Source organism: Muntiacus reevesi, chromosome 2 (genome assembly GCF_963930625.1).
Source record: "Muntiacus reevesi chromosome 2, mMunRee1.1, whole genome shotgun sequence".
In the NCBI taxonomy this organism is placed as follows: domain Eukaryota; kingdom Metazoa; phylum Chordata; class Mammalia; order Artiodactyla; family Cervidae; genus Muntiacus; species Muntiacus reevesi.
The window spans coordinates 195,177,174-195,321,352 of NC_089250.1; the positions used below are offsets into that span (position 1 = coordinate 195,177,174).

Consider the following 144,179-nt stretch of genomic DNA (forward strand, 5'->3'; position numbering starts at 1 on the left):
TAATTACAGCACCCTAGACAGTTATCAGGTTCGTAACTTCTCAGAAATTTGAATGCCACATCATTAGGCCGCTTACCATTTATTGGAGCCAAAAATCCTAGGTGCTAGAATGGGGACAAGGTAGTCAGCCAAGCACAGAAACATAACAAAACAGGAAACACCAGATAGAACAGATGGATCTAGATAGTAGATAGTCCTGTTTAAAAAAAAAAGTAACAAAGGTTAGAAAAATACAGTCTTTATTAGTGCCAGCTGAAGATATTTATTCACTTCGTCCTCTGGTTCTCAAAAGATGTTATCTGCCCTTCCTAGTCTCATTTTCTCACAAGTGGTTTTCCGGAAGTTTGATGACATGATGACATCCCAGCCATAATGGTTAATGTAAACATCAAGAGGCAAAAGCCCTTTGGGGTCCTCAACACCGTCTAGGAGTGTAAACGGTCCTAAGTGTGAAAGACAGATTTGTTTCACTGCACCGGTTACTGAGTTTACATAGTACTATGAATTCTGAAAACCAGGCAGACGGCTCTAAGGAAAGGCATTTTTTACAGATATTAAAATTACAAGACTTCAGGCACTTTCATAAATGAAACCTGAACCATTATTAGTAACAAGCATAAATCTATTGTAATTTAATAGCTCACTTACAGAAATACCAAAGAAACCACACCCATGATGGCAGGTGGAAACCAGGCTCTTTCCCATCGGAGGACTTTATCTGCCATCAGCATCACTTCTCCCCATCCTTGCAGCTGCTCTTCCAGACTTGCAGTCTCTGCAGCCTACATACGATCAACGTTTAAAACAATCATTTTACTAATCTCAACATTTCTGTGACTCCTAGAGATACCAAAGTCAGAAATCAGTGGGGGTAAAATTATCATGTAACAGTCACTTTCCAAGCCCAAGTACTGGGGTTATGTAACATTATCCTTATAAGACCCCTTAAGATAGGGATAATCAGACCCATTTACAATTAAAGTGAGTTCTGAATGGTTATTTTCCCAAAGTCATACACTCCTAAGTGGCACTGCCCTGAGTATAAAATAAGATCACTTGAGGTTTGCTCATTTCAGGTTGTTACAATCGATCTGTTGTTTTGTCATTTCATTGATTTAACCCCCTACTTCTGAATCCATGAGGAAAGCCTCTCTCTGGACAGCTTTCGATTTCCAAAATAGCTCTTTGTGTACTGGAATCATCTATATATTGGCATCGCTTGCACAACTAAGGAAAACTACTATGCTTTCACTGAACTATAAAAGACTTATCAATATTAAACCCAATATATATCAATAAAATGCTCCTACACTTACGATGCTTTGGTTAGACGTCAAATTTCTCTGCAAATCTGACAATCAGCTGCAAGTAGCCTTCTCAAATGAGCTAATGTGGCAAAAAACCTTTAAGTTGATTTTGCTTTTGTTGTTGTTTGGTTTTTTTCTTGCATGTAAGTGAAGTTTTGGTAGAGTGGGGAAAGAAAAAAACTGGAAGAAATCCACGTTTCCTTAAAAAGAGTACCATGTGACAGAAACTTAAAATATTTTATATACTTACACTTTAATGGTTCCTCCCAACAAGCTGAAAGGAAGGTGTTCTTACTATTCTCACTCTACAGATGAGGAAACTGAGAGACACAGTTTACAGATCTGAATTCAGCAAAGCCAAGGCCAAAGGTCTTGTTCTCCTCAAATTAAGTCACACTGTTCTGTGCAAAGAGCAGACCAGCTCGAGGCCAAGACCAGTTGTTTCAACAGCTATTCGATCTTGGGGGTGCGTGCGTGTGTGCGTGCGTGTGTTTGTGTGTGCTGGGGCTAACTAGGCTAACCATATAAAAGGGACAGAGGAAAAAAAAAAAAAAAAAAAAAAAAAAAGGGACAGAGGTCATGCATATTTAAGTCAACACAAAATGAAAATCACCACAATCAAAACTGCTCAACAAAATCACTTGATTCGTTAGAACCTGGGCTTTTGGAAAATCAAACGCCAAAATTCTGTTTCTCTATTCACTGTGATGATAGTGTGTGGCTTGTCTTTTCCTGGGGAAAGGCCAAGGAGAAGATGGACAGATTTCTCTCGCTTTTGCCTAGATCCTGCGGTGAGATTCAGGCTAGGGTTAGAATTGTCTGCCTTTGATACAAACTCACTGCAGTTCCCTTCGACCCATGCTTACTCTAAAATCGTCCTGTGACACCCCCTCCCAGCCTTCCAGACAAACCTCCAGATAAACGCCAGGAACCTCCCATTGTCCTTTCAGCTGGATCCCACCTCCAGTTTCCAGTCGTGAGATCGAAGCCTCCCTGCCGCTTTAAGCCGTGCCAGGCTCTAACAGAAACGCTCGAGAAGAGCCCTTTGACCCTCCATTCCTGCCCAAGCGTTAGGGTAAAGGGCGAAGGGGCATTCTGGTTAAGATCAAGGAGGGGGAGACACAGATACGGCTGGAGTCTGGGCCCCAAAGGCGCTCGACAGGACCTTCTCAGCCCTCTGTCACTGACTGCAACCCAGACTGGTCACAGCTCCCTTCTCCAGCTTCCTCCTCAACCTCCATTGCAGTGAATGATCACGCGCCCTCTTCGCTCCATCGCGCATCTTCCCCAAAGGGGTGTTATGAGTCGCCACGACTCGTCACTGCCAAGCAGAGGTTTACCAAGAAGCCGAAAGGGCAAGCGTCGTCGCCTACACCTGGCAAGGGACAGGAGGGCCGGGCCCGCGGAGGGTGATAAGCGCAAGGCCGCAGCGCAGTCCCACGGAGCACACCAAAGTCCGGAGGCTCCGCACGGTCCTCTGGCGACTAGGCGCTGGGACTCACCAGCAGATTGGTGCTGCGATTATCTCCTTCCGCCATAGTTCTCGAGGTGCAGTCTCAGCGAGCACAGGACACCCCGAAGTCTACTCCTCCGCAGATTCCCTCGCCGCACCCCTAACGCGAGGATACGCCCCGTAGCCCGCTTATATAGGCTGGCGGCCTTTCCCGACAGACCCTGCGAAGCTCGCTCCTCATTGGGCAAATCGAGATCAAGCTTGAGCAAGCCGGACCAACCGCTGCCCAGCGCATGACTTGAAACCGAGGTCAAAGAGTGAGACCACGCCGGGGTCCCGGGGGCGGGACCATGTGATGACCAATCAGCGCCCAGCAGGTGGGCGACGCCCCGCCCAGGCCTCGCCGAAGCGGTTCAACGGCCGCTGCCTGGGGCCTGGCCAGGCTTCAGTATTCCCAAGGCGGGCCGCCAGGTGGCTCTCGGACGGTCTTCCAGGGGACTTCAGAGCAGCTAAGCACCCTCTCTGGAATTGAGTCCCTAAGGAAATACGCCACGCAGTATCAGGCGGAGGGTAGAGATGGGCATGTGACAGTAACCTCCTTAAGGGGGCGGGCTGGGATCTTCTACCAGATCCAGCGGGTGGCCCTGGGCCTGGCCGTGCACCTAGTTGGACCCGCATTTCTTCTAATCCCTGCTCTGGCAGCCCTCATCAGGCTACTGAGCAGTTTAGCCTAGATATGTGACTCGGAGACTCGTGCCCATCTCATGAGCTTTGAGGACAAGGGAAAAGGGCATAAATTGTAGATTTTCTGCAGTTTTTCCTTCCTACTCATTAGGAATAAGGCCCTAGATGGAGGGGCGGGGGTGGGCGGCAGAGAGGGTGTGGACATCTGGGCATAGTTTGAAAGCTTGTGAAAAATGCACCACTTTATAAAACTGGTTTATTTCCATGGGTTCTTTGGGGAAGCTCTTGGTAGAACACTTCACTTGAAACTGCATGGTCCCCCTCCAAAAAGGGGCTGGCTTTGACAGATCCTTTCATATGAGGAACGATGTAAACCATCTTAGGAGTGGAATTCATTGCAATTTAAGAACCAGATGATCGACGTGAGACACATTTTCTCTCCAGGATTTCAAAATGCATTAACGTTTTCATTACTCAACACAAACAAAACAATGCCAAATGTTGACCTGGTCAGATATCTCTTTCCGAAAAACATGCCATAGCTTTCAACTTCCAGTCTTTCATCCTTTTATAGTCATCTCTATTATGCCATCAAGTTTATTTTAAAAACGTTCCTTAAATAACTACCAGGTTCATAAAGAGTTCAGGGAAGGCATAAAGAAATGTGAGCCAACACAGCTACAGACCACATGCTGCCCCTAAGAAAACTAGGGGGACAGAGGCATTGTGAATATCATAAAGTATGAAATTTGCCATTGAACTTTAAAAAAAAAAAAAGCATCTGATCAGGTATAAACCCTGCGGGGCAGGGCAGGGTGGGGGGCTTTGTAAGGGAAGGAGACTTTTCAATCAAGTGCCGCTTTTGGAAACGTTGGGGGGGGGGGGGAAGTTTATGTAGGGAAAATGCAGCCAATTGGTACACCCCATTTTGGGAGACTTTATTTAAAGTGTGAGGAGCAGGCCCTCCTCTACCTATTCAAAATAAAAAATGTCCCAATCAGCAGCCCCATAGTGAATATATAGAGCACTGCGTGCAAAATCTTGCTACATGCACAGTAATATCCTCTTCCAAAGGAGAGGTGTGGGGTTATTAGACTTTAAAACCTGCCTTTTGTACTTTGGGAAATCAGTTTTTGTTACAGAATGTGCCTGGTTTTAACCCAAGTTCTCTATGTACAACTTCAGAAGACTTCAACATCAGCTTGTGAAATTGAAGTAGGTGAAAAAAACTAAAGAAACTGATTTAAAACAGCACAGTTCTCCTTGTTACTCAAGGAACACGTTCCCAGACTTATTTACAACTTAACAGCCTAAGGCACTGAAATAAGGTCCTTAACTAAATTTCCAATTGCCCTAATTACTAAAAATCCCAGCCAGCACTTGGTGTAGCTTCCTTTGGAGTTTTGGGTTGGTTGGGTTTTTGTTTTTTTGTTTCTTTTTTTTTTTGGGGGGGGGGGTACTACAAAGGCAGGATGTGAGCTTTTGAAATGTATCAGATGACTGAACAGATCCTCCTACAGAATCTGGCAGCAACAAATGCAATCTGATTTCCAGATATTCAAACAAGCTGGATATTGTTTTCCTTCAGAGCTTTTACACAACACACACCAGGGAATATATGTCAATAATAATCTACTGAAGTTTTTAAAGATATACAAAATGAAGCTTAATAAATTGTGCCTTAATACTAAGAACTTTGAAGTAAAATTTCCACTTCTATTCAAAAATATTAGAACATATAAAATACATTTTTTTAGAATCAACTTTTTAAACTTTTGGAGGTATTAATGCTTTAAAAAAGCTAGCCATACTCCAAAATTGTTTTCTGGAAACTACTTCAACAAATTCAGAGCTTAAATGCTACGTCTTTTAAGACTTTATTTTCTGAAAAACAGGTATTTCATACAATCTTTGCCATGTTAATGCAAATATGCACAAAGTAGGCCATGTACTTTTGTTTTCCAAAAGATGCATTATGAGCATTTTCAGGAAGCTGGTGTGATTTATTCAACTTTTAATCTTAAATACAATCACAAAATTATATCCATCAGGAGGCATTACAACCTTTTGTACAGAGAAGCCACTTTATTTATACAATGTTACTAGAACAAGGAAGATTCAGTTCAACTCAATTTGCTCTTATGTAACAAGGGTAAAGTAAATTAACAAGTGAAGTGTGATGTTGCCATTGACATTACAGGTGGAAATACAAGGAAAATTTAAACCGGAAAAATAAAAGAACTTTAAACAGGAGCTGAAACTTGGACTGTCGAGGGGGGGGGGGGGAGCCTGTTTTGAAAGACATACATTCTGCAAGTCTGCATTTCAGAACATTCAGTTAAGTTTATCATCTTCCAAAGTCAAGCTAATTTATGACACTTTTACAACAGCACAACAAACAGCTTTTTCCCTAGTAAGCCCAAATTCCCATGGAAAGCAAGAGGCTAAATGGTTCATGTTGTACAACTAACCACTGAACCTATAAAGCTTCTCTCAATTGCAGTTCATTTGCCCTTTTGTAAAAAAGAGATGGTGATATTGTTACCCAGGCCTTAAAAAAAGCAGGAAAAGTGCAACAAACCCTTCCGGGTTCATAATACAGTGGATTTCCTTCCTCAGTGTTTGGAAAATTTATAATGTTAGTTTTTCCCCATAGGAGGAATCTTTCTAATATAACCCAAATAGTGAAAAACATCTGCCTTCTTTAAGCAATCCTTTTATTAACATAGTCTACCTCCTAGAGTTAAGAGGGGGGAAAGTCCTAGCTCTAAATTACTGAAATTTTACAAGCTCAAGATACAGAATGGAAGGTCATTGGTTTTCATATATATCTGGTTTTATGTAAAACAAAGGTACTTCAATGTGCTAACAAAAAACATTCACTGATTTTTTTAATATATATGAACAGAAGCTAACAGGCTAATTGTAGGCGCCTTCTTTAATATGAAAAGAACTGGGAGAAAAGAAGAACCAGCTCCTTTGCTTTTAGTACTGCCAAAACAAGTAAGCCCCAGAGTAATTACAAATATGTAGAGGAAAATAGGCCAGGAAGACTTCTCAATTCAAAGTACTGCCTATATCACAACAGATTTAAAAGGACCTAAGATTGCACATCAACACTAATATTTGGCTGTACTTGCATTGCCCTGCTTGGAATTTTTTTTAATGGCTCTTTCCTTAAATTTCACACATCAGAACAACAATTAAAAACAAAAACAATGCAGATAACACCAAACACTGGACATTAAGAACACCACATACGACACTTAGATAACAGAGGCAAGTGTTAAGGGCAGAGTGATGGAAGTTTTTCTTTGTATTACAAACCCTCAACCCTGAACCTGGGGTTTGGGCTCTAAAAGAGCAATTTAGGGGAGCAGATCAAGAGCTTGATTATCAGTTCTCACACAGAAACCTCACGTATCTCAAACAACTCACAAGTGCCAGACACAAAAGAATCATCATCTAGCAAACTATGTGAAGAACTCATGACCAGAAATAATGAGATACTGCAAGACACAGCAAATAAACAGAGTAAAAGAGAAATACTGACAGCTCCATAGACTACTAAGCCTCCACAGCTTTAGAAAAAGCAACTAAAATTCAGGCAATTCTAGAAAATTAAAGACAGCAAAACACTTATGATAAACTTCAATTTCCAAGGGTACATCAAATTGTAGAAGTTGTTAGTTATTCTGTACCCCCTGAATCTTAAGAAAGGGCGGGGGGAAAGCACAAGAGAGAGGGAGTGCAGAAGTCGGGGTCGGGAGGAAGAGGGAGGAGGAAGGTGGGAGCAGGGATGGGGGACACGAGAACGGAGGGAGGAAGCAGACCCCTGGTTTTCCACAGGTTATTTCTGTATTATCAAAAATGTATGACTTCATAACCACAGCACTCTGAGCTTCACATTTTACAAGATAATCACCAAAATATAGACCTGTCTTCTGAATCTGCTGTATGACCAAAGCCTTTTACTGCTGATTAAACCTCGTAACTGTTGAGTTCTCTTTTAACAGTTCAAAATGACAAGGCTACTTGTCAAATGACTCCCCCAGGAGCAGCCAAAGAGTACAGACTGTCTTGTTGTCCAGAATGCAGCAAAGAGCAACCTTTGAAGTCATCAATCAGGCATATCTGCCCTACAACCAAACATGTATATGTCACACTATTCTCTGAGGGATCATTTTAAAATAAAAGTGATGGATAATTCAGCAGAGGCACATGTTTTTTATGTAAAGCTGTTTTGTTTTCGCTAGGATAAGGTGCCAGGTACCTCTGAAGCCTGAAATTCACAGGCAATAAAATTCATCTATTTCATTTTTCTTCTTTGCCAAAGAAGAAGCAATTTCTGATTATTGTCTATAAGGACAAACTAGTGTGAACTGGTTCTATCACTGTAATAAAAGTTTTTCCTTGTGACAAAGAATGTTGTTGAAAGACTAATCTTAGTAGAGGTAATCAAGTGATGAGTGCAACAGCCTCTAGGAAATAAAGCAGTGTGCAAAACACAATATGGCATTATTATTCCGATAGGTTGTTTTGATTGTGAAAATAAAGTTCAAAATGAATGAAGAAAATAAAATTTGACGCACTAGGTTCCTTGTTATTAGACACATGGGTATTCAAAAATATCACCTTTCTTATAATACCTGTCAAAGTATTAAGAGCGCTGATACTGAAATGCATTCTCCCATGAGTATTTAAAGATTACCGATTAATGTGGCAATCAGAATACAGGAAAGGCTGGAACTATGTGAAATTTTTCCTTAATTCCTTTCAAGTTTGTGAAGACTGGCAACTAGAAAGTGATCATAGACCTAATCTCTAAATTGCAGGGAAAATGTACTCAATCAAGATTTTAATCCTCTTCTACTCTGTGTCGATACGTGATTTTAGGAATCCTATTCTAGTCTGGATTTTTATTTTGGATCAACAATTGAGCTTACACAGTCAGTACTGAAATGCAATGCTAAATTTAAGGAAACCTTGATCATGAAATTACTACTATTAAAACTGTGCAAAAATCAAAGTACTTCACACACTAATAATGGAACTTAATAAAAGATGTTGGTGGTTCTTACTTTTTGCTCATGTTTCATGTATATGTCCTAAAAGGCCAGGTAAACTAAAGCACTTTTAATTTACACCTTGTAAATTAAAAGTATCAAATGAGAAAACTGAATTAAAAAAAACATTTCACTCTACCTCCACCAGAACATCACTTTATTGTTAATCTGTCATCAACAGTGTAAAACTAATAGGTACTCTATCCTGGTTTTTAAAAAGGTAAAAGATTACATTGGATTAGCTACTTTCTATGAAGAAACTACAGCAATCACAGAAGAGGGAAAATTTGAATGACCTCTTAAAAATGTACACTATAAGCAAAGGGGAGTGTACATTAAATCAAATGTCTGTTAGATTCATTACTTTTGAATGCACAGTGACAATTCTGGAAACTGTACATGATAGAATCACAGATATGACTTAAATAACCAGAATTACATTTTGTATGTGATCATCAGACCTTTTAACAATCCTCGCATTTTCCATGTTATCAGTGGTTTTGGAAAATTTTCTGTTTATCACTCCAAATATAAGTTAACAGCATTGAGATGAAGTACATGAAATATAAGGATTGAAATAAAAGTGAATGTGAAAGATGGCTAATCTACTAGATCAGGTAAAGGGGGAAATGGGCAGATGGGGGTGGGGAGGAGTACGATGGGGTGGGTTTTTTTCCCTTCATTTCAGAAGTAAGTTCTTCCAATGTAGTGTATCTGTTACATAGCTCTCCTTCTTCAGTCCATTTCTGAAATTCATATCGCATAGCCTTTTTTTGTACTTACTGGTCAACCCGACCAGTACTGTTGCTAAGCAACAAGTGTTATGCAAGAATCTGAATGCATCAAATCTTCCTTGGCTGTGATTTCTTCGCGGCCCCAGTTTCCTCTGTTTCTGAGCGGGGTTTTTTTCCTGGATTGTACACACGGGGTCAGGTGGAATGGAGTTCCAAATCACTGTGCTCCGCGGCATCCCAATCTCTTTCTGCAGCTAACCTCCTGACACGTCTGCAGCTGTTCTGTGGCAGAAAGACAATCTCCGTGTTCAGGCGGTGAGCTTGCTTGCTTTCTTTCACCCTTGGCCCTGGGGTTGCAGGCCATGGTGTTGGGCGTATCCCTGAGTGCAGCTGTCCTGCAGGATTCACTTCCCTAGCGCACCGAGATTTCCTAGGTTTCCTCAGAGTAAGCCCCCAGTTGCATCACCACCGACTGTGGTGTGGCTTTGGATGCCTGAGGCTGAGTTGATTCTGGTGGATGTCTGACCTCGCTTAACCAGACTCATCTACTGTCTTGCCATTCATACCCAGGCTGTCCAACCTTCATACAGCTGAGCCAAGTTATCTAGATTAGTTGCTTCCTTAATGACATAGTCAACCTGTAAAAATGGGCAGGATAGAATTTAAAGCCATTTAAAACTTGAAAGAGCATGATTCTTATCTGAGTTACATGAACTGTTTAAGTTTCTTATCACCCAAATTAATTACCCAAAGATGTGCGGTTGTCATGGTGGGAAGAAGTTAAATAATCTGAGCTTCCCTCCTAATGCTGTAACTTACAAATGTGTGTCTTGGGAAAGTCACAATCCCCTTTGAGCCTTACAAATCCCTAAATGGAGAAAGAGTGCCACTGACCTCACAGGTGTTCTTGCGATTAAACATGTGAATTCACTGGGCAAATGCTTAGGTGAACTGAAAAGTGCCCAGCAGATTCTGGAACACAGTTTGACACTCAGCAAACATCTGCTGATTCTGACTCAGCTAAATATTCTTTTACAGTAAGAGATACAATAATTTTTCTATCCAGAGCATCCATCAGGGTCCAATTATATACTAAATGCTCACTATATGGCTGCTGAATTACAACCTACAACAGTTGTGTGCAAAGAACTCTATACTTACCCTACTCCTGTGAGCCATTTAACATTTTTATATAAAACTATCAGAATAAAAAGCACAATAGCTAAGCATCCTTCAAAAAAAAAAAAAAAAAAAAAATGGACAGAGACCTAAGATGCAGTCATGAAAGCACACAATCCATTAACCTACCAGAAAGTTTCTGAAGCAAAGATACCCCTAGACCCAGAACACTGTCCAGGGTTTTTGACAAATTTGACATACCCTGTCTAAAGAATGACTCTTAACCAAGAAGAGCTTAAGCTCAGATCCAATATAGAGATCTAACAGTGTTTAAAATTTAAAAAAATATTTTCTTGCTGATGTGAATTATGGATGCCAAGCCATTAAAAATAGGATATTCACAAGTCTCAGATTTTTACCCCACAGAAGAAAAGGCAAATGTGTAATGGAGAATTCAGGAGAACATTACGCTTGACCAAGTGCTCTAACTTAAATAACAAAGATGGCACAAACAGACACACAATTCAATGATGTAAAATTTTAAGAAAACATCACTGGCAAAGTAGTCTTGCCAAAAATGCTATGATATAAATAAAATATCAGACAAATATAAACTGAGGCACATTCTGCAAACCAAGTGGTCTGGACACATCAAAAATATAAATGTCATAAAAGAAAAGGCTCGGAACTGTTCTAGACATCAAATGGAAATTAAAACTGGAACAAGTATATGAACTTCAGCATAAGTTTTGACTAAATTCTGTATGGGTGGGGGTGGCTAAGTCAAAAAGGATATCTGAAGATAACTGGAGAAACCTAAATATGGACTCAATGGTGGATAGCAGTCAATATTAACACCAGTGTTAAGTTTTCTGAGTTGATAATTTTATAATTATATCACAGCTATATATCATAGCTATATATTATTACAATGTTTTGTGTGGGAGACAAAGTACTTAGGCAAGAAGTGTTACACAGAAAGATTAGGCAAATAAAAGATTAACAAGTGATTTGCCAATTGTAGGCAAGGAATATATAATACATCAGCATTCCTATCACATTTCTGAAGGTTTGAAACTTTTCAAAATAAACAGCTGTGGGCAAAAGAATTCATTCCTGAATTTATATATACAATTTTAATAACATTAATGATAAAATTTCAGAGTAATAACTTCAGACCAATTGACACCCAGGAACACTTTACAGATTAAATTTTGGTTAAAAGAGGACTAGGGAGAAAGGAAAGTGTTAACAGGCTAGAGTTAGAGTTGACAGTCTAGGAGCTATGTTATTCAAAATGTTCTGAGGCCTGAAAATAGGTTTAAATTCCTTATTTCTCAATATGCCACCAAAGATGGGGGTGAGGGAATTTTTAATCCTATACTGCTTCAGCAGCATTAAAATGCATAGCTCAAGTTTAAAAAATGGTCACCTGTTCAGCAACTGACATCCTCCTACTCGGATCAACATCTCGGCCCTCTAGCTTGGCTTTCACTCTCTTCCACACGCTCACTGCATACGAGTTCCTCTCCTGCACAGCTATGAGGCAATGGAGACATGTGTAAGTCAGGCCACCACTTTGTATTAATATTTATTAATACGTAAGGTGTCCTTACTTTAACTCATTACCTTTTCCAGTCTTAGGGTCTCTAACGGCCTTTTTAGGACTACAAGCAACACTCTTGCCAGTTCCCGGAATGGTGCTTGGTGGAGTATCTGCTGATGTAGCCAGATTTTTCTGAATCAGCTTTCTAGCATTCTGTGACATGACATCAGGCTGAGTCTTCTGGCCAGTGTTGCTTCGGACTGCTACAGAGAGAAAGTTGGTAGCTCAATATACATGTAAACAGAAAATGGGGGAGCAGGGCAGTTCTGTTTCAATCATCAACTGCAAATGGACAACCCTGATACTAGATGTGATATTACAACCTTAAAGTCCTTATCCCTTAAAATAAAAGCTCTTCACCTAAAAAGATAGTTTAAACAGCTAGATGCGGAAAAAGGCAAGGAAAGGTACAGTCACAGAATGATACAATTTGTATACGTGCGTGCATGCACACAGAGAAGTCAACAAATACACAGTGGTTTTATCTCTAGTTGGAATGGAACTACAGATTTTTCTATTAATTAATTTTCCATATTTCCCTAACAGACATATATTTTATAATCATAGACAGTATTTGAACACACAGTATTTTTACTCTCTAACATAAATACTTTTAAAATAAAGGCAAAATTGGTTCAGTTTGAAATATGACAAGCATTTGGGGAAACCCGTTGTTCACTTAAATAACTCATTTTTATGTCAGTACAGCTGATGTACAATGTCGTGTCAGTTTCTCCTGCCCAGTAAAGTGAGTCAGTCCCACCCACTCTGTCTTAGGTTCTACTCCCACACAGGTCATCACACAGTACTGAACGGAGGCCCCCGTGCTATGCAGTAGGTTCGCATTATCTATTTCATGTATAGTGGTGTGTATATGTCAACCCCAAGTTCCCAATTTACCCCCTCCTTGGTAACTATCAGTTTGTTTTTTACATCTGTGACATAATTTCTGTTTTTGTAAATAGCTTTATTAGAGAAAACCTTTAAAAAGGTGATGATGACTATAAACATGTTTGTTGTTGTTTATTTGCTAAGTCCTGTCTGACTTGTTTGCGACCCCACGGTCTAAAGCCTGTCAGGGTCCTCTGTCCATGGGATTTCCCAGGTAAGAATATTGGAGTGCACTGCCTTTCCCTTCTCCAAGGGATCTTCCTGACCCAGGGATAGAACCCATGTCTCCTGCTTCTCCTGCATTGGCAGGTGGATTCTTTACGGCCTGAGCCACCAGGGAAACCCAACAAACATATTAGACTCTTTAACATCTTAGCATCTATGTGTAGATTATTAACAGGTCAAGATACAGGTTTTTCTCAACAGAGGTGTCTTACCTGCAGCAAAGGATGGTTGATAAGTAGCAGACGATGTTGGACTCGAACATTCATTTGTTGCATCGGTGACTAAGGGTGATGCAAAACTCACTAAATTATTATAGATACTGAAATATAAAATAAAATGACTCATTTATGAAATGCTTCAGCAAATAGCTACTTAAGTATGAACAAAACTGAAAAAAATATTAAATAAACAAAACTTACTTTACCAGATGTTTTGCTTACATTTTAAATTCAGGCCTGAAGGCATTCTTACCTCTGACTTTGTGTTTTCAGTTCTTTCAAGGTGGGAGTTATTTCCTGGAGCATTTCCACATGTTCTTGACTTCGAACCTGACCCATGGCTTGGACCAATGTAAACAGCACTGTCTGAATGTTGTCTTGCCATGATTTATATTCACCCAGGAACTGCCTAACACTGTTTTCATAGGGAACATCTTCACCATCTGCCAGAGCAGCTTCTTCATCCTATAATCAATATTTTAATGATTAAGAAAAACGATATTTGTTTCAGTATTACTCTTCAGACAGTCACCTTTTGGATAACAGGTTAATAAGTGGTTTTTTAATATCAATGTATTTAGTCTGCTTATTACAATTTATTAATAACTTCTTTTCAATAGGAATCTTGTTTTCAGCACAAATAAAAACTCCAACTAAAAAGAAATCCAGGGACTTCCCTGGCAGTCCAGTGGTTAGGACTCCACACTCCCACTGCAGGGGGGCACGGGTTTGATCCCTGGTTGAGATCCCACAAGCCACATGATGCAACCGAAAAAAAAAATTTCAAAAAGTAAATGGTCTACTGTTTTGTGACAATAAAGCCTTTCCTAAGGACTGTTTCCTTACTATCTAGATTCTATACAATACTGGAGAGAACAGGCAATATTTCATTTATTTTGGAAGCAAACTATATGATTTGGGTTGGGAGGCAGAAGGGAGTTAGAGATTTAAATACTCTGTGAGACCAAGTTCAAGTTTCAGCTCTTCTATAAGTTATGTAACTTTGTATAAATCAATTTCTCTAAGCCCCAGTTTCTCTGTGTACAGAATCAGAATACTATTTATTACCTGCTTAAAAAAAAAAAAGAAAAAAACAGTTGATGAAAACACAAATAAACTCAGTGACAAACCAGATATATGACCTGGGAGAAATTAGGTGTTTTTGCTCATGAATAAAACTCTTTGTAATTTTATAAAGGGGGGGGGGTAGTAATTATGTGTCAATGGTATTAATCTTACCTTGGCCATCGCTTTCAGGAGATGTTTGACATCTCCAAGCTGCCGGTTATGGCCAGTGAGCACAGTCTTTATATTATCAACCAGATTCTGAATTGTTTCACAGACTGTTTCTATTTGTTGCTCCTTCTCTGTCTGAATTGCTCTCTGAGTAGACATATCCTGGGTCAGTTGTTTGTGTGCTGACAAAAGCCATTCAGAGCTGCCAATAGGATGTTCAAGAGTCGTGTCCTAAACAGAATAAGGGTTTGTTTGATTTTAAGAATCAGACAGAAAAATATAAGATTCTTTTCATCAAAATCACATCAAAAGACACTCGTAACTCAAGCTGATACAAAGAACCTCAGTTGCTGAGTCATGGATTAATTCACTAGAAAACAGTTGTTTTCTTAAAAATTTTAGTAAAGTTTTAAAAATAGTCGATAATTTAAGCAATCTACAAAATACAAACTAAGATTTTTACTTTTCTGCATAATTATACAGGGAACAAATGCTTAGTTTAAAACCTAAGAAAATATATTTGGAGTAACAAAGATGACACACAGCTAGGACCCTAAAGACACTGTAATTAACTTTTTAAAATAAAACCAGAGCCTCTGAATATATAGTCTAAAGCCTTCCCACAAAGTAGAAATGCTGAATTTATTAACTTGATATTCCAGCATTCATCCTCCACTAGTCCTCTGTCTGCTACCCTACTTTCAAAAGTGCATCTGAGTCATTTGCTATTCATTGTCTCTCTCCTTCCCTAGGAACCCCTACAGTGATTCTACTTGTAGCTCCGAGAGTTCTTTTCACTTTTTCATTCACTGCATTATTTGTATAAATAAGTTCCTTTGGGGATAAAAGAAAGATTTAGTCATCCTTGAATTCTTCATAACATCTCATATACAGTACATGCTCAATAAATGTAGACTAGTGAATATATTGATTTTGAGAGCATGTAGTTGGTCTTATTTAAGTTACCCAATCTCTTCACTCCCAAGAATCAAGACTTACCACCCTCTGTAATAAACGAAGCTCTAACTCAGAGACTGAACTGTTAAACTGTGATGCAAATGAACACATTTGCTGACACCGTTTGATTAGTTCAAATAATGCAGCATCCAGGTTTAAGGCTTCTGCAGTTCTAGTTCGTAAACTTTCAAAATGAATGATATTACTGCAGAGGAAAGTGACCTATGAAGAGGAAAAAGAGTGGAACCATCACAATGAGGGAAAAAATTGCAATTAATGAAAGAAAAATAATACTACTTATTCATTTCCAGAATTCAGGACCAGGTCCTAAAAATGCATGAATGTATGACTCTCATGGGAAACAGACCCATTTCTTATAAAAGCTGTAAATAAATGAAGACTTTTGGGTTGATGCTGTTAAGTCTGAGAAGGCCAAAGAGCACCTAAGCAGAGTCAGGTAAACGTGTCTTCCGCATGATTCTTTTTAATACAGAAGTTTCACTCCATAAACAGCCCATCACACCCCACTGAAATCTATCTGCGAGACATCTAAACTCCAACCGAAATGCCCCCCTCTGCTGCTTTGCTCCTACGCAATTTACCATTTAGATCAGAAAACACTGACTGGTTATTTGACAGCATTAAGGACATCTTTCAAGGTACAGTGATAGTACTGTGATTATGTTACTAACTAGTTCTCATCTTTATATATACATACTGAAATATTTACAGATAAAATGATATAATATTTGAGATTACCATTAAATTTAGGATAGGGAATAGGAAGTATAAAGAAAATAAAGTAGGACTTGAGTTGATAATTATTAAATTCTGGCAATGGATATATGGGATATGGGAATCCTACTGGTTCAGTGTTGTGCCTGATTATACAATCAGTTATATAATCCTGTAACTGAAAACAAGATGGCGCACACAGGTGCCCATACCTGACTTGCTCTTTGGCTCTCCTTAAGGACAAGATTTCTTCTTTCAGCTATTGTTGCTTCAAAATCCTGTAGTACAGGTGCCAGGGCAGGGTTGGCACCACCTGCCCATTTGAGTCGCTGTTCAATACTTGCTTCAAGTGCTGCCAGTTTCTCCTATAAAAGCCAGCAGAATCTCAGTGAATAGGACTCCACTTCCTATCTGTTGAGCATTTTATATGAATAAGAGGGATTCAAAAGAAGTAGGATGGCATAAGTAACTTAGAAAACATTTTTAACAAACTGTCACCTTTTGGAATTAATCTTGACTTCATATTGAGTATTTAAGACTAAACATATCTGAGAAGGTAAGGACTGGCTTTCAGTTTATTTTGCAGAAAGAAGTTACATTTTCATTTCTAAATAGTCTTTAAAAAAAAAAACCCTGTCATACCAAATTTCCACTGCACACTATATATGCAATCTATGAGAAAGTCCATTTATATCTTTGATGGTAAAAGATGAAAATCAGATTCCCACAAATGTAAACGTTTATGAATAACGGTAAAAAAAAAATCCAGCCAGATTATCACAATACGAAGGTTTTACATTAACAAAGTTGCTTCATTATGTATTCAACATTTCAAGTGGCGGAGTTCCCAATACTCTTCCCCCCAACCCGCTCGGCTCACACAGACACCTCTAGAATCAGAAAGGGCCTGAGTTCAGTCTCTAAAGTGAAAACTAGGACTAATGTGCTGTAGAGAAAAGGTATTTCAATCTTCAAAGAAGTGAGCTCAAGAAAAGTTCTATTAAAAATTTTTAAAATATTTTTAAAAAATTTTTAAATATTACTACAGTGATTGTAATCATACTAATATTAAACTATAAAAACAGAAAAATGTCAGTTACTACTGAATATATGAGATATAAGAATACCAGAGATGTATATAAAACCGTCATCAAGACCAGTTTCTTTTATTTAAAAAAAGAAGATGAGATTAAATATTTTGCTGATGTGACCCAAAAAAAGTAAAAAATATGGTTTAGAAAAATGTTCTGCTGCTTTTGATATCACAAAATTCCTTTAACTTCACAATAGAAGGAAGATAGGCCTAAGCTTCATGGATATTAATAATATGTCAAACTTTCAGAAAACAAATTTGGTATTCAAGTTTTTACCATTACCAAGGTTAATGTATAATGGCACAGTAATAACCATTAAAAATTCTTAAATAGTTCATTAAAAATTTGAAATATTTAGTATGTCTCTATTCTTAGTTCAAAATATACTGCTAAGACTCAGTTACTTTGGAAGATAAGAAAAAAAGGACACAAATTAAAAATAAAAGTGCAAAAGGTATTAAAGTTCCTGTGACTTAAAAGCCAAGGACAGACTGGACAGAGCACTTCACCACAGTTGAGGTCATTTCTAAAAGTAAGATGTGTCAGAAGGAGGAGATGACAAAACATACCTGAACTGTTGCAATTGAAGTTTCAATCTGGCTCAGAGTATGGAGTTTCTTTTTCATGCTGGTTAATATGGCAGAACGAGGGGGAGGGGTGACGGACATGGCTTGTGGTCTATTGATAAGGAGATCTTCATGCTGCCACTGTTCAAAGAAAAAGAAATGTAATAAAGTAAGCACAGAAAAAAATCAAGAGAGGGGAAGTGACGCTAGGGGAAGGACTGGGGGAGGAGGTATAAAGTCCAGTTGCAGCAGGGCAGGGTGGGCAGGGAAGAGTAACAGAAACACAATAAAAGAATTAACCAGATGGAAAATTTCCTGAGGTAGAGAATGGCTGATAAATTCCTTGGATCACTGATATGCAGTATTTAAATAGCAATTCTGAAGGCATTTCCCAGTCTAAGTAAAAGTTTCCTACCAATCCCCCGAAAATATAATCTCCAGTTCAGAGGCTGGAATAACCACAGTAGGTAGAAGAGTTGCCCAGCATGGGAGCTAAGCAAGTAACTGAGAGAAACGACGGCAGCAGTCAAAGAAAGAATTCTCTAGTGAACCTACAAGTGACAGAATGACAGAAAGGTGCAGGCAACTGACGGCAGAGGATCAAGCCATCTTATGCGTGCATCTTGTATGCTGTAAGGTGGCCCCAGAAGACCAAGGGACATCTGAGCTGAAATTTTAAAGTTATATATTGTGATAGCTTAAAATGTGTTCAGATGAACAAACCTGGAAGGACTTTTATATTTTCCATATAGTTGTGAACTTTTTCAATGAATAAACTCTAAAATGTATTAAATAAACCTTTTCAACATTACTTTTTTGAAGTAAAATAAATGCCAAGAAAGCCCAACGTGGGGCTTCCCTGGTGGGTCTAGTGGTTAAGAATCCACTTCGCAATGCCAGGGACAGTGGTCTGGGAAGATCCCACGTGCTGTGGAGGGAGCCACTAAGCCCGTGCACCCCAGTTCCTGAGGCCTGTGTGCCGAGACCCTGTGCTCTGCAACAAGGGAAGCCGCCGTGAGGAGAAGCCTGTGCACCACAAACGGAGGGCAGTCCCTGCTCTCCACAACTGGCACACAGCCAACAAAGACCTGAAACAGCCAGTAAATAAATAAAGGCTTTTTAAAATAGAGTTTATTTAAAAAAAAAAATAATCCCAATGTGCTAGAATGGCTGTTACTATAATAAATGCAACTTCAGAATCTGAATAAATTACTTTTCTTACTTAGGAGCTAAGAAACCAGCTAATTGAGAAAACTGCAAAGAGAAAAATACACTGGTTCCATGCCCCACCAATTCCACTCTTGGGGAGTGGCTTCAATATAAATGATACAAAGTAACCAGTGTTTGGGCCAAACCAGAACCCCCGATACTACAGCCCCAGTGCTACTCCATGAGTCACAACTTGTCTGAAGCTACTGACAATCTTGAAGCCTCTGTTTGAAGTAAAGAAATAATAAAAAAATCTGCAATTTATACTGTACTTATTGTCTTACACAGATCACTTTTTTTTTTTTTTTTTAAAGTATTCATTTTGGGGAGTGCTGGGTCTTTGCTGCTGCGCGGGCTTTCTCTAGCTGCCGTGCACAGGCTTCTCGTCGCAGTGGCCTCCCTCGTTGCAGTGCACAGGTTCCAGGGCACGCGAGCTGCAGAAGCTGCGGCGCGTGGGCTCGGTAGTTGTGGCACACAGTAGTTAGCTACTCAGTAGTTAGTTATTCCAACCAAGGCATGTGGAATCTTCCCAGACCAGGGATCAAACCCGTGTTCCCTGCATTAGCAGCTGGATTCTTATCCACTGTGTCACCAGGGAAGTCCCAGATCATCATTTTTAATTCACACAGTCATCAACCTTTTAGAGAGTACTGTCCCCATTCTACAGGTAAGGAAATCAGATCTTAAGGGAGGTGAAAGGTAAGTTCATATATCCAAATCTATCTCACTCCCAAAGTCTGTACTGCCCCAAAACAAACAAGGACAAAAACAGGCTTCTAAAAAATAGTTCCCAAATGACGACAGGTTGTATGCAGAGAGCTTAGACATTCAGGGAAACAGATGTCACTTTGGAAATAATTATGTTAGTACACAAGGAATATATGCACCTAACAAATACATTCAATTGTTAGAAATCACATTTACAGGGTGGGGGACAGGGGGGCTCAATAGGAACGGGATATATGCACATGCACAGAATTCACTCTGTTGTACAGCAGAAACGAACACAGTGTTGGAAAGCAATTATACTCCAATTGAAAGAAAAAGAAATTACATTTACAAGTAATATTTAGCGAGAACACTAACCATAAAACACTGATGGAAACGAACTAAAAGGACACAAACTATAAACATAAAACAATCACAACTACGTAAACAAGAAATGTTACAGAAATGTTAAAGCTGTGTTTATTCTGGGCTGGCACAATTTGAGAAGTTTAAAATTTTCTCTTCTTTACATTGTTCTATATTAATCTCCCAGCTTTTCAAATTCCTACACTGAGGACAAACTCCTTTATGGAGAGAAATACTTACTTGAAACATGGCGATGTGCAGCTGAACGCGCTGCAGGCTTGTCTTGCAGGAGGAGATGCTGGTCTCCAGCCTGCGCACCAAGTCGTGCTTCTTCCAGGCAGTGTCGTAGGAGCTCGCCAGCACAGTCGCCCTGTTCATGACCAGCTGAGAGAACTTCCCGATCTGGATGTTGTGCTCCACGGCTTTTTTACACAGATCATCAACAGAAACTTTGCTTTCAGCACCAAAATCCTTCGCCTCCACCTGTGCAATGATGTCTACTCCTAGAGCACTGATGAAGCTGCACAGTGTGAGGCCCAGGGCTTGGTTCGGAAGTCCAATCAGAAGCTGCCGCACAAAGTCAGCTGTGAATGCCTTTATTGGTTTGGCCATCTGGTCTTCACTGAAACAAGAGTTTCTAAAAAGGGTTTTCACATTGACAATCTGTACAGGCCCATTTACAGTATTCTGATCTTCAAGTGAACTTGATCCTAAAAAAGGAAATTTTTCTTTAAGTATTTCATACAATACTAAAATAAGGTGACAATGCTAACTTAAGAATTTGAAGAGGGCATGAATTTAAGATTTTAATTTACAGTTAAATTAAGACTACTCTATCCCATTTCCCTCCAAAGTACAACTAAATCCAGCTTAAGTGTGAAATATTACCTGACAAAGTTTTAGAAAAGGTACCACAGAGCCGAAAGAACTCCTTAATTGTCTGTAGTCGTTTTAGAAAGAAGATCTCTTCCAGCACCTGTCGGTGATTATCATCATCAAAAAAATTGACCTGAGTGCTCCTGGCTTCCCGTATGATGTCAATCTTTCGCCAAGCTATAGGAATTTCCATCTTATTTAGCTATGTAAATCAAAGAAAAGAAAGTTCATTTCTCCACTCTTCAAACACAGGACAACTACTTTACTACACTTGCATTATTTATCAAACCAGGTCAATTATTTACCTTTTCAACTAATAAGCCAAAAGCAGTCTCAACTTGGGCAAACATGCCATCAAATGCTACCAAAAGCATCTGGCCAGCTGACATTTTTGGTGTTTCATCAACTGAACCATTTCTTGGTTGGATTAATTCACCATACTGAGCATGAAGCATTCTAGAGGAAAAGAAAAAGGAGTTAAAACCATTCCTAAACAGTAATATATTTGGGGGGAAACGTTAAGATCAACAAGTCTTACAGCTAGTATGCAGAGTCTAGGGAAAAAGTCTTTTTATGAAGGAAGGAGTGTTATTAGCCATTGTTCATGTGATTAAATTTTATGCAAACTGAAGTTATGACAGTTTTAAAAGAACTATATAAAATACTACGGTATCTCTTTATATACAGAACATTATACACTTCCAATAAAAAAAAAAAAAATCAAGAGGCACACAATTCTAAAGCTGGTGGACCTAGCAAAAGTTGTCAAGTATCTTCACACTACTGTCACAGGACAGTCAACTACAGACAGTGAATGGAAACAGCTATCCTTTTTGGTATGCTGTTTTGAATAATGCATAGTTTGAAGGCAGGTCTTGAGAAATTTGCTCTCACATTATAATTAAGACTTGCATAGTGTTTATGTATCCAAGCACCATGTTAAACATCTTATATAAGTGTAAGCTATCAGAGAAATTTATAATGGAAAAAGGGCTATATGATGGTATAAAATTTTCATTTAGATTACCAAAAAGTTTCTCTAACACAAGATACATACAAGGCTGTAGCAGAATCAAACATGAAGTCTGTCACCCAGTGCTTACATGGAAGTAAACATTCCTCTATTTGAGAGTAAAGGGAATCTAGATTAGACATCAAGGAAAAGGGCAGGCTGAACTTTTGTGAGAAAGAAAAGTGTACAGACTTAGCATCTAACTTTTAAAATAATGCTAGGAACTTTATGATAAGGCTCTTGTGCAAATAATCTCATTATTTAGCTGACAAATGTTTATCCTATACTAATTACACTTGTTTTTTAAACTTTATGATAAACAACTAAAAGAAACATGAGAAAATAGGAAAATTTTGAATGCAGGATAAAAGAAAACATTAAGGAGTTGTTACCTTTTCTTATGAAATAAGGGCCTCTTAAGAAAATAAGTCTACATTAATTCTCCTGCAGTTTAAGAATGAAAAGGTATTTGCTTCAAAGTACCAGGGCAGTACAATTTAAACAAAATTAACCAGAAGCAAAAAAAAAAAAGGGGGGGGGGGTGGGGGCAGGATTAATCACAGTGCAGATAATTACTGAAGGTGGTGAAATGGGAGTTCATTATAATGTTCTCTCTGCTTCTTATATCTTGGTATTTTCTCATGGGAGGAAGTATGGTGGGTCAATTCATTGCTTCTCTCAATTATATTTTCTGACAGCAACTGGACAGAATGCCAAAGAAAGAGGCCCTGAATCACAAGGGACAAAGGGGCTTAAGGTTTAGCTTTGGGTACACTGCATGGCTGAAGAAACTGTTCAACCTCTACATGTTTCAAAGTCAAAATGTTTTCCTAGATTTAAGAGTTGAGAAATACAAAGTTCAATACCTAAAATAAACTTATAAAACTTAAGCTAACAAGTGTTCACCTGAAGTGACGTGTATACCCCATTAGCAAGCTAAACTGCCTCAGATGCTCCCACTGAATTCCAAGTGCTGGCTTAAAAAATACCACATTCCACTTTGTGTGTGAGCACAAATATAGTAAAAACTATAGCCTTTAAAGAATACATGTGTGTATGTAACAAAACCACACACACACAAGTACACATGTAACTGGTGAAACCTGAGTAAGCTCTGTGGACTGTATCAAAGTCAATTTCATGGTGTTGCTACTGTACCACAGGTATGCAAGATGCTACACTCAAGGAGGGATGAAGGCTACCTAAGACATCCCTGAACAATGTTTTTTTAAAAATACAACTTCCTAAATCTGTAATTATTTCCAAATAAAAGGGGTTTTTTTGCTTTTTTTTGGGGGGGGGGGGTGGTGGGGACGGGGACGGGATGGGAAATGTTGTTTTGGTTTTGTTTGTTTTAGCCATGCCGTACAGCTTGCAGAATCTACCAGGGACTGAACCTGCACCCTTCGCAAGTGCAGAATCCTAACCACTGGATCACCAAGGGATTCCCCCAAATAGAAGTATTTTTAAAAAGGCATCACTGAGGCTTCCCTAGGGGCTCAGTGGTAAGGCATCCACCTGCTAATTCAGGATATATGGGCTACATGTCTGATCTGGGAAGATTCCACATGCCTTGGAGCAACTACGCCCATGCAGCGCAACTATCGAGCCTGTGCTCCAGAGGCCAGGAACTGCAACTACCGAGGCCACAAGCCACAACCACTGAAGCCCATGTGCCCTAGAGCCCAAGCTCCACAAGAGAAGCCACCGCAGTGAGAAGCTGGTGCCACCGCAACTACAGAACAGTCCCTGCTTGCCACAACTAGAGAAAAGCCTGAGCAGCAATGAAGACCCAGCACAGCCAAAGGTAGAGGAAACTTACAAGTGTTTATATATATATCTGCTCTAAAAATTAAAAGTAAGCTTACGACAAAATAAGAGCTCAGAAAACGTATCTGGCTTCCCAACTCTTTCACAAGAAAACAGCACAGCTTAGCATTCACTTGCCTGGCAACATCGATGTAATGAGCATGTGTTTCTTCCTCAAGTCCCATAGCTGCATTTCTTAAATAGGCTTGAAGAGATTCAACTAGAGTCTGCAGAGGAACACCATCAGTTGTCTGCTCAATAAGACTGTCCAGCTCATGAAGCATACTTTCTAATGTGTACTCTCCTTTCATTAAACATCTCAGTGCTTCTGGAAATATGATTTGCCGGAAATTTGAATTTAATTCCTGTAAATACATGAGAAACTTATTTTAATGCTTCCTGAGTTTAGATAAAGCAACATTAAAGGCTGAGGAAGTCAAACCGCTTTTCAGAACCAGAGATGAAAAATACAACACTCAACATTTAAAACAAACTTGCAAAATTTAAGCTAATTTAGAAGTGCTCACCTGAAGTGAGGTGTATACACCATTAGCCAAATGAACTGCCTCAGACGCTTCCATGGGGTTAGGAATATCTAAGTCTTGTGGCACTAAGTGACACTGCTTCAGTAACTGAACCAGGCATGTGACATTTCCGCTCATACTGCAGAGCTCTTCCAAGAACCAGGCTCCATCCCGAGAAGTCAGATCAACCAGCTGCTCTCCAGCACTCGATGCTGCACCTTCCATCATTAGGTTACGCCTGAATGAGGTTAAGTATTTGTACAGTGAAACTGATTTAGTGGAACACACACAAATAGGATACCTCAAAATCTGGGAGAAAAATAGTAATAATAAAGCAGTCTTACACTGGGCAAGACTAATGAAAGTACAAGGATACCTTAAGTTTGGGATCAACCAAAAAACACATGAACTCTCAATAAGCACCAATGTTCACAGGACAGTGAAATAGTCTCAATAATACGTCAGTTAACTCACCTTGTGAGAGTACAAAGGGCAGAAATAATAACACTTGCTAGACTCAAAGATCCTTCCTCTCCATTCTCATGAAGGAAAACTTTGATACAACGTTCAATTTCTTTCAACTGATCTTCACAAACAGGTACAGTGACAGCTTCCTGTTTCAAGCGTTCCACCTGTCTAATAAGTCGGCTGTTGATGTCTGCTGCGTATCGCTGCAGGGTCATCTCAGTGGCCGTGATGAACTGACACACCGTTGGGGGTGGCTGGGGCGCATACTGCATTTCATATCTTTAAAAAAAGAGAAAGAGGTGCTTGAAAGGAAAGTTCACACCTTACAAAGTACTAAAAAAGACAAGATGGAATACTGTATTTGATACTCAAACTTCGAAGAGCAGAAATCATTATTTCCATTTTACAGAGAATGTCTCAAGAGCAAAAGTAACTTCTAAAGATGACTTGAGTGACAGAATCAATATGTGAATTCAGCTCTCTTTACCTGATTCCACCACTCTTAGATACATTTTATCTAAGAGTGAGATAAATTTTAACTAATTACAAAAAACACTGTCTTATAAAGGAAAACAAGAGTTTAAACCCTCTTAAAACCACAAGAAAGTGACTCCATTCAAATTCCATCAATCATTTCTTTCAGAAAATGAAATACTATGCAATTGAAAATGTTAACACAACTTTGCTTCCAGTCCCAATGAGAAGTAAAGAAAATCGAGAGTGATCAACTTACTTCCTGTAGAGTTCCTGACAGCGTTCTACTGTGGTATTACAGATGAGCTCTTCCATCCAGGTCTTCCACTGCTCAATTCGATGTTTCTGAAATATGGCCTTTGGATACTGCAGAGCAACGGTTGCGTAGTGATGCAGCTGCTCCAGACAGCCTCGCAGGACTGAGCGCCTCTGCTGCAGGAGGGCGCCAACCTCCCCCTCTAGCTGCTCACACTGGCTAATCAAGTGGGCCTGGCCAGCATTCTGCAGAAAGGCTGTTGCCGGCACGTAGCTGGGGGGACCTTTCGGTAAAAGATAATTATCCATCACAGTGAAGTCATTTCAAATCAGCAGTCATGGAAAGGGAGTACAAATCAGAACTCCACACATAAACACATAACAACAAAACTCACGTGCTCACATGCACATCTAACATACCAAGGTCCATCTGTGTGCTTATCTCCTGAAGCAAACTGGCCAGCTGCGTCGCTTCCAAATTACTGAATGCAGCCTGATAGTGTGTTATCCACTGTTCAAATTCATTCAGCTTCACCTGGATTGCTTCCTGAACAGCTCTCTGCTGAGTCTGTAGTTGAGTGTGTTCAGAATACCTAATGGAAGGAAAAAATTTTAATTGACTGCTGGGAATTTTCATCACTCTAAAAGTACATTTTGCTCATACTTGAGCCTGGTAAGTTCCTCTTCAATCTTGAGGATACCACTCAAATATTGTTTCCTCCTCTGGTTTTTTTCCTGACGCTACAGGTCCCTAACTATACTCACAACATTTTAAACAAAATTCTACATTTACCAGAGTTATTTGAAGTGTGGAAGACTGAGACTGGAAGACAGATCTCTGTAATCTCAGGATCTCAGCATCTCCTGCAGTGTCTGGCACTTGCACATTTAACCACCCTTCACTGAACTAGGCACCCGCTCTGTGCGAGGTTCACTCACTTAGATCAAAGCTCAAAAAAACTTGGCCATGTGGACAAAATCCACCATATAAGTAACAAGGATTCAGACATAAACTGCAGAGGAAAACAACAAACCCCAGGTTTTCTGAATCCAAGTTCACGGTTCTAACTACTTTGTCCACCATCTCCCATGGTAACTCAAACATCTAAATACAATGAAGTTGAAAATTTAAGTGAATTCTGTAAGTACTTCAAAACTGCAGTTCTTGCAAGAGCTTTGATTATTCATGTGAGTTGCTGCAGCAATTCTAATTCAAGTTGATAATGTTCATACAAATACAAAAGTTCTCCTTAATGGAATAAAGATAAATTACAAGTTCAACACTTGTTTTAAACCTGTGTTGCAGAGTATGAGAAGGATGATCCACTCCTTCAGCTCCTTCCAGAAATTCAATTTCTTCCAGCAGTTTGCCCTGAAGTTTCTCCACATCTGTTAGTTGCTCTTGCAAGCTCAGGTATTCATCTAAACTGCTGTCCAGCTTGGGAAGTACAACCAGCATCTCATCCCTGTTTTTAAACCAGTTCACCTGTAAAAAGATAAAATTAGGAAGATTCTTACAGGGCCGACTGTGAGGTATGAGGATGTATGCCAAAAGGATCATGTTAGAAGGACATTCTGCACATGCTATTACACTTAAATCTCAACAAAGCCAGTGTGGATCACCTGCATTTTTATAAAGATAACTAATGCAATCAATTCACATGGCAATAAATGAAGACTCAATTCCACAATAACATGCAGTTACCACCATGCCACACAAAGCAAGATCAGCATCACTGGCTACTATGTAGAAGGAAAAGGAGACTATCCAATTAAAATCAAGGAGACTATCCAGTTAAAGAACACTTAAAATAGTCACTGGCAAACACATTCAGTATACTAAAACAGGTACAATATTCTTCAAATTATTAACCCACCTCCCATGTGGGAGTGTGACTATGTGTCTTTTCACGTGAGCATTTCTTAGCAAACGATCACAGCAAACTGCCCTACTTCGTGGCCATTTTTATCACACACTAGAGTCTTACTTTTTTTATGGACCTGTTAACCTTTTTTTCTGGTGGCACTACACGGCTCACAGGATCTTAGTTCCCTGAGGAGGGCTGGAACCCAGGCCCTGGCAGCCTGGTCCTAACCAGGTCCTAACCACTGGACCACCAAGGAATTCCCTGGTCTTGTTAACTATTAACAAAAGAGGGACAATGACTTACTACTGGCCTCACCTTAATTTCAGCTACTCTCGAAGAAAAAAGGCTGCGAGTGATCTCTCGTTCCATCTCTCTCTTGCTCTGCTTGCTCTCAGCCTGCTGGCCCCCTCCACCATAGACGGCACCAGCAAACCCAGCCTCACCCCCAGCTGTCCAGTCCACCAGGGGGTCATATACAAAGGCCTCTAGCAGCGTCAGCAGAGTCTCCCTGCCACGCCGCATAATGTGTAGAACCTGTTTTCAGAAAACTTTTAATTACGTTTTGCCCAAAGCTTCCTCATTAAAATGTAGCTTTTCATTCCACAGAACTTGGTAATGTAACAGGTACACTACGCAGTGTAAGAGAAAACCACATACCTGCTCACAAGAAAGCCTAAAAACACCTTCTACTCCAGTTACACCCAGTGCGGTTTCAATGTTCTGTGTCATTCGAAAAGGTACTTTCTCAGGAACTCTAAGGCTTTTACCTTGAAAAGACAAATCATTATATTTTTGTCCTTTCACCAAAATATATTCGACCCTTATATAAAAAGTCCACTTTAATTTTACCTTTTTCAAAGCAAACATTGTAATCTATGTGAACAACCTCTCCAGTCGTCATATCTATGAGAACATTATCCAGATGTCTATCTCCAAGGCCAATTATGTATCCGACCATAGACATGACTGCAGTAGATCTGGCATAAGACTAAAGAAGAGGGGGTGGGGGGAGCAAGTTAGGCATTATTAGCAAATTTCCTTCCAACATGGTCTTGATTCTCTAAAATTTACAAACACCCACAATCCTACTCCCTTATTTCTAAATAAATAGCTGGCACTCTTCAGGGATGCTGCATGTGATCACAGACTTTGGTGAGCAGCAGCACACAACACTGAGGTCCTTGCTGGTTCTACTTCATCATCAACAGAATGCAGGACTTAAAAAAAATAACTGTTCTTCAGTCTCTCTAGTTTTTCCCTTTCTAAAGTTTTTATTCCACTTTTCATTTCATCCATAACCCCCTTCATTCTGCCTTCATACAGTCATGGCCACGCCTCGTAAAAATAAATGTAATGTAAGATTCAAATACAGGTCTCAAACTACCAATTCTAGAGGGGCAGCAGGAGGAGGGTGAACAAGACAAGACAGGACGCAAGCAAAGAATAATACTGATGACAGCCCAAAACAAAACACATACCTGTGTGACTCTCCACCACTCATCAGGGGTGGTACATGATGACCAAAGCTCTTTAGCAAGGAGATTTGGGGGCGTGGCCTCCATTAACTCTTCTAACACTGCCTTCATTACGTGAAGGGGCCAATCCCGTCGGGACACATCCAGACTAAGTCCAACTGCTTTCAAAGCAGGACCAATTTTACTATAATAAAGTTCACTAGGACGGGGTACAATTCCAGGATTCTGAGGAGTTTGGTAGGAATCTTGGGCCTTTAAAAAAATTTTAAGAAAAGATTAACTTTGTTTAAATAAGGATAAAGAGTACCTTGAATAGAGAGTAGTATTTTAAAAACTGTTTTCTCAGCAGCATTCTCCACTAGCTAGCTAAATCTCATGCATCAAATAGCCAATTCTTCTGGACTGCAATCTACATTATCTTTTTCTTAATTAGGTCTTATCGCTTTATTGAAAACTTGGTTTACTGTTACATTTTCTTGAGGTTCAACTCAAGCTTAACATCCAAGTTCCACTTTTCTTTGTAACATATAATTCTGTTTAAAATTTATCATTCATTTATGCACCTATTTCATTGTTCATCAATATGACTTAATCATAATATAAAATTATGATTTAGAAACACCTTAGACAAAAATGCAGATGGCCCTTTCCTAATTCCATCTCTAATCTACCCTTCAGTAATTGTTCTACAGTCTCCTATGTTCAAACTCTTGCGCTTTCCCAAATCTATCCAACTTAGAATCATTTTCTTTGTCTAGATGTTGGAACTTGAAGTTGTGATTGTTTAAAAAGTTACTTTTTTTATATGAAGTACTTAGTACTATTTCTTTCATATACTAAGCACTCAGATACTCAGCTAAAATGAATTCTAAAAAACTGTTCTAAATCAAAGTATAAATTTCACAGGTACAAAATAGGACGCCATAGTGATTAACTCCAAATTTAAAGGTGTGTTTATTCCTTCTTTAACTCTCAAACCTGAAAAAATGCTCATAGGCAGTAAACCTAGACATATTTCACATGTAACGGAGAATAAACTAATACATATACTTGTTTATCAGCATTCAAATAAAAGTACATATTTTAATTTGAATCAACCTTTTGTGCTTGCAAGGCAGCTTCCCGTTGTTGCCACCGTTTGTAAAGACCAAATAAGGGCGTGGCTCCATCTACCCACTGGATTAGGCCTGACCGAGTTCCCAGTGGTGTTACAGAATAGTGGCGAGCATGGAAACGAGGTGTTTCCTGGCGATTGATTGTGGCAAACATGGTATTTACAATTGACAGAAATTGCATTATTCTCTCATCCAGGTGTAAATCCTCCAATCCTGTGGAAACAAAATTAAAGTGGTTGGGACAGATAACCAAATAGGGTGAAGTGCAATGGAATGAGATTGGAAACATACCACTTTTTCATGTCCCTCTCAACTAGCAATAGCAGTCAAGAACTCACAGTCAAAAGGGCATAATGACAGCATTAAAGAACATTCTATTCAGCCACAAGATATTAGATACAGCATTATTAGTTTTATCTCAGTTGCTCAGCTTGTATACATTCATAACCAAGAACAAAGGAAACAAAAGAAAATCACACTACACAGTTTCCAACAAGTTCCATCAAAATACATGATATTCCAGGCTATTCATGACATATAGAAATTCACCTAAACAACACACACACACACAGAGCATTAAAACATTAATAATCAGATTAATGTTCTTTTAAACCCCACCTTTGAAAAGATAAGGATAGCTCTTCCCATCTGATCCTAGAAAGAGGAGTTTCTTTGGCTTGGTTTTAGTAGGTAAGATTGTGATGGTCCCACCAACACTGTGGATCGTGACGGTGTCTCTGGCTGAGACCTCTCCAGGAAGAGCAATCTCAGTGCTGGTCATGGCAGCCAGCCACGGGCTGATTTCTTCAAGACGCAAGATGTAGCTTGCGCGTTTCTGCGCTCTCTGCTGCAGACTCAGCATTATCTGTGTTTAAGACAGGGAAACTGTACATCATCATCACTGCACTTACTTTCCTCGACATTTAATCTGGCTTAAAGATAAATTTAAAATACAAACACCTCTTGTCTAGTTCATTTAATTTGCTGTTACATATTTGGGCCTTCCTGGGAGGGGAAACACTGATGTGCTGATATGCTCTTGGTGATTTCTGCTTTGTTCAGACCTCTCCCAAATAAGCAATGAAATCATAGCAGATGGAAAAATAATCAGTGCTGTGATCACAAAATTCAAGGCTTGTAGCAAACTAATTCCCCAGTGTTAAGCTATGTCCAATCAACACCCAAACAGATCACTTCACTCCTAGCAACAGAACAAAAGATAGAGCCAGTTACTGGCAGGTAACTTAAAGGTGGCACGCACCTTTACGAAAGTCATCTGAAAATTTGGTAATAATTTAGAGCTCGGACTATTTGAAGTATGCAGAAGACACACAATCTTTCTAATAACTCACAGAGAGAGGATCACGTATAGCTGTATCCCTTCTTAGCTAATTCAATAATCTACACCTGAATCAATGAACTCTGGGCTCTGCTTTCACGTGAAAAATTTTAATCAATCTTTAGCAACATTTGTTCGTAAAAGGAAAAAGGTAACTGGAAACACCTCAAGTATTCACTGACAGGACAAAAGATAAACTGTGGTACTGTTCAATAATCTATTCCAGTTCAACTGTATACGAAATATGGATAAATTATTTTAAAAACCAAAAGCAAAAACCTAACGCTGATGAATCATTTATGGAAGTGGTAAAACACATAACGTACACATAAAATACAATCTCATTTATATGAAATTCAAAAACAGGGGGAGGCTAAACTATACTATTTAGAAATGTATCAATAAAAACTATTTTAAGAAAATAAGGATTAATTCAAAATTCAGAGCAGTGGTTATGGAGAGGAAGATATAATTATGGACGAACACAGTACTTCTAAAATTTTTCTCTATGACTTATTGCACAAACACACACACACACACAGAGGGTTTTTAAAAAAATATTCCCTATGGGAGGAGTACAGGAGAGAGAAGGATCAGGATTAGTAGATGCAAACTAGCATATATAGGATGGATAAACAAGGAACTACTGTATAGCACAGGGAATTATACTCAATATCCTGTGATAAACCACAATGGAAAAGAATATGAAAAATAAATATATATAAAAAAGTCACTTTGCTGTACAGTTGAAGTTAATACAACATTGTAAATCAACTATACATCAATTTTTAAAAACTGGGACTTCCTGGGTGGTCCAATGGTTAAGACTCCACTGCAGGGGGCACAGGCAGGACCCCTGCTTGGGGAACTGAGATCCCACAAGTCAAGCAGTGTGGCCAAATAAAAAAGTATTCTTACTATCTCCTCTGAGTTTCTTGGTTGATTCACTGAGAAGAACGCAAAGCAAGAAATTACTGCTGGAACATGAGGAAAACAAATTTTGGCTAGGCCACACAAATAAACTTCATCCTTCATGTTAGTGCTCTTGTCTTGTGCTCCTAAGGCATCTCCTCTGAATTTAGCATTTCCTCTGCTTCACATTTTCTACTTAAAGTCAGGTGTAGTTTTGGCTCTACACTGTAGCTTTTAACAGTTTTTTCATTACTAACATAAGGAAATCAGTTAAGATCAATATAGGAAAGGGACAACGAAAGAAGGGATAAGAAAAAAATAAAAGGTAATAAATAGGATTCCCCAACTATTGGTGCTATTGCTAAAACAGATGCAAACCAAATACAGAATTAAGTGGATCAAATAAGGATTCTCAAATATTTAAACATACTAATCATCCTTCTGGACTGCAAGGAAATCCAACCAGTCCATCCTAAAAGAGATCAGTCCTGGGTGTTCATTGCAGGAACTAATGTTAAAGCTGAAACTCCCCAATACTTTGGCCACCTGATGTGGAAGGCTGACTCATTTGAAAAGACCCTGATGCTGGGAAAGATTAAGGGCAGGAGGAGAAGAGGACGACATAGGATGAGATGGTTGGATGGCATCACCAACACAAAGGACATGGATTTGGGTGGACTCCAGGAGTTGGTGATGGACAGGGAGGCCGGGCATGCTGTGATTCATAGGGGTTGCAAAGAGTCAGACACGACTAAGCGACTGAACTGAACTGAATCATCCTTCAAACAGCCTAGGCAGAACTGCTGTCAAAAAAATTACTTTTAAAAATTGATGCTATTACATGGAAATATTTTGTCTGTTAGAAATACTGAATACCCCTCCACTAAGAAAAGCTACATAGGTACAAGACTAAATTTGCTAATCTTTTATGAGAAGAATATAGCAAGCAGTCAAGCTCCTTCCCTGTTTAGCACCGTACAGTATATTCTTCCCTGGTGGGAACCCTCAGTAGATGCAGCTTGCCACCCTAGGACAACCCAACCTCAAATTCAAAAAATGAAGAAAACATCTTTCTCTATACTTAGCACTGAACACTGGCTGCATTCCATGGGCTTAGAAAGTCTTCTCTGTGTTCTAAGTAAAAAGAGACCCCTTACTTAAGTTTATTTTCTCATGGAATTTCCCATTTCAGTAGCATTCTTAGATTTTTCTATACCTCTTTAAACGGAATCCAGCTGCTTCCAGGCTTTGCAGGGTTTGACGGTGTTTTCAGTTTTTCTAGAGCATTTTCAATTGCATCACCATAGTTATCCTGAAACCACTTTTCATGAGGTGTTTCTGCAGGGGCCGCCGTGATGCTCCTCACATGCTCCAAAGCAAACACGATGGGCTTCATCAAAGCTGTGTGCTTTTCCCTCATGATTGCAATTTTCTCTTCTCTGACCAGAAAGACATAGAGTTCAATACAAACAAGGAACAATTTAAATTGTCAAGTGTAAGTAAACAGCATAAAAGAAGAATAAAAAAAAAAAAAAAAAAAGAATAATCAAAATGAATTACTAAAATATTTACAAAGTAACTGACCACAACAGCACTGTAAAAACTCGAGCACATAAAAGATGCAGCTTCTCCTTTTAACAAATGGTGCTAGGAAAGCTGAACACCTGCTTACAAAAGAATGAAGCTGGAGTGTTACCTGATACTAATATGCCAAAAAAAAAAAAAAAATCAAAATGGATCAAAGACCTTAACATAAAAGCTAAGACTTCATTTAAAACTCTTAGAGGAACACAAAAGAAAAAAACAGATAAACTGGGTTACATCAAAACTAAAAAATTTTGTGCATCAAAAGATATCTTCATTCAAGAGTGAAAAATAACACAGAATAGGAAAAAAATATCTGCAAATCAATGTATCTCATAAAGGGATTAAAATTCAGAATATTTAGAGAGCTCCTAAAATTCCAACAATAAAACAACCCAATTCAAAAATGGTCAAAAGATTCAAACAAAGGAGATAAACAAATGGCCAATAAGCACATGAAAAGACACCATCTCACACCCATTAGGATGTCACTATCAGTAAGACAGAAAACAATAAACATTGGCGAGGATATGGAGAAACTGGAACCCTGGTGCACAGTTTACCAGTTCCTCTACAAGTTAAACATAGAATTACCGTAAGACACAGCAAATTCACTGGCTCACACACAAAATAATTAAAAGCAGGGACTCAGACACTTGTAAACCAATGCTGATAGAAGCATTTGTTACAAGAGCTAAAAGATAGGAGCAATTCAAGTGTCCACTGACAGAAGAGTGCATGAATAAAATGTGATAAAGAAGCCCCTTGCCAATGCAGGAGACATAAGAGATGCAGGTTTGATCCTTGGGTGATGAAGACCCCCTGGAGAAGGGCATGGCAAACCATTCCAGTATTTTTGCCTGAAGAATCCCATGGACAGAAGAGACTGATGGGCTACAGTCTACAGGGTCGCAAAGAGTTGATCAGGACTGAAACGACTTGGTGCACGCACACACACACATTCATATGAAGGAATGTGATTCAGCAATAAAAAGGAAGGAAATTCTGACACATGCTGCAATATGGAATGAACCTTCAAAACATGGTAAGTGAAACAAACGACACAAAACGACAAATACTGTATGTTTCCAATCACACAAGGTACTCAGAATAGTCAAATTCATAGACAGAAAGTAGACAAGTGGTGAGCAGGAGCTGAGGTTAGGGGAGTATGCGGAAGTACTATTAAATCGGTACAGAGCTGCTATTTGGAAGGATGGATAAGTTCTGGAACTGGACACAACATTGTAAGTGTACTTGCTGCAACTGAATTATACACTTAAAGCTGGTTAAAAACGGCAAACTTTATATGTATTTTACATTAATAAAAAGGGGCAGCTATGTTTTTGATGTATAAGTTGATAAAAACATACTTGCGTAAGGTGTTGTTGTTCTGGACTCTCTTCACCTCGTCTTCCAACTGTTGAATTCGTCTCAGGACATACATGTGCTGCTGTAACAGAACTCCCAACCAGAGCTCATCCCAGAGAACAGTGACCCTGCGCAGCTCAGCCACAAGCATCTGAACCTGCACACACAGCACATCCAAACATGCTCATCTGTGAGTCTACACACAACGCAGTTCTGCTAACACTGCAAATTTCAAGGGAAATGGGTGCATCTTGTGTTCATTATCCAATTACAGACCCTCAATCAGTGATTCTATCAGTACAGATTTATAAAACCAATTCTGATTATTTTAAAAGCTTTGCTCCTTAACTATAATTTCCGTAACAGCTTTAGGGGTTTTGTTTTTAGGGAGGCGAGGGGAGTGGTTACCAAAAATATTTATTTTAAAACATATGAGTTTCTCTGTACCTGTAACACCATAGTTGGGTTTGCCGAGGACAGTTTATCTACAATTTTGCTGTAGCAGTCCTGCATCATGGCTTGGTCTTCATTCAGTCCACTTTTAGGTTCATCCTTATTGCTATCTTGAGAAGCAGGAGGACTTCCTCCCTCACATTCAGAAACCAGCAGTTCTTCTCCTTGAATATTGCCAAGTAAAGTTGGAATTGCAGAGGAAAACTTATTTCCTATAATGAAATGGGAGAATAAGGTACACATTGACTGTTTCTCTCATGTGCATATGTTGAGTTAGGGGAACCATCTATAATGTATTTGATTCCAGGACACTCATTTAACTCATCTTGCACTCGTGCACTAAGTTGACCAAGGATCATGGATATTATGTCTTTTTACAAGTTGAGCTTCTATACTTATTAATATTATAAGCTAATAAAAGATAAATGGGGGAAATGATAATAGATGAGTCTCAACAAATAAAGTGTCTGACTAACCAGAGTTCAGAACTTGGTTTCAATTCTTATCTGCCAGTTAATTCAGCTCAGTGAACTGAGAGTGACTCGGCTTCTCCAAGCCTTGGTGAGTTACTTTGAGACTGAAGACATAGTGTAAAGCACACATCCTACTGCCAGACATGGTAGCTACTCACTCAGTAAATGGTATTACTATTGGTACTATTATTATTGGGGGAAAAAAATCACAAACTCTTATCAACTATGGAACATAAAGCTCAAAAATTTTTACCTAATAAACAGTGTTTGCAAACTAATTTAAAGTAGCAGTATTTTAACCTTCCTTACCTGAAGCCTGTGACTCACTACTAAGCGATATGGTGCCCACTATTGCAGGATACAGTATGAGATGTGGGGAATCCTGAGCCACACGGCAGAGGAGGTTACAGATACTCTGGCGCACATACACTTCAGGGTGGTTTAAGCGTGAGAAAAGCTGTGGAATAATTCCTTCAGGATAAGAAGAAAAATACTTTAAAATTATTTTAAAAAAACAGTCAACATGGTAGAGGCAAAAGGATAAAACTTGATATATGTCAGTCATTAGTTCTACGAGCCTCAAATTTCTCCCTGGGATAACAAAGAACTATATACACAATAGCTTTTGATTTGCAGGTTTAGTAAGGGTACAGAGCTGTAATCAAAATCCTGATTCAAAACGTTATACAGAAATATATTTTCTGTGAATGCCTGTAAAAGAAGGCAGACATAGACAATTTTTTCAAAGGGGTATGAAATTTTTTTGAAACATTCTTATCACTCTCTCCAAAATTCCTTTTGTATATTAAAAGCTTTTTGCCTCTCAGCCTTCCATTCCTCTGAAAGGTGGGAGAGAAGCTGTGTAACAAGCAGTCCACAGTGTCCTCTGAACTAATTTAGCTATTTCATAATACATTCAAACAGTAAACATATAGGAACTTTTTTTGGTCACACCATGAAGCATGTGGGATCTTAGTTCCCCAACCAGGAATCAGACCCACATCCCCTGCAGTGAAAGCGCAGAGTCTCAACCAATGGACTGCCAGGGAAATCCAAGGGACTATTATGTTTCAACTGTCTTATTACATTCTACCCAGAAGTACTTTTCCTGAAACATTTTATTTAGACCATCACCTCTCCATGGCGCAGTAGGTGTTGTTTCCAAGCCATGTTCCAGATACTGCCGAAGCTCCCCAGCATGCTTCACAAGCAATCTGAGCAACCGCAACGTGGCCATCACAATCATGTCATCTGTGCTCTGCTCCACTCTGTGACTTAAATGGAGCCGAGGGTCATCTTCATCTAAAGGAATCTAAGGATTAGAGGCAAGAGGAAAAAATAAAACAATTCCGAATACTGTTTTCATCTACTAGTAAAGAAATTTCAAATAAACTTTCATAACAGAATACTGTGCTACCTACCTGCCCAGCATTGAGTTTAAGGAAAGTAAAATATGCACTGCAAGATAGTTTATACAGGCTGAAGATTCTATCCACAACTTTCCTCCACACTTTAATAACTCCTTCTGTTGCACTTTCATCAAGTTCTGAAAGCCATGGGCAACTTGATATTAACTGACGCCAGATAACATCGACCATGTCATCTTCCTCATTATCTTCACTTTCTGTGATCTGAAGTGTTATATCTTCATCCTAAAGAAAAACAGGGCAAAAAATGCTATTTGGGGACACAAATTTTAGAAAGGAGAAAAGTACATGACTTTCCTAATACATGCAAGCATTTTCTCATTTATGAAAGATCGAAATACTCTGCATTTAGTGCTATACATGCTAAATCAATGTTACTATGTTTCTCTTTAAGATATATTTACTAATGTAGCTAATGTGGCTAAAGAAGAATCTTAAGCAAAAATTAAAGATTTTGATTTGGGGAATTTAAATGCTTCCGTTACAATATAATATTCTGCCTGCAAAGAATCACCTTCCCCACCCTATAGCACTGCACATGTCCCTGACACCAGCTTTGGCAGACACTGATACATGCCAAAGTCGAGAACAAGAACTACGTCAACAGTTTCAGCTCAGCAAGTAAAATCCACACGGCTAATGTCTACAACTAAATCAGACTTATAACATTCTAGGACTGACAGAATTTTGAGAGAGGAGGGAATAAATCATACAGACTATCTGGTTTTCAGCGATGGCTGTATATTTAAGTATCACCTAGTAAGCTTACATAAACTCTCTGATGCCCAACACATACACAAACATTCCATTCAGAGTATGTGGGGTAGTGCTTTAGACATGGGCGTATTTTAAAAAGCTTCTAAGCTAGTGATAAGAACCTAATATCTGATCAGAACAGCAATGAAAACAGAAAATCTATTTTACATAAAAAGAACTTCACCTTTTTTAACAGAACCCTAAGGAAATGACTTAACTTTTCAAGAAACTCACATTCTTCTTAGAAAAATATTTTAACTCCCTTTCATCTTATCAAAGTTTCATCTGAAATATTTAATCAGGTATATGCTATTTAGAACACTATTTCCCCCAAAATACTGTATCATGTTTTTCTTGCCTGAATCCCCGCTGGACGACACACAGCCTGACCAAGAATGCCATATATTCTCTCTTTTTCTTCTTCAGTTATGGTGTCTGGGAGCAGATTCTGAACTTCAGATTTCTCTCTAGGCAACAGACGAACACCTTCTCCCTGACTATAAAAATAAAACAAATCATCACTATTTCAGCTACCAAAGCTTTGCCATGTCAGCAGACATTTTAAATCTCTATTTTACAATGCATTAAATAAATTACACATTTTAACATACACACCTGGCATTGTCAACCACCTTTCTGCCCCACCTGTAAGCCCAACTAGCCAATGCGGCCCAAGATTTGGCTACTTCAGGTGCCTGTACTGAAGATAGGTGATACAGCTGTCCCAAGATGAAGTCAGGTTCCCCAACTCCAATATGTACTGAAATGATGGGGAAAAAAAAAAAAAAAAAACAATGTCACATTCATAAATTTCTAACAGCATTCTCATTTACATTTTAGGAATTTGCTATCAGCCAATAAGTCCTATAACATTATAATGGTACATCATTTGATAAAGCACACATTTGTATTACACTTTTCTGAAAGGCTAATATGTTAAAATGAATCACTCAGCTTCTCAAGTAAGCTTCCTGTAAAACACATCAAAGTTTTTCATGACACTGAACTTAACAAACAGTTCAGGTGTCAGATGTGTTGTAGAGTGTCTTGTATTTTGGATATGATTGGCCATTTCCTCACAATTTGATTCAGCTTAAAAATTCTGGCAAAAATAATATGTGATAAGTAGACAATTTCATTCAATGAGAGATTCATAAAGTAATATCTTTATCCCCAATTTAGAAATGAAGAAATCTCCTGCTATAGTGCCACTTGCCAATATGAAGATTTATAATGATAAGAAGCCATATGCCTTATGAATAAAGACACCTATAGTACATAGATTAGAATTATTCAGTAAGACTAATCTAAGTAACTATAGTTCTAGGATTCACAACAACAAAATGAACAACATGAACAAAATTCTAATGTTTTAGCAAAACGTTATCTCTCAGTCTGTAAAACCTGGACAATGGTGCCTACCATAATAGGCACTCAAACACTGAATGAATTAACCACTCTATTTGTCGAGTACCTTTCTGTAAGTAACACTAGTGTCAGGATGTGAAACTTGAACCTTTCTGTAGTTTTTGTGCTTCACCAGTCAACAGGATCAGAGGCCACTATTCTATATCTGTGCTAAATTCTTCCCAGTATGAGGAAGAATTTTAAATATCACAGGTAGGACCTTTCTGCCAGCAAAAACATATAAGTCCATAAAAGCACCATGAACTGGGGAGTTGGGAAGTATGGTCTGGGAGGCCTGAGTGACTTCCACGTGGTGTCAGATGCTAAAGAAATGTGCTTGAGTCACTTCTGAGCAGTATACTATACTAAATTTCCATAGAGACAGTTTTTGTGGCAAACTATAGTCAGCCTATAACCCATCTGCCAATGCAGGAGATACAAGAGACTCAGGTTCAATCCCTGGTTTGGGAAGATCCCCTGGAGTAAGAAATGGCAACCCACTCCAGTATTCGAGCATGAGAAATCCCAAGGACAGATAAGCCAGGTGGGTTACAGTCCATGGGTTCACAAAGAGTCAGACACAACTGAGCACACATGCAACATTGTAAACTTTAAAACAGGGGAAATAACTTCTAAAATTAACATTTTAAAGCTATTAAAACAAATTCTACCTGTAGATTCACTCTCTATCCGAGGATACTCTTCCTCCATCGCATTCACAGATGGTAGTTCAATTAGAGTGAGTATGTTTTTAGACAAAGTGGAAAGGCCCGTGGAGTTCTGCTGCTGCTGAGCTCTGTAAACCTGCTTCAGCTGCCCTGAGATCTCCTTCCACTCTGCCTGGACCCATTTAGCCAACGTCAGAATTGACTTGGCAACAGCATGCTCAGCCTTGGCAGACTTGCAGAAGGAGATGGCACAGGAACTCAGCATCTCCATTGCATGTGTTGACTGGCCTATAAAAAGATCAAAACACCAGCTCTTAGCTGTAAGCAAATGATATCCTTTCAGGGTAAAGTAATATTGTAGATTCAGTGACAATCAATGATTTCTGGAAACATTTCTTACTATAATAAACAATAACAAAATCAAAAGCACCAAACTATATAGACAACTCAATTACACAAAACTTATTCAGGACGCAAATGTTCTGCAGAAGTTGAAAAAAATCAACTTTTCTATTACTACTTTACACCATACACAGCAACATTCATACACATGATTTTTAGTATACAGTCACGTATTATTTTACTAACCTGCTGTATACAGCAGTTTCGTTTTTTCAATGTCAAGTTCAGGCCCCCATTTTTCATCCACTTGACCTTGAGTTGATAGTTTTTTAAAGTGCTGGACTAAATCCTGTGCAGTGGTAGTCTTTCCCAGCTGAACCTCACTACACTGTGCCAGCAATCTCGTTGCAAGTGACACATTCCCCCGTTTTCTAGCAAATTTTGCTGCTGTTAGACCTAATTCCATGAGATGGCTTCTAATTGGAACTGTTTGTTCTGGAGAGAAGAAAATGTTTTATTAGTCCCAGATTGGTCTAATCCCAGAGAGCACAAAAACATCGACAAAAATTCCTTCCCCGATTATTCCCTTTCCCACTGCCTCCCTAGATAAAGATAACTCATTTTTCATCATCTTTGAATCCCTAGGAGTTAGCATAGTGTTTGGCATACAATGAACAATAAATGTTTGTTAAAATGAATGCATACAATGATGAAAGTAAAAATCGTCCAGTCTAAGAAATTAACTTTTTAGTTTCTGCTCCTAGTGAAGAGCCTAGGTCAATGGGTGGCTGGGGGATGAGGGTAAGGCTAGACCATCCCCCCTTCTTGATTAAGTATCCTCTGCCCTTCTACCATGCTGTTTTCTCCTGGTTTACTCCTACCTTTCTGAAGAATCAGCTTCTCATTCTCCTTCTCGTCCACTACCCATCCATTATAATTGGGGCTGCTGGGGTCGATCCTAGGCCCTCTACTTTTCTCACTCTGCATACTCTCCCTGGACAATATCATCTGCTCCTGTGACTTCAATTACCATACGAATGCTGATGACTCTTGAATCTTATCTCTAGCTCAGACCTGACATCTGAGTCCCACCTGCCTACCAATCTAGTCACCTATACTCAGGTATTTCAAAGGCACTTTAACCTGTGTCACAAGGAATCCATTTCCCACCACCCTCTAACAAATCTCTTACTTCCTTCTCTGTTTTCCTTCTCGAGTAAAGGCACATGATCAACCTGGCTACCTGAGAAGGAGTCTGGCAGTCATCTTAGACTTTACTGTCAACCTTCACATCACATCAGCTTTTTTCTGTCCCTACTGTCACTACTTTGGTTACCTTTCACAGAGACTTCTGTTGCTCTGCCTTAGCGTCTAATTCATTCTTCAACCTGCAACTGAACTGATCTTATACAAAGGTAAGTCCGAATACTTAATTTTCCTTTCATCCCTTCCCTAACTCCTAAATTTGGCTTGTAAGGCACTGATGCTTGCATTCCACTCTAATCTCAATCTCATCCAGCTCCATCTCTTCCCCTCTTAGAATCTTTTATTACTCCTGGTGGCCTTCACACACAGTGTTTTCTCTAACTAAATCAGTCTGCCTTCTTCCTCAGCTTAAATGTTACTTCCTCCCCAAGTCCTTTTCTGATTCCTAGGATTAAATTAGTGGCCCTGTTGCATTATTTTAAGCACCATGTACATGCACCTCCAGTCAGCACACCATGTTGCTGTTCCTAGCTTGAGAACAATTTTCCCTGCTAGACTTCAGAATCCCTTTGGTCCTAAGAAGGCAGAAAACAGGCTTGTCTTGTTCACCATTACATCCCAACATACAGCACGGTACCTGGCACAAAGCACATTATTTTGATAGGGTTTGCTGAATAAAAAAGAAATGTGAGGAAGAGTGAAGTTCTGACTCCTAAAGTAACTGTTAGGTTACTGACATTTCCTTCTCAATTTTAAAACCTATTCAGTATAGGAAGGATGAGAAAGGAGATGATACTTGTAGTCCTACTATATGCCATGCTCTGTGCTAAGGCTTTTATATACCTTGTCAATCCTTTCAAGATCTAAGTGGGGCAATCCCCATAACTGAAAAGCTAAGTGATTCAGAAGTTTATGACTTGCCATGAGGTTCTTCGACTTGCGAGTGTTGGGCAAACGATCCAAAACTAGGTCTACCTGGCACTGAGGGTCCTGGTGAATCAGAGTTGCCAGTAATCACCCTGCAGTACAAGTCCACAGCCCAGCATTAGCTGACTTAACATTGAATAGCAAACTTACTCAGTAACTCTGACAACCACATGTTTGACAAATTTTATAGAATTCTGGCAACTTTTCTGTTTTACAGCAAAAGGAAATTTCTAATATCCATTCAACATGATGTCTCCTTCTTAAAAATGAGACATAAATACTTATACAAATGCTAATTCTGTATTCACTTGAATTTTTTAAAGCATGCACAGTATAGTATAGCCGACAAAGAATTTGAATATCCAGAACATGTAAGTCTTCATTAAAAATAGGCAAGAGTTGAATACTTATAAGATATACAATGGCCACTATACAGATGAAAAGATGCTCAGTATCATTAATCATCTGGAAAATGCAAATAAAACCACAATGAGATACTATTGTACATTCACCCCAGTGACTAAAACTAAAGACCCACTATGGCAAGCACGCAGATGTCAGAAGGAATGTAAAATATACAACCACTTTATAAGAAACTGCTGAACTATTTCAAAAGTTAAACCATATGACCCAACAACTCCAATCCTAGGTATTTATTTCAGAGAATGGCAAATGCATACCCAACCAAAGACCTGTACATGAATATCACAGCAACTTTATATATAATAGCCTGAATTTGAAAACTACTCAAATATCTGTCAAAGGATCAACAGATAAACTATGGTGAATTCATACAATGGATATACTCAACTGGAGGAAGGATGGCAATACTGACACATACAACACAGGGAACCTTAAAAAATAAAATGCTGAGCAAGAGAACCCAGACACAGAACATACTGTACAATTTATTAAAAAATTTAGTAAAGACAAGTCTAATCTACAGTGATGGGAAACAAATAAGCAGTTGCCCAAGACAGGACAGATAGGAGAAATACCTGGGAAGAAGCATAAGGAAACCTTTAGGGGTGACATAAATGTTCTGTATCTAGATTGTATTGGTGGCTACACATGTGAAGAAATGTCAAAACTGATGAACTATACATTCAACATGTGTAACTATATCTCAAAAAAGCTATTGAAAAAAAAAAAACAACCTCGTTACCTTTAATTTTCTCCAACAACTGACTCTGATACATCGTGTATCTTAATGCCTGCATCCATGGCCTGACATCATGCTGTTTACATGAACGCAAAGCTTCACTGAAGAGTGGAATAAGACAGTCCTGCCAGAGAAAAGTCAAAACCACTTAATGTAAAAAGAATCCTTATACATGACCCCACAGGTCAGCTACTTCAGATCTATTCTAGATTTATCTATTAAACTTTCCTCTACCTTCACTGTATCTTCTAATCACAAGGGAAAAAGACAAAAACCTTTGTTTGTCGAAAAGCAAAAATATTTTTTTCAGAATATTAAGTCCAATTTATCAATGCATTTATAATAAAGTGGTCATATTTTAATTTAAAAAAAGGTTGTTTTCTATAAAGCAAAAGCTAAGTTACAGAAAAACACAGAACCACCACTTCATAAAGATTCTCAAGGATTATTTCCCTTGGGAAGGGTTCACTTTTGGTTAAACTTTCTCCTGTTTGAAGGAGGAGGCACTGTGTCTTCTTTTAGTCAAATCTGAAATGTATACAATCTGGTATATATTTTCATAATCAACTCCTCTTGCAAAAAAAGAAAGGTGGGAAGGAGGAAAGGAAGGAAGAAAAATTAAGCCATTCTGAGGTTCCATCTTCCTCACATATTTCTCCAATGAAAATCTGCCTGAAAATGGCATTTTAGATTTCTGGATTTAATATTAATAGCTTGTCCAAAAATGCTACAAATGTTATTTTTAAAACTTTTTTTAAAAACTTGAAAAACAGCTACTGTCCACAATAATGCCTATTAATGGTAAGAAGAATAACCTGGTTAAAAATGTACACATACGCACCTCTGTGGAAAGTCTGTTGGAAACTGTGTTCTCCAAAGCAGAAGAGCAATATAGCTGTAAGGTACTTAGGACTGGCAGAGACTGGGAAACCGTTAAAGTAGAAAGTCTCAGTGGTCCAACAGCTATGCGGGAGGTTTGCTTCAAGTACTTCACCACATTTCTGAAACAAAATATTTGCTGCTAGTTAACAAAAAAAAATTTCCAACTTGTAACCACTGAAGGGATAAAGCAGTGTGATAAGATGCTACTATACTGGCATCCAAAGAGGGGAAAGAAAAAGGAACTGCTTGTTTTTAAGTAAAATGACATAAGCAAGTCAAGATACTCGTGTTTGGGGATATGAAATTTTTAACGTTCTTTAGTTTCAACCTCTGTATATTTGCAAGCGGCATTTACACAACCTCCAACTTCTACAACTAAAATGAAGCTATTATAACTACCACTGCGTGATCTGGTGACTGCCTCACTCCCACCAAACTATAGACATTTACCATACGGTACATGTAATACATATTACCTCCTTAGGATTAAACTTACTCAGTAGTAGACTGCCACTTCTGATCTTGTTCTATGTGGTTTAAAGCAGTTGCCAAACAAACAGAACTTCTTAACAACTGAACTTCAATGGATTTCTGAAGTTCTCTTGGATCTGGACTTAACATGTTAGGAAGCAGTTTTTTCATATCTACAGAAATCAAACAGGTTCCACTCAGTTAATTCATGTTTAATGTGCAAGGGTGACAAGATACTTTGAGAGTATTAAAAAAAAAACAATCACCAATGAGTACCTCCTTTCATGTTTAAGTTCATATTTAAGTTCAGACACTATGATCAAGCATTTCTGATAACATTTTGGGGGGTCTGAGGTATTACTTTATGTGAGGTATAAAAAAAGTATTTTAAAAAGTATAAAAATACTTCACATAAAATAATCCCTCAGACCTCCCCAACTGAGTTCATTTTCAAAGACTCAAAAATCAGTAAGTCAACCTACTACTTAATGGGGCAAACATTGAATTCATCAGATCAATGTTAACATATAAAATATTCACAATATTTAACTTCAGTACTACATTTTTTAAAATGTTCTAGTTATAATAAACAACTTAGTCAACCATATTAAGATGTGAAGCAAGAAAAATATTTGAACACTACTTGCATTTTTTCAAAGAAATTGGCTAGATAGATCTCTAAGTATTACAATAGCCTTTTTTAGGTTGCTTAATTTGAATTAAACTATTTTATATTTGCCAGATGTAAAGAGAACAGCCCTAATTTATTGCTTCACACTCTGCCCCAATAAATGTACAAAAACTTCCAGATTTTCCACTAAAGTATACTAAGCCAAACATTTTAAACAATTTGTTCATTAAAATACTTAATTTAAAAATCATCTCAAATACCTATTTTTTCTTTTGATCCTCCAGCAAGTAGACTGATATTTTCTCCTGGTAACAATTCTAGTTGTTCTGTGCATTCAACAAATTCTCCAGATTCAAAACTGCTTAGTGATCTGTAATTAAAATACTGGTTAGCTTGTATTACACTCTCCCCAGGCTGTGGAGTCATTCAAAAAATAGAACAAATTATAGGAAAAGAGGGCAGTTACACAGAATTCCTGTGATGAAGTTCCTTCCACATAGGCCACCATTTTATTTTTATTTTGAAGATGCAACTACCATCTTAATTAGAGTGCAAACCACAAACTCACAGCTACAAATACTCAGTTTAGCATACTCAACCCTCCACATTTCCTTCCTCTCTCTGCAGCATGTTATCTTTGGGGGCCCGACCAAAACACTAACAGTAGAGCTGTGCAGGGCAACTTAAACGTCCAATTCTTCCCAAGCTACCACTAAATCCCCTGCCTGACCTCATCGCTCATCTAAAGCATAAGCCCCAGTAGGCCTCCTATCTTACTGCCTCAATCTGATATCCTAGTTCTACCTTCTTTCTTTGCCAGTCTCCCTCCTTTTCTCACTTTTCCACTGTTTTACAGAACCTGTTCCTCTTCTTTCAAAGAATTTTTCCTTCCCTTCTCCTCACCTGACCTGAATGTGGTATATTCCTGGAACTCCTTCTGATTGTCTGTCTATAGCTTCAAGGCCAGGATGAGGGCCTTATCATCCTAGCAATCCACTGCCACTTTCAGATCTATTTTCACTCTATTCCCATTCCTATTACAGCTGCTATCTAACCAACAAAAGGACTTACAGTTTCTCAATTCCCTCTTCTCCACTGATCTCTTATCTTTTCCTATCCCTCTCACTGTATCACGTCCTTCACAACTCAGCCTGAATACAGCACTAGAAATGATTGTGCCTGCTTCTACCTTAACGAATCCCAGCTTCTCAGGTGAGCTGCAATCACCTGGCATTAATGAACCATCTTGGTGTGCTGACCAACACACTTATTATTTCTGCCACCACAGGGTTTGAGTCCTCTCCAAAGGCAGGCTTGCTGTGTCCCCACTATGCTCTATCATGTCCTTGCACTTTCAGCTAATAACTGACACCTCAAAAATAATTTCCTTGCCCTCTGTGTGTTACTTCAATTAATAGAATCTATTTCCTCTCTGTTCCTTGACCCCACAGTTCAATGGCCAAATGCTCGCTCCCACCCTAGCCCTTCACCTCCTCCCTGCAGACAACCTAGTAGAGTGAGCCAGTAAATCAGATACTTGTTCAAATCCCACCTAAGACTTTCTATCTTACTGGGAGTCGAAATCTTACTTCTATACCCTTATCACCTATTATTTACTCAGCTCTAACCACAGTGGCCTCCCGGGCATTTCCAGCACACTCCAAGTCTAACATCTTTGCGAGAGGTCTGCTTCCTCAAGTCTGTGCTCAAATGACATCCTGATGGTTTTTCCCAACCTAGTCTGCCTGTGTCTGCTGCTCACTAGGTCAGCTCCTCAAGGGTTAGAATGTGTGTCTGTTGTGCACAGCGTTACACCCCACTGGCTGGCACTCAGTACATGTTCAATGGAGAAATTACCCACTAACTCATTTACTCACTAGAAGCTGAGTTCCCTGATGGCAAGGCTCATGACCCTTATCATCCCAGCCTAGGGTCTGGGACACAACTTGTACTCAAATTTCAAATTAAGAGATAATAAATGCTCAAAGGAATAAAAGAAGAGAACAAGAAAGGAAGGGAGTTTAATTTACAAATGTCATAAACTCTGTCCTCTTTATAAAAAATGTTTTTGATATATTCACACCTAATTTAGAAACAGTGCCTTCAAGTATTATCCCTTCTAAAGTAGTGACAAATTTATTTCATTAAGATTTTAGAACAGGTTCTGAGAATCAATCCCAAATGACTGCTTTAACATACAAATATGTTTGCCCGTTGCATGAGTATCTTCTTCACCTCTAATGTTGGTTTCTCATTGTAGTCATTTTAAGAATGGCAGTATTATAATTACAAGCATCTTGTCATAATAAATATAAACAATTTTAATATTCTTCTGCCATAAAACAAGACTTTAAATAAAGTTACTGAAAAAATTTTTAATGGGGTTAAGTATAATCTGTAACTGAAAAGAGATCCTTACTTTATGTAGTTGAAATCCGCCTTCAGGTTGAGAGAAGTGCTACTGGTGCTCTTTTTCAAGTCATGGATAGCATTCTGCCACTCCTGTACTGCAGCCCAATCAGCAATTGAAATGTAGCACTCACATGCTTTATTTCCCAAATAATTTATAACCTCAGGAGAAGAATCAGTTGGTTTGGACAGCACAGTTTTTCTGGATTCACCTAAGTGAAAACATTTCATAAAATAGCAAGAGAGATCCATAGCAGTTATAAATATCTCAAAGAGAAATCTAAAAATGTACAGTAAGATCATGAGTACAAATTATTTGACTACAACTTTTTGTTTCAACTTGGAATGCTCACCATTCAAAGAATGCTTGGGGCTGGCACTATTACGCCCGGTATTAGCTAATGTGAGAACGGATTTGTCGAAGCTAGAGATGCAGCAATCGACACCTGTCATGGCACACAGGTGCTCCTGGTACTCCACAGAGGCCTTTTCAAACCTTCAACACAAGTTCAAACAGTCTTATTTTTTAATTATCCACATATTTCATTTCTAAAAACATTGGAAAGAATGAGTTATTCAATAAATTGAGTGGAGACAACGAGTTGATTATTTTGTATGGGCCAGAGCAGGCACAAAACTAGACCTCTTCCTCACAAAAAAATGAAAATAAATCCAAAAATCATTAAATGTTTAAAAAAAAGAAGGTATAAGCTAACAGAAAATACTGTTAAGTATCTGATCTCAATGTATGCAGAGACTCAACAGAAAAATAAACACTAAAATAATAAAAGTTAACAGATCTAATGACACCATAATTTGAAACTTTTGGGTATCAAAAAAAAAAACCCACCATGAATATTAAAAACAAATTACTGATCAAGAAGTTAGATAGCATCAATAATCTTGGTGTACAATAAACGCTCACAGATCAATAACCAAAAAACCAAGAGGACACAAAGACATAATCTATGTTTTTAAGAATCACATATGGTCAGTAACATATGGGGAAAGTTCTACTATTAATTATTAATAAATTTAAATTAAAACAAGCATTTTCATTAATATGATGGGAGAGTTCTTGTTTCTCAGTGGCCCTCTCTATTCACAAAGGAGAAGGGAAATGATTATTTTTATTGTTAGGGATACAAGTTGGAACCATTTTTTATGCAGGGTAAATTAGCAATAGTATGTATCATAAGCCTAATGGTCTGTAGCCTTTCTTCTATTAATAGTAAATCAACCAGCACGAATGCATTCAAAGAAAACCATCACAAACATGAGCAAAGAATTAAGTGCCGTGGTACATTAAGATTAGTTAAAAAAAAAAATCACAAATAATTTTGCTGTACAACAATAAGGAATGTTAAACTATGGTGCACTCAAAAAATAAAATGTGTGTTAAAAATCACATTGTAGAAAGTTTAACAGGGCAAAGTATTTTTTTTTAAATACTGTTGAGTAGAAAAAGCAAAATCATGTGACCAGCAGAAACATTGCCATTTCTGTGAAAAGAGGTTAGAAAACTAGATATAAAAGAAAAAGAACTAGAAAGGCATGTACAATAAAACAGTTACCACCAAGAGATGGAATTATGAACCCTTCTTTTATTTTCCCTACATTTTCCATATTTGATAAAACTCACTCAAACATATATAGAGGAATCCAAGGTATGCAAAGAGTCTGTCTAAAGGAATCAAGTAAGTTTAGAGCTAATGAGTGAGAACTATGGCCATAAAGGGGAATTTGTATCAGATTCTGACATGAAAAGTTATCAATTAAGAATCAACATTAAAAGTAAATAACATTTAATTACAGAGTCAGCCAGTAACACAAAAAAACAACATAAAGAACTATCGCCCATTTCCTTCCTTCTAACTTACCTCCCTTCAGCCTGTTGGGCCACTGAATTAATCCAGAGAAGATTTTTTCCAACAACCGAAGATGACCAGACAGCAATTCCCTGTATAGCTTCGGGACAATGAAGTTCGCACAATGCTTCTACCACCATCATGATAGTTACTTCCAATTCATTTCCCTGAAAGTGGCCATTCAGAAAAAAATCAAAGACTTCAATACCTCCAAAATTCAAATCTCTACTAAATTTACAACTACTGATCACAATCTAAAGCCTGTTTAAAGTCAAATTTATTTAACAATTACTTTTACAATGATGAAATTACATTAGAATTTCCTAAAATGTTATGTATACTGTAGATATGAGGGGGAGGGGGCGCTGATGGACTGTAATAAATAGCACTTGGCTGTTAATCTTTACAAAATAAAAAAAAACCTTATCATTTCAGCTGTGGCATCTTTAGGAGTAACACATGAAGAAAATACAAAGCAAAAAATTGAATAACCATGAATCAAAGAATGCCTAATTTTATGTCTTTGCATATTGTGTATTAACTAGTAAACATTTACAGTTTTTGGATTCTACTTATTTAGTAACCCCACCTACAAGCCAGCACTTTTCCCATATGTTATAATGTTATCAATATTATATTTTTACATATATTATAATTATACTTTCCCATACACTATATAATCATTACAAGTGATTATAAACATTTTCTTATATACATGAATTTCTTAGAATAACTTTTAAAGTTCCAACCTTTAAGCATAAGTAATGAATATTTTCACATGTTCTAAGTAAAAAATATAAATAGGCAACTTTGGAAGTTACTGCTTGTATAAAAATATTGGATGAAAAGCTTTAAAAACCAACAGAACCTTTAATTTATTTTACCCAGACTGTGTGCTCAGTTGCATCTGACTCTTCGCAGCCCCATGTTATTATATTGAAGTCCACCAGATTCCTCTGTCCATGGGATTTCCCAGGCAAGAACACTGGAGTGGGTTGCCATTTCCTACTCCAGGGGATCTTCCTGATCCAGGGATCGAACCCAAGTCTCTTACATCTCCTGCACTGGCAGGCAGATTCTTTACCACCAGTACCACCTGGGAAGTCCCTATCCAGAGATTAGATCACAGCAAAGGAATTACCCCCAAGTTTTTCTAATTAACAGATTTAACTAACTCCAGACACATCACTTTACCTGAGATGGATTTGTCTTCATTTCTGTAAGCAAATCAAAGCCATGTCTCACTGTCACAGCAGGCTGGCCTGCCAACAATCCAACCCTCATGATGGAGAGTCGGATCCGAGTTAGCCAGTCTTGACAAGTTTGGCGATTGGTATAGAAAAAAGTCCTAATGACCTTTAGAAGAGAAAGAAGAGCTCAGGACTGGTTCAAATTACAGGCAGAAACGTCTGAAATACACATAAAGCATATATACAAGTCTACTGTGATTTCAGCTCTGCACACACTGCCAGGTTTGAGCACAAAACTGCTGTGAATCAACATCCAGCCCACTGAAACCAACCTTGGGAGGCGATGTTAATGCATTGGCGCATCCTTCATATGCATTATACATTAACTTCTCCAGGTTTTCCAGATACTGCAGAAGAAGAACAAGTCTAAGCTGGTTGCTACTGTGGCCTTCGTCATTGTCTGCAGTTGTCCACTGACTAACATCTTGATCGGGGTTTAATGTGTGAGCTGCAAGACTTCTAATGATACCTACAACCAAAGACAACATTCCACATTTAAAAGGAGTCTTCAAAGATTCTAGAAGTTCTTGGAGATAATTTCACAAGTTCACATTTATCAAGTATCCTTTGCATATCCATCACTTAAAAACAAAACTCCCAAAAAAGATCTTCATTTTTAGAAGAAAAAATTGTCTTCTCCACACAAATTCCCTAAGTTTGTGAACAAACACATACAACACAATTATTTCAGTTCACTCACTCAGTCGTGTCCAACTCTGCGAACCCATGAACTGCAGCACGCCAGGCCTCCCTGTCCATAATCAACTCTCAGGGAGTTTACTCAAACTCATATCCATTGAGGCAGTGATGCCATCCAACTATCTCATCCTCTGTCACCCCCTTCTCCTCCCGCCTTCAATCTTTCCCAACATCAGGATCTTTTCAAATAAGTCAGTTCTTTGCATCAGGTGGCCAGCGTATTGGGAGTATCAGCTTCAACATCAGTCTTTCCAATGAATATTCAGGACTGATTTCCTTTAGGATAGACTGGCTGGATCTCCTTGCTGTTCAAGGAGCAAGCGTGTTTTAATTTCATGGCTGCAGTCACCATCTGCAGTGATATTGGAGCCCAAAAAATAAAGTCTGTCCCTGTTTCCACTGCTACCCCATCTATTTGCCACAAAGTGATCGGACTGGATGCCATGATCTTAGTTTCTGAATGCTGACTTTGAAGCCAACTTTTTCACTCTCCTCTTTCATTTTCATCAAGAGGCTCTTTAGTTCTTCACTTTTTGCCATTACGGTGGTGTCATCTGCGTATCTGAGGTTATTGATATTTCTCCTGGTAATCTTGATTCCAGCTTGTGCTTCATGCAGTCCAGCGTTTCTCATGATGTACTCTGCATATAAGTTAAATAAGCAGGGTGACAACATACAGCCTTGACGTACTGCTTTTCGATTTGGAACCAGCCTGTTGTTCCATGTCCAGTTCTAACTGCTGCTTCTTGACCTGCATACAGATTTCTCAGGAGGTAGGTCAGGCGGTCTGGTATTTCAATCTCTTGAAGAATTTTCCACAGTTTGTTGTGATCCACACAAAGGCTTTGGCATAGTCAATGGAGCAGAAGTAGATGTTTTTCTGGAACTCTCTTGCTTTTTCAATGATCCAATGGATGTTGGCAATTTGATCTCTGGTCCCTCTGCCTTTTCTAAATCCAGTCTGAACATCTGGAAGTTCATGGTTCACATATTGTTGAAGCCCGGCTTGCCGAGTTTTGAGCATCACTTTGCTAGCGTGTGAGATGAGTGCAATTGTGCGGTAGTTTGAGCATTCTCTGGCATTGCCTTTCTTTGGAATTGGAATAAAAACTGACCTTTTCTAGTCCTGTGGCCACTGCTGAGTTTTCCAAATTTGCTGGCAAATTTGTGAACACATACGACACAGTTATTTAATAAAAGCTTATTCTAACAAACATATCTAGATTAACTGATAAAGTACTAAATGAAAAAATTGTGTACTCTTAAAGTTTTGTTTTAATGAAGATAAAAAATCCATTATTTCTTAACACAAGCTTGAAAGTATTTACACTGCAAAGTCTGAAACAGTGCTGAGTCAATTACCTTCAATTGTTTGGAAGGTATCCTGAGCTCTGCCAAGTGGGGTCCTCAGCTTAGAAAGGACAGTGAACTGTGCTGCTTCCCAAATAGCCCACTGCCAGAGGACAGCATCTGTCTTTAGAAGATTACGGGGAATCGTTGATTGGTCACGTTTATCCAATCTCTGGCAGCTGTAGAACAATCTTTCTAACCAATTGTCCTTCCTGGAAAAAGCAGTTTCATATTCATTTGAAGAAAAAAAAGACAATAACAAAAAACAAATTGCAAGGGAAATGGGAATATGGGACTTTTCCCCTACTTCAAAAAGGCAAACCTATAAAACTGGGAGGCATTATATCCCCACCTCTCATTTTAAGGTCTTTTACAGCTGAAATAGAGTCAGGTATAGTGTGGACAGATTATTAGGGTAAAAGGCTCATAACAGTTTGGCTATCAGGATAAAATATTCACTGCAAGTAAAAGTCTCCAGAATGTCTACACCCTCAGGCCCCTCCCCAAGGCACTGATGACTAGGTCAGATCAATTATATGTCAACCACATTTCACCTTTACTATAAATTGTAAAGCTCATTTTTATCTCTTCAGGTGCCATCTTCAAAGCAATTCCTCCTATTAAAAACTTAAAACAACTCATTTGAAAAGAATATTACTTTCTATTCTGCTACCCCTGATGTATTTTCTCCTCTAAACTGGGCACAGGGTTAAGACATTCAAATATATTTAAATTATTTTTCCTAGATGAAAGAGTCAAAGAAAGGTCTTACCCTGTTCTATGAGAGTTTCCATACAAAATAAAACTAATAACATCAGAGAAATCTTGTGGGTGGAATGTGTTACTTGGTGCTTTACTCATGTGACTTCTTAATGCTAAAGAAATTTCTTGAATTTCGGTGTGATTATTATTGCTGCAGACAGAAAATAAAGTCACTGTTATACAAAATCTTCCAGTTAAAAGGTTACCTCCTGCTGTAAATGCAATGCTTCCTTGTTAACTAAATCTGACAGTAAAAATGGATAAAATTAAGACATTAAAAATAAAGGTTACTACAACTTTGAAATTTAAAGTTCTTAAATCACCAAGATTAACCCAATTAAAAACTATAAAAGAATGCAATTTAGTTTTACAAATAATAACTACTGAGAAACACATTTTGGCACTTTAAGTATTATTCTGTAGCAATCATCATAAGCTTTATAAAAATTACAAATTTTTGTTATTTTCTTCTAGACCTGCATGATTTGATTCTTTGCCATCTCTTCAATCATTGAGAAGCACCACAAAAGATGTGATGTTAATTCACTGAGAGACAATTTGTCTTTTCCTAAACTAAACATTGTGGGATGTCTTTGTATTGATACAATTGTTATACCTCAAGACAACATCTAAAGGGATTGACTTCAATAGCTTTCCAAATGCTTGTCGAATACGAGTTCCACTATGGACTAGTTGAACACGGCAAACATCAACACACCTACAAGAAAATGAAACAGATAATACAAGTGTGGCAATATTTTTAAGTTATTAGGGCCAGGGTCAAAAGAGTGGATCTAATTTAATCCATACCTCTGTAAAAGATCATCTGGTAAGGAAGAGGACAGTGCATGTAGACTGCTGCATGCTTGCAGACAGATATTCACATCTTCAACAAGAGCTGTTAAAAATTTAAAGACACTTTCAGCTTGCCAGAAGAAATTATATGCCAGTACATCATAAATTTCTGAACACATTCACTTCAATAAACATTGAGTGATTACTATGGATGAGGGGATGTTCCTGCCTGGAACCCTCTCTCACTAGCAGTAGTAACATTTGGGAAAATGACATAACACTCAACAAGAATCTACTTAGGGTGACCAGTCTTCACCCAAACCTTTCTCTGAAGTAAATTTTAAAAGTACATAGAAAGTAAAAACAATCACATAAGCTTAAAAATGTTAACAATCACTTTAAAACAACTTTTTTTCACATACTAAGACTGGCAAAAAAATTAAGACAGATTACACCTTTGTCATTAAAATGGGGATGACACATTTCCACTCCGGAAAGGCACTCAAGTGACAATCTTTCTCTCATTATCAAAGACCTCTTTTAAGCACTGATTAACAAAAATTAAATAATCACAGAATCTTACTGTTGGCTAAAAGACCTTTGCAAAATTTATGGAAAGATGGAAGAGAGAATAAAGGTGCATATGTTTCAGACTTCTTCATTAAAACAGCCACTTCCAAAGCCCAGGTCATTAACAGTTTCCTGAAACATAAAATACACAGTTGATTTCACATTAATAAAAACTAAAAATAGAAAAACAACTTGAAAAATATATTTTTTACATTAATTTTCTTTTGGTTTTTTAAATACTTCAAGAAATAAGAAACAAATATTAAAAGTTAGAAATTCCTCTGACAAAACTGTCTTTGAAGAAAATCTCCCCAAACTAGCATAAATTGTAGCAAAGAAAATTCTAAAATCTCTATAAATACATTCATCTATAAAATATTGCAGGAGGGAAAGGTTTCATGTAATTCTTTCAGGAAACAAGAAGTTCTAGACTAAATAATAAAACAAAATTTGAAGTGTTTTCATAAAGAAGAAGCTGCTCTATATCCCAAACGATAGTCTTCATTTCTTTTTCTCAAATTAACCAAAAGTTAGAAACAACATTATAAGTTACCTTGTGTCCTGGTTAAGATTATCTTTCTTAAGCAATATTCCCAGGAGATTTAAGATAATCGAGAAATGCTTTTTTGTAGCTGTAGTTACAGTACTAATAACGGCACCATCAAACAAGGACGGGGATGATGAACTAAGACTACTAGATATAAAGTGGTCATGCCTAGAAGACAAAATTTGGATCATCTTGTCATCTCTCATTAAAAAAAAAAAAAAGCAACTCCAAAGTTCAATCAACACATTTTACATTGTATACTCTAAAGGGTCCATCCGCCCTTAAGCAAACAATTCTGAAGCAGTATGTGCAGACACATTACCTGGTACAATGCGAGTACAGCGTGTAGAGCACTGCGTACTGAATGGCAGGGAAATGAACAGCCAGCTCGCCGTGCACAACCATCAGATTCTTACTCAGGAGAGCAAACACAGTTGGAGACAGGGCCCACATCTGATGACGTACCAAAGAAATTTAAATGTTTGGCTCCTCCAAGACACACATGACCATACAAAATGCTTATCCTTCAAAATATATCTGCACATTTTTAAAAATTAAAATGACAGATTTAAATTTGGAAACAAGCTAGTACACTAAACCTGGGATCAGCAAATACTTCTTGAGAAGATAAGAGAGTAAATACCTCAGCCTCTGCAGGTTATGTGACACCTCTGTTACAATGTCCAACTCCTCAACTTTGCCACTGCAGTGAGAAAAGTTACAGACAAAAAATAGGAATCAAAGTGGCTATGTTCCAATAAAAAGTCTTTACAAAAAGAGGTGATGTTTGGTGATGGCTGCACAATTCTGTGAACATACTAAAAATCACTGAATTGTACACTTTAAATGGGTACTGTACAGTATGTGAATTATATCTCAATAATTAAAAAAAAAAAGAAAGAAAAAAAAAAGCAGTGGACAGCTAGATTTGGTCCATGAACTGTAATTTGCTGATCCCTGGTCTAAACAAAAGCCCCTGCACTCTTCAGTGTAGTAGACCGTGTCACCTCAGCTTTCCATATACCATAAACGGCGAGCTGCCCTCTCCAGTGGGAAAAAGGGCAAGTCCTGCCGCTCTAAGCCGTTACCATTCTTCCCTTTCCTTCCACTGCTGAGATACTCCTTTCACCTGACCACCCTGTCCCTACTTCCTCTCACTTTCAGAGTGTGGAACATAAACCTCAAATCTGAACACAATGTGAATTTCTCAACAACCAAATTTTAGAATGCGAAAGAGGAGTCAGCTGCAGCCCAGGAATGAGGGAAACAGCAGTCACTGGGGGGACACAGGGCACCTGACCTAATATGGCCAGCATGCAAATACAAGTATCAAATCTTGAGTTTTCCCTCCCTTCCCTCTTAGAAACACTAACCCCTTAATTATATTCCATTACTTTTCATTGTAAATAATGCTTTTCAATTCTGCAAAGTACCATAGGAGGGAGAAATATACCCTGATAGCTCAGTTGGTAAAGAATCCACCTGCAATGCAGGAGACCCTGGTTCAATTCCTGGGTCGGGAATATCCGCTGGAGAAGGGATAGGCTACCCACTCCAGTATTCTTGGTCTTCCCTTGTGGCTCAGCTGGTAAAGAATCCGCCCGCAATGCAGGAGACCTGGGTCCGATCCCTGAGTTGGGAAGATCCCCTGGAGAAGGGAAAGGCTACCCACCCCAGTATTCTGGCCTGGAGAATTCTATGGACTGTATAGTCCACGGGGTTGCAGAGTCGGACGCCACTGAGCGACTTTCACTTCACTCACACACAGCAATTATTATAAATCAAAAGCAGTCACTTCAGATTTCTTGAAAGGAATGAAATCTTTCTTCTTCCAAAATAATATGTGAATGTTCCCAAAGAAAAGTGCATAGTCAAAAAATAAGGGACATATGGAAGCACTAACTAGTGGGAAAAGGAAAAGAGTATCAGGGGAAGAAGGGGTTGCATTTTAGAACTATACGAACTTGTCCTGTGGGAAATGTTGACAAGCTTACTAAAAGCATGCTCGAGTAAATGGGAGACAGCATTAAAATATAATTTCGAAAAATAAAAAGGATATAAAAAACTTATCAAAGAAGGCAAGAGCTAAACATAATAGCACGAAAATATTCCCGTCAATTTTAGTTATCCAGGCATGTCCAAAATATGGCCGTTTGTTCTGTGTGATGCTGTAGACACACCGCCTTGATAGTTAATGAAACATGTTATCATGCAATGAGGAGAGGCTCAAAGGTGGATAAAACAAAGCCATTACAAGTAAATACTCACCCCTATCAGTGAGTTTTTAGCATTTCCAATTGTAGTCAGAGCACTAAGGTCAAATATAACTACAAATTTTGCATTGTCTACATTGAAAACATGATTCTTAAAAGCCTCATGTTTTATTTCAGAACAGGCATCAGGAAGTTGTAGACTATGTAGCAGATTGTTTAGGGCACAAGTCATTTCTCCCAAAATTAATTTATAGGCAGTCTCTAAAACAGGAATATTCTTCAGACTGAGCACTGCTTGATAAACAGCATGGGCTACAGCAACAACCTTAAAAAGAGAATTCAGGAAAGTAATAATTAAATGGAAAGTATATTCCTATCTGCAAAATGATGATACAAATCAGTTTAAGATTGATAAATTCACTGTCTAAAACACCAAAGACTTTAATTTTTCAAAAGAAATTTAGGAAACCTACACAGTATCAGTAAGCTATTCAAAAATCTATAAAGTTTTATTATCAAAAAAGTATTCTCTAAAAATGACAATGTTAAATTTCTTAAAAGGCCTTCTGTTTTTTAAGCCAGTATCAGAACAAATACAAGCAGCAATTTATAGAGACAAGTTTTCCTCCAAGTTTTCTACTTGGAAAGTCTATATTGGCTTTGACTGGGAGTCAGGAAGCTAACAATAAAGTTTTATTTATGACATATACATGAAATTTTAATAAAACAAATTTAATAGAAACAAATGATGGAAATCTGAGAAAACTATCATTCATCAAGGTATACAGTATGAAAATCAACAAATATTAAGTGAATCATTATAATTTCTAATATTCTAAATCAAACATTTATCATTTTAATTTCATTTATGTACCTACCAAGTAATGAACATGAGTCAAACTTTTCAATGACCTAAGTTATCAAAAGCCTGATCAGTGAATCACTTACCTCTTTTTCTTTATGATAACGCAAAAATAGTAGTTTAGATGATGGTATAAATAGCTTTTCTACAAACGATGATGGCAGTTTTGTATTTATCTGTTCAACAATCTAAAAGAATAAAGTAAGAAATGAGCTATCAATTCACAAAAGAATGTAGAGGAACCTTAAATACATACTAAGGGAGAAAAACCAATATGAAAAGGCTACATATTATATAATTCTGACACTCTGGAAAAGGCAAAACTATGCAGACAGTAAAAGGATCAGTGGCTGCCAGGTAGTAGAGGGGAGAAAATAGGTGGAACAAGAGGGATTTTCAGGGCAATAAAACCCTCCTCTGTAATACTACGAAGGTGAACACATGGCATTACACATTTGTTAAAAACCACAGAATGGACAATACGGAGACTGAACTCTATGGACTTTAGTTCATCTGAGTGTGTCAGTCTGGCTCATCAGTTGTAATAAAAGTACCACACTAAAAGAAGGTATTAATAATAACAAGAGGGAAGTATTGGGGAAATAGGCTGTAGGAGAACTCTACATTCTGCTTAACTTTTCTGTTAACCTAAAAACTGCTCTGAAAAGTAATCTATAAAAGAAAAAAATAATATATCTAAGCTATATTTTTAGGCCTTAACATTGTGACAGTAAATGTTTAGCTATCTAAATAGGATACATGTAATTACACCTAAGGGTAAATTTTTACATTGGCAAAGGGAAGTACAACTACGGCAGCAATGTTCAGCAGAATGTCATCTAGAATTTGTTCTGAAATAATCCAGTTGGGGATGGAGGGATGGCAAGGAGGAGGCAGAGAGTAGGAGGCCTAGATGAAACCAGATGGGCCATGTGTTTCTAATTACAGAAACCAAGTATTAAGTATGCAGAGACTCATTATACTATTCTTTTTAAAAATATGCTTCAAAATTCCATAATAAAAGGTGAAGAAAGGGGGAATATTTATGATTAAGAAAAGAAAAACTATCAAAGAAGCTTTCACATGTTTCAGAAACAAAACATAACAGGGTCTTTGAAATTAAGTATCAAGTACCTCCTCTACACAAAATTTATCAGGAGTGCTAGATAAGTCTCATGTGAAGAATGCTATGTCAACAAAAACAAGAAAAAAGTGAAGCTACACTAAGAAAAAATCTCAAACACTAAAAGTAAATAGATACAAGAGCAAAAGCAAACTAGATTTTAAAAGACTAATGCAAAAAAAAAAAAATTTAAAAAGCCCCACAGGCAAACAAGGGCTTAATTTCTTCCACAACAATTTATACTTAACAACCTGAATAAACACATTAAAAAGCAACAAAAAAGAATTCACATACCAATGTGAGTAAATTCAAGACTGAGATGATATAATCTGTACCACAAGTCTGGCAATTCTCCAGTTGATCTAATCCATATGTAATAACCATGTCACAATGTATAGTCATGCTAGGATCCAAGCTGCCGAGCAAAACACCAACACACTCATTAGCAGCTGTCAACACAGCCTCAGAAAAAAACACTTGGTTTGCAGCCGTCACACATCTCATTACTCTGTACAGAACCTGCAAATGGGGGAAAACAAGCAGCTTTTTAAAAAAATTCATATTCTTCCACAGAGAGAAAATATTTTCTTTCTAATGCAGTTTCAATGGAAAACTAACTGCCTGCCTTGTCAGCAGTCTAAATATTCCAGTTCTCAATGGCTGAATAATAATAAGGGTATCTCTGGTACAATACACAGAAAGGATCTTGCCTAAGTATCTAAAATTCTACTGTGACAGGAAGTGGAATTTGCCATCCTCTATTTCCCTTATACCCAATTCCTACCCCCCAACCAAAGTCACTAAATAGCTGAAGTTCAGAATCTTTTTAATAATCATAAAACACACCAGAACTTAGCTCAGTATTAACAAATGGGAAAAACCTACCAGGAGAATAACTTTCCATAATCTAGCACTTGGACTTTTAATCAATCTTATAAAACTAAATATCCAAGATAGTTTAGCTTATGAAAATTCATATACTGACGGCCCCTTTGTAAAGATATTCTCATTCATAACATAAAATACCTATTTAAGTATTATGAAAATCATATCATTTCCAAACAAAAACTCTACCAAACTATAGTAGTCAATATTAATGTACTAAATTTCTAATAAAAATAACTGATATGGAAAAATATTTCTCAAATTTTACTGTAATATTCAACAACTACTACATACAGGGTTTTTTTTGTTTGTTTTTTAAACCAACAATAGGTTTAAAAAGGCCTAAAACACCATTTTTGGCAAAGACCTAAAAGACTTTCATTAAAGAGTACAGTAATATAGAACTAGTCTGGAAAATGATATGTGCTCATCCTTTGTTTTATACCTGAGTTAACTGCTTTTATGTCAACACTGACAAAGTCATCAACCACCCTCCTTTTAGACAGTTAAAAAAAAAAAAAAACTTTGCTCAGTTTTAAAATATTAACATGCTGCTTGTAATTATCTTCAGGAGCTGACATGTCTGCTCAAATACACAATTAACTTACTAAGAATAATATATGTAATTAACATCCTACTTTATCTAGCAATGTGTTCAACAAAAGTAAATGCTAATAAAAGCTAAAATTTTATACCAACAGTAAAGTTTTAATCATTTAGGTTAGATTTTTTATGACTTTATCACACAAGTTTCTCCCTTCTTGTTCAGAGTATAATGATAGGGGTTCACTTCTCACATCCATTACACTGAACCACTCACTGGACTGTAACAGTGCAGCTGATGTCTGGGGCTGAAATGTGGCAATCTAGCTACCTTTTATAATTGGTCTCAGGCTATTACATATTCTAGACTCTATGTCTTTATATCCTTTGATGTCAAGCTATCAAATTGTTTCATTCTGTCATGCTTAGAGAAAATTACTTTTTGAAGTCTTATTTGTAAGTGAGAAGTATGTTGAAAAACTTCCTAGTATGTTGAAAAACTAAAAGGAGACACAATAATTTTAAAGCAAAACTTAAAATTATTTAAAAAACTACAGAATAAGTTTTTAAAGTTATATATTAAAAATAAGAATAAATGGACCTACAGAGAATCTCCTAAAAGTTCAGACATTTAAAAATACAGAGTGAAAAAAAAAAGAAAAATACAGAGTGGACCTTTTATCATGGGGTGAGGGGGAGTGGAATATAGAATTCCCTATCTTTCTGGCTATTTAAGAAAGTAGTCAGACACATACATACATGCTAAACAAATGAGAGGTTAACAACATATTTCACTAGGTAAAGAGAACCATTTAAAACAAAAAGCAATTATTATTGAATGATACTTAAGACTACTAAAACTTACATCTGTTACATAGGCCTCAGTAATTGGAGGACCTCGAATTGGGCTGAAACGTTCCCCAATGCTCCTCACCACAGTGCTGAATACCCGGAGAAGTGCTGCCAGCTTTGGTAAGGACACTGATGGAGGAGGAACGTCTTCATCCACTGACTCTCCAGAGGCTACGTGGCTGAGGTCCTGGATGTGAATTCACATCATTCTTATTTAGGAAGGACATTGTTTTAAAAAACAAACAAAAAGCAACTCCCAATTTTTAAATCAGTTAACTTTACAATAGACGTTTACAAATGAAGAGGAATTTTGGCCTATGAGAGAAAAGGAAACATGAATCTAAATATAAAAGTAGACTTTACTTCAATTATTTAAAAAGCAAAGTGTAACCTCAATAGATTCTTTGAGGAACTCCAACAGTAAGATGAGCCAATATCATGCACATGAAGAGGAAGGGGAATGGGGGAGTTTAGAGGAGGCTGGTTCAGAAAATTATAAGAACCTAGTCTACAGATTTAAAAGTCAGTTGAGGAAATTAGATATACTCAAAGGAAAAGATTAGCAAAAAATGGAGTATTATAACTATTATACCTACATATAATTAAGTACCAAAATAACTGAAGAAAACTAGATCTCTAGGGACAGCAAAGGGAAGTCTCTACAAAAAAGAATGGATGGCTTATGAGAAGCAAAGCAGCTTTAAAGCTGTGCTAGGAAGCAAGACATCCTACGTGTTGGGGTAAAGAAACATACGGAAGCAACATATTCTCTCATTTTTCTCTGAAAGGAAGAAAACATATTGGTACAGTTACAAGTAGTGAGTTAACCATTTGCCAGAAAGAGCAAAGGTATAAAGAAAAGATGAAGCTAAATCTTTATGGAAGCCTTGACCACCAAATAAGAATCATGGTGACCCAGAGGAATCGGGTAGAGAGGGAGGTGGGATGGGGGAGCGGGATGGGGAATACGTGTAACTCTACGGCTGATTCATATCAATGTATGACAAAACCCACTGAAAAAAAAAAAAAAAAAAGAATCATGGTAATTACCAACTGAGCAAGAAAGAAACACTAAGAGATAGATTCAAAGACGGCAGGTTTAAATCATGACAGTGGCCAGGAAATCCAAGAACCAGTAACAGACACTTGATTTAGAAGTGTCATACTCAACAGGTGACTGAAACCAAGCTTTGTCCTCTGAAGCACAAGCCAAGATTGCCGATACAAGTAAGAGGAAAGCCTTTCTCATCATCAATTCACAATATCAATTAACCCTTTTCATAACAAAAACTAAGAGTAAACTACAACTGAAGAAAATGTTTTTGGAAAACTACCAGCCACCAAAATTATTTCAAGCTTTGGGAAATTAGGCCTGCAATGTCTTTCCAGTAATTCTGCTGGCAACCTAAAAGCATCTGAAAAACAATTTGAAAACTGCAATGGTCTCATAATTTTTGCTTAAATGTCTGGTGATCAGAATTATTTTAAAATAAATCTAGCACTGCTTTAGATTTTTGTTTTTGCTTTTTTTCTTAACTGAAATTTTAGGAAATAACTGTTTTTTATATACTCACCTCAGCATATGCCTCCATATCCTCCAGAAACTGACCAAGAAGAGTGGTAGAAAATGCAAGGTCAGCTACCCAGAATGGCTCCAAACTCTGCAACCACCCTAGGAAGCACATAAGAAATTTTGAAAGAGTAGGAAAAAAATCTAGGTACAAATTAAAAAATATTTAATAAGAGACTTTTAAAAGGTTTTCAAGTTGCTCACTCTTGAAACAAGCTCTGTATCATAAAATTAGTACTATAAACTGTTTTTTGTTTGTTTTTCGCTGTGCCGCATGGCTTGTGGGGGTCTTTAGTTCCCACATCAAGGATCAAACCACTCTCCCATCCCCCTTTGCCTCATGGAAGTGCAGAGTTCTAGTCACCGGACCACCAGAAAATCCCCATGAACTATTAAATATACTAAAGATTAACAGCTACCTCTTTTAATGCTGCAGAAATAAAAATTCTACAGAAATTAAAATCTAATCTGTCCTTTTTTTTTTTTTTTAAGTAGATTTAATATCCATACTGTCACTACACAAATGGCTGAGACTATACTGTCCCAATCTAAGACCACACTGGTTTTCTCCTCCAGGGCCACACCTGGCCACTGAAAGTGTACCTTCATCTCCGGGGGAGAAATGGAACCACTTGCCAGTGGAACTGAGAGAACTATTCTCACCTTTGTATCTTAACTTCAGAACTTTATTGTACCAAACAAGCTATGAAAAACTACAGCACCTGGGACAAGTTCAAGTGAGTCCTACTAGTCATTCATTTAACTTGAAAAAGAAAGTGGCTTTTCCCCACAATTTATGACAATCATCCAAATGAATCCATTTGTTTGACTGTTTAATCACTAGAAAAATAAAAAAACCTCATAAATATCCAGGATGATCCTTCCATTCTACCCTTCAGAATACTGCCACTATGGTATCTCTTCCAACCAACACATGCAACAAATGACTTGAGACAAGTCATAGGTACAACACTACAATCTGCATGTACTCTCCCTACTTATTACAAAAGTACACATTTTTACTTTGAAAAGACAGAGGTAGCTAACAAGTTATCTTCACCAAAATATTCTCTGAAGTAATTATTTTTCTTCTATTATCAAAAAACTAGTATTAACAGCTGGTCTTTGAGGAACCAACACTCCTTCCCACAATATTTAAATGACAGGTATATCCTGAATGACTCACCAGACACCTGTTGTGTAAGTGAAGGTTTCTGAGTATGATCTATATGCCATCCAACTAATATATCAACTGTATCCTGGATGGAGACAAAGAAAAGGGGACTAATCATTTTAAGGTTTTACTGCTATTCCACCTGTGGACCACATAAGAGTAAGAGATTCTAGAACATCTTATGTCCTACCTACCTGACATCATACTAACTTAAAATAGGGGTGGGAGGGACAGGGTAGGAGAATAATGGGCCTTTGTTCATGACATTGATGAAATATTTAAGTATCTTAAGGCACAAGTGTTGGCAAGTACAGACGGTATTTTTTATAAAATTGCATTACTATATCATTCAATCCTGGCCCTTAAAACTGATTATACTCAAAGGAGCAGAAACTTTGTTTTCTATCTAATTTCTCAAGTCCTCACACACGCAGCCAATCCCTCACCCCATCATCTGAAAAGAAGGGGTCAGGGAACTCACCCTAAAATTGGTGCTGAAAATATGAGGGTAACATCGAGCTACCAAAAGAATGCACTTAACACACTTGCAAAGTAATTCTGGTGTATCCACATTTTCAAGAATGGACTGCAGGCTGGTCATTACAAGCTGAAAAATAAAAGTTACAAACCATGAACATTTAATAAAATAGGGAGAAAACAAGCAAATTAGGTTTATTATTTAATAGTGACATAGCCAAAATTGACTATGACATAAGAGAAAATAAACTCTGTAGTTTTAGTTTCCAAAAAATTTGAAAACATTTCAATCCACTAAGATATTAAAGGCTGAAAACAAATACTGTTTTTCCCTTCTTTAATGTCTGTTAACATATTTCTAAGTAATGTGTTTACTCTGTTCCTAAGTGCTCTCTTCAATATTATGGGTGTGATTAAAATTTCAAGAACAAAAACTACGATGTACGATTTTAAAATTCAAAAGACAAAGCAAATGTTGTACAGTTTATACTTTAAGATATAAACACTTGCTTCAAACTGGAATGACTTAGAGAAGATTAGCACGGCTCTAACACAAGAATGACATATGTTACCACTGTACATGTGTATATATATATTTATTAAATAACCATATGGCATGCTACTTATAGAATATTTTGCAGCTGAATTTGTCGTTAAAACCCATTTTTTCCCCAAAACGAAGGTTCTTCTCTACAAAAGAATGATGTTATAAATATAGAAAAAGTGCTAGAATGAGAAAACCACCATTTTGCAACAGCTAGTACTATAATCTACACAATGCACAGCATATAAATGAATGCTAAAATTGAGTGAAATATTATGAAAAACAGAATATTCAGAATGTTTCATGGCATTATGTACAGATTACTGACTAATTACAAAGGGAGAAAAGCAAGCCTTCACAATGGAAAAATCTGATTGGTCTTCACCTTAACTAAGCAATGAAACTCTTCACCTAAGAGGTATGTGAACCTGAAGTTATGTACCTGCTAGCGTGACACAAAGCTAAGTATGAACCCATGAAGTATTCATGACCAAACTGTTTGAACTGAATTGAACCAAGAAGGAATAATCAGACAAGCCCAAGACATAGAATATTCTACAAAAGGGGGACAAAAAAAGTGTAGCGAATTGTTACACTTAAGAAAGATTAAAGAGGCATAACCATCATCTTCAATAGATTAAAGATTCATCAAAAACATGAATCTTGATGGAATCCTGAGTAAGACAAAAGCTATAAAAGACATCTCAGTGGCAACAGTGCGATTTGAACATGGATTTTATTATGTGACAGAACTAATTTTCTTAGGTATGATTATAATATTGTTATATAGAAGATTAGCTTTAATCTCTGGTGATGTATATGTATTGCTCAAGTATCACAGGGTAAACCATCATGATGTAATTTATTTTCAAAGATTCAATAAAAAATCATGTCTGTGTGTGCATGTGTGCAAAATCAAAACTGGAGCAAAATATTAATAAATGGCAAATCTAGGTAAAAGATGTATGGGTGTTTACTGTACTAGCCTATCTGTTTTCCTGTGGATTTAAAATTTTTCAAAATAAATAACTGGGGGAACATCCACAATATAAACTGCATGCAGAATAAGTCAAATTTGGTGTTAAGCTGTTTAGTTACAAATAATTTTCTAAATCTTTCCCCAAATTCTTTTCATAACCTCTACAATGAAGGGAAAATAAAAATTTTAAGACAGAATAGGTTTCTCACTTTTTTTTTTTTAACCAATTGACAAAAATAAAACAAAATAATCAACTTTTTAGGAAAAATAAAAATAAAGATATCAAATATTCCAAAACCATCAAATTTTAATTTCTAAACAACAAAAATTTAATTACTTATAACTTGGCTCAAAAATAAATTGGGAATCATCTTTTAATAATTCAGATAGGCAATTATTTTATATAACTTGGAATAATAATTTTTAACATTATCAAACCTAAAAAAACCCCAAAGTAAGTTGTGATGTTTAATTTTTATCTCCCTCAAAAAATTCGAAGCCCTCTTTGACCTGGCTTTCCTCATGCAGCTCCAATGTCCAAATCTGTAAATGATTCTAGTACTAGGCAAATTCAAAAGAAAGTTTCTAAAAAATGAAGACATAAAATTTTAAGTAACTTATTTTAAATCTACCTATAAAGTGTATTCTTTATATTCTTTACTCAAATTCAGAAAGAGGAATTTTATTTACATTACATGTACTATCAGTAGATAACCCCTACCCTAAGATTCCTTTCTTCAAGCACTCCACCAAAGATGTGTTAAAGACAACGTTCTTACCAAGCACATCATCACTCCCCCATCCTCCACATTCTTACCTGCATTACAGATGAAAAGGCTTTCTTTTCTCCTACAGTCTCTAGTGCTTTGTAGGTGGCACATAAGTAGAGGAGTTTAACTTCATCTTTTGCAGATGAGCTAAATTTGCTAAAAATCCATTTGAAGATCTTCTCAGCCTCATAGCTCAGAGATGCACAAAGAAGGCCAAGACAACAAGCTCCCTCCTGTCTCAACTCCTGAAGCAATTTGCTACTGTGTTTATTTTAATGCAAACAAAACAAAACAAACAAATACACAAGAGGCTTAAGCTTTCACAGATGACAAGAATAACATATCTCACAACAGAATGTCTTAAATGATTTAATTTTTATTCAGACTACACAAAAGGTTTAAGTTTTATCCATTCTAAGTATTCTATCTTCTCTCTCCTGTCGTGCCCAAAGTACCTTTGTTAAAACTTTAAATTTTCTTTTATTTTAGAATCGATTATTTACAAATAGTAAAGAAAGGTTTAAATATACTAAAATTCAGACTTCGAATTTCATCTCAAACTATACTAACTGATTCATAGAAAAAGGCAGCAACAAGTGATCAAACAAAGTGAAGTCACTCAGTCGTGTCCAACTCTTTGCAACCCTGTGGACTGTAGCTTGCCAGGCTCCTCCATCCATGGGATCTTCCAGGAAAGAATACTGGAGTGGGTTGCCATTTCCTTCTCCAGGGGATCTTCCCAACCCAGGGATCAGATAAAATTACTATACGAATAATTATATTCCCTGTAATAGTATCTGAGGACTATAAAATAGGGAACAGTAATAGTTAAATATAATAAACTTAGAAGATTAACACTGATTTAAGTATTATATTAGTGAGTAACTATACAAAATAAAACCGTCAAAAAGCAGTAAGATGACCTCCTGAGTTGAGTTTTGGATGCTTTCCATGACTGCAGTCCTCTGAGGAACCCCAGCAGCCCTGGAGACTAGATGGCTTGAATCCACTGTTGCCCAAAGGACACTCCCTTTCACCTCATCTCTAAGCAGTTTCAAAATGCTCTAGTTTCCAAAAGTTAATTGGATTCATTCCCGCTTGCATTCAGAGTTTATGTCATTCTACAAGTCGGTGCTCAATTATTTAGTCATGTTGACAAATTAAAAAAGAAAAAAGGCTCTCCCTTTCAAGCGGGTTTCGTGTGTGCGCGCGCTCATTTGCTAAGTCCTGTCTGACTCTCTCTGCACCCCTACAGACTATAACCCACCTGGATTCTATTTCAGTGGTAATTAAGGTTTAAATACTTTAACACAAGAAAAGATGGCAAGAGAACCTAGTGCAACATTAAATATGTTATAAATGAAGTCAATAAGTTTGTCTTCCTGTATACTTTTAAAATTTCTCTTAAATTACTTACCTCTCATTAAGCACATCATGTACAGCAGCCAAGATATTATCCAATTGCTTAACTAGCACCTTAAAAAAAATTAATAAAAACTTCAGATTTCTATACTTTTAAGAATAACATTATGTACTTCTTACTTCTGGTTCCCTCCAAACTGTAACCGGACCACACCTTACTTTTCTTATTATTCCCAGGTCCCAATTATTTCAGGAGGGTCATAAGTTTCCTTTCAGATTCTGAAAGAAACTTACCCATAGGAAATATACAGCCATGATCATCAATGGGGGAAAAACCAACAACTCTTTTATTTACTCTGAAATGCATTTTTAAAACAACAGGTGGACTGATGGATAGAAGAGGTAGAGACATATATGATAAAGTCATAAAGTGTTAAAGTGTTAATGACAGAATTTAGATGCTATGATATTCACTATAAAATTCTTTCAATTTCCTGTGTATTTTATATTTTTCATAATAAAATCAGGCAGGGGGACTTGGAGGAAACAAGCTTTGAACCAAATGTCATCTGACTCACTATACCATTTTCATTAACTTTCTCCTGTTCTGCATCATGTTCTTAACAGTAGGAGACTTAGTTGTAGGGCAAAGAAACTTGTAACTGCTCCTGTACGTCAATCCTTTTTTCTGGCCAGGCCAAGGAGCGTGCAGAATCTCAGTTCCCTAACCAGGGACCAAACCCAGGTCAAGGCAATGAAAGCCCAGAATCCTAACCATCAGGCCACCAGGGAACTCCCTCCTGTACTTTTTTTTTTTCCCCTCCTGTACTTTAAAGAGTTTTTCCATTTATTTAGCCCTGGCCACCAGACCAAACTTACCCATGAGCAAATTATGTACCTCGTACTCCAGTTTCACTTATGAAAACAGAGAGATATTCTGTCCCAGAACACAGGATAAAAAAGTTCCAAGGACAACAGAATAAATATGTAAAAGGTCAAAAGTACTTTATCACAGAAGGAACCAACACAGATCCAACATTTGTGGCTAAATTACACATTAGGGGCATTAAGTTCAAGATGATCATAATATAGGCCAAATAATCTGGAATTCCCTATTATTTTTCCTTAGAAACAAACCTTTTCCCTCCTTAAACTACTTCAGATAACGTTATCTAGTGTACTATGGATATGCAAAACTGATCAATATTTCGAAACATACTACACTGACCAGCTTATTTTCTGGTTGCTGAATAAATTCTTTCAACTGCTTTACAGTAGCCAGTCTTCGGTCTCTGTCGTCTTCCCGGGTGATCCTCCGAAGAAGATTCGACAGTCGAGACTCATCAGAATAAGACATCGATCGCTCTGTGAACATAAACACTGAGGATGAATCAGCACAGAAACTTAATAGCCCAAATATTTTAAAGTATATTAAATAATCACAGTCCACCAGACAATTAAAACAAAGCTTAATGAATGCAAGTCCTGTAACTTTTTTTTTATAATTATTTATTTTTGGCTGAGCTGGGTCTTTGCTGCCACAGGGGCTTTTTCTCTGGTTTCGGAGGGCAGAGGTGACTCGGGCTTCTCATTACGGGGCCTCTCGGTGGAGCTGAGGCTCTAGGGCTGCAAGTCTTGGTCGCTGCAGCACGTGGGCTCCGCGCTTGCGGCTCCCGGGCTCTAGAGCACAGGCTCAGCAGCTGTGGCGCAAGGGCTTAGCCACTCCACAGCACATGGAATCTTCCCAGACCAAGGATCAAATCCATGTCTCCTGCACTGGTTGGTGGATTCTTTACCACTGAACCACCAGGGAAGCCCGGCCATAACACTTCTGTTCATCACTGTAAACCCAGTCCCAGCAGACTGCCAGGCACACCGCAGATCCTCAAAAAATACAAACCTACACAGATACCTCATTCCAGAGAACCAATTGACAGAGAAAAAAGAAAGGCTTAGAAATTATTCTCTTCAGATCTGTTCCAAACTGTCTTCAACACCCAGGTAAAGAGCACAGGTAAGAAACTTCAACAGGTTTAGAGATAAAGTCACCATCAGGCAAAAAGAGGTTACATGCTTCTTTCTCACCTAGGTCTCCCACTGGAGGGGAGCCTCTTGTTACATCATCAGTTTTCAAAAACAAAGTTTTGGTGAACTGTAGTCATACATTCAGTTCAACAAATGTCTAATTACCACCTCCCATGTGCAAGGCATGCCACCACAAGGAAAGTGGCAAATCAAAACTTTTCTTTCATTATTTAATGACAAGAACAAGCAGGAATGCTCAAACAATGCTGAACACTACTAACCAAGATGGCTTTAAATAAAGTGTTAAATTTTTCTTTTTAAATTTTCGACTGTGCAATTCATCATAATTAATGAATGTACATTAACACAAACCACATTAAACGGTCTGACAGTTCCATTTCTAAGGAATGAAAGGAAAAGTGATAATAAAAGAAATTATAACATCTGAGAGAAGGAATAAGATTTTTTAAAAAGCCTTAGCCCACAGAGTCAGCAAGGATGACTGCTAAAAATGTCTGTAGGTTACCAGTCAAGAAATCTAGGCTGTATTTACAATGCTGCCACTAGCAAACTGTATAACTCTGAGCCTGCGAGGGGGAGCTAGACTAAACTAGCTTTAGAGTCACCTCCTAACTCTACCAGACCTAACTCCTAAGACTGCAAATACTCTGAAGAGATGTTTCAGCCTATGACTTAATTATTCCACTTTAGAAAATTTTATCTAAAAGAAATCATTTCTTTTTTTTAAAGCTGCATGCAAAATAAAAAAAGCTCTAATCAAAAATGTTCACCAAGATACACAACACACACACACACTCCTCATTGGGAAAAAAATGGTTATAAAGTAAAGGTCCAAACAGTAATTATATCCAACAAAGTGTATAAATCAGAAATCTTGACTTCCTAATCAGCTTTACCAATAAAATAAACTTCTCTTTCAGAAAAAAACCCATTACCTCTAACAATCCTATGAACGTTCAAGATACTTTACCCATTCAGTGAGGCTTGTGTTATTAAAGCAAGAAGCACTAACTGTGTGTTTAACTTTAGAAAAGGGCCCAGTCCCTTTACTAGAGTTAACCAGAACTCTAGAACTCTAGGGGCCTACCCTCACCCTAGAGTTGAAGGACTTGCTGCACAAGAGTCTATTATACACTAAATGTTCAATATAATACTGTAACCAGGAAAATCCTTTCTTAAAAATCTTATCCAGTCTCCTTACTTTAACAGAATTCTTTTTAAAGTATGAAAAACCTTTCTGGTAGAAATTTATGTTAGGGAACAGTTGAGAGATAAAAGAATGCAAACAATTATCACCGACACACGTTTCTCAACTCAGTAAGCTGACCAAGTCACAGATGCGCAAGGCACTGGTATGAAACGAGGCATTTAGGAGATGTCTCAGTGGAGGCATGTGCGTTGGTCCCAGGTCACCCAGTCTTACCCTGTGATTTCCTCATGTCTTTGATGGCTAATGCACGACTGCCATGCTGAATACTGGTAAATTCAGGGCTGGTCACATTGTTAACCCTCAGCTCTTGCCCCAACGACTTCCGACCATAAGTATTTTCCCCAGATCCTCCATTGACACTGTAGCCACCTAAAAACAGCAACATTTACATTATTTCAATGGGCTCTTTGTTTCATTCCAATTCCTGATAGTTCAGGTCCTTCTGACTCAATCTGCAGCTCAACCAGCCTTTGCTTCTACTCTATCCCTGTGATGCACGCCTTGATTTCATTTTGTTATCTTCAGTGGAAGATCAGATTTTGCACTATAAAACTTTCTAGAAGTCCAGAGGAGAGACAGTAGTCAGGAAAGACTTTAGCCTCAGTGATAATACTATATTTTGGAGGGAAGAAAATTGCACTTATATATTTTACTGCATGTGTAAAAAGTATATTTAAATTTACAAGTAAGGGGTAAACTTTCAAAAAAATGTTTCAAGAACAGCACTGTGTTTAATAATTATATTTTTAAACACATTAGAAGAAAAGAAGGGAGGAGAGGGAAAGAAAGGGAAGGAGGAAAAGGAGAAGTAGGTAGTTTAAAAAACACACATACACACAAAAGCATGCCTCTGGCAATAAGGAAATATATAATATATACCCTTTTCGTCATTCTGTATGTCAGCATGGATTCTGGTATCATCATGCCTTTGCCGAGACACCACAGCTGAATTTGAAGGTTGCAGTCCATAAGAGGAAGACCCACCCCTATCTCTGGATGAAGAGTATTTTAAATTATCTGGGTCGGCTGATGCACTATCAGTTCTGCAAAGAGAGAAGGGTATAAAGTTACAACTTTAAAAAACATTTTGATAACCCAAACCATAAATCTTTCTTCTATACAAGCCTCTATCTTCTCCTTGCTATTATACAAAAGCACTCCAACATCTAATAAGAAGTCTTTCAACTAGGAAGAGGGTGTCAATGGGTGAAACACCAGCTTTTCAGTCTCTGCTACTATCTAAAGATTCATTCAGAAATATGAATGACTTTCAGAAATAGGGTGGCCAACTCAGCACCTAAACTGGTTTTAGCACTGCAAGTTCCAAGTCCTATGAACTCCCAGGCAAACTGAGGTAGCTGGTCACCATGGTCCAGGGTTCTTTTCACGTGACTTGATAAAAGGGATAGTTGTTTCTAAATCGCCTTCTCTCGTAAGAAGGTTAACCAGTGGAAAATTAGTCTTCTCAGTCATAAAAATAAAAAACACTGGCAACATATCAGGCAGGAGCAAAGTGTTACCAAATTATTTTTAAACTACTGCCTAACGGCAATGTGGCACTCTGTCTCTCTCACCTAAATTCGTAGCTTCATTATTTGGTGGGAAAATAGATTACAGAATGAAATTCGAAAGCATGCTCAGTAGGGTATTAGAAAAGAACACAGCTGAAAAATAAGATTATGGCAATACTGAGGACTTCATTATTAATAGATATTCTTTATACAAGCAATATCTATTAACAATAAAGACTGAGTCAATTAAAAAATAATATCTATTAAAATTATAAAAAGTGAGGAAAATAAAAGCAAGGTATCCAAGAATCCAATAAAGCTGAAGGTTGCAGTCCATAATCTATTTAAAATTCAAATGCTACCTAGAATAATCCCAGATATCTGGGTATTAATAAACAAGTGGCACAGCCCCCAGGTAAAATCAGTATGCTTACCTAAGGATCATCTCTAGGCCCCAGTGGCCCTACCAGTAAAATAGGAAGCTCAACTCTGCAACTTCTCATGAACCTTATTCTTTCTTCAATCAACTATCAAGAAATAAAGTATCAAGATATATAAGACAACACTAACTACTCTATGGTAACACATGAAAAATATGAAGAAAAATGCTCCTCTAATATTGCTATTTCTTCGGAGAGGAACGACCTTCTTGGGGGGGAAAAAATCATTCTTATGATACTTACTAAAACGCCTTCTGCACCATAATTTTTTGGTGACATTATCTAGGGACATTAAGGACACTGGCAAGAGCAGAAACTTAGCTGTTTCTCAACCCCGTTCCCCTCCCCATGTATAAAAAAGGACACAGTGTCTGTGTATTTTATTTAGAGTTTACCATCCTTTCCTTGTCCCCATCCACAACAATACTAAATATGAAAAAGTTGCATAGGCTCAGACATCCTGATCTGAACCTACTGCAACCATTGTTAATACAGAATGTAGACAAATAGGTTCAATTAAACTTGGGACACCTCCATGGCACACAAGTCTAAATTATTCCTAAAGGCTCTGAATCTGAAACTTAATAAAAATTCATAACACTAGCATACTAACTAAACGTATAACTAAGGTTCCATAATGAAGTATATTCTTCAAACATTCAGAGTTCACTCAACAAAGCTTAGAGCTTCCAACATAAGAAAAAATAAAATCTATGGAATTTTTAAAAAAGGTATGAGGATACTGTCTAAGTGTAGTAAGTCTACAAGCATTGAAATGCCTTTACCACTAAATGAAGCATAAGAACTCCTTAAACTTACATAATGACCTGCCCCATGTATCTAAAAGTAGCATACTCAAGGAGCACCTATAATAAACCGTAACATACCATTAACTTCTAAAAAGGAATTGAAAAACAAGAGAATCTATAAGCTTTAATGATGTGGGCAGACTTTAAACTTGTCTGTATGTATGGCACCTAACAACCTGGAAAAGGAAACTGTTAGCAAATGATTAATAAAACAATCCTGAAACATCAAGATAATTACAGTCTTATCAATATTTAAATAAATATTAAAATATTCTGGATTTCTAGTGTCCATTATGCTTAATATAGATTACATATACTACTCTTACTATGAAGAGTTAAATATTTGTATCTTTTTCTGATGACAGCAGTAAACACAAGGCAACAGAGAATATGGGTTAAAAAAAGATCTAGGCTCAAATCTCAGCTCCAGCACTGGAAAGGTACCTGTGACTTTACACAAGGAAGTTAACTTCCAAGCCTCTGATGTCTGTTGCATAAAATGGGGATAATGCCTATACGTGATGTTTTTATAAGGCTTATGAAAGATAAGTTCTTAAGAAATACTTAGCTTACAAGGTACACTCAAAGTCAGTAGGTCCATAATACTAAATATACTCAAGGTTTCCAGTCTAACAGATAAATATAAATCATTAATGTATAAATGAATATGATCAAAAGAAGTTTTTATACTCAGCATACAATAAACTGATTTTAACTTCTTCACTGAAAAAATTAAGCAATCCACTACTACCAAGAAAAGAAATTCATTTCTACTTAGGAATCATACAAAACTAAACAAACAAAAAAACAGAACAAATCTCCCAATTTGTTAGAAATAAAATCTCATTAGTATATACACAAATAAACACAGAGACTTTTCTCCCCAGAATTTGAGTTTTCAGAAATATAGTGAAAAATTCACTAGAGTAGAACTACTGTCTCAGAAATGTCTAAAAACTCCCTGGTTGCCAGGTTTTTTAATACAAACCAATCAAACTACTTCTAACCAAAATTCAATTTATAGATATTCTGAACCCAAAGACACAAAATGGTTCAGCACTTATATGAAATCTTTCTTTTTATAAGATCTAGACAGCTTAGTTCTCAAAAAGTCAGTATCAGGCAGTGAGCATCAACAAGATCATTGCAGTCCAATAAATAGAAAACTGTTAAGAATGGAAATAAGCACTTAAAATGAGGCAATCAAAGGGCACTAAAAAGAAAATGCAGATTGAACTCAAAGAGGCAGGCATAAATGTTAAGCTAGTTGTAAGGGCTGAAAAAACTATCATCTGCCAGAATTAGTATCTCAATTTAGTGATAAAAGAAAATGTATTTGTTAAGACTAAGTATCCTAGCTAGGACCCAAAAATACCTCCACGGCCCTTTTAATACTCTAAAAATATTATAGAGAGAGAGGGAAAAAAAAGAAATGCATAAATTCCCCAAAATGATTAAACTGAAGTTAAAGCCTGATGTACATGCCACATGAGAGGTAAGTTTCTAAAGCTCATACCTCAAAAATCGCATACTGTATAATATGGAGCCTTTGTGATGTTTTTGCATCAAGTCAATCTGTAAGACAGTAGTTACAATATTAGTGAGGACAGTGGGTTAAAACATTTGTTTTCCAAACATGAAGCAAATATCATTCATGGGTTAGGTGCTTTTAGTTGCACTATGGCCTTCTAGGGTTCATATGCTGAAGCAAAAACTGAGATGGAATGCCACTCTCTGCCTTAGAGGACAGAGGCTTGAGGTGGCAGTGAAAAAATTTTTAGAACCAAAGAGAATTTAAATGTTAACTATAACATACAAATCACATGCAAATACAGTTACCATTCATTTTAGTTACCTATTATCAATATACAGAAAATGTAATAAATCAGAGAGATTATTCATTTTCATTGACCCAAGCCCTGAGATCTCACATCAACAACCTACCGAGTGTTAGGGATAGTATGTCACCCCTAAATGTGGTTTTATAGTCCAGTTCTTGTAAGCATCATGAAAAGCAACTAAGGAGGGGGGAAAAAACCAGCCTGGAAAGGTGAAGTCAGGGAACTCTCTATCAGAAAATATTTCCATAAAGCACCCCAAAATGACTTGATGCAAACACCACACCTAGTGGTGCCCAGAAAAAGCCTGATATTGCTTCAAGCTGTTTTTAACTAGGCTTATTAAGGGATTTCACTCTAATGGTGAGATCTAATTTGTAATGAGGATCAAGCAGGAAATGAGATCTGCACTAAAGCCAATGAGGTGGGAATGCGTTAATTATCTGAAGCAGTGACACTCAAAGATAGAGAGCATCACTGTCACAAAGAAGTTGCAGAATATGCTGTTTCTCATACTAACAGTTCATACCCCTAAAAATTTACCTTTTAAAAATAAATTCAAGGTTATCCCTGTGATGTCTCTTACTCACCTGGATTCAGACATACTTTCAAAAAAGTGTTAAGAGATGGGAGAAGGCGAGGGTGGGATGTTTCGAGAGAACAGCATCGAAACATGTATATTATCTAGGGTGAAACAGATCACCAGCCCAGGTTGGATGCATGAGACAAGTGCTCGGGCCTGGTGCGCTGGGAAGACCCAGAGGGATGGGGTAGAGAGGGAGGTAGGAGGGGGGATTGGGATGGGGAACACATGTAAATCCATGGCTGATTCATGTCAATGTATGACAAAAACCACTACAATACTGTAAAGTAATTAGCCTCCAACTAATAAAAATAAATGGAAAAAAAAAGTGTAAGAGAAAAGGTGAAACTATGCATAACTCTGAGACTTGAGTACATCACACTTTCACATGAGAGACACTGCTCTAAAATATGAATCTGTGGCTAAAAAATTAAGTTGGGAGGCTCAGGGACTTCATTATATGAAATGCCACAGGAGAAAATAGTAAGTTCAAATTTAATAAAACAGAATTGAACCATCAAGCCAAAATTAAAAATTATAAATGAGTTTACCTCAGTTTTACTATAATGAAATATTAAGTTAATACTTCTTGATGAAACTTCCGTAGGTACTTAATAAGAATTAAGTATTAAAAACCAAATTTTAATTACCTATTTATGGGTTCTTTAGTAATCAACTTTTAATATCAATCAAACCTTAACTAATTAGTTTTTGCAGTCTCGAAACACAAAAATATATTTAACTACTGTTGTAAAAGTGTAAAGAATTTCACCTTGCCCAAAGAGAGGCCTGAGTTTACCCCTCAACTTCTGGAAGAAGTCTAAACTCTTGGAATATAATGCCTAGTAAGAGTGTCCCTGTCCACCTGGAAACTTTGGGTCACACCAGAAAGTAAAATTATGGGATCTATGGTGAGGCCTCTGAGTCACATGGATCAACTCAACCTTTAGTAGGGCTGGAAACCTAAGTTCATGCATGTGGGCAATTGATCATGGACCCCATGAGAACTCTGGACACCAAGGTTGGGCTGGGCTTCCATGTTTGGTAACATTCCATACGTATTATCACAAATCAATACCCACAAACAGGGAGAAGCTCAGAGTTTGGAAGTATCTGAGACTCTGTCCTATGTACCTTTACCCTTGGTTGATTCTAATCTGTATCCTTTAGCCGCAATAAACTGCAACCACGAATATAACAGCTTTCAACGAGTCTTTAAGTCCTTCTAGTGAATTATCCAACCCAAGAGTGGTCTAGAGGACCCCCAAACTTGCAACTGCTATCAGAAGTAAGGGTGGTCTTATGGACATGTTCCTTCTAACTCTGCACCTATACTTAAAATCATTGAATATGCTCTAATGCAAAATTTAAAAGGTTGTAAATTTTGTTTTTATGTAATATCTTTAGCAAAACATAGTTTTCAACTTCACTATAGTTTATATCCGTTCCAAGGAATCTCAAACACCATCTATTTGACAGACCTCTAAGCCATATTATTAACCAAAAAGGACAAAGTAAGTAACTACGTGGGTACTCCATTAGATTTCAACCTCTGCTTCATGTGCATCTACACTTTGTCTTCAGTGTAAACGTTGTTGAATACACCACTCCTATGTAGCTCTCTGCCTACAACTGAGTCTTCATTGCTGCCCATGACTCTCTAGCTGGGGTTCTCTGCTTTTCCAAAACAGCTGTCAAACTTTCTGCACCTTTCTCTTTCCCCCAGTACTACCACTGATAAAAATTCCTTAAGTGACCTTAAGCAGCACAGCTAATCAGCTAATTAAAGGCAGAGTAAGAATGTAAACTCAGTTTAAGTTCTTTAACACTCCACCACTGCCTGCCAACCTCCTTCCAACAATCCACAAGTTTACCTGGGTCTCACACCAAGCCTTTCTTCCCATCACACTCACACAATGGAACAAGTAAACCTCCTATCTACAGAACCCTCTGAATCCATACATCCCCATATCTTCTGAGGTATGCCTTATATCTCCAACTTTCCTACTGCTCATCATATCATCAACAAATACACACACTCAGGTCTTTCCTCTTAAAAAAAAAAAAAAAGCATCTCTCTTTTTTCTAAAGCTAATACATCCTTCTAAAGCTAATTGTATAGATAGACTTTTCATAGCCAAACCTCTGGGAAAAAAATTATCATCCTTGCCTTCACTCACTTTTCAACTTGCTGAAACCAGAGTCACACCCTGAATGCTCCAAAGTGCTCCACAGAAACCGTTCCTGCCAAAGTAGCAACTGCCACTGGTGGTTACTTGTCTTTCAAACCCCGAAAGTTTTTCAGTTCATCTTGCTCAATGCCCCCTGACGACTTGCATTGCTTTTGACAACTCTCTATTCTCATTTTCTCTGTATCACTATAAAGGTTTTTAGTAACATTAATTCCTATGACTTTCTCTACTTTTCCCAATCCAAGTACCTTCTTTTGAACTTCCTCCTTTAATCAGTTTACATTTCATGGTCTTTCACTTCAGTAACTCTTCCCTTAGATTCCCTTAATATTTCCCTCACACCAGCCTGGCAAAATCCTAATCCTGCATAAATCCAATTATCAATTACCCATCATCCATCAGTAAGTACTACAATCCCAGGTTCTTCCAAAGTTCATCTTCCACATGCACTATCTGTTCCCCATTCTCTTCAGATTCCAAAACACTCTCCTAAATTCCCTACCCCCTCTCCTCCCTTCTCTAACATTCTCTCTACTCGACCAAGAGGAAAAATAAAGATACGAGAACACACACGCACTCAACTCTAGAACTTTATGGGACTCCATCTATTTCCACCTTCTTGTAACTTTTCAAATAATCTTTCTCCTGTGGACTCGACATTTTCCACCAAACTGAATTTTCTTAAACATGTAAAATTTTCTAATATCTCCCACTTAAAAATATAAAAACAAATTAAAAACACATACACACACAAAAAAACAAAAACTCCATCAATTCCACATCCCTCCAACCAACCAATCTGCCTTTGCTCTTTGCGGTCAAACAAAACTGTCTCTCCTCCCCATTTTATTTCTTTACCTCTATTAGTTCCTCTGTTTACACCCATCCAACTTCTGTTCTATCCCTTTTGGCAAAACCAACTGAGACCTCTAGGTTCCTAAGAGCAAGATATATCTCAGGTTGGTCCTTACCCTCTCACAGCAGGCTTTTACAAGGCTACTGAGCAGGGCTCAGCAGGCTACAGCCTGCACAAAGGTGCCTTACAGAGGAATGAAGTGGGCTGAATGAAAACTTCTTTTTAAAATCCTTATAATAAACCCGGGCTCAGATCCTGATAATTCAAAGTAACTAGATTATTTCCTTCCTGTGGCTTATAGGATGTTGCTGCTGCTGCTGCTGCTGCTGCTGCTAAGTCGCTTCAGTCGTGTCCGACTGTGTGTGACCCCACAGACGGCAGCCCACCAGGCTCCCCGGTCCCTGGGATTCTCCAGGCAAGAACACTGGAGTGGGTTACCATTTCCTTCTCCAATGCATGAAAGTGAAAAGTGAAAGTGAAGTCGCTCAGTCATGTCCGACTCTTAGAGACCCCATGGACTGCAGTCTACCAGGCTCCTCCTTCCATGGGATTTTCCAGGCAAGTGTACTTGAGTGGGGTGCCACTGCCTTCTCCTATAGGATGTTATACTCTGTATTTCTTCCTACCTCTCCACTTCTGCTTTTTCAGGCACCTTTGAAGACTTACTCAGCCTCTTCTACCAAACCACTAAGCCTTGGAGTTTCTCAAAGCTTGACCATAGGCCTTTTATTCATCTCTTCTGCAAACTATGCTGATGGCAATACTTATCACCTGTATGACACAGACTCCCAAATCTAGGCCTCCATCAAAAACGCGCACTCTGAGATCCAGACCTATATACCCAAGTGTTTAACAACAACAACAAAAAAAGCACTTCTAATGTTCTAATGCCTCAAAAACAACTGGCTCCTTTCTTGCCAGAACTCCCACTTTAATAACGGTGGGCATTTTCCAACAAATGGCACTATTTGGTCAGACATATTATGTTGGTGCAAAAGAAACTGCAGTTTTATACTGCTGAACTTGGCCATTTGATATTAGAACACTTTCTTAAATGTGGTTATGTTATACATCATTTTAATGCACATTTCTCGCTTTATGTTTTTTTGCCAATGACTTATTACTAGCTGCTTCAGTCAAGTTCAGTTGTTCAGTCGTGTCCGACTCTTTCCGACCCCATGGACTGCAGCACACCAGGCTTCCCAGTCCATCAACAACTCCCGGAGCTTGCTCAAACTCATGTCCATCAAGTCGGTGATGCCATCCGCTCGTCTCATCCTGTGGTCCCCTTCTCCTCCTGCCTTCAGTCTTTCCCAGCATCAGGGTCTTTTCCAATGAGTCAGTACTTCGCATCAGGTAGCCAAAGTTTATACTTTCATCAGGTGGCCAATCAGGAGGCCAAAGTAGACTCAAACTAGCTGTTTATATTTATTTTAGACTAGGGAAATAATGTTAGACAAAAAGCAAATCCAAGTGATTTTCTTATTCGAATTCAAAATGTGCCATAAAGCAGCGGAGGCATCCCAACATCAATAACACATGTGGCCCAGGAACTGCTAATGAATATACAGTGCAGCAGTGATTCAAGAAGTTGTGCAAAGGAGACTAGAGTCTTGAAGATGAGGAGTGCAGTGGCCAGCCACCAGAAGTTGACAATGACCCATTGGGAAGATCATCAAAGCTGATCCTCTTACAACTACACAAGAAGTTGCCAAAGAACTCAACATCAACCATTCTAAGGTCATTTGGCATTTGAAGCAAATTGGAAAGGTGAAAAAGCTCGGTAAGTGGGTGTCGCATGAGCTGACCAAAAATAAAAAACTGTCATTTTGAAGTGTCATCTTTTATTCTACGCAACAACAAAGAACCATTTCTCGATCGGGCTGGGACATGTGATGCAAAGTGGATTTTATATGACAACCAGCAATGACCAGCTTAGTGGCTGAACCAAGAGAAAGCTCCAAAGCACTTTCCAAAGCCAAACATACACCAAAAACTGTCATGGTCACTGCTTGGTGGTCTGCTGCCAGTATGATCCACTACAGTTTTCTGAATCCCAGGGAAACCATTACATCTGACAGTAAGCTCAGCAAACTGATGAGATGCACCAAATACCCCAACGCCCGCAGCCAGCATCGGTCAACAGAAAGGATCCACTTTTTCTCCATAACATCTGACCGCGTGCTGCACAACCAACGCTTCAAAAGCTGAACAAATAAGGCTACGAAGTTTTACCTCATCCACCATCTTCACCTAACCTCTCACCAAACAACTACCACTTTCTTCAAGCATCACAACAACTTTTTGCAGGGAAAATGTTTCCACAACCAGCAGGAGGCAGAAAATACTTTCCAGGAGTTCATCAAATCCCAAATTTTTACACTACAGGAATAAACAAACTTATTTCTCATTGGCAAAAATGTGTTGACTGCAATGGTTCCTATTTTGGTAAATAAAGATGTGTCTGAGCCTAGTTAAAACGATTTAAAATTCACAATCTGCAACTGTAATTACATTTACACCTACCTAATAGTATGTTTTCCACCTCTAGTTCTCACCTCTATTCCATTTCTCCCCACACTGCAACAAAAACAATTCTAATAAAACACAAATGTGATGTCCTCCCACTGCCATTATCATCTTCTGGCCCTTACTTCCCTTTTCAGCTAACTCTCCACACTCCTGTAATCCTTTTACATTCTGTGCCCCATCCATCCCATTCTTTCAGTGCCCCAGTCACCTTGCTAAGCCTGTCTGCATGGAACAGCCTTCTCCTTGGCCCTCATTAATCTTTCAATGTCCTTTAAACTTTAGCTTTCCTTTGCAAAGTTTCTGATTCCCCTGAGACTGACTAGGAATCCCTGTTATATAAGTATTACCCGAAACTTAACAGTTCCTTAACTCTTACACCATTGGAGAAGCTTATTTAACTGTGTTCTGCCAGGAGACTGTAAAGTCCAGAGGGGTAGGAGCCTGTCAGTGTTGCTTATCACTGTATTCCCATTGCCCAGAGAGCAAAACATTATTTCCTATGACTGCCTCTTCGCACAATCGAGGCCTCTTTACTCTAGAATGCAGTCCCCTAACTTAACCCAGCACTAATTTTTCTTCAAGATTCAACCTAGAACCCATACTCCCTCTCCCGTATGTTCTATTAAAAATCAACAATGTTTTCTTGGTTGTTTTCTACAAGAGCACTTAACAGTAATAACTCCAAAAGATGAACTAAATAAGATAGTTCCAACTCCCTAGGAATTTACAATCTAGAAAGAAAAGAACTGTTAGTATAAATTCCAATTAGGAATATAAAATGTTCTGTGATTTCAGGGCAAAAAAGAAATCCTATGATTCAGTACCTTCTTTAAACTTTAAACTTACTTTAAACTTTTACTCTCAGAGAGAGTACCACACTAGCTTGCACTTTAGTAGTTCTATACTAGCTTCAATTTGTTCACTAGTTTGAGATGTCAGCATTGAAGGCAGACATACTATATTATCTAACACCACACACCTTTCATAGGGAAAGGAGAACAGCATGATGCTGCAAGGAGAGTGGAGGGAAACTAGGTGACGACCTTGGATCAAAATCCATTATGCTCACTTAAGTAAAAACTTTGTCTTGTAACACAAAAAAAGAACCCAGTAATAGAAAGGGATGGATTCTGTAGTACATTTAAATGAATTTGGAGTTTTTTAAACCTACTTAATATGCATATTACAAGTCTCATTTCTGTGCAAAGGATACTATCAAGTGAAAAGACCACTCACAAAACCAGAGGAAATACTTGCAAATCATGTATCTCTTAAGAGTCTAGTATATAAAAAACTCCTTTATGACTAAGCAAGAAAACAATCAAATTTAAAAATGGGCAAAAGATCTGAATAGATACATTTCTCCAAAGATATACATATGGCCAATTAGCACATGAAAAGTTGCTCAACTTCACTGGCAAAAGGGTACTAAATCACTTCAGTTGTGTCCAACTCTTTGTGACCCTACGGATGATAGACCACCAGGCTTGAGATTTCCCAGGCAAGAACACTGGAGTGGGTTGCCATTCCCTTCTCCAGGGGATTTTCCTGACCTAGGGATCGAAGCCTCTTATGTCTCCTGCATTGGCAAGTGGGTTCTTTAACACTAGCGCCACCTGGAGGAAAATGCAAATCAAAACCACAAAGAGAAAGCACCCATCAGAAGAGTCAAAAAATTAATTGGTAAATAACTAAAGTTGTGAGAGGTGGAAAATTTGAAGCCCTCATACATTACTTATGAGAATATAAAATGCTAGAACCCACTTCAGACACAGTTTGGCATTTCCTCAAAAAGTTAAACAGAAAAAAAAAAAAAAGTTAAACAGAGAAATACCACATGATTCAGCAAATCGACTCCAATTGACTCCCAAGTATATGCCCCAAAGAACTGAAAACAAAGTGTTCAAATAAAAACTTACACATCAATGTCCACCACAATACTACTTAAAGTAGCAAAAAGGCAGCAACTCAAATGCAGATCAAACAATGAATGTATAAACAAAATGTGTAAATCTATATAATGGAAGATTACTCAGCCATACCTACTACACATAGATGACCCCTGAAAATGTTATACTAAGTCAAAGAGGTCTGACACAATAGGCTACATATTACATGATTCCATTTATATGACATGCCCAGAATAGACAAATCTATAAAGAAAGGAGATTTATGGTTGCAAGGGGGTGGGGAGAGGGGAAAATTGGGAGTGATTGCTTAATTGGTACTGGATTTCGATCTGGGATAACAAGGAGTTCTGGAACTAGGTGTTGGTCACGGCTGCACACACTGTGAATGTACTTAATACCACTGAATTGTAAAATGGTAAATTTTATGTGTATTTTACTACAATTTTTCCAAAACTTATTTGTAACATTCTTGAAAAGACAAAATTATAGGGGGAGAAAAAAAGACCAGTCATTACCAAGGACTAGGAAAAGTTGACTACAAAAGGGAACAAGGAAACTTGGGGGTGTGGGGTGAAGGGGATGATGGAACTATTGATAGCCTGACTGTGGTGATCATTTTTTATTTTCTTTACATATTTCTTTACAGTAAAGATATAAAAATAAGTAAAGACCATCAGGCTTCCCAGGTGGCACAGTGGTAAAGAATCCACCTGCCAATGCAGGAGATTAAAGAGATGTGGGTTTGATCCCTGGGTTGGGAAGATCCCCTGGAGGAGGAAACGGCAACCCACTCCAGTATCCTTGCCTGGAAAATTCCACGGACAGAGGAGCCTGGTGGGCTCCAGTCCACGGGGTCACAAAGAGTCAGACACCACTGAGCACACAAAAGGCCACTGATTTTTAATAATCTGATATTTCATGTTTTACACTGCCGACCAAATTTAACAGTCCTTTTCAATGGAAAAGCAAAAATGTAACACTGGATACTCTCCAGTGAAATCAAAGACTGTTAGTGTCTGAATTTACCAGCGGTAAAGAATTTACCAGATTCTTTACCACTGTGCCACCTGGGAAGCCCAATGGTCTTTTACTTATTTTTACACCTTTACTGTAAAGAAATACACTATTTCCTTTATGTTTGACTTATTGAAATATAATTTACATGCCCTAGAGTTCTTTTGAGTTTTGAGGAATGCAGATACTATTTAGCACTAACTAAACTTCACTTAGTGTCTGAACTTTAAGCTTGGGAAGAATTAACCTAGACAGGGTACAGAAAGAAACCTACTCATATTGCCTACTCATTTTCAAAAAATTTTAAAGAGTCAAAGTACTCAGTTCAGTCACTCAGTCGTGCCAGACTCTTTGTGACCCCATGGACTGCAGCATGCCAGGCTTCACTGTCCATCACCAACTCCCAGAGCTTGCTCAAACGTATTTCCATCAAGTCAGTTATGCCATCCAACCATCTCATCCTCTGTCGTCCCCTTCTCCTCCTTGCTTCAATCTTTCCCAGCATCAGGGTCTTTTCCAATGAGTCAGTTCTTCTCATCAGGTGGCTAACGTACTGGAGTTTCAACTTCAGCATCAGTCCTTCCAATGAATATTCAGGACTGATTTCCTTAAGGATTGACTGGTTTGATCTCCTTGCAGTCCAAAAGACTCTCAAGAGTCTTCTCCAACACCACAGTTCAAAACTATCAATTCTTCTGCACTCAGCTTCCTGTACAGTCCAACTCTCACATCCATACGTGACTACTGGAAAATCTTGACTAGATGGACCTTTGTTGGCAAAGTCATGTCTCTGCTTTTAAGAAAACATAAATATTATGCAATTCAACAAAGGGTATTTTTTTTTCAAGAGGGTATTAAATCTTTTATTGATTACACATGATAATGGATGATACACAAGCTTCATTCCCATCTATAACTTTTATCTGATACCATAATTCAATTTAGATATATTGCATAGGATGTGCCAACAATCATTAATAACCAAAAAAAAAAACCTCCATGACTTTGCATGGGTGACCTTTTAATGGTGAACTCCAGGTCACAACACAGTAACTGTCAGTTCAACTACACCAAGGTTCTGAAGACAACAGCTTCTCCACCAAGCAGGTTGTAAATAAATTTCAAATGGAACCTGGCATCACCCTGAAGGAATTCTAACTTCACACTGTTGGGGTAGTTTATCAAAATGTCTTTAGAGTAGACTAACTTTACACAGCACATTAAAAAAAAAAAAAAAAAAAGACATTTATTCAGCCTCATGATCAGACTATTACATTTAGCAATCAACAGCATGGGTGCAAAAAAAAAATCTACATTAAAACCCTTTTCAACAAAGGTATTTTTAAAGAAAACTATTATCGAGTTAGGCTCTACTGCCATAATGGTATGGTATACTCTACAAGTCCTGGGCATAGTCGATGATTTGGGCAACAAAATAGCAATATTCTAACATGCACCCCTTAACACTTATCACATATCTCAAATATAGTAGCAAGCATGGAAAAAACACTGAATTTCATATTCCACACATGATTTTCAACAGAGACATTACCAGAAATATCTTTAGGGTATTCTCAAATTAGACACATGAGCCCCACTTCAACCCTCTTAAAAAATAAATACACCTAAGAGAAACCTTAGGTGTATTAACTTATATGCAGCGTATATCATGAGAAACGCTGGGCTGGAAGAAGCACAAGCTGGAATCAAGATTGCCGGGAGAAATATCAATAACCTCAGATATGCAGATGACACCACCCTTATGGTAGTGAAGAGGAAATAAAGAGCCTCTTGATGAAAGTGAAAGAGGAGAGTGAAAAAGCTGGCTTAAAGCTCAACATTCAGAAAACTAAGATCATGGCATCTGCTCCTATCACTTCATGGGAAACAGATGAGGACACAGTAGAAATAGTGTCCGACTTTATTTTGGGGGGCCCCAAAATCACTGCAGATGGTGACTGCAGCCATGATATTAAAAGACGCCTACTCCTTGGAAGGAAAGGGGTAGACAACCTAGACAGCATATTAAAAAGCAGAAACGTTACTTTGCCAACAAAGGTCCGGCTGATCAAGGCTATGGTTTTTCCAGTGGTCATGTATGGATGTGAGAGTTGGACTGTGAAGAAAGCTGAGCGCCAAAGAATTGATGCTTTTGAACTGTGGTGCTGAAGAAGACTCTTGAGAGTCCCTTGGACTGCAAGGAGATCCAACCAGTCCATCCTAAAGGAGATCAGTCCTGGCTGTTCATTGGAAGGACTGATGCTGAAGCTGAAACTCCAATACTCTGGCCACCTCATGCGAAGAGTTGACTCGTTGGAAAAGACCCTGATGCTGGGACGGATTGGGGGCAGGAGGAGAAGGGGACAACAGAGGATGAGATGGCTGGATGGCATCACCAATTCGATGGACATGAGTTTGAGTAAACTCCGGGAGTTGGTGATGGACAGGGAGGCCTGGCGTGCTGCTATTCGTGGGGTCGCAAGGAGTCGGGCACGACTGAGCGACTGAACTGAAGGGAACTGAAGAGAAACCTAAAATCCTTGGTTTTACTTTTAATTTTACCAACACAACTACATTAAGACAGCAGCTGGATTTTTAAATGAATCCTGATTCCTTCCAACATCTCCAGTAACTCCTCTAGGACCTATCGTGTTAGGTATCCTGGGGTTGGAAATACACTATTAACACCAAATTGGTGAAGAAACATACTACCTGTAATCAGTGCTAAAACATGTACGGTAAACCCTAACTAAGCACTGGAACTTCTTTTTCAGAGCTGTTCCTGAAACAGCCACATCCTCTCCTTTGTTGTTCAGTCACTCAGTCATGTCCGACTCTTTGTGACCCCATCGACTGCAGCACACCAGGCTTCCCTGTCCATCACCAACTCCCGGAGCTTACTCAAACTCATGTCCAGTGAGTCAGTGATGCCATCCAACCATCTCATCCTCTGTCATCCCCTTCTCCTGCCTTCAGTCTTTCCCAGCATCAGGGTCTTTTCCAATGAGTCAGCTCTTTACATCAGGTAGCCAAAGTATTAGCGCTTCGTATCAGTCCTTCCAATGAATATTCAGGACTGATCTCCTTTAGGGTTGATTGGTTTGATCTCCTTGCAGTCCAAGGGACTCTCAAGAGTCTTCTCCAACACCACAGTTTAAAAGCATCAATTCTTCAGCGCTCAGCCTTCTTTACGGTCCAACTTCACATCCACACGTGACTACTGGAAAAACCACAACTCTGACTAGACGGACCTTTGTTGGTAAAGTAATGTCTCTGCTTTTTAATATGCTGTCTAGGTTTGTCTTCCAAGCCGTCTAACTTTTCTTCCAAGGAGCTAGTGTCTTTTAATTTCATGGTTGTAATCACCATCTGCAGTGATTCTGGAGCCCAAGAAAATAAAGTCTGCCACTGTTTCCATTGTTTCCCCATCTATTTGCCATGAAGTGATGGGACCGAATGCCATATTCTTAGCTTTTTGAATGCTGAGTGTTAAGTATCCTCCCCTACTTAAACATAAACAAATAAGGTCTCATAGATATATCTCAAAAAACATGGACTCCTAAATCAAATAATTAGAAAAGGAAGATACTTTTCACAAAAGCCACATTATTCTTTCAAGTGTAGAAATATTTATTAAATGAAGTCAGTTTGGGGTAGTTACTGAAACATACTAGTAAGCAGCAATCCAGAGCCAGGAAACACTGCTCCCCCTGTGCTCAGCAGTGGCCAGAAATACACTGAAGTGTTTCAAGTAGCCATAAACTCATTGAGAAAGCTATGAAACAGTTCAAAATCATCACTTAAGCCACTTTAAACTCAAAAGGCCCATACAAACTCAAAAAGCCTATACAAACCCTATCTTTTCCTTCTAGTACATTTTACACTTAACATACATGTATCCGGTTGATTTAAGTAGTATAAAATAAAAACCTTACAATGAAAAGAAAAAAAGCAGTTTCTAGATATGAAGTTCCTTAGGAGAGAGCATTGATCCATTTTGAATAAATTTACAGTGCCACAATTTAAAACAGTATCAAAATTTGATGATAGCTTGATACAGTATATACATTACATAATGATACAAAATTTCACTAATTTGTATGTTTAGATGATATATATGGTTCTTTTTTATTAAACATACTTCAACCTATTACACAGGCAGAGCAACCCTTTCCATGATTCCATGATTTTCCCACTCCCTTTAAAACAAACATACATACATATTAGAATAGGGGAGACAAACACAATGCAGCATTCAACTGATGTTCTTATAAGAACTAATTCTTAAATTCCAAGTGTATAATGAAAGTTAAGCAAGGTACAAACTACCCTCTAGCCTACCCCGTCTGTATTTAATTCCACTGCACCTTCCCTACAATAAAGAATGTCATGAAGATTAGATTATTTTTGCTGGTCCACAATTTCAACTGGTATCAAATTCTAAGAGTGTGACTTATAAGATATAGAGAAAAACAACAAATTTAACAATTATATGAGCTTCCAGTCACATATCCTCTGAGAGACTTGACATAAATGCCCTTTATGAAATTTTTATAAGTAACTACACACACATATACACATTGTGGTACTTAAAGAGTATTAGAAGAGAAAAATTAAATTTGAACTTGAGTCTAGGGTACATGTGCGTAGTCAATTCTAAAACTCTCTGAGGAAGAGATAAAAGAGGGATGTTCTTTAAAATTCCTAATTTGATTCAAATGTGGCAACGTAAGTATCATTTGTATAGCACTTGATAGTTTTGAAAGTAATTTCCCAAACTTTATCTTTAACCCACACAACCCTATTTTAGGAAAAGCAAGAACTACCTCCTGAGGGACAGCTGGTAACGTCAGTACAAAAGACCTCTATCTTCTCACGCTTAGTACACTGCTGTTTTCATGACACCAATCTCTCAAGACAAATATGTGTAAAGAAAAAAAAAACTAAAAATGCACACATTCTTAAAAACAAATATATCTCAGAGAAGCATCTAAAACACTCTCCCTCTATTTTTAACTCCTCCAATGTAACTGTACTAAGACAACAAGTGGATTTTTAAATAGACTAAAAGAGGGGGGAGAAGAGCACTGTTGATATAAGCTTTATATGTTCAATGAGATTACAATAAAAACACAGGGAATACTAGCATTATAGAAGCTATACAAGATAGGGCACTTTAACTAAATAAAAGGACACAATCTTTATTAAGCACAAATTTATCTTTAATTCCAGTATTTTCCAAAAAAGAAACAAAATACCACATATTAAAATGATCTCAATATTTCAAATAAGGACAATTAATCATTTCTAACAGTCAAAAGTCTAACTCAAGTCCTACAAAAACAACACAAATGGTGTCTCAAGGTAGATTTCTCTACAAACCAGACTAATGAAGACACTAAATCCCAAGCTTCATTACCTTACTTTTGGGAAACCATTTTCATTTTTCTTTACATTTATCAAAAGAATATAAGGATAGCAAGAAAATCAATCTTTTTAGAAAAGAAAATCCAGGATGTGCTTTCTTTCTGATTAAATACATATTAATTCATCTTTACCATACTGTGTGATACTGGCAATCATCTCTGAATCTTTTCAGTCATCTAATCAGAAGGGAGTCCCATTATACAGAGGACAGAAAAAAGTCTGACATCTTTCCTCAAATTAATAGATTTTTCTGCTTAATTTCTGACAAATCTCAGGATGTCAATATACAGTCTGTCATTAGGGCAATGAGTCTGAAATTTCAGCATTAGAATCAAAGCAAAGAGACTTAGAAATAAAGTGACATAATTCAGACCAGGATTCCAGGGTTCTTTATCAGGAATATAAACTATGAAGACCTTCAAGAAACAGAAATAGCAAGAGTCATAAGTTGTTTCAAAGAACTAAATACTCCAAGTTGTACGTTAAAATTCCAATCACACACACACACCATATAGACCACATCTTTTAAAATCAGATTAAAATACTAAAAGGAAAATTTTTCAATTAAATTTAAATAAGAGGGAGGCTTTTTAATTCAAAGAACTTTAGCAGTAAAAAATAAAATTGTTGTCACTGCTGTCAAATACAGAGAAAAAAACTAAAATATATCACTATGTAGTCCAAGACATGCTTACTATTGAAGCCTCTTGACTAATCAGCAGAAAGGTATTAATATAGATACCACCCAAAAATAAATATCTAGTAAATACTAAGCTTAACATTTTTTTTAAATCTGCATGAATATACATATAATTCAGCCACTGCAGAGCCGGCAATAACTTTCTTGTGGACCTATAAGAGCACTGTTAAGGTTCTTTACTGACTAAAAAGGAAAAAAAAGTAATGCCTTTCCTAATTAAAAAAAAGATATAGCATAATTTAGGGAACTCCATACCAAAAAGTAAATTACAATTCTGATATCAGAAACTCCTTTTTTTTTTTTTGGCCTCCAGGCTTGTGGGATCTTAGTTCCCCCTACCAGTGATCGAACCCAAGCCCCAACTGTGAAAGAGCTGACCCCTAACCACTGAACTGCCAGGAAATTTCCTGGAAACTCCTCTTTTGAAAAAGATTTTAATAAACACAGAAAGTCTGTAAAAGTTTTTTACATAATAAACATGAGATTCCAGACATACTATGAACAGCAACATTAACTTCTGAGGGAATGATTTCTAACAGGGGTACAATCTCCTTTTTTCAAAGGGTATGAAGATTACTATGAAAGAAACTTGTAGATCTTGGAATTTGGGGGTTTCACAGTCATTCCTCAATCAGTAGGCATACAACTGGCAAGAGGTTTGTTTTCTCAGGCATTCTAATGGAAGGCCAAAAGAGGCTCTACCCAGTGCTTAACTTTTTCCTGATTAGACTATTTCAATAATGTATAAACAGATACAACAGATATGGGATAAACTGGCAGTGTGTAAACTAACTTGAAATACATGAGCAGAGCCTTCTCTGGTGGTCCAGTGGCTAAGAGTGCACTTCCAATGCAGGAGCCCCGTGTTCAACCCGACCGGTGTACTAGATTCCACACGCGACAACTAAGATCCAGGACAGCCGAATGAATAAACATGCTTTTTTAATAAATAAATATGCAAAGCATCTCCTCAAGATGGATAAAACTCCATGGCCCTGGTTTGATCTGGCCACCTCAGCCCACTAGAACACTGTCCCTTTGAACTTGTTCCATCAACTTAATGAAGTTGCTGCCTCAGGCTAACCAGGCTATTGTATGAGGAACAGTTTCCCTCAAAATGTCTCCTACAGTAGCAGTGTTCTAAGCCCTGAAGTGAACTCTGAACACAAAACTAAACTTGCAGAATTCCATTTTCACATATTTAGATGAGAAAGAACACTCAGATTTAGAGCATTTACTATTTATTGATGCACTAGTAGGGAAGGAGGGATATAGAGGGGAAACTATTATGGAGAAGACACACAAAAAACTCATATAGTGAGTATTATTAGAGAAGTTATTAGAGAAGGCTGCTGCTTCTCACTGAGGGGGTGGCAATTAGGCTGAAACAGCATGACAACACCCAGGTCAGGCACTCTGAGAAGAACAATCTATGCGGTAGCTACACGCAAGAACAGGACATTCAAAGGCCCTAAATAAGGCAGAAATTAGTCTGGGGAGTGCTTTGGGGCAAGTACACAGAAGCAGCAGAGAAAATAACTCATACTCAGCCCTTGGGGATTTAAACTAGTTGGGGGAACAAAAAAAAAGATTGAAGTGCCTAGCACAGTTAGCTTTCACTGTAGATCTGTAGCAAGATTTGGAAAGAAGGAGTACAGAGGGCAGAGGCAGGGTAAGGATCTTAAGAGAAGCACAATGCTTACATTAGAAAGAGCACGAGAAACAGAGCTACCAACAGCAGGTGCAAGAGGGCACAGAAAGGTTTGGGAACCTGGACCTCACAGGAATAAGTTAAGCCAACAAACTTAGAAGAGCTCCTCTGTGTCCAGGACTCAAATGCCTGAAAAGGTTAACAGTAGATCCATCTGAAACTACTTTCACAAAGCTCTTCAGAGATCCCAAGTTTATCTATTGCAAAAGAGAAATAACAGAAATATGTTGGAGATGATAAGGTTATCAATCTGCAGAAACCGTAGATTTCCTTTCTATAATAACTTTAAGGCAAGACCCACGTGTACAGTCTGCCAAGGTTCTGTTTTGGTTTGGTCTGGTGGTGAGGGTGGGACAAGGTGCAGTGGGAAAGGAAGTTATCCAGATGCAAAGTCATTGTGTATCTCTATCTTGATCAGGGTCATGGTTACAGGTGTATGCATTTGTGAAATTCACCGAATCTACACACGGATAAATTTTTTCTCAAAAAAGTAACAAGTTCAAAAAAGAAGAACTCAAAAAAGAATTCAACTAGGAGAGGAAAAGTACAATCAACTAATACAAGACGGAGCAGAATATAATAAAAACATATATGGTCCAGTGGTTAAGACTCTGCCTTACAATACAGGTGACTAAGACCCCAGGTGCCACAGAGCAACCACGTCAACATGCCACAACTAGAGAGCCCCATACCCTGCAACTACTGAGCCCAGGAGCTACAAGTAGACAATCCATGTGCCACAATGAAAGATTACGCATGATGCAAGGAAGATCCTGCATGCCACAACTAAGACCCAATGCAGCCAAATAAATATATTTTTTAAATGTACACAAACCTGAAACTAATATGCTGTACGTCAATCACACCTCAATTTTTTTAAAAATGAAGAAAAACAAATATCTCCATAAAAATTTAAAAGGTTATACTCTATATTAAAAGAACATTAGTAAGCTGGAGTATTTCATACAGGAGTGAAATCACAAAATGTCTGCAATCTTCCCTGTTAGACCTCTATACAAGAGAGAATATGTTTTACTTTGCAGTCCCCAACATAAAATGGATTTTAAGAAAACTTTAAGACAACCAAAGACAGGCAACCAAAAAAACAAGGTGAAAAGATACCAAACAAAAGACAGCTTGTGTGCATCCATACAGGGAGGTTCACTGGAAACGGTCTCAGGGACTTACTTTAGGTCTCATTATTAAGATGGGCAGAGAAATGCAAATAAGCAAGTACCAAGCAATGAAGGCAAGAAGCCTAAATTTAAAAGCTGTGAACTCAATGTTCACAAAAAACATCAACCACACTCCATTTTATGTATATGATCATTCCATATAATGTAAGTGCCCTAACCCGAACTGAATTGTATCACTTTAGTGATCATCCTCAATCAACACCAAATAACAAATGAGGGGCTTTTGCTTTTGAAAATTCCATACATTGAGCTGAATACTTTTGTCTGAATTTAAACTATCAATTATAAACAAAGTATTCAGGTCCTTAACAGTCTGTCTAGTGTTCAACTGCCTCCTACTGTGGTTACACTTACACACACACACCCCCCAACAATCCTCAATTATGCCACTTCCATGCGGGTAAAACTTCAACGGCTCCCTAAAGTCTTTCCAAACACATTTCCAATATGATTCAAGAACCACAATATAGCCCTACTCCAGCTCTTAAGCTTCATTTCTTATTTGTATCACATTTCACAAATACCCCATCCTTCTAACCAATCTGGGAATTTTTTTTTTTTTAACCAAAGACAGCCTGTATTTTGCCATTACCTACCTTCTTCTATTTTTGAGATCCCCTCCAAATTTACTGACAAAATAGAACAGATGAATTTCATGGCCCCACCATTCCCCACTCAACTGTATAGCTTTCCCTCCTCTGACTCTCCAGGTTTTAAACTGGAAATCACATATAAAAAGAATTATATGAAGAATTATATCACAATTAATATCCACATAATGCTCTACCTTTTACAAAGTGCTTTCTTATCTCCCATACCAACTAACATCCTACTTAATGACAGTGGCTCTATTAGTTATAAAAATCCCTACAGCATCTCTATTTTCTGAAGTAGAATATTGTCATTGAATTAGAATATTTCAGTCTCTGTCTCTTAATATTTAAAAAACCCTTCAGTTATACTCCCATCTTAAAAAAGAACCAAAAAAGAAGAGGGGGAAGGGTTCAGTTTAAAGATACAATTATTTCATAAGGAATATATTTTATTCTATAATGAAAAAATAAACTTTTCCCCTAAATTAAACACCCATACATAATCTCTGAAGCTCCTTAATGTCCTTGAAAAAATGTGGTACTGAAATGGCAATCTTTAAATTCTGTCCAACTAAAGCTCTATTTATAGTTGTAAAATGTACTTCACCATATTATGCATCTATGGATATCCGACAGTACAGGTTCATAAAAGGCTGAAACAGACAACTCTAGTATCAAAAATCCAGCTTCTCACAATGCCAGACATACTAGTTTTTGGCTTTTCCATCTTCACACGCCTCTTTCCTATCTTCTGGTCTGTGACAATAGAGAATAAAGGTATTTGTACTGTGAGAACTTCAATCTGTCTACATTTTACCAAAAGTGGAAGCTGTTTTTAATATACAGTTTCATCTTGTTAGAACTGTAGAAAGATCTTAAGTTTGAGCACAGTAAGACACCAATATATATTTGTTAAATAAAGTCTTAAGACTCCCAAGTGTGGAAGTAAAATTATGTGTTTTGGGTTGACCTGAATGCTTCCTCTTATTTGTTGAACTAATCTATATTTGACTCCAATGTCAAATTAATCTTATCATCTGGAGTATTAAAATGAACAATGTAATTATACACTGAATTTTTTTTTTCCTGGCTGTACCGCAAGGTATGCAGGATCTTAAGTTCCCTGACCAGAGATGGAACCCATGTTCCCTGCAGTGGAAGCCCAGAGTCTTAACCACTGAACCATGAGAAAAGTCCTATATACACTTAATTTTTAAACAAATCATTCTGATCTCTATCTTGACTGGTATACTTAGAAGATTACTTTTCAAAATAAAGTCAAGAAAAGGAGAGACTGGTCAGGGGCAGTAAGACCACTCATTTGCCTAATCCTTCCTAAATGTTAAAGAAGAGTACAGTAAATGAGCCTATAAGCCACAGCTATAAAAATGCTTTCTGCTAAGATGTATGCTTTTAGCAAAGGTGGGCTTGCTCTGTTGCCACATGACACAAGTCTACTCAGCCACCTGGAACACTTCCTGTCAACATGTATGAAGTATCATGTGTGGCCATCACTAACTCAACAGTCAGTTTCCAGACTGACAAACACTGAAAAGAAACCAACCAAAAGTCGCCTTTTTAAAATCCTGCTTTTTAAGAAGCCTAAATTAAGGGAAAGAGAACCAAAAAAATCAGGAAGACTGGCACAGAAAGGCAAATAACTTTTTTAAACCAAAATGATTCTGACGAACCATAAGGAATCTGCTTGCATTTGAAGGTGCTGAGAGAAACGAACCCCCATTTAAACAAGCAGGAAATTGAGCTCCATTCTCTCAGTTAACTGGAGTCTGTCACCTTCCTAAAGTGAAGAGGGAACAGAATAACAACAACCCCAAATTTAACTCATGAAAATTTATGACTTGGCAAACACCTGAGTTGGGTTTTTTTTTTTTTTTTTTTTTTTGGCTATTTAACAAAACAACTAGGCAATCGTGCAAAGAAATCAAGTTTTGCTATGGTATATTGTCAGTATTTTTCTGTTCTCTCCTCTGAAAAAGTCAAGTATTTCCAACATCCTAATCAATTCATGGGCTCTCAAGGTGTCTCAGAGGTTAAAAAAAAAAAAAAAAAATCTGTCCGCCAATACAGGAGACACGGGTTTGTTCAGGAAGATCCCTTGGAAAAGGAAACGGCAACCCACCCCAGTATTCTTGCCTGGGAAATCCAATGGACAGAATAACCTGGCATGGAATGGATACAGTCCCTGGGGTTGCAAAGGAGTGGGGAACTAAACAAGAATCAACTGTTACCTAGGCAGTAAGTTCTGAGACTTTGTAACAGAGCACAGCTTCAAAGAATACACAGCCTACCCAACATACAGCCAAGATATAAAGTATTTAAAAGAAGAAAATATGAATAAAATTAATAACCCATGTATATATTCCATAACTATATAAGCCACCCTGCTTCATACCAGTCAAATGAAGCCCAGTGATCTCAACCCATAGCTTTAACTATGCTACTGCATTTATTCAGAGCCACAAGCTACAATTTATTCTTTTCCAGAAACTCTAGGGCTATTTGTAAATGGCACTTTATTTAGTCCTCTAAAGGGATACTATGTTCATTCTTTTACATATGCTGACCACAGTACTGAAAAATAATGGAAAATCTGTCAAAGACCTCTCAAATGTCAAATCATGCTCATTTATCATGTAGTCAACAGGTGGAAAAAAAATTAAATTTACACATTACAACAAGCATATAAAACAACTAAGAATGTCAATTACAGATTTAAAAAAAAAAAAAAAACTAGTTAACTGATTTTATGTGAAGCATGCACAAACCCTAAGTGGCAAAGGAAGAGTAAAACTATGCTTTCCAAACTTGTTTAACTATTTAACATCTCAATTCTAGGCTCAAGTATTAACTTTTAAAGTCACCTGTTCTCAACAGACACAGGATTTGGAAAGGCATATTAAGCAGAATAAGATGTGTACCACTCATTAACCAAAAGATTATTTTTATTTTTCTATCAAGTCTTAAGTGCTACATTCTAACATCTTACGAATTTCCAAACACTGCTGGAATTACACGTACCATTAAGAAGCAAAAGTCATCCCAACAACGTGTGTGTCTAACATTTATCTGCCTAGTTTCTGGGTAATCATAACACACGTGTGCTTCAAAATATGAGAGCACAGTGAATCAACTGACCCTAAAATATTACATACATTTAGGGAGTTCTTCCAGGCACTGGGCGAAGTTCCAATAGTCTATTACAAGCACTTATTCAGTAAGAGAGGTAAGAATAAATCAGTCCTAAATAAGGTACAACTGGCCCATGATTAGTCAGAAAGACATGAAAATTACTTTTTTTTTTTTTAAGTCAATGCTCCTCAAGGAGTTCCCTCGTGGCCTAGTGGTGAGGATTCCCGGCTTTCGCTACCCAGGCCCAGGTTCGATGCCTAGTAGAGCAGCTGGGATCCTGCAACCAGCGTGGAGAGGCCAAAAAAAAAACAGGGAAAAAAAACAAAAAACAGTCGATTTTCCAAATATTCACTTCCAACTAGGCCCCAAACCTTTCTGAAAACAAATTCTCTACTCCTGTAAACGAGTGTCCGCTCAAGTGTCCAGGTATGAACTGCTCTCCGCCCAAATAACTGCCCCTGCACTTCACTCTTCAGTACCAGGGTCGGTCGGTCCCCATTAACACAGTCACAATCACGTCTCACGCTCCACAACTACCCTGTTGTCAGAGTAAAGACTCGGGAGTGTTGGGTTGTGTGTGTGTGTGTGTTTTAAGATTAACACGTGGGGGGGGTGGGTGTCACAATAGAGATCGCTGTTAAGGAAAAATCTTTCACGTGGGGGCTGAGCGGGTGAGAGATCAGGGAAGTTAATGGATAAACAGAGAGGATCCAATACTCTCAGGATCCCTCAAACTCAACGCCCAACTTGAGGGAAAGGTAGTAAGTCAACTCACCCCCACAACCTGGTCCCCCTTCCTTCACCCTCCTGAACCCAATTCCTAGGCAAGTGCCTTCTCCCGGGGTCCCGGGTTCTCGACTCCAGCCCCCGGACTGAAGCGCAGGGAAAGGGGAGGCATTTAGGCCTCGCCTCCCAGCGGCCTTCCTCTCCCGACCGGGGCGGGAGGGGACCCAGGAAGCCGCGCCCGGTTTTCGGTGCGGGGGGGGGGGGGTGCGGGGGGTGTGGAGAGCCTAGGCCGCGCCTCCCACCCCGGCGGTCCTAGGCCTCGGCCCGCCCGAGGAGGGGCCCGAGGTCGCGGCGGCGGGCTGGGCGCCGGCTCACCTACCTGGGTTGCCAGTCATTCCAGCTCCGCGGGTATTTGGTGCCGCCGCCGCCACTGCTCAGCCGAGACCCCGGGGCTCTGCGGCTCATTACCTTCCCCGACACGACATGGCCAAGCGCCGCCGCCCGAAGAAGCGCGAGTCGCCGCCCAAACCGGCCGCCGCCGACACTCCGCTCCGGCCCGGGGCTGAGGAGGAAGCCGAGCAGCAGCAGGAGGAGGAGGCGGCGGAGGGCGGGGGAGGCGGACGGCCGTTCCGGGTTCCGCCTGAGCCCGCAGCGCAGGACGAGGAGGCGGGAGTGCCGCGGCGCGAGGGAGGCGGAGGAAGGGGAGGCGACTTCTCTTCCAGGGCCGTCCGCGGCCCGCGACGCCCGGGCCCAGGAGGAGGAGGACAGTGAGGAGGAGGCGGTGGCGACGGCGCCCCACGCTCACACAGCCACGGCTTCCCCGCCTCCCGGCTCCGCCCGCCGCGCCGCCGCTGCCGCACGGCATCCTGGGAAAGAGGGGCGGTGCCGGTGCCCGCCGGTCCAGGGCAGGGGCGGGGCCAGATCAGAAGGGCGGGGCCTGGGGCGGGGCCGGCGCACTGAGCCGACTGTCCTCCGACTGCCTGCGCTAGTCGCTGCTCTCCGCGGACCGCGCCGAAGTCCAGCCCCGCCGCGGGGGATCACGGGAGAGGGGATCTTCGCCACCACCCCCACACGCACACCCTTCCACTTACGCCCGGGGAAGCACCTGACCCCCTGAGGGCCGGGCAGTCAGGTGTAAGCCGGCAACCAGTCTAGAGCTGCGGTGCCCTTGAGGGGGTGGGGGGAGCGAGGGGGCGCGCGTGCATACATCCACACACGTGCCTTGAGGGTTCACGTGTGTCCACGTTCCTCACCTTCTACGGTAAAAAGTGGAAATTTTTAAAAAGCGGATTGACCTCCATCTACCCTGCCTCTACCTGAAATGCGCCCATAGAGTTCTGACACCTTGACCGTTTCTTCTCATTGCAAAAATAAATAAATAAATAAGTAGAAAAAGCTAATTACTGACAAGCACCAACCCCGATCCCCTGAAACGTGAAATATGCTCTATCTTCTCACGGTAACACTTGCCCACTTTCCCCAACAAAAAGAGACTGGAGAGTGGGGGTGGGAAGGAGGACAGCCTAAGCACTCTTCCCCCATCACGACAGTCCTCCGAAAGTCTTCAGTAAATCATTTGATACGTAATGCGAATGCCATGTAGAATAAAATTTCAGCAAAGTGCACATCAGACAGGTAACAGGAGTTAAATTTGGGGAGGTTATTCAAATGGATCTTACCCCTGTCTGCACAGAGGGTCTTAACCTATTTTATGTTGCAAGAGAAAAATGTATATATTGCTTGTGTGATTAAAAATGGTTACCAAACATACTTGAGATTATGAGATATTACTCATCCTCTTTCAACCTTCCACTCCTTCTTTATGCCCACCAACCTCTCAAAAAGTTATGATCCTGCCAGTTGTAGAGGATGGAAAGTTAGATTTTCAAATGCACTTTCTCACCCCCGCCCCCGCCCCACTTCACCCATCCAGGAAAAAAGAAACTCCTCTGAACTGGGGCTGTTTGACTCAACCCAGAAATTCCCACTAGGTCAGACCTAAGTATGGTCACCCACATGCGTAAAAAAAATTTTTTTTAATAAAAAACCTATGTGAAAAGGAATACATCTGGAAATTTGCCCTGGGTTCCCCCATACTTGCTTGAGGAAGGATCCCACTGTTGTAAAAGGGGCCCTACTCAATCCCTATCCTCAAGGAATTCTGGAAGTAGGGGGTCAGAGAGATAATCTATTCAATATTATTAGAAATAGCTAAAATTGCTGTGTTTGCTCAACCTTTCCTCTCTTTACCATCCTGCAAGCCTTTCTCACAATCTGAGTAAAAATGCCCCCTCACCCAAAGCCTTTTCTTAATTCTAAATTTTGAGGATTCCTTGTACCTGTTTTCCTCGGATTGTTTTCTTTTTGTGCTTCAGGTGAGTTCCCGCTCTCCTCTCTGGGACTCTCAGACCCCTGAGCAAATGGCTGATGTAGCCAGTTAATCATGTTGATTTCCTTCAACAGTTGATTGCAACAGTGGTGCAGTGACCAAATTAGGTCAGTTGTTCGAATTCCAAAATGATTTCCAAAAGACTAATCAGTACCCTAGAACCCTGAGAAAAATTTCAGCAGTCCTCTAACCTTTTCAAATTACAGAACACCAGCAGAGTAATTCAAGGGAGGGCTCTGGGATCAAATTCCAACTCTGTGTAAAAGCTGGGAGGTGGGGCGGAGGCTGAGTGCCCCAGGTTCTCATCTGTAAACTATAGATGATAATATTAGCACTGACCTCTTCAGGATGTTGAGAGGGTTAATAGCGATCTTGCGTGTAAAGTGCTTTTCACAGTGCCTGCCACTTGGTAAGCAATCGAAAAATGTTAGCTAAAAATCAGATCCTCCGCTTCTCTGAAGCACATGGGCTATTTGTATAATATATGACCAGTGAAGAATGAGAAAAAGAAAAAAAAAGTAACTGGCAGGGGTTGTGCCCAGTTGCTCAAACAATTGCTTTTTATTTATCATTTTTTCCCCTACTGTTTACATAGAAATGATTAACCCTCAAAAACAGTGTTGATACAGAGGAGATGTAAGAACGCAGAAGGTGAATGAAGTGTCATTAGCAGCAACTTCCTGGAAAGCAATTTAAGAGTGTGTATCCAAAGACTTAAAATGAATTCTCTTTCCTCCTAGGAGATTCCTCTCCTAGGACTCTATCCTAAGAAGATATGCGACACTGCAAAGTTATTTTCTTCAAATAAAGATCAGATCATGTGACCATACTGGTCAAAACACATCAATGGCTTCCCATTCTCTAGATAAAATCTAGACTCATCATTACTAAGAGCCTGTAAAAACTGGCTTATCCTGCATTGCAAACATCCCAGGGCTGCTCATACCTGTGAACAGGATCCTAATAATGGTTCTAGATTTCTTCTTCATAGTAAAATCCTCTCACCTAGGCTGTACCCCAGTTTAAAAAAAAAAAAAAATCAGAATCTCTAAATGTAGAGTCAGGCATTAATATTTTTAAGACTTCCCCAGAAGATTCTAATATGCACACAAGACTGAGAAACACCATTTTTGAGCACCTAAGAACTGAAAATGCTATTTGGGACTCCACCCTCCACCCTTACCTCCCAAAATATGTTGGTATAAAAGTTCTAAACCACTGGGAAAGAAAGACTTAAAAGCTCAGTTCTCCCATGATGACTATTTGGATAATTAAAAATACATATACATCAAATATGATCAATGTTCAAAACTTTCCAAAATTTTTTCTCACTTCTTTAGGTGGTTCGGCTTCTCTGGTTCCATTAGGACTTTTTAATTCCACTCCAAACACAAAGACAATTTCTGTTCCTGAAACACACTGAGCCTCTCCAGTCCCAGAGGTTTGTGTGTTTGGTTTGGTTTTCTTTGGTACTTGATCTTGCCTCTGCCTGGAATGCCTTTCTTAACTTTGTTCCCATTAGAGTTGGGACTAGGGTAAAGAGTGGAGTGCCTCTGGCGCTGAATTTAAGGAGGTACTCACTCTTGAGACTGACTGTCCAAATGCAATCCTGCACTTGGCACAGGCCTGCAAGTGAGTGCCTCCTTAAATCAGGGCAGCTAGGCACCTCATTTGTCTCACCTTAGTCCTGTTTTCCTTGGACCATCTCAATTTTCCTGAGAGGTTTTCCCTGACCTCCCTCTTCAAAAAAGCAGGCCAGTACCCTATCCAGGTGTGCTCTATCACACACCCCATTTCTTTCCTTTGTAACACCCATCACCATCTGCAAGTATTGGGTTTCTTTGCATATTTATTATCTGTCTCACCCTGAGGGTACAAACTCTGTGAGAATCAAGCTCATACCTGTCTCACCTCTACCTCCTCTATCCCCAGCCAACAGCACAGCACTTGACTTAGAGTAATTAAACACTCAAAAAATAGTTGTTAGTGGAAGGAATGAAATGGAAATCAACTAAGATATGGACCAAGTTCAGTTCAGTCTCACAGTCATGTCTGACTCTTTGCATGTCTTTAGTCATGCAACCTATGGACTACAGCACGCCAGGCATCCCTGTCCATCACCAACTCCTGGGGCTTCCTCAAACTCATGTCCATAGAGTTAGTGATGCCATCCAACCATCTCATCCTCTGTCATCCACTTCTCCTCCTGCCTAAAGGTTGACCTTTCCAAGCGTCAGGGTCTTTCCTCGTGACTCAGTTCTTCACATCATGTGGCCAAAGTATTGGAGCTCCAGCTTCAGCATCAGTCCTTCCAATGAATATTCAGGGTTGATTTACTTTAAGATTGACTGGTTTGATCTCTTTCAGTCCAAGGGACTCTCAAGAGTCTTCTCCAACACCACAGTTCAGAAGCATCAATTCTTCAGCGCTCAGCTTTCTTTATGGTCCAATTCTCATGACCATACATGACTACTGGAAAAAACATAGTTTTGACTAGATAGACCTTTGTGGGCAAAGTGATGTCTCTGCTTTTTAATATGCTGCCTAGATTTGTTATAGCTTTTCTTCCAAGGAGCAAGTGTCTTTTAATTTTATGGATGCAGTCACCATCTGCAGTGATTTTGGAGCCCAAAAAAATAAAGTCTTTCACTGTTTCCATTGTTTCCCCATCTATTTGCCATGATGCTTTGGGACTGATGCTATGATCTTAGTTTTCTGAATGTTGAGTTTTAAACCAACTTTTTCACTTTCCTCTTTACTTTCATCAAGAGGCTCTTTAGTTCCTCTTCGCTTTCTGCCATAAGGGTGTTGTCATTTCCATACCTGAAGTTATTGATATTTCTCCTGGCAATCTTGATTCCAGCTTGTGCTTCATTCAGCCTGGCATTTCCCATGATGTGCTCTGCATAGACGTTAAATAAACAGGGTGACAATATACAGCCCTGACGTACTCCTTATCCAACTTGGGACCAGTCCATTGTTCCATGTTCGGTTCTAACCATTGCTTCTTGACCTGCATACAGATTTCTCAGGAGGCAGGTAAGGTGGTCTGGTATTCCCATCTCTTTAAGAATTTCCCACAGTTTGTTGTGATCCACACAGTCAAAGGCTTTGGCATAGTCAATAAAGAGAAACAGATGTTTTTCTGGAATTCTCTTGCTTTTTCAATGATCCAATGGATGATGGCAATTTGATCTCTGATTCCTTTGCCTTTTCTAAATCCAGCTTGAACATCTGGAAGCTCTGTTAATATACTGTTGAAGCCTAGCTTGAAGAATTTTGAGCATTACTTTGCTAGTGTGTGAGATGAGTGCAGTTGTGCAGTAGTTTGAGCATTTTTTGGCATTACCTTTCTTTGGAATTGAAATGAAAACTGACCTTTTCCAGTCCTGTGGCCACTGCTGAATTTTCCAAATTTGCTGGCATATTGAGTGCAGCACTTTAACAGCATCATCTTTTAAGATTTGAATAGCTCAAGTGGAATTCCATCACTGCTACTAGCTTTGTTCATAGTGATGCTTCCTAAGGCCCACTTGACTTCACATTCCAGGATGTCAGTGTGAGTGGTGTGAGTGATCACACCATTGTGGTTAATTAATTATGGGTAGCATAGATACTTTTTTTTTTCCTTTGAGGCTAGTGGAGAAATTCAAATTCTTGCCAATTTTTCAAATGGAAGCTTTATTAAATATATGTCATTACACAGATTAAAAAAAAATCAAGGCATGTGACATAATATCTGTGCTTTTACCATAGTAATATCAGGTTAATTTTTTTCCCCAACATTTTTATTTGGATATTTAATCTTAAAATTCAGTTATAAGTTGCAGTTCTCCCTTTCAGTCCTGAGATAACTTCCCCCTGATATATGGGGAAAAGACTCATTTTGCCTCCTCTTTTCTTAACTCAGGCTCTCATTTAGCATCAGTCAGGTTCTCAGGGACTTTCATGGATTAGCAAACATATTGACTAAGGGGTATTTAAACAGTTTTCGCTTGGTGGCTGGTGACCAGACTGATACTTTATCAGGAAGTTAAAATAACCAAGTAGGTCAGTGTCAGTGAGGAGAGATCCCCCAAATTACCATCCATCATGCTGAATAGTAATGGCTTGTACATATGTTGCCAATTTGTATACAGTAACTTTTGTACATGAATGAAAGTACATGTGCAGCCAGCCAGTCTTTAGTATATATCATTTCTTTTTTATCCTTTTTTTTTTTTTAAGCTTAAGTAAGAATGATAATTCTTACCCTTATCTGTCAGAGGGCAGACAGAATGAATACCACAATCACAGAAAACTAACCAAACTGATCACATGGACCACAGCCCTGTCTAACTCAATGAAACTATGAGCCATGCCATGTAGGGCCACCCAGGACAGACGGGTCATGGTGGAGAGTTCTGACAAAATGTGGTCCACTGAAGAAAGGAATGGCAAACCACTTCAGTATTCTTGCCTTGAGAACCCCATGAACCGTATTGAAAGACAAAAAGATAGGACTCTGAAAAATGAAGTCCCCAGATTCGGTAGGTGCCTAATATGCTACTGGAGAAGAGTGGAGAAATAGCTCCCGAAAGAATGAAGAAATGGAGCCAAAGCAAAAATAATGCCCACTTGTGGATATGAGTGGTAATAGAAGTAAAGATATGGACCAAAACTTATTTTAAAAAGTATCAGTCTCAGTTTTACTTATAAAAAGAAAAAAAAAAAAAAAAAAGAAGGAAAGAAAAATTGAGGCGTTATCTCAGTGTTCAACAACAGGAAGCATTAGGGGATAGTCCATTCGTACTTGTAATTTTCTGCAGTTTACTAGAAGTTGTAATTATGAAGCATTTTAATGGAATTGGGAAAATATTATGTTTACATGTTTAAAAAAGAACATGAATTAGAGAAATGGAAATCAAAACTGCAATGAGGTATCATCTCATACCTGTCAGAGTGGCCATCATCAAAAAGTCAACAAACATGGGCTTCCCTGATGGTCCAGTGATTAAGAATCTATGCTTCTACTGCAACAGGCACTAAATCAATCCATGGTAGGGAAACTGTGGTCCCATATGTCCCATGGCACAGCCAAAAAATGTCTATAAACAATATGTGCTGGAAAGGGTGTGGAGAAAAGGGAAACCACCTACACTTACTTGCCCCCCTGTAAGTTGGTATAACCATTATGGAGAATAATATGGAGTTTCCTTAAAAAACTAAAACTAGTGATCCAGCAGTCCTAGTGCTGGGCATGTATCTGGAGAAAACCATCTTTCAAAAAGACATACACCCCCCCCCCCAATGTTCACTGTGGCACTGTTTACAATAAGAAATGAAAGCAACCTGATGTCAATCAACAGAGGAGTGGATAAAGAAAATGTGGTACATATTTACAGTAGAATATTACTCAGCCTTTAAAAAGAATTAACTAATGCCGTTTGCAGCAACATGGATGGCCCTAGAGATTTTCATACTGAGTGCAGTGAGTCAGACCAGAGATAGACAAGTGACATGCTACCACTTCTATGTGGAATCTAAAAAAAAGAGGGATACAAATGAACTTATCTACAAAACAGAAACAAATTCACAGACTTAGAGAACAAATTTATGGTTACCAAAGGAGAAAGGATAAATTAGGAATTTGGGGTTGACATGTAAACACTGCTGTATTTAAAATTGATAATCAACAAGGACCTACTGTATAGCACAGGGAACTCTCCTCAATACTATGTAACAACCTAAATGGGAAACGAATTTGAAAAATAATAGGTAAATGTATAAGTAAAATAAATAAAGTGGCAGAACCAAAAAGAAGAAGAGGAAGAATGAGAAGTGGTATATATATATATGATGCAATACTACTCAGTCATAAAAACAAATGAAATAATGCCATTTGCAGAAACATGAATGGATGTAGAAATTATCATGGTAAGTGAAGTAAGTCAGACAGAGAAAGAAAATATCATATGATATTGTTTGTATGTGGAATCTTTTAAAAAGTAATACAAATGAACTTATTTACAAAACAGAAATAGACTTATAGACTTTGAAGACAAACTTAGGATCACCAGAAGTGAAAGGTGAGGAGGAAGAATAAATTAGGAGTTTGGGGTTAACATATCCACACTACTATATATAAAATGGGCTTCCCTGGTAGCTCAGCTGGTAAAGAATTCACCTGCAATGCAGGAGATATTGGTTCGATTCCCGGGTTGGGAAGATCCCCTGGAGAAGGGATAGGCTACCCACGCCAGTATTCTTGGGCTTCCCTAGTGTCTCAGACAGTAAAGAATCCACTTGCAATGCAGGAGACCTGGGTTCGATCCCTGGGTTGGGAAGATCCCCTGGAGGAGGGCATGGCAACCCTTTCCAATATTCTTGCCTGGAGAATCCCATGGAGAGAGGAGCCTGGTGGGCTACAGCCCATGGGGTCCCAAAGAGTCGGACATGACTAAGCGACTAAGCACAGCACATATGTAAAATAGATAATCAACAAGGATTCTACTGTGTAGCACAGAGAACTCTATTCAATATTCTATAATAACCCATATGAGAAAATAATCCGAAAAAAACATTGAATATATGTATATGTATAGCTGAACCACTTTGTTGTACACCTGAAATTAACCCAACATTGTAAATCAACTGTGCTCTAATGTAAAACAGAGATCAAATTAAAAATAAAAAATAAATTTAAAAGAGCATGAGATACAAATGCGAACACGTGCCGTGACCTCAAGTCTGTTTAAAAACGGAGGTGACAGTTTTATAGAAAAAACAATTAGAAGAAAATGTATTAAATTTACTTAATATTGATGTTCTGGGATAAGTGGAATCGTAGGTGATTTTCCCCCTGCTAAATGCTAGTTTCTAATTAAAATACAGAAGTAGCATTTGAAAGCACAATTTTAAGAAATGAAAGGATTTGATAAATATGTGTTAAGTGAATGAACAAAGAAAGAATACTGTACTGTGGCAGTGGCCAACATAGACTAATTAAATACACTTTGGCCAAAGCATAGAGTCTTAGCTCTAATAACAGTGACCAACTCTAGCTAATATTTATTGAGCATTTATTAATGGCTAATTTACTAATTTACTTCATGGAATTCTCCAAAACCATGCTCTGCAGTAATTATCTCTGATGCCAAGTGTAACTGAGCAGCCTGCCCAAAATCACCCAGCTGGTAACAGGCGGGGAACTGTCGTAAGAGGATCAGAAGGGACATTTGGTCCCGACTTCGCATTCGTCAAGCCCTCAAATTTAGACCCTTGACGCTATTGCCTAGTGAGGTTATACGCAGAGTCCCAGAAACACAGTGATGAGAAAGAAGCCTGGATTTTAAAAACTGTGTCCCTTTACCAGCCACAGAACCTGGAGGTAACCCTTTATAATTGTGTTACATTACTCACTGGCAAATAGGTAAATTCTATTGCATTGTAGTTTCTTCCCCTAGTATTAAAAACAGTCATTTGTAAAAAGAAAGCTCTTAAAATGTACCACAAATTGTGTGTCCTGTTTGCTATTTCTTGTTTTTTTTTTAATACACCCAGAAACTCAAAGCTGTAAGTTGACCTGAACCTTTAATTTCTGAAATACAGTGACATAAGAATTTGAACAGGGGCACTAGGATTTTCCTAGACAGATCTTCAAGATTTCCTAGACAGATACTAAAATGTATATCCTGAGTAAACAAAAGATAAAACACTCTCTTTTGCTTCCTATAATCCCCAGACCTGGTGCAGGATTGACTCCCGATTTGTCTCTAAAAATTGAGGGACCTCATATTCAAATAGGAGACAGGAATACAAGAGTGATTTTTAAAGCACAGCCTTAAAAGCAAATCCACATCATAAAGACATTAAAGCAGGTTTTTTAAAAAGAAAAGCAACAACCCTCTTATTCCTGCTCCCAGCTAGGAAAGCTTTGTCACAGGTCAGGCTCCCTCAGTAAGGTCTATTTTTGTAGCCAGTTTTCAAGTTGGTGCTGAAGGAATTTGGCTGGAAAACCTCTTGACACATTTGAAATCTCCACTCAAGCTGCCTCAGCTTGAGGCAAAGCCAAGCTTCTATGAATCAGGGCACAAGACGTGCTGCCCGGAGACTCGCGCACACTCCAAACAATAAAATAGGAGGACAGTGATGCCCACCTAAAGCTGTTTGTGACTTGCAAAGTACAAAAAACATGAGGGTGAGGTTCCCCCATGCCTGGCTCTGAGGTGCCCAGGAATTTATGCGATGATTCTGAAGGAGCCAGCTCCTTTGGTTACTAAAATTTAAACAATAATAGGCACATATGTGGGCTTCCCCTGTTGCTCAGCGGTAAAGAATCCGCCTGTAATGCAGGAGTTTCAGAAGAGGCAGGTTCGATCCTTGGGTCAGAAAGATCCCCTGGAGGAGGGCATGGCAACCCACTCTGGTATTCTTACCTGGAGAATCTCATAGACAGAGGAATTTCAATCCCTGGGTTGGGAAGATCCCCCTGGAGGAAGAGATGGCAACCTTCTCCAGTATTCTTACCTGAGAAATTCCATGGACAGAAGAGCCTGGTGGGCTACAGTCCATAGGGTCACAAAGAGTTGGACATGACTAAAGTGAGTTAGCATGCACACACGCACACAGGCACAAATGTAAATAAAATGCAGATATGCAGATAAAATATCCCCAGCAAGTCATTTCCATCAATTTTTTGTGCAGTTATCTATTTTTTTTTTTTACTCTGCTGGGGCTTTGTAGCTGTGTGGGCTTTTCTCTAGCTGCAGTGAGCGGGCTTCGTGTTGCGGTGGCTTTTCCTGTTGCAGCACACAGGTTCTGGAGTGAGTGGGTTTCAGTAGTTGCAGTTTCTGGGCTCTAGAACACGCTGGGCTCAATAGATGTGGTGCATGGGCTTAGCTACTCTGCGACATGTGAGAGTTTCCCAGTCCAAGGATGGATTCTGTATCTCCTGCACTGGCAGGCGGATTCTTTACCACTGAGCCACCAGGGAAGCCCTGGATAGTTACCTTTTACCTTTTTAAATATATCTTGTGTATATTTCCTTCCTGTACCTCATTCCTCATTGCGTGCATGCTCAATCATATCTGATTCTTTGCGACCACATGGACTATATATAGTCCGCCGGGCTACTTTGTCTATGCGATTTCCCAGGCAAGAACAGTGGAGAGGGTTGCCATTTCCTCCTCCAGGGGATCTTCCTAACCCAGGGATCAAACCTGAGTTTCCTGCAACTCCTGCATTGCAGGCAGATTCTTTACCACTGCACCACCTGGGAAGCCCCTCCTGTATCTAATATATGCCTTCTGGAAGAAGTGGATTGTAAGGGAACAAAACTTTTTACTTCTAATGCTAAATGACAAGTAATGTCTGGCTAGAGATAGTTTATTTTCCTTTCTCTCGGGCCTTTAGTGGGAGCTCCTACCAATTTAAAACTTAAAGTCTACATTTAAAATTTTTAAATTCTAAATTTTAAAGTCATTTATCAGTCCATGGCTTCGCCTGTCATTTCCTGGTCTCTTACCAGGGCTTCCCTAGTGGCTCAGAGGTTAAAGCGTCTGCCTGCAATGTGGGAGACCTGGGTTTGATCCCAGGGTCTGGAAGATCCCCTAGAGAAGGAAATGGCAACCCACTCCAGTATTCTTGCCTGGAGAATCCCATGGACGGAGGAGCCTGGTAGGCTACAGTCCACGGGGTCGCAACGAGTCAGACATGACTGAGCAGCTTCACTATCACTACCAACCTTCAGCCTTCCAAACATTTTGCCTAAGGTCAGGACCCACCAGGACTGGGCTGAAGAGAAAGGATATTAACATGTGATGGGGGTTGGAAGAGGAAGTATACAGATGGAAGCCAACTCGGGACAAAGAAGCGTGGCACCTTTAGTATTTGTTATTACTGCCTGGAAGTCATCCAAGTCATCCATGATGATGGTGGTGATGAAGATGATACAATTGGTAATAACAATAGCTGACATTCATTGATCTCTCGCTTCTCTCCAAGCTACTGCTAAGGCTAAACAATAACTAATTCATTGTCCGTGGAATCCTCAAGATGAGGTTGGTTGCTCTTCTTATTCCCATTTTACAGATGATGAAGCAGAGGCTTACAGTGGACATGACTTGCCCAAAGGGACACAGGTAGTATATAGAAGAGCTGAAGCTTAAATTCACATGTGGTTGCCTGTCCCCTTGCTCCCCCTATAATTTACTTTAGCCAACAATCAACTTAATGTATCAGTTTGTATGAGTACCCATCTTTCAAAAAGCAAACAGATATTGCACATTTAATTCACTATAGTTAAAGAATTGAGCCAATCAAGTAAAGGAGGGATAAATATTTCCCTGCAGAGCTTCTTGCTGAAATAGAACTCTTTGACCTCTTTAGTGGACTGCTGTATGTGTCATAACTGAAACTGAAACGATCCCTTCGTCCCATGCCAAGGAGCAAATGAAGGCTTATTCTGGAAGGTCTTTTGTGTTACAGTGATTTGAAGGTCACTCAACTTGGCCTGGGTGTTTGGACCATCCCCCAGGCATACCACCTCTCAGGGTACCCTCCTGCTGGGCCCCGGAAGAAGCTTCTCAGTAAAAGCATGACTTGAGGTGGTTTTTGGATGCAGGGGAAGCAGATGGCTGAATATGACATCACCTCTGGTAAGGGAAACAGAAACATGAAAATAATAGGATTGTAGAAAAATAATAGCCTAATCTTAAATTATCAGCTAGTGTTTTGGAAGTGATTATTCCTAGCAAATATCAGGGATGGAAGAGAGTTAATAAAAGACCAAGTCTGGCCCTGAGCTCCCCAATTGAATCTCAGAAACCACCTTTTCCACTATTTTGTTAAAATAATAATGATTACTTACAGAGAATTTTAATTATATTTATTTCAAACTGCCACCATTCCTCAAACACTGGGAGGTAAATATTATCAAATTCTGATTTTTACATAGGAGGAAACTGTACTTAGAAAGCTTAGTGAGTAAATTGCCCCATGCCACTCAGCTGGTGAATAGCAGAACCTGGTTTTGAATCCTGGGTTATCTGATGTCAAAGATACCCTGTACCTGAAAACCACTTGAGGGGTGTATAATGGGAAAGTGTTTTTCTGACCATTCCATAAAGTACCAAAATGATGTGCCTCAAAGGACACTATCAACAGAGTGAAAGGGAGAAAATATTTGCAAATCATATATCTGAAATGGAGTTAAAATCCAGAATATACAAAGATCTCCTACAACTCAACAACAACACAAACAAGTCAATTAAAAACTGGGCAAAGGGGGCTTCTCTGGTGGCTCAGTGGTAAAGAATCTGCCTGCCAATGCAGGAGACATGGGTTTGAATCCTGGTCCAGGAAGATCCCTCATGCCGCGATGCAAATAAGCCCATGTGCCACAACTATTGAACCTGTGCTCTCGAGCCCGAGAACCACAACTACTGAAGCCTGGTTACCCTAGAGCCCATGCTCTGCAACAAGAGAAGCCACCACAACAAAAAGCCCATGCACCGCAGCCAGAGAATAGCCCCTGATCGCCACAACTAGAGAAAGGTCCGTGCAGCAACGAAGACCCAGCACGGCCAAAAATAGATAAGTAAATTTTTTTTTTAGTGGGCAAAGGACTTGCATAGACATTTCTCCAAAGAAGATGTAAAAATGGCCAATAGGCACATGAAAAGATGCTCAACATCACTAATTGTTGGGAAAGTTCAAAACAAAACCACAATAAGATACCACTTTTTACACCCTTTAAGACAGTCATTATAAATGAACAAGCAGAAACCAGCAAGTGTTGGTGAGGATGTGGAGAAAATAGAAGCTTTGTGTGTTGCTGGGGGGCATGTAAAATAGTGCAATCACTGTGAAAAACAGCTTGGAAATTCCTTAGAAAATTAAAAAATAAAATTACCATATGATTCATCCATTCCATTTCTGGGTACATGCCCCAAAGAGTTGAAAGCAGGGACTCAAACAGGTTTTTCCACACCCATGCTTATAGCAACATTACTCACATAGCCAAAGTCAGAAGCAATCCAAGTTTCCATCGATGGATGAAAGGATAAATAAAATGTGGTATATCCATACAATGGAATATTATTCACCCTTAAAGAGAAAGCCTGACATATACTACAAGATAGAAGTTTGCAGACATTATACTAGGTAAAATAAACTAACACAAAGAAATAAATACTGTATGATTCTACTTATATGAGGAATTCAGAGTAATGAAACTGGTATGGACAGAAAGTAGAATGGTGGTTGCCAGGGCCTGGGAGAAGGGGAGAATAGGGAGTTACTGTCTAAAAGGTGTAGGGTTTCAGTTTGGGAGGATGACAAGTTTCTGGAGATTGATGGTGGTAATGGGAGAACAACAGTGTAAATGTAGTTCATGCCACAGAACTCGACACATAAATGGTGAATTTTTTTTTCTTTTTTTTTTTTCTTTTCCAGTGGGTTTTGTCATACATTGATATGAATCAGCCATAGAGTTACACGTATTCCCCATCCCGGTCCCCCCTCCCACCTCCCTCTCCACCCGATTCCTCTGGGTCTTCCCAGCCCACCAGGACCGAACACTTGACTCATGCATCCCACCTGGGCTGGTGATCTGTTTCACCATAGATAATATACATGCTGTTCTTTCGAAACATCCCACCCTCACCTTCTCCCACAGAGTTCAAAAGTCTGTTCTGTACTTCTGTGTCTCTTTTTCTGTTTTGCATATAGGGTTATCGTTACCATCTTTCTAAATTCCATATATATGTGTTAGTATGCTGTAATGTTCTTTATCTTTCTGGCTTACTTCACTCTGTATCATGGGCTCCAGTTTCATCCATCTCATTAGAACTGATTCAAATGAATTCTTTTTAACGGCTGAGTAATATTCCATGGTGTTAAATGGTGAATTTTATGTTACATTTATTTTATCTCAACCTAAAAATGGTAAAAAAAATTTAGAAAAAGAATAAGACATAGGAACTATTACTCTTCTGTACTTAATAATTCTGCCTTCTTAACATTAACAGGAAGCAAAAATTGAACAATCTCTCACTTAAAATTTTTTTTAATTAATTTTAAAGTAACAATGAATTTTTCTTATGTGTTACTTATAGAAATAATTTTTCCATTAAAAAGTATTGTTAGCACCAGTTGTATCAGGACAGAATTTCAGGTGTTTTGGAAGACAGAACACGTGAATAAGAGTGGTAGTTTGTACTGACATTGTCCAACATGGTAGCCATTAGCCACTTGGGGCTATTGAGCCCTTGAAACATGTCTGGTTCCCCTTGATATATAATGTAAATAAAATAAACACCAGTTTTCAAAGGCTTATTACCAAAAAAAGAGTGAAAACTATCTCATTAATAATTTTTACATTGATTATAAGAAGTGATTGTAGTTTGATATATTGGGTTTAAATAAACTTTATTATTAAAATTAATTTCACTTATTTCTCTTTGCCTCTTTTTTTGGTTTTGTTTCCTTTTTTTGTTTTTTTGTTTTGGATGTGCTGTGCAGCTTGTGGGATCTTAGTTCCCGGCATGTGTACATGCTCAGTCACCTCTGACTCTTTGGAACCCCATGGACTGTAGCCCACCAGGCTCCTCTGTTCATGGGATTTTCCAGGCAAGAATAGTGCGGTGGGTTGCCATTTCTTTCTCCAAGGGATCTTTCCAACCCAAAGATAAGACCTGTGTCTCTTGTGCATGCAAATTCTTTATCGCCTGGGGAGCAGGGATCAAACCTGGGCCCTGGGCAGTGAAATTGCGGAGTCCTAACCACTAGAATTCTCTCTTGACTTTTTAAATGTGGCTACTAGAAAATTTGAAATTATATATGTGGCTCAAATTATATTTCTAATGGACAGAAGTGTGCTAGACAAAGGATAAGAATGTATTTTTATTGCGCATTGTCTAAGGGATGCTGACACTATATCTGGGTAGCTCTAGAGATACAAGCTATCGTTGGGGCCTTGACAGCTCATTTGCAGTCTCTGCTGAAAATTACCTCCCAGGGTCTCCTCACTGGACCTAACCTTTCTAACCTCCATGGTCCAAATCAACTTATCTTTACCTTAAGATGTAAAGGAACTCTCTTTTTCTGACCCTATAGAATTATCTTAACCACTCCTGTTGTCACTTAAGTGTATTAAGTCTTAACTTCCCAACCAAGCCAATGTGGGTAGGTTGTAAGAAGACTCCTATTTTTGGTGAGGAAACACCCAACAAGCATCCTGTGCTTTCTCCTAGGATGTAAACATCCTAGCAGACATCACAACAGATATCGGCAATCAATCACGGTACTATAGCCAAACATTAAGAATCAACCATAGCATATTTTCTCTCCAAGCCCATTCAAGGGCTTCTTCTTATTTTTTAACACAGAACTCTAGGCAGCTACTACCCACTGATCAAAGCTGTCATGAGTGGAAAAAAACCTATTTGCCATCCCTGTAATAGAGTCACTTAGTGAACTGAATTCAGAGTAAATTCAGCAAAGAAGCATATGTTTAAAACTTTTCTCTCTTTGCAGAGGGAGGTGGGAGGGGGGATTGGGATGGGGAATATGTGTAACTCTAAGGCTGATTCTTATCAATGTATGACAAAACCCACTGAAAAAATAAAAAAAATTAAAAAATTTAAAAAAAAGAAAAAATAAAGAGAGAGAGGAACTGTCAAAAAAAAAAAAAAAAAACTTTTCTCTCTTTGCATAATAGGCTTTATAACAATGAACTGAGGCCAATAAGAGAATTTTATTAATAGTGTGTCCAAGTATGTTATTGTTGCCTGATACCAGGTGTTTGGGTAATTCCCATGTGTCTACTGAAGCCCCAGAAAGTTGTAAAGCACATTGTCTATTTTCTTTGAGATAGTTTTTAGCAGGTTCCATCATTCCCTCTCCAAGTACATACAGAGCAAAAGGTATTGGCATTATATAACAAGTCAGGTTCTCCAAAAGTGAGTTTCATGGAACACTAGTTCTGTAATTCTGTAGGATGCTAATAAATATTCAATGAAGAATTAAATCTCTAGTCAAGTAGAGACGCATTGGGTTTAGAAAATGTTAAAATGATTTACTGTGACTCTCCAAAAGGGAGGATCTAGTACACTCCCCAATTTTTTTGATGTAGAGTTCCATTTTCACATCTTGAGAACTATGTTCTAAGACACATATTTTTAGGAAATACTATCCCAAAGGTTAGTGCTGATGCTGTGTTTTTGAAAATGGTAGGGGCGGGTGGGAGGGAGGAATATTGATGGTAGGAATCACAGTATTCTCTCCTTTATTTTCAAATTTATTTCTTCAAACTCAAGCATTTGTTGCCATCATTTATCTGGTTAACAGGTGATAGATAAATCATTATGTTTATTTAGCGTGGAAGATCAGTAAGCCTGATTCAACCCCTTGGGTTTGCTGATGAGAAAACTAAGGCTCAGAGAGATTAGGTGCCAATAGCCAAGGTCTCCAAGCACATCAGCATCTAACAAATTAGGAAGCTTTAAAAAAAAAAAGGCAAAATATGAAGCGGCCCAGAACAATCACCTCCATAATCTCCTGTACCTTAGACTACCCTCATCCTTCATTTGTTTACCTGCAAGAGAAAATTACATTTCGTGGGAGGGTCATGAAGATAGATATACTCCATTCACCCAACAGAAGTAGAGAAGAGATTTATGACAGCAAAGAGCAGGAGAGCCTCTTGAGCTCTCTTAGTTTTCCTGAGGAAACCCAGCAAAGTGAGCTTAGAGTTCTTAACACTAATGATGATACCTGTCAAAGAACTTCTCTGATTTGATTTCTAGAGCTCTGGACATAAGTTTACTGTTCTAAATGCATCGTGTTCTCAAAACGTGGGCCCTGTGACAAGTAAAGGTTAATGGTTGGAGTTGGCCTCTCAATGGGGACCTTTAAAGAATCTGGCAACTCAGTTGACCTCTATTGGGGCTTAATTTCAAGACACTCACTAATAAGATCAAAGACCCCATGGCATGTGTCCCCCACACTCAATGGCTTCTACTCTTGCACAGCCCAGACGTCTCTGGCAAATGTCATTGGCACTGACTTGGCTTGATCAGGTTTTCTCGATGCTAGCACTGTTAGCATTTGGGGCCAGATAACCATCTGCTGTGGGGGCCGTCCTGGGCACTATAGGATGTTTAGCAACTTTTCTGGCCTCTACTCACTAGATACCAGTGGTATCCCCTAACTTGTAACAATCAAAAATATGTCCAACAAAAGCCCCTTGGGGAGCAAAATTGCCCCTGGCTGAGAACCATGGTTAGATCAACCCAGTGAGGATGAGGAGCACTTTCAACAACAGAGTCAGTTTCCACTAGATGGTGCTCAGGCAAGGACTCAGGAAACGTGTGTTAATAATTTTTTATCTCTCTCCCTGGCACCTAGTAGGTATTCACTCACCAGTTCACTGCACAAATATTTATTAAGCACCTATCATGTGCTAGGCACTCTTACAGGTGACAAGGATACAGCACAGCACTGAACATCAAGTAATCTCTGGCCTCAAAGAGTTTATATTTCAGAGGGGGCAAGGTAGATAATAAAAATACAAATTAAAGTATAAATAAATATATGAATTAATTTTAATCACTAAGGACTTTGAAGAAAAAAGCAGATAAACATGAAAGAGGGCTGCCTTAAACCAGAGTAGTCTATCAGTTGGAATTAAATTGGTAACAGGATCCAAAAGAGCTGTGCCTTCAACAAAATAAAAGTTTATTTCTCTCTCAAGTCTAAGTTCAGAAGCAAGTAATCCAGAATTCTTATGGCAGTTCTGCTCCATGAAGTCCTCAGTGATCCAGGCTCCATCTATTCTATTCCTCTGCTGTGCTTGGCCTCCATTTCCAAGGTTACCTCCTGGTCTGAGGTGGCTGCTCCAGATCCAGCCATCAGGTCATGTTCCGATCAGGAAAATGAATAAATGGGAAGAAAACGAAGCTAAAAGTATGTACCAATCATTTTTAAAGGATGGTTCTTACTTATTGCCACATAATATTTCTGCGTATACCTCATTGGACAGAACTTGGTCATATAGCTATAGCCAGGTTTTTTTGTTTTTTTTTTGTTTTTCCTTTTTTGGCTATGTTGCCTGTGGGATCTTAGTCCCCCAACCAGGGATCGAACCTGTACCCTCCACTTTGGAAGAACAGAGTCTTAACTGCTGGACCACCAAGGAAGTCCCCCATATTTTTCATAACTACACACACACATGTATATAGAGATGAGTGTACAGCCACACCTCCCTTTTGAGATGAGGAAAAAGGCTAAATAAGTGGATTGGGTTGATAAAAACAGATCTTATAGGTTAAAGAGACTGCAAGGCATAAAAGTTCTATTGCCTTTGGTCACAAAATCAGCCTATTTTAATCTGGACCTCTTTCACTTTAAGAAAAAAGTAAATCCAGATTAATATTTATTCCAATTGTGAGTCATCCTTGGTTTCACTTTCTAAATCATTCAGTCGTGGGTCTGGTGAGATATTGAGAAGTAAGAAACTGGAAGGTGGGGTGGAGAGGGAGAGAGAAACAGCGGGTTTGCGGAGAGGCCTCCTGGGAGGAGCTATTAGACAAGGTGGTAACTAATAATACGATGAACAGAGTATGTCCAGAATACATCCAAATGGTAATTAAAATGTTCCTTCCTCCCTTACTCACTCTGTAGGGCCCCCTTGAGGTGCTCCTGGAATTTATTTCCTTTCCTCCGGTCACTATCCCTTCCCTAATTGAAATGGGCGGGGCCGGGGGGAGGGGAGTGTCGCCCGAGAACCAGAAAACAAAATCACCTCTGGACCCGGTTCAGTAAATAACTGATCTAGAAGTCAGAAAATTTCAGACACACACTTCTGATTGTGATTTTTGTACCCCAGGCCAGTGCATGTCACATTTTAATTTGCTTATGAGTCACTTGGGATCTTGTTAAAGCGCAGACTGATTGAGCAAGTAGGTCTGGACTGGGGCCTGAGATCCTGCATTTCTAACAAGCCTCCCCCCCCAGCCCGCCGCCCTATAATGGCAGTGGAATCTGCTAGTCTGGAGACCACCCTCTTGAGCAGCGAGGCCCGGAGATAGAGCAGTGGTTTTCAAACTCGCTTGCCCATTTGAATTACCTGGAGGATCTTTAAGAACTCCTGATGCCTGAGCCTTATGGTCAGCTTCTAACTGAATTAGTGTGGGTGAAGCCTGGGCATGATTGGGGTTTTCAAAGCTTCCCAAGAGGTCCTAGTATGAAACACATTTGGGGACTCACTGCCCTAGGCTAGAGCCGTAGTTCTCACACTTTAGGGCGAATCAGGGTTATCTGGAGGGTTTGTTAAGTCATTCAGATTGCTGAACCCCACCCTGCATGGTTTCAGTGGGTCTGGGTGGGGCCCGACAGAGAATCTGCTTTTCTAACGAAATGCTTTTTAATTTTTTTTTTAACTTTCAATTTTGTATTAGGGTACTCTTGCCTGGAAAATCCCATGAACGGAGGAGCCTGGTAGGCTGCAGCCCATGGGGTCACTAAGAGTCCTACTTGACTGATCCATTTCACTTTCACTTTTCACTTCCATGCATTGGAGAAGGAAATGGCAACCCACTCCAGTGTTCTTGCCTGGAGAATCCCAGGGATGCGGGGGAGCCTGGTGGGCTGCCGTCTATGGGGTCACACAGAGTTGGACACGACCCATGTGACTTAGCAGCAGCAGCATAGCAGATTAATAAACAATGTTGTCATGGTTTCAGGTGACCAGAGAAGGGACTCAGTCATACATATACATGTATCCATTCTCCCCAGAATTCCCCTCCCATACAGGCTGCCACGTAACATAACGTTGAACAGAGTTCCATGTGCTGTACAGTAAGTCCTTGTTGGTTATTCATGTTAAGTACAGCAGTGTGTACATATCCGTCCCAAACTCCCTAACTCTCCCTTCCCCCCTGCAACAATAAGCTTGTTTTCAAAGTCTGTGAGCCTGTTTTGTACGTTCATTTGTATCATTTATTTTTAGATTCCACATATAAGGGATGTCATACAATATTTCTCCTCCTTTCTCTGACTTACTTCATTCAGTATGTTGGTCACTAGGTCCATTCATGTTTCTGCAAATGGCCTTATTTCATTCTTTTTAGTGGCTGAGTAATACTCCACCTAATGAAGTGCTTTTGATGCTGTTGGTCTGAAGATTTCACTTTAAGAGGCACCATCTGTGGGCTAGGGAAGAGGAGAAGGAACACAGAGCGATGTCCCTAAGGGGAGGCATTAATCATCACTTAAGCAGGCACCTAAGGAAGCATAGATTACCAGTGCTTGGAAGTTGCCTTGACTGTCCTCTCACTACCTCTAGAGAGGACTAGCCACCGATTACAGCCAGCCTATGGCCCCTACTTTATGGCACAAGACTTGCCAGCTCTCCCATTCCATGCTGATGACTCCTTTGCCATAATTCAGACCAGTTGTAGCCCCTCTAGAATATAGGGTGGTGGCCTTGTCCTCAGAGAAGTGATGCTCTTGGGGAGGATGAATTGTGCACTTGGACAAGCTGCAGGTCACCCACTGGTCTGGACAGAGGTAGAACATCCTCCCTTGCCTCAGGAAAAGCCCATGATTCCACTTCACAGAGATGGTTTAGCGACCCTGGTTCTTATGCAAACAGTGGAAGACCTCAGTTACAACCACAGGAATGCTGAGATGTGGTAGAACAAGAGAGAATTTTCTTATGGGTAGCAGATAAGAATGTTCTCTGACCAGGACTGTCTCCTCAGAACACTGAGCTCCTAAATCCAAAGAGTTATTTTCCATATTTAATGTTTTCTCCAGCTTTTTAAATTAAAAAAGAAGGAAGAAAGAAACATGCTATAGATTTATAACAAGTTTCAATATAGAGCACAGGTAAGACTGAGTTGCTCTTTTTAAATATTCACTTTTATCTTCCCCAAAGAGAATTCCTTTACTTACCTATGTATTTTCTTTCAAGGATATTTTCTTTTCTTTTTTATTTTTTTCTTTCAAGGATATTTTCATAATCAGTAGTCGGAGTTAAGTCTGTGTGTGTTGAGTTGCTAAGTTGTGTACAGCTCTGTGTGACCCCATGGACTTAGCACCCCAGGCTTCTCTGTCCAATGGGATTTCCCAGGCAAGAATACCAGAGTGGGTTGCCATTTCCTTCTCTAGGGGATCCTTCCAACCCAGGAATTGAATTCACACTCCTTCATTGGCATACAGATTCTTAGCAGTTTAAAAAAAAGAAAAAACTGAAATGTATATGATATATTGGAGAAGGCAATGGCACCCCACTCCAGTACACTTGCCTGGAAAATCCCATGGACGGAGGAGCCTGGTAGGCTGCAGTCCATGGGGTCATGGAGAGTCAGACATGGCTGAGCGACTTCACTTTCACTTTTCACTTTTATGCATTGGAGAAGGAAATGGCAACCCGCTCCAGTGTTCTTACCTGGAGAATCCCAGGGATGGGGTCGCACAGAGTAGGACAGGACTGAAGTGACTTAGCTGTAGCAGTAGCATATGATATATAACATTGTATACATTGATTTGATACATTGTATAACCTGTTAATATTGATGCATTGTATTAAGACTGCTATTGTAGCACATCTTTCACATCACATAATTATCATTTCCTTTTAAGATCTAGTCTCTCAGCTAGTCTGGTGATTATAATACAATGTTGTATATATTCACTATAGTGTGTATTAGCTCTCTTGGCTTTATTTACTATTTAATTGCAAGTTTGTTTAATCCTTAGAAGAAAATAGCCTTAGAGATGTGGGAAGGAAAGTATCATTTATTAAGCATCTACTATTAGGGATTCCACAAACTTTTTTGTGTTCATTAACCCATGCATTGTAGTAGAAAGCTCTACTATCACTAGGATTATAATTGCTGGAATTGGAATTTTTTTGGAAAAAAATTTTTAAGCAAACTAAAGATAAAGCATTCTTTATCACAGAGAAAATGACATAGACATTAAAGAAGCATGTAGAACTCTGAATCTATGTGGGCCATTAAGCCACAGAAACTTTCTGGACCTTGTATGGTGACCATTAAAATTCCTGCTGAGAGTTCATTTTTGTTTGTTTGTTTTTCTGCAAGATCTTAGTTCCCCCATCAGGGATGGAACCTGTGTCCCTTTGCAATGGAAACATAGAGTCTTAACCACTGGACTAGGGAAGTCCCGAGAGCTACTTGTTTAATCATATCACAAACAAAGTTTGAGCAGTCGCTTCCAATGGTTTTCCAAGCCTATGGGGTCCTCCAGAATTAGTGGGAGGTATGGCTTATTTTTGCCTGCTGGCAGAAACTTTAAGTATAGTAAGTTCCCTACATACAAACCTTCAAGTTGTAAGCTTTCAAAGATGTGAACGTTGAGTCTCTGTACTTTTTTTTTTTTCAAGAGGGTAGATAGAATTGAATCCAGCAAGGAACCAGAAGCTGTGCCATGGTGGGAGTGAAACTGTAGCTTGCCCTCCATCTCTTATTGCTGAAAATTCTTCAACTCCACCATCTTCCCCCTCCTCTCCTCGTCCAGTCTGTAACTCTTCCTGCCTGTTCTCTTGATGCCAGCCCCTGTATGTCAGCTGTTGTTCTGTACTACTGTACTTTTCAAGGTACTGTCCTGTAAGATGAAAAATGTTTATTTTTTGTGTTTGGTCTTTTATGTATTACTTGCATGAAAAGTATTATAAATCTATTATAAGCACCAAAGCATAGTACTATATGGGCTTCCCTGGTGGCTCAAAGGTAAAGCCTCTGCCTGCAATGCAGGAGACCCAGGTTTGATCCCTGGGACAGGATGATCCCCTGGAGAAGGAAATGGCAACCCACTCCAGTACTCTTGCCTGGAGAATTCCCTGGGCTATAATCCATGGGGTTGCAAAGAGTCAGACATGACTGAGCGACTAGACTCTTTCACTTTATAGTACTACATAGCCGATTGTGTTACTTGGGTATCTAGGTTAACTTTGTTGGACTTAACAAGCAAATTGGACTTAAACTGTGCTCTTGGAATGAAACTTGTTTGTATGTAGGAGACTTACTGTATTGTATATATATTTTTTGTTACTCTGCTATATGTTGACCATAAATTATATAGCAAAATGAAGCCATGTATTAGGCAAAGGATTTTTTTTTCTCCCTCCAAAATACTGTATTAAACATTGACCTTGAATGGGCAAGTGCAAGTGAAGCAGTCACCATCACTGAAAATACTGTGATCAGAGGCAGTGGATGATAAGATGCAGAGATGCCCGGATGTTCCACTTGACCTTGCTCTCCTCTGCTCTGCCCCCAGCCCTGTACCACCAGATGCTCAGTAGGAGCAGGCACAGAGGCAGAGCCTGCCAGAGGGCCTTCCCTTGGCTGTCCTATTTTGGTGCTTGGCTGCCCAAATGGACAGGCTGGTGCCTCCTCTGATCCTATGGCTTCCCTCCTGGACTGGTCCTTTCCCCACTCCTTCTAGAGCTCTGTAAGAGCTGATTCCTGGGATAAACCTCTCATCCCATCACCCATAGTGTTCTGTGTTGAACCTTGGACCAGACCTCAAAGGCCAAGGTGAAGAATGACGGAAGCTACTGAAGGTCCCTGAGCCAGGGGGTGGCCTGTGTCTGTGAGTGGGGCCCTTTTGACGGCAGCTAGGGTTCAAGGCCCTTGGGCTTCTCCACGGAGCAGGGTGCTGTGCTGAAAAAATTGCCTTCAGACTATTTCCCAAGTCTGCCCCACAGCTGGTGCCCTGGGCCCCCCTGCCTCACTGACCAGGGGTCACTATGACTTTGCCCCTCAGTCTTGATGCTTTCCTTGTGGCTTAGCTGGTAAAGAATCCACCTGCAATGGCAGACATCTGGGTTCGATCCCTGGGTTGGGAAGATCCCCTGGAGAAGGGAAAGGCTACCCACTCCAGTATTCTGGCCTGGAGAGCTCCGTGGACTGTATATAGTCCACGGGGTCGCAGAGAGTCAGACATGACTGAGCGACTTTCACTTGTTTAAATATATAAATATTCTCACTTCGGGGCATCCCTGATGGCTCAGAAGGTAAAGAATCTGCCTGCAATGCGGGAGACCCGGGTTCGATTCCTGAGTCGGGAAGATCCCCTTTAGAAGGAAATGGCAACCCATTCTAGTACGCTTGCCTGGAGAATCCCATGGACAGAGGAGCCTGGTAGGCTACAGTCCATGGGGTCACAAAAAGTCAGACATGACTGAGCAACTTCACTTTCTTTAGTCTCACTTCACTTGACAAGAAGAGTTGGTCTTTGCATCCAACAAATAGAAGGACTGACATGCAAGGGAGAAGATTCTGGTTCTTTATGGCAGTGGTGTTTATATGCAGCTGCTTTGTGGCAGGCACAAGAATAGGTTAAATGAGGTGGCTTTTAAAACAAGAAGAGCAGGAAATCTGCCTTCCAGCAGGAGATATTATATATATATATATATACACACACACACAGCACTCTGGGAAGGAGCACGTGTAATTGGCCAAAAGAGGTATAAGTGGTTACATTTCAGAATCCACTGGGGGGCTTTAAAAATATCCAGGCTCTCCACTGCAGACAGACCATTTAAATCCAGTTTATGGGGGTGAGGCCCAGACATCTTGGTGGAGGTTGTTTTTTTTTTTTTTCTTTTTTTAGTCTAAAGTGATTCCCAAGAGTAGCCAGGATTGAGAATCCATTCAACCACAGTGAAGAGGTTGCCAAAGGGGCCACATCTGATCGAAGATAGTATTATCTTTCAGAAATTTGGATTTGCTGTAATATTGAAACAGGGAAATTGCAAACACAAACCTAAATTTCCAGCTTCTTTCCTTTGAGATCCCAGAAGTGGGGCCATAGTCCCCACAACCCCTAGTGTCTTGCCCAGCCTGTTTCACTCATTCTGTTATCTCCCTGCCCACTCTAGGCACTGACTTTGGGGACCTCACAGGGATTAAGAGCAGGTGTCAGTGAACTATGGCCCTTGGGCCAAATCTGGCCTGCTGCCTGTTTTTGTATGGCCTATAAGCTAAGAATGGTTTCTATGTTTTGAAATTGCTGGGGGTGGTGGGGAGTGAAAGAGGAATATTTCACAACACATGAAAAATTAAATAAAATTCAGATGTCAGCGCCATATTAGAACATGGATCATGGCCATGCTTATTGGCTCATGTGTTGTATGTGGCTACTTCTGTGCTGCAACAGCAGACTGTGTGGTCACAAAGCCTGTGACCTTTACCTACTACCTGTCACTTGTTACAGAACCAGTTTGCTGATTAAGAGAGTAAGATTTAGAATCAAAGAAAGCTAGATTTGGACTCTGTTTCTTTTATCAGCTATTGGAGAGAAATTGGGCAAATTCCATCACCTCTTGGTAAAATGCAGAGAGGAAATCTTACGCTGCAGGCCACCACTATGACAATGTTGCTTAGATGACTATGTTCAGCTCCCAGCCTAGCCATTGTATCCAACAGAAGAGGAAGACTGAAAATTATCCTCTTTGAGAGTGATAGTGTTTTTCACTGACTAACAGAAAAAGATCCAGGGGTCCTTAGCTATTTTTTTTTTTTTTAAGTTCATTGCTCATCTCCTAAAGAGATTACATTACTATGTCATTAAAGTCACTTTGCAATTCAAATGGAGCTATTGCTCTACGTTAGATATCTTTTAAGTGTAAAACCTGCAATGTTTATCAAATGCAAAATTACCTTTTTGCTTGACACTATTGATTATTGACTTTGTTCCCATATGAAAGCCTTGGAAATAATTACCCATTTAGCATGAATAATAATTCAGATTGTTCAGAAACTGAACTGTCCATACTGAGTGAAAACTGTCTTTTCTGTGATCTGTGATATCACTTTATATGTTACATTGGAAGTTTGCTAATTATTCAGAAGCTGATATTGTTGATTTCCAAAAAGAAAAGAAAGAGAATCTTCCTCTGTTTGATGAAAGTTGACCAAATAAAAGACTTGGTTATAAATATTTATAATTTAATTAAATCATCAGAACTGATCATGCATTTAAAACTTAATATTTACCATTTTAAAGTATACAATCTTGTGGCATTAAGTACCATTCACAATGTTGCATGGCTGTAACCACCATCGAATTCCAGAACTTTCTCATCACCCCCGCAAAGAGACCTCATACCCACTAAGCAGTCACTCCCAGTTCTCCACCTCACCCCAACTCCTATCAACCACTAACCTCCTTTCTCTCAATGAATTTGCCTGTTCTGGATATTTCATTTATGTGACCTGCTGTGCCTGGCTTCTTTCACTTAGCATAGCATTTTCAAGGTTTATCTCTGCTGCTCTATAGCATGTACCAGATATAGCATGTACCCGCTCTATAGCATGTACCTGATAGCTCAGTTGGTAAAGACTCCACCTGCAATGCAGGAGATCCTGGTACCATTCCTGGGTTGGGGATATCCACTGGAGAAGGGATAGGCTACCCACTCTAGTATTCTTGGGCTTCCCTTGTGGCTCAGCTGGTAAAGAATCTGCCTGCAATGCAGGAGACCTGAGTTCAATCCCTGGATTGGGAAGACTCCCTGGAGAAGGGAAAGTCTATCCACTCCACTATTCTGACCTGGAGAATTCCAGGTACAGTCCATCGGGTGGCAAAGAGTCAGACATGGCTGAGCAACTTTCACTTTCGTTTTTCATAGCATGTACCAGTACTATGTTTCTTTTTGTGGCCAAATAAAATTTTATTGTATGGGACTTCCCTGGTGGTCCAGTGGTTAAGAATTCCCCTGCCAACCCAGGAGACACAGATTTGATCCCTGGTCCCAGAAGAACCCCATGCTGTGGGACAACTAGGTCCACATGCTGCAGCTACTGAGCCCACGTGCCCTAGAACCCGAGCTCTGCAGCAAGAGAAGCCACTGCAGTGAGAAGTCCATGCAACTCAGCTAGAGAGTAACCCCTGCTCCCTGCAATTACAAAAGCCTGTGCATAGCAACGAAGACCTAGCGCAGTCAAAAATAAAAAAATAAATAAAACTTTAAAAAAATTAAATTTAAAAATTGTACAGGAGGCAGTGACCTAAAATATCCCAAAGAAGAAGAAATGCAAGAATGCAAAGTGATTGTCTGAGGAGGCTTTACAAATAGCTGAGGAAAGAAGAGAAGTGAAAGGCAAGGGAGAAAGAGAAAGATACACCCAAATGAAAGCAGAATTTCAGAGAACAGCAAGGAGAGATAAGAAGGCCTTCTTAAAAGAACAATGCAAAGAAATAGAGAAAAACAATAGAATGGGAAATACTAGTGATCTCTTCAAGAAAATATGGGCACAATAAAGGAAAGAAACAGTAAGGATGTAACAGAAGCAGAAGAGATGAAGAAGAGGTGGCAAGAATACAGAGAAGAACTAAACAAAAAAAGTCTTAATGACGAACATAACCATGATGCTGTGGTCACTTACCTAGAGCCAAACATTGTGGAGTGTGACGTCAAGGAGACCTTAGGAAGCATCAATACAAATGACGCTAGTGGAGGTGATGAATTACAGCTGAGCTATTTCAAATCCTAAAAGATGATGCTGTTAAAGTGCTGCACTCAATACACCAGCAAATTTGGAAAACTCAGCAGTGGTTGCAGGACTGGAAAAGGTCAGTTTTCATTCAAATCCCAAAGAAGGGTAATGTCAAAGAGTGCTCAGTATGGTACCACTTTGAATGTACCTATTACACATGCTAGTAAGGTTATGTTGAAGATCCTTCAAGCTAGGCTTCACCAGTATGTGAATCGAGAACTTCCAATTGTACAACCTGAGTTTAGAAAAGGCCGAGGAACCAGAGACCAGATTGCTAGCATTCACTGGATCATGGAGAAAGCAAGGGAGTTCCAGGAAAATATCTACTTCTGCTTCATTGACTACACTAAAGCCTTTGACTGGGTCACTGCAAGCTGAAGCCTTTGACTGTGGATCACAAGCTGTGGAAAACTCTTAAAGAGATGGGAATACCAGACAAAGCTTACCTATCTCCTGAGAAACCTGTATGTGGGCCAGGAAGCAACAGCTAGAATTGGACATGTTACAAATGACTAGTTTCAAATTGGGAAAGGAATATGACAAGCTGTGTATTGTCACCCTGCTTATTTAACCTCTATGCAGAGTACGTCATGCTAAATGCTGGGTTGGATGAATCACAAGCTGGAATCAAGATTGTCAGAAGAAATATCAATAACTTCAGATATGCAGATGACACAACCCTTATGACAGAAAGCAAAGAGGAACTAAAGAGCCTCTTGAAAGTGAAAGAGGAGAATGAAAAAGCTTGCTTAAACCTCAACATTCAGAAAACTAAGATCATGGCATCCAGTCCCATCACTTCATGGCAAATAGATGGGGAAACAATGGAAACGGTAAGAGACTTTATTTTCTTGGGCTCCAAAATCACTGCAGATGGTGTCTGCAGCCATGAAATTAAAAAATGCTTGCTCCTTGGAAGAAAAGCTATGACAAACCTAGACAGCATATTAAAAACCAGAGACATTACTTTGCCAACAAAGATCTGTCTGGTCAAAGCTATGGTTTTGCAAGTAGTCATGTACAGATATGAGAGCTGGGCCATAAAGAGGGCTGAGCACCAAAGAACTGATGCTTTCAAACTCTGGTGCTGAAGAAAACACTTGAGAGTCCCTTGGTCTGCAAGGAGATCCAACCAGTCCATCCTAAAGGAAATCAATCCTGTATATTCATTGGAAGGATTGATGCTGAAGCTGAAGCTCCAATACTTTGGCCACATGATGTGAAGAACTGACTCATTGGAAAAGACCCTGATGCTGGGAAAGATTGAAGGCAGGAGGAGAAGGGCATGTCAGAGGATGAGTTGGTTGGACACTGACTCGATGGACATGAGTTTGAGCAAACTCCGGGAGTTGGTGATGGACAGGGAAGCCTGGCATGCTGTAGTCCATGGGGTCGCAAAGAGTCAGACATGACTGAATGACTGAACTGAACCAAACTGAACTGAAGATCATAGCATCTGGTCCCATCACTTCACGGTAAATAGAAAGGGCAAAAGTGGAAGCAGTGACAGATTTTCTTTTCTTGGCCTCCATAATCATTGCAGATGGTGACTGCAGCCATGAAATTAAAAGACAGTTGCTCCTTGGAAGGAAAGCTATGACAAACCTAGACAGTGCATTAAATAGCAGAGACATCACTTTACTGACTAAGGTCTATATAGTTAAAGTTAAGGTTTTTCCAGCAGTCATGTACAAATGCGAGAGTTGGACTATAAAGAATGCTGAGTGCCTAAGAATTGATGCTTTCGAAGAATTGTGTTGCTGAAGAAGACTCTTGAGAATCCTTTGGACTGCAAGGAGATCAAGCTAGTCAATCCTAAAGGAAATCAACCTTGAATATTCATTGGAAGGACTGTTGCTGAAGTTGACATATCAATATTTTGATCACCTGATGGGAAGAGCTGACTCATTGGGAAAAAAATAACCCTGATGCTGAGAAAGATTGAAGGCAAAAGGAGAAGCAGGCAGCAGAGGATGAGATTGTTAGATAGCTTCACTGATTCAATGGACATGAATCTGAGCAAGCTCCAGGAGATTGTAGAGGACAGAGGAGCCTGGCATGCTACAATTCATGAGGCTGCAAAGAGTCGGACTTGACTTAGCAACTGAACAACAACAATATCATTTTTAAAAATATTTCAGTGTTTGGACATCTCATGTTTTGTTTATTCATTCATCCTCTGATAGATATTTGGGCTGTTTCCACTTTAGGGCTAGTGTGAATAGTGCTGTGATGAACATTCATGTACATATTTTTGTTGGAAAACCTATCAGAATTCTACTATCCAGACCCTTTCAGACAGTGCTAAGTGTCTGAAAGAAAATGAGTTAGATGAACAGTAAAAGGACTAAGACCTGGATTAAAAAGGACCTTGATAATGCATTTGTTTGCTTGCATAATGCTGTCTCACCTCCTTGAATGCAAAGGCCATCAGGGCCAAGACTGTAGGTATGTTCACTGCTACACCTTGAGAGAGTGAATATACAGACTGTGCCTAGACCACATATAAAAATAGAACTCAGACTCACAGTCTGCAGCAACCAGCCAAGAAGCCAGCCCATGATTGCCAGTAACCAGTCCAGGAAACCATTCTGCCATCTCTAAGTCAGACTTGGAGGAAGTCAGACCACTCTCTTCAGCAACCAGCCAAGAAGCCAAATAATAACCCTTGCAACCGTCAACTCCCCATAACCAGGACTTGATTCGTAACTGACAGCTTCCCTAATTGTTGTTTCCACTTCTAACTAGAGGGACCAACTAGAGAAAGTTAACCATGCAAGCCTAACCAGTTACACAAGGACCTGCTTCTAGTTAGCCCGCCCTAACTTTCCTATGCCAACAGCCTCCGATGGGACACACCTGGATCCTTCTCCCATCCCCTCTGCTTCTTTTTTCAGCTATAAAGCTTTCCCACCCCTCTGCCTGCCTTTGAGTCTCTGCCAAAAGGCAAAAGATGGGGGCTGACTCCCTTGCTCTAGCAGGCTCTGAATACATGGCTTCTTCATGGTTCCTTCGGATGGTCTCTGTTTCCACAGCCTCCTTCCCCTGGACAGGGCCTGGCTCAAAGAGGGGCCTGGTCAGTGACTGTGGATGGTGTGAACACACGGTGCTGAGGACACGCCTGTCCTTTCACAGTCCCCGCCAGCGTCCTCAAGCCCACAGTACACTCTGTGGTCTTATCCAAGCGCCCCTCTCTCTTTGGATCTCCAGACCTGGGTGCGCAGCAGCTGACAGGCTGTCTCTGCCTGGACATCCACAGGTCCCAGGACTCGGTGTATCCCACATCTGCTGGTCCCTCCTCTCTTCCTTCTATACCTCTTCACCTGGGGTCGTCACCCAGATCCCCCGCAGTGCCCCGCCTGGAACCTGGGAGTCAGCCTACCCACCCTTCTCATTCTCCCCAATCTATGCAGTTCAGTTCAGTCGCTCAGTCATGTCTGACTCTTTGCGACCCCATGAACTGCAGCACGCCAGGCTTCCCTGTCCATTAGCAACTCCCCGAACTTGCTCAGACTCATATCCAATGAATTGGTGATGCCATCCAACCATCTCATCCTCTGTCTTCCCCTTCTCCTTTTGGAATCAATCTTCCCCAGCATCAGGGTCTTTTCTAAGGAGTCTGTTCTTCACAACAGGTGGTCAAAGTATTGGAGCTTCAGTTTCAGCATCAGTCCTTCCAATGAATACTCAGGGTGGACTTCCTTTAGGATTGACTGGTTATAACCCGTCAGTAAGTCCTGCTGGTTCTACTCCAGAATGCCTGGGGAATCCACACGTTCTTCCAGCTCTACTACTGGTCAGGCCCTCATTGCAGCCACAGCCCAAAACTGGTCTAGCTGCCCTCATCCTGGTCTCCTCCAAAACAGCCAGGGGACACTCCCCAGAACAACCTATTTCTGATCAGCAGATGCCCTCACAGAGTCACCCTCAGATTAGAGATTAGAGTCTAAACCTAAAAGAAGGGGATTCCCTGGCTGTCTGATAGTTAAGGCTCTGCACTCTCAATGAAGGTGGCACAGGTTCGATCCCAAGTCAGAGAACTAAGATCCCGCACGTCCTGTGCCATGGCATAGCCAAAATAAATAAATAGACCTCAGAGAAGAGTTTTTCTGGAGCCTCCCAGATCTGGTCCCTGCCCACCTTTCCAGTTTTAACTCCGGTCTAGCCTATATTCTAACCATGGGCATGGCAGGTGATGGCACTCTCTGCCCTCCCTGTCCCCCTCTCTGCCCTCACTTACTTGGCAGGTGGCTTCTCTTCTTCAAGAGGAAGCCTTGGTGAAGCCTCATCTTGACTGCCCTGATACCCTTCTGTTATCTGATAGATTATTCTAGGCTCATTACACTGGGACGAGATTTTCTGGTCAGTCCCCTTCCCCACCTCCACGTGTAAATTCCTTAAGGGCATAAACTGTCGTTTTAACCTTTGTCATCTCAGAACCAAATACAATGCCTGGCACTTGGCAGATATCAGAATGTCAATATTTGTTGAGCAAATAAATGTTTGAGCAAGAACTGTATCAGAGCTAGATTACCCAACTGACTTTAGGGCTAGTAGTGAAAGAGGGGGAACTCCCCAAATTATTTGGAAAGACTTTGATATGTGATAGTTGATTAAAAACAATGAAGCCATTATTCTGAGAAAATAGAGGAAATGAGAACTTTTTTGGATTTCCTTACATTACTCTTGCTGTCTAGGTTTTTAACTTTTTTTTCCCAACTTTATTTCATTTTCTTCCAGTTTTGTTGAGGTATAATTGACATACAGCACTGCACAAGTTTAAGGTATACAGCATCTTGAAATGATTATCATGATAAGCTTAATGAACATCCATCATCCCATATAGAGAAAAAAATTAAAGGAATAGGAAAAGAAAGTATCTTTTCCTTGTTACGAGAACTCAGGATTTACTCTCTTAACTTTCGTATATAACATAGCAGCATTAATTATATTTACCATGTTGTCCATTTGTCCATTATTCCCGTAATACTCATTTATCTTACAACTGTCTAGGGTTGTTTTTTTGTTTTTATTTTTAGGTTTCTATTATTAGGCCTACCTGGTGGCTCAGATGGTAAACAATTTGCCTGCAAAGCAGGAGACCTGGTTTCGATCCCTGAGTCAGGAAGATCCCCTGGAGAAGTGAATGGCAACCCACTCAGTATTCTTGCCTGGAGAATTCCATGGACACAGCTCCTGTGTCCATGGCTTGTTTTTATTATTATTATGTTCTCAATTGTATTTGTAACACTTGACATATGAAACTTGCTTTTGAATAAGTTTTAGGAACACTGAGAATATGAATAATTATGTAATTCATTATTACCTTTTTAAAAACTAGGAGCCACAGAAAAGATTTCTTTCCTAGTTCTTCCCTTCCTTCCGAATACAATCTTAACCCCTACTGAGCAGATGTATTTTTTTTTAATTAATTAATTTTTGGCTGCACTGAGTCTTCGCTCAGGGGCTTTCTCTAGTTGTGGCGAGCAGGGGCCACTCTTTGGTGCAGTGTGTGGGCTTTTCATTGTGGTGGCTTCTCTTGGTGCCGAGCACAGGCTCTAGGGCGTGAAGGTCCAGTAGCTGTGGTGCCTGGGCTAAGTTGCTCCAAGGCATGTGGAATCTTCCCGGAGCAGAGATTGAAACCGTGTCCCCTGCATTGGCACGCAGAGTCCTATCCATTGTACCACCAGGGAAGACTCAGCTGTATGTTTTCCAGTCTCATTTCTCCCTCTTTGTCCAGCTTCCATGAAGCTCCACACGGTATCTGTGGGCCATATTTTATAACTATGCAATACTTTTTTAACTACTTCCCTGGTGGCTTAGAGGGTAAAGCATCTGCCAGCAATGCGGGAGACCCGGGTTCTATCCCTGAGTCAGGAGGATCCTCCCCTGGAGAAGGAAATGGCAACCCACTCCAGGACTCTCTCCTGGAAAATCCCATGGAAAGAGGAGCCTGGGAGGCTGCAGTCCATGGGGTCGCAGAGTGTCAGACACGACTGGGCGACTTCACTTTCACTTTCTAACTACTAACTTCTCAGACTACTATTTAACCATTCTTCTTCTTTTTTTATCTTTTTATTTTTTTTTTCTTTTGGCTGCACTGGGTCTTCATTGCAGCACTAGGGCTTTCTCTAGTTGCGAACTATGGGTGAGTTCTAGAGGGCGCAGGCTCAGTAGATGCAATGTGCTGGCTTAGTTGCCCCTCGGCATTGGGATCTTAGTTCTCAATCAGGGATCAAACTTGATCTCCCTGCATTGGAAGATGGATTCTCCACCACTGGACCACCACGGAAGGCTGTACCGTTACTTTTCAAGCTTACATATTAATATAGTTGTTCCTGGTTTTTTAGTTAACAGACTAATTTTTTTAAATCGCAGTTTTAGCAGAATTGAGCAGAGAGCACAGAGTTCCTATATATTCTCTCTCTCCTTAAGTTTCAGTTATTAGTAGCAGCTGGCATTGGTATAATACATTGTTTTGATTGATGACCCCATTGCTGTGTTGTGCAGTTGCTTGGTCATATCAAACTCTTTTTGACCTCATGGACTGCAGCACGCCAGGCTTCCCTGTCCTTCGCTGTCTCCCGGAGTTTGCTCAAACCCATGTCCATTGAGTTGGTGATGCCATCTAACCATCTCATCCTCTGTCGTCCCCTTCTCCTCCTGCCTTCAATCTTTCCCAGCATCAAGGTCTTTTCCAATGAGTCAGCTCTTTCCAACAGGTGGCCAAAGTATTGGACCTTTAGCTTCATCATCAGTGCTTCCAGTGAATATTCAGGACTGATTTCCTTTAGGATTGACTGGCTGGATCTCCTTGCAGTCCAAGGGACTCTCAACAGTCTTCTCCAGCCCCACAGTTCCAAAGCATCAATTCTCAGGTGCTCAGCCTTCTTTATGGCCCAACTCTCACATCTGTACATAACTACTGGAAAACCATAGCTTCGACTATACAGACCTTTATCGACAAAGTGATGTCTCTGCTGTTTAATATGCTGGCTACGTTTGTCATAGCATGTCTTCCAAGCAACAAGTGTCTTTTAATTTCAAGGTTGCAGTCACCTTCCACAATAATTTTGGAGCCCAAGAAAATAAAGCCTGTCACTCTTTCCATTTTTTCCTCATCTATTTGCCATGAAGTGATGGAACCGGATGCCATGATCTTAGTTTTATACATTTTGAGTTTTAAGGCAGTTTTTTCACTTTTCTCTTTCACCTTTATCAAGAGGCTTTTTAGTTCCTCTTCGCTTTCTGCCATAAGGGTGGTGCCATCTGCATATCTGAGGTTATTAATATTTCTCCCGGCAATCTTGATTCCAGTTTGTACTTCATCGAGCCTGGCATTTCACATGATGTACTCTGCATCGTGTGAATAAGCAGAGTGACAGTATACAGCCTTGACATACTCCTTTCCCAATTTTGAACCAGTCTGTTGTTTCATGTCTGGTTCTAACTGTTGCTTCTTTACCTGCATACAGGTTTCTCAGGAGGTAGGTAAGGTGGTCTTGTATTTCCATCTCTTGAAGAATTTTCCACAGTTTGTTGTGATCCACATAGTCAAATGTTTTAGTGTAGTCAATGAAGCAGAAGTAGATGTTTTTCTGGAATTCCCTTGTTTTTTCTATGATCCTACAGATGTTGGCAATTTGATCTCTAGTTCCTCTGCCTTTTCTAAATCTAGCTTGTACAACTGGAAGTTCTTGGTTCACATACTGTTGAAGCCTAGCTTGAATGATTTTTAGCATTATGTTGCTAGCCTGTGAAATGAGTGCAATCGCATAGTTTGAACATTCTTTGGCATTGCCTTTCTTTGGGATTGGAATGAAAACTAACCTTTTCCAGTCCTGTGGCCACTGCTGAGTTCTCCAAATTTGCTGGCATATTGAGTGCAGCACTTTCACACCATCATCTTTTAGGATTTGAAACAGCTCAGCTGGAATTTCATCACCTCCACTAGCTTTGCTCATAGTGATGTTTCCTAAGGCCCACTTGACTTCACTTTCCAGGATGACCCCATATTTATATGTTATTTTTAACTTATTAATCAAGTTCATAGCATGTTTCTTGTTGCTTTAGTCTGTAAGTTGTGTCTGACTCTTTTGCGACCCTTGGACTGTAGCCTGCCAGGCTCCTCTGTCCATGGGATTTCCCAGGTAAGAATACTGGAGTGGGTTGCCATTTCCTTCTCCAGGAGATCTTCCCAACCCAGGGATCGAATCTGCTTATCTTGCATTGGCAGGCAGATTCTTTACCTATGAGCCACCAGAGAAGCCCTCATAACTTATATTGAGTTCACTCTTTGAAGTATACAGTTCTATCCATTTTGACAAATGTACAAGATCATGAATCCATCATTTCAGAATCACAGAGATGTGTTTCACTGCTCTAAAAACCCCTGGTGCTTCCCTCTGCCCCCACCCCCACCTCTGCACTTTGCTGTTATTTTTGTTTCTATTTTGAATTATATAAGAAAGAGAACAGAGGGGAGTCATAATCACTTTATCTTATCTTCTCATTATAGAAATTTTCAAACATCCCTAAATGTGGAATAAATGAACATCAGTATACCCTCCACCTGGATTCAACAATGGTTAACATTTTGTCATTTTTCTTCTCTATTATTTATTTATTTTATTTCACACATTTTTTTTCTGAACCATTTGCAAGTAAGTTGCAGACAGTGTGGACTGTTGAACTCTAAATACTTCAGCATGCTTCTACAGTAATAAAGACATTCTCCTATACAAGCTTAATGCCATTATCATAGCCAAGGGAATTAACTATAATTCTACATTGTCATCTAACAGTCACTTCACATTCAAATTCCCCCAGGTGTCTTCAGAATGCCTTTTATGACTGCTTTGTTTTCTCAAAGCAGGATGCCATTAAATTTCACGTTTGGCCTCTAATGCTGTGTCTTTAGTTGTTTTTTAGCTCAGAACTGTCAATTCATCTCCCTCCATCTTTTTTTGTTTTTTAGACTTTCGCTATGGAAAAATTTATGTAGTATATATATAGCATAAAATTTTCCATCTTAATCATTATTTTATTTTATTTTATTTTTTGGCAGTGTCTTGCAACATGCAGGATCTTAGTTCCCTGACCTGGTATCCAACACACGCTCCCTGCAGTGGATGCATGGAGTCTTAACCACTGGACTGCCAGGGAGCTGCCTTAACCACTTCTAACTGTACTATTCTTGATCCTGTATGAAGAAAACCCTAAAGACTTCACCAAAAAAAAACTATTAGAAGTAATAGACAAACTCAGTGAAGTTTCAGGATAGACCATGAAAAAAATCAGTAGCATTTCTTCACACTAACAATGAATTTTCTGAAACAAATAACATTGACTTTTAAAAGCCTCAGGCCAGTTGTCTTGGAATATATCCCACCTTCTGAATTTGCTTGTTTCTTCCTAATGGTAATTTCTTCCATCGTCTTTCTGACAAACTGGAAGTTAGTTCTAGAGGCTTGATCGAATTCAGGCTAATTGTTTTGGGACAAGAACACTTCAGAGATGGTATGTCCATCAGAGTGCATCACCTCAGGAGGACACGCAGCTTTACAACAAGCTGTCTTATGTGTGTGAGTTAGTTGCTGTTTGCGATCCCAAGCCGGGCTCTCTGTTCATGGGATTTATCAGGCAAGAAATACTGGAGAGTGTCACCATTCCCTTCTCCACGAGATCTTCCTGACCCAGGGATCAAACCCGTATCTCCTGCATTGCAGGTGGATTTTTTACAGTCCGAGTCACCAGGAAAGCCCATGCTGTAACATAGGAAGGATCAATCCAGCCTCGAGTTGAATGAAATCTCTGCTTCTCTGATCCACTTAACGGTCTTCAAGTTTATGTCTCTACAGTCTCTATAGCTGTCTCCAGCAAACTTCACACTGAATTTTCTCTCAGCCACTATGTCCTGCCTTTAAAAATAACTTTAATCTTTAGCAGCCAAGGATGGAAAGGAAATGAGCTGTAAATGCTCTCCTTTACCCCACTCTGCTCTTCCATATTCAGAGGATTGCTTTAATCTCAAGATGCATTTTTATCCTTTACTTTTTGATCACTAAATGGATATGACTTTTTTGCTTTGATTTTATTATGTTGGTGCATTTTCCTTCTAAAGGTGTCAAAGTAGGCAATTTCAGAAAAGTTCAAAGAGGCATCTTAAGATCTGGCCCCAGTTTCACTCATTATCTCTGACTCATTAATCAGAAATGTAGTAGTCTAAATTGACTTAAAATTGCAGAAGGAAAGACAAATGGAAAACATTCAGATACTTCTGAAGACATTTGCAAAGGTTGGAGTAGGGGGCTGTTAATAAAGATTATAAAAACAGCTGCTGTTTACCCAACACCTGCCACATGCCTGGCTGCCTGGGGTTCTTATCCAACATGTTTTCTGATTCTCTGACACCAGTTGGGGGTCCAACAATTCAATTCCCTTCCTGGAGTTAGTGTCTGATCCCACAAGTTCTGCCCCCACTTCAAAGAGCAGCCTCAAGACCAGGGTCACCCATACTTCTGACCAATGGCTACAAATTTGGGGGTCTCACGACTGCCCCTTCAAGTTCAGTAATTTGCTAGAATGGCTCACAGAACTTGAAACCGTGTTACTCAGATTGGACTTGAACCCAGAATCTTTTAACTGAGATCACACACCTGGTTTCAGGACTTAATGAAGTTCAGGGTCTAGATGTCTCATCGCAGAAAGTATTCAGTAAGAGACAAAGTGATAGGTAAGAAATGGATTTATTTAGAGAGAAACACACTCCACAGAGACAGTGAGGGCCATCTCAGAAGGCGAGAGTGGCACTCATATGGGTGGGTAATTTCGTAGGCTGCTGAGGGGGAGGATTGTTCCAACCATGTTGGGGAAGGGGTTGGAGGTTTCAAAGAATTGGGTCATCATCCACTTTTTGAACTTTGATGGTCTCCCTCAGAACTGTCATGGTACTGGTGAGTGTCACTTAGCTTGTGATAATGTGTTACAAAAAGCATATAATAAGGTTCAAAGTCCACTGGGAATCTTCCACCATCTTGGATCTAGTTAATTCTGACCCGTTCTCATCATGTCCTGTGGCTCTGTCATTCTTTTAAAGCTTGTGCCCTGCCCCCTTCCCTCCTGTTTCAATCTCAGGAATATACTTCATTATATTTACCAATTTGTTGTAAAAGATACAACTCAGGGATGCATGGCAGAGAAGGCCAGGCAAGCTGTGATGGGAGGGCAGCCCAGAGCTTCCACACCCTTTTTGGGAAAGTCGCCCTTCCAGCACCAACCCAGGAACTCTAGGAACTCAATCTCATTGGAAAAGTTTTCATACAGCTCATCCCCAGCTCCTCCTTCCCTCCCTGGAGGTCAGTTGTTCAGCCATTAAGTCATATCTGACTCTTTGTGTCCCCATGGACTGCAGCACGCCAGGCTCCATGTCCTTCACTGTCTCCTGAAGTTTGCTCAAACTCATATCCACTGAGTCAGTGATGCCACCCAGCTGTCTCATCCTCTGTCATCCCCCTTATCCTCCTGCCCTCAATCTTTCCCACATCAGGGTCTTTTCTGATGAGTCGGCTCTTCACATCAGGTGGCCAAAGTATTGGAGCTTCAGTTTTAGCATCAGTCCTTCCAGTGAATACTCAGGGTTGATTTCCTTTAGGATTGACTGGTTGATCTCCTTGCAGTCCAAGGGACTTTCAAGAGTCTTCTTCAGCACCACATTCGAAAGCATCAATCCTTTAGCATTCAGCCTTCTTTATGGTCCAATCCTCACATCTGTACATGGAAAGACCATAACTTTGACTATATGGACCTTTTCAGCAAAGTGATGTCTCTGCTTTTTAATATGATGTCTGGTGGTCAGTAGGTGGGGCTAAAAGTTCTTACTCTCCAATCAAAGATAGTCAGCCCTCATACAGTATCTTTGGGTTCAGAACACTTGAATTCAACCAATTGAAAATCAAAATCATTTTTTTAAAACATCTGGAAAGATCCAGGAAGCAAAACTTGAATTTGTTGGGTTCTGGCAACTATTTACATATCATTTACATTGTATTTACAACTATTTATATAGCAGTTACATTGTATTATGTATTATAAGTAATCTAGAAACAATTTAAAGTATAAGAGAGGATATGTATATGTTATATGCAAACACTATACCGTTTTATATGGGGGACTTGAGCATCTGTGGATTTTGGTATCCGAAGGGGTCCTGGAACCATCCCCCATGGATACTGTGGGTTGACTGTGTTTGGGGTTTTGGGTAACCACCCACACCTTGAGGTTATATAAGACCCCATCCTAAATCACCTCATTAGCATACCCCAAGATATGAAGAAAAGACTCTTACACTAAAGAGATTACAAGGATATTAAGAATCCTGGACAAAGATCCAATATATTTCCTATTATTATGTCACACTAGTACATATTTTCTGATTAAAGACTGGGGAAAAGGCTGGAGGTACAGTGGACACTGGTAGAGGGGGAACGAGAAGGGCATGGTTCCTGTATTCGCTGACCTGGATGTTTAGTTCAGGAAACAGATAACTAAATAGGCAATTACAATTCAACTTTATAAGTGTTACTGAGACAGCAGGAAAGAGGGCAAGGCACAACCATTCAAAGAATGACCCGGCCATTAAAGATACAATGAAAACTGGTTAGAACCTACAAGGCCCAGGATGGCAGAAGATTTGACTTCCAGTAGACCTTGAGCCTCATTATATGCTCATTGTACTACATTAGCATGTAATAAACAGGCGCCATGACAGTTTCAAGATTGACCATAAGGGACTAAAAAGTGGGCTGTGGCCCAATTTCTGAAAATAGTTGGAATAACTCTCCCACTATGAAATTACCCAGCCTATAAAAACTAATCACTCCAGCACCCTGAGGCCACTCTTGCCTCTGAGATGGACCTCATTCTGCCTATGAACGTGTAGCTCTCTAAATAAGCCTGTTTTCACTCTACCATGGCTTATTCTTGAATTCTTTCATGTGCGAAGCCTACGACCCTCACTTGGAGGCCTGCCCCAGGGACTCGCCTGAGACCTGGGACACGACCATCCTGTTGCGCCCCGTTTTCCTGCAACAATATGAAGAAGATGCAAAGAATGCTGGAGTACAGAGGAAAGGGATAAGGGTAAGGACGGAACACTTTATACTACACTGACTCTGGAAACAGAATTTCACATGCAGAAGAATGAAGGTGGATCCTTATTTAATACCATATAAAGATTAACACAAGATGGATTAAAGATCTAAATGTAAAGATTAAAATTATAAAACTCTTAGAAGGAAACAAAGAACAAAAGTTTCATGACATCAGATTGGTTTCTTGGATATGACGCCAAGAAGCCACAGGTGAAAAAAGAAAACAGACAAATTGGACTTGCTGAAAATTAAAAATTGGTGTGTGTCAAAAGGCACCATCAACAGAGTGAAAAGAGAATTCACAGAATGGGAGGAAATATTTGCAAACATATATCTGAAAAGGGATTCATATCTAGAATACAGAGAACTTGTAAAACTTAACAACAAAATATCTCAATTAAAAAATGGACAAAGGACCTGAGCAGATATTTTTCCAAAGATGATATACATGTGGCAAATAAGTACATGAAAGGATGTTCAACATTACTAACTATGAGGGAAATGCAAGTCAAATCTCAGTGAGATACTACCTCATTGCAATGGCTATTGCCAAAAAACAAACAAAAACTGAAAGAAAAAAAAAAAAACAAGCATTGGTGGGATGTAGAGAAGGTGCTATACTTGCGCACTGATGGCGGGAATGCAAAATGGTGCAGTCATTATGGATCACAGCGTGGTGGTTCCTCAAAAAAAAATTAAACATAGAATTACTGAAAGAGCCAGAAATTCTGCTTCTGAAATTCTGAATTTCAATTCTTTCAAAGAATGGAACGCAAGGTCTCTAAGTGACATTTGTACACCCATGTTTGAGCTAATCACAATAGCTAAAACATGAACTCAATCCAAATGTCTATCCATGGATGATGGATAAACACAACATGGTAAATGTATGCAATGGAATATCATTCATCCTTAAAAAAGGAAGGAGATTCTGACACATACTACAGCATGGTTGAACCTTGAATTCTGAAATGTCAGACACACACACTAAAACACATACTGTATGATTCCACTAACGAGGTACTTAGAGTAGTCAAAATCATAGAGACAAAATGTAGATTGATGGTTGTCAGGGGTTGGGCGAAGGGAAATGAGGAGCTATGATTAATAGGTATGGAATTTCAGTTTTGCAAGATGAAAACATACAAGGATGGATAGATGGTGGTGGTTGCACAACAATATGAATTTACCACAATTTTAAAAAAGACAACAACAAATATTGGTGAGGATATGGAGAAATTGTAACAGTCAAACACTGCTGTGGGATTCTAAGATAGCACAACTAGTTTAGTTACAGTCTGGCAGTTCTAATAAAAGTTAAATTTAGAGTTACCATGTGACCCAGAAAATCCACTGCTAGATATATGCTCCAAAAAAGTGGAAACATATGTCTACATAAAAACTTGTACACAACATTATTCATAATAGCCAGAATGCTGGAACAACCCCAATGTCCATTAACTGATGGGTGGATAAAAAATGTGATATATACATGCAAAGGAATATTATTCATCCATAAAAAAATGAAGTGTTGATTTATGCTACAACATGGATGAACCTTAAAAATGCTCATCTAACCCTACTAACCCTTCATCTAACCCTTCTGACTCTGCAACCCCATGGACTGCAGCCTGCCAGGCTCCTCTGTCCATGGAACTTTCCAGGCAAGCATACTGGAGTGGGTTGCCGCTTCCTCCTCAAGGGGCCTTGGATCATACTAAATAGCAAATCGAGGCTCTAGTCTGCTCTTGACTTAGCAGTTCAGCTTACACAAACAGCTCTATCTCTGGAGCTCCTGAAAGGGCAACTGCCCAGGAATAGGACCCTGAAGTCAAGTGCATTTCAGCTCCCTCAGTCACCTAGTGTAACACACACAGTGATTGTAACTGGACAGTCATGAGGTCAATGTCTCCTGCAGTGAGAACGATCTCTGTGACTTGGCCTGGGCATTTATAAGCAGCAAGAGACCATTACATAGCACTGGCCTTGTGTTATGGTCCCAGTACACACACAT

At 39.2% G+C, this 144,179-nt stretch overlaps 2 protein-coding genes across 6 annotated transcripts in view; both read right to left on the minus strand.

The window, feature by feature from the left end:
• The window catches only part of ARL6IP1 (ADP ribosylation factor like GTPase 6 interacting protein 1), a 7,725-nt gene extending 4,787 nt beyond the window's left edge, over positions 1 to 2,938 (minus strand). The window contains exons 1-3 of the mRNA XM_065924414.1: positions 2,810 to 2,938; positions 649 to 782; positions 77 to 196 (exon numbers count right to left, since the gene is read on the minus strand). Coding sequence (XP_065780486.1) covers positions 77 to 196; positions 649 to 782; positions 2,810 to 2,845 — 290 coding nt within the window. The 5' untranslated portion in view covers positions 2,846 to 2,938. The remainder of the gene's footprint in view (positions 1 to 76; positions 197 to 648; positions 783 to 2,809) is intronic.
• Positions 2,939 to 5,302: 2,364 nt separating this feature from the next.
• SMG1 (SMG1 nonsense mediated mRNA decay associated PI3K related kinase) lies at positions 5,303 to 100,981 on the minus strand. Of its 5 annotated transcripts, XM_065924419.1 has the most exons (65): positions 100,489 to 100,981; positions 77,198 to 77,256; positions 74,867 to 74,959; positions 73,801 to 73,964; positions 73,135 to 73,290; positions 70,894 to 71,030; positions 69,721 to 69,779; positions 68,351 to 68,564; positions 66,015 to 66,140; positions 65,546 to 65,618; positions 64,364 to 64,461; positions 62,803 to 62,976; positions 60,804 to 61,028; positions 59,473 to 59,574; positions 58,580 to 58,849; positions 56,634 to 56,764; positions 56,318 to 56,479; positions 55,778 to 55,896; positions 55,210 to 55,297; positions 55,016 to 55,117; positions 54,410 to 54,550; positions 53,650 to 53,849; positions 51,861 to 52,057; positions 51,533 to 51,694; positions 50,351 to 50,505; positions 48,824 to 48,966; positions 48,481 to 48,682; positions 46,322 to 46,431; positions 45,456 to 45,603; positions 44,919 to 45,078; positions 44,081 to 44,201; positions 41,029 to 41,277; positions 40,444 to 40,728; positions 38,981 to 39,125; positions 38,724 to 38,862; positions 37,604 to 37,834; positions 37,317 to 37,494; positions 36,492 to 36,653; positions 35,704 to 35,921; positions 35,259 to 35,413; positions 33,518 to 33,740; positions 30,669 to 30,915; positions 30,034 to 30,263; positions 28,939 to 29,187; positions 28,310 to 28,448; positions 28,118 to 28,227; positions 27,776 to 27,994; positions 26,888 to 27,078; positions 26,013 to 26,185; positions 25,597 to 25,876; positions 24,870 to 25,142; positions 24,399 to 24,633; positions 24,010 to 24,236; positions 21,356 to 21,506; positions 21,063 to 21,252; positions 20,415 to 20,884; positions 17,895 to 18,032; positions 16,444 to 16,596; positions 15,539 to 15,718; positions 14,543 to 14,770; positions 13,557 to 13,768; positions 13,298 to 13,404; positions 11,993 to 12,172; positions 11,796 to 11,902; positions 5,303 to 9,882 (listed from the first exon to the last, which is right to left on the minus strand). In XM_065924419.1, exons 3-65 carry the CDS (start codon positions 74,875 to 74,877, stop codon positions 9,805 to 9,807), a joined length of 10,902 nt encoding a protein of 3,633 aa, XP_065780491.1. In that variant the 5' UTR covers positions 74,878 to 74,959; positions 77,198 to 77,256; positions 100,489 to 100,981; the 3' UTR covers positions 5,303 to 9,804. The 5 variants fall into 5 exon arrangements, with proteins under 5 accessions (XP_065780491.1, XP_065780489.1, XP_065780490.1 ...); XM_065924417.1 differs by lacking the exon at positions 74,867 to 74,959; XM_065924418.1 differs by lacking the exons at positions 74,867 to 74,959; positions 100,489 to 100,981 and adding an exon at positions 100,159 to 100,178.
• Between the last annotated feature and the right edge of the window lie 43,198 nt (positions 100,982 to 144,179).

What these genes read in the sequence shown, in the direction of transcription:
- SMG1 (XM_065924415.1), bottom strand. Translation starts at nt 100,574, where the DNA reads ATGAGCCGCAGAGCCCCGGGGTCTCGGCTGAGCAGTGGCGGCGGCGGC. An exon ending in CTGAGGCCTATGTAACAGAT is followed by an intron (nt 61,029 to 62,802) that starts GTAAGTTTTAGT and finishes CCCCATTTGCAG; the next exon opens with GTTCTGTACAGAGTAATGAG. An exon ending in AACAACAACACCTTACGCAA is followed by an intron (nt 33,741 to 35,258) that starts GTATGTTTTTAT and finishes CTTTCTGGTCAG; the next exon opens with AGAAGAGAAAATTGCAATCA.